The 102073-nt window shown below is 47.1% G+C and overlaps 2 protein-coding genes across 3 annotated transcripts; one reads left to right on the top strand and one right to left on the bottom strand.

Moving 5' to 3' along the window:
• Window positions 1–6877: 6877 nt before the first annotated feature.
• Window positions 6878–7795, top strand: LOC143354400 (coiled-coil domain-containing protein 86). The gene is made up of 3 exons (XM_076788448.1): window positions 6878–7149; window positions 7227–7431; window positions 7574–7795. The coding sequence occupies exons 1-3, from the start codon at window positions 6959–6961 to the stop codon at window positions 7652–7654; spliced, it is 477 nt and encodes a 158-aa protein (XP_076644563.1). The 5' UTR covers window positions 6878–6958; the 3' UTR covers window positions 7655–7795.
• On the bottom strand, window positions 7767–90729 carry LOC143354399 (Fanconi anemia group J protein homolog). 2 transcript variants are annotated; one of them, XM_076788447.1, is made up of 15 exons: window positions 90611–90729; window positions 80286–80814; window positions 80090–80201; window positions 26916–26960; window positions 12005–12095; window positions 11828–11929; window positions 11426–11519; window positions 10485–10700; window positions 9932–10165; window positions 9553–9867; window positions 8821–9129; window positions 8339–8671; window positions 8082–8278; window positions 7972–8023; window positions 7767–7903 (listed from the first exon to the last, which is right to left on the bottom strand). In XM_076788447.1, the coding sequence occupies exons 2-15, from the start codon at window positions 80811–80813 to the stop codon at window positions 7811–7813; spliced, it is 2721 nt and encodes a 906-aa protein (XP_076644562.1). In that variant the 5' UTR covers window position 80814; window positions 90611–90729; the 3' UTR covers window positions 7767–7810. The 2 variants fall into 2 exon arrangements, with proteins under 2 accessions (XP_076644562.1, XP_076644561.1); XM_076788446.1 differs by lacking the exon at window positions 90611–90729 and adding an exon at window positions 80956–81257.
• Between the last annotated feature and the right edge of the window lie 11344 nt (window positions 90730–102073).

Genomic DNA, 102073 nt, shown 5'->3' with positions numbered 1-102073 from the left:
CGGTGGCGGTAGAACCGGGCCCCTTCTCCTTTCTCTTTCTCTCTCCGCCTCGCTCTTGCTATTTCCCTCTTTTTCTCACTCCACCTACCTCTTTCTCTCTCGCCGTGCTCGCTGGCTGCACGGCCAGTCCAACCGATTCCCTACCTGCCTGGTTTTAGTCTCCTCGCCGGGGCGCCCCTGCTCGAGGATGGCAGGTTAAACCGGGCAGGTAGAGAGGCCCATTGATCAGCGATGGAGACAACACGCGGCCGGTGTCGGTTGCTCGTTCACCCCCTTTTTTCGAGGAGTCGAAATGTCACCGTGTCAAGTTCGCACCGACCAGACGGACGGGAACCCGGGAGGCTAATTGAACGGAGTCGTTACCCAGTCGCTAATTCATTCCCTTCTGCGCGCTCGCTAGATAAAGACGTAATTGTACGTTAGATCTAGGGAAGAGCTGTTTGTGAACCTACGATGGGTCTACGTGGGTCTATTTCGATTAGATTGTGAACCGTTCATCTTCTAGTAGCTAACTCGAATATCCAGTCGTGCGTGTTAAAGTTAACGCTGATCTCGTAGAACTACATTCAGATATGTTAACCGAGAATCCGAATGAACTTGCACTTTTATTTCAGAACTCGCCACAACATTATACAACATTATGCAGTTACAGTATCCCAACATGCAGATTTGCTGATCTATGGATGTAGAACAGGCGAGAAATACTACACTTGTTCTTGCGTACCACATACATAATTGTGACACTATTGATGCATGTAACGCAAGTCAGTAATAATCGGTAACTGTTGACGCAAACGTCAATGTCAACGTCTGGCACACAACACAACACCAGGAAGGGTTGAAACCGGGGAAAGGTATTTCCAGACTGATTTGGTGCATTTGTGACAAGATTTGTGCAATTTAAAACGGTAGAAAAATGAATAATTGCTACCTGGCTTCTATCTCTTGCAATTGACGCAGGAAATTTTTATTTCGCATAAAGTTTCAGAGACTATTAAAAAAAGAACAGAATCTCAAAGAGCTAAACCTAACAAAAGGGCTGAAACCAGCACCCCTTTGAGTCCCCTCGACTGGCAGAGGACCTATCCCTAACAAAAAGCATTTCTGTCATCTCGTAGGTCCCAAACTAGCACTAGGGACCGGTGGTCCCATTACACCCATTTAAGAAACATTGTATCATCATAAACTCCAATAGCAATTCTGCGAATATCTGCACCCAGAACCGAGTTAGGCGAGTCGAGATCGAAGGTCCCCGGCTGAGTCAGGATATTCAGATCGCGGGAGTTTCGTAACTTGCTAGATAAGCATCAGTCGGTCCCATCACTACCGCCAACACGGCCGAGCGGGCCCAATACGAGCGATGCCGCCTCTGGACACGACCGAGAGCCTAGCGCCATTTCTCTCTGTCTTGTACGTTTGCGTGCACGATTCTCGTCTTTGTTGGTTGCTTGAAAACGGTCCCCCAATGCGATTCACCGCGGCCTCCGACGGGGACCGTCTTCCACCTCCCTCTCGTCCTGCTGCTCGTCCACCTACACGTTCGCATAAACAGTGTTCGGGCTCGCTTAAGGGTGCGGTTATACTCGATGGAATACCCGATCGATCATACCGGTCGTCTCGACACACAGGCTGGTCAACTAATTTTAAGTAATCATTACTAAATATTTTAATAATTATCTCTCCGTCTGCAACCTTATTTTTATCGACGCCGTCTACATGTACTGGGCAGTTTATGTTTACGACTAATTTTTTTACTCTTCTAGGCTCGCAAAAATCTAAAAACATTCTGGAACACGTATTGAAGTCCCTATTTTAATATACAACGTCAAATTTTTAAAGCATTAATGAGGAAAAATAAATATCGAATAGAAAGATATTTCGGATGTAAACAATCTTGGTTGCTCACGGAGAGTTAATAGTTTAAGCACGAAATGAACAAGCGAGCCACAACAATGACGTACCGTTAAAAAATGTAGTATTATATTATGGCAAAATATGGCTCCCGTAGCTAAGACGTTAAAAACGCAATTGGAAATTGGATCCAGTAGAACCGCAGCCTAACCCGATGTGCAACCCTACAGGGTGTACCGATTAACAAGCGACCCGCGAGATCAAAGAGGCTCATCCGAGGATTGTTCCAGGGTAATCTCGTCCCCTTCGAATCCATTTCGCGAGCACCTAAAATGGAAGATGGATTTAGCTCGACCGCGCTGGGACCTTATTTGGCGCACTCATTCGTCCGTACCAATACGTCGGGACGGTTTTTCTGGTCGCTGAACCGTCCGAGATCGTCGCTCTTCTTCGCCGATTTTTTAAGAAGCTTGCACTCGGAGATGACGAGATAATCCGCCCAAGTTGCGCTCAGTTCTCTCATTTACATAGCGACCCAGACGAAAAGAGATGTTTCTAACGAATTTTCTTGGGATTTTCTCCCCTACTTAAAAGTTCAAGATTTCTTCATTCTCTTTTGTCTACAATCCTATATTTCATAATCCATCTGTAATCCGTGGAAAATGCTTTAATGGATTTTTCTCGTTCTCGCAGAATTGTTCAATGTCAAGGGTTGCTTTTCCATTTCGTTTCGTCGTCCCGTCAGTATCGCAGTGCAACACAATCCATAATTCATAAATGCCGCAAACGTTACCGCTCGTAAAAACGGTATTTATAGAGGCGTTTCTCTCTCTCTCTCTCTCTCTCTCTCCCTCGATCTCTCGCTCTTTTTCACGGGGCTTTTACAATTTCTTACCGTGCGAAGGACGAATTCATATTCATCGGCGTCACGCGACAATTCCATTCAGGGCCGCTCGAGGCGAAGATTGCTCGCTCGCCGATGATGATGATGATGACTCCATTTCTTGCGGGACCGTTACGACGCGGCGTGTTCAACTAGAAAGTTTTCATTTTTCTGCCTTGGCGACCACGGTTTTTACCGCGATTATCTCATCGATCTCGCTGGGATCTGATTCATCGGTTCATCGACAGGTCAGTTACTCGCGCGGTGTCGTGGGTGGCTCGCGCTGACCTTCCCGGAAGGAAATCGAGTCACGTGGAGGTGGAATTAACGGGGACAGTCGGACAAATGTTTTCAACCGAGCCAAATCAGTGGCAAGAGTGACTCGAGTATTGGAATAGATTTTACCATTACCTTATCACCAGACTGCTGATTTCATGCATTTGTGACCCAAAGATAGTCAAATTAATTCTATACATTTTCGCTTTTTGAAATCGTAGTAGGCATAGTACTTTGCATTCTCGATATATGTCAAAAACACGGGTCTTGCCAGCGTCGTGTATCGTCCAGGAGACATATATATAAACGTCCGAGGTCTGTCGTGCTTCGCGGCCTATCAAAGGGTGTACCCCGCGGTAGTGAGGATAATTCCGCGTCATTTATCATCCAGGTCTCGGCGACATATATAGAGAAATCATTGTATTCAGAGACTCCATGGTAAAGGAGGCACATAAAACATTTTTAAAACGAAGATAAGCAATGAAGCAAACTGTGGCAGCGAACGTGTTAAGGTTTAAGCGATGCAGAGATGTAACCTCGAGGAATTAGTGCAGCCGAGCGCGTAGGTGTTCTCTCTCGCTCGTGCAAAATGAAATTCGTTCATCATCGATTCAGACTTTCACTGGCATTCGAGCCGCATAGCTCAGGACTCTGATCCCGGCCGCAGGATAAGCGTGCTATTTTATTTTCGTCCAGCGCGGTGTGCATCATGTTCGCTCCGTATCGATTTTACGGCAAGTATGTGTGCGCGCGCGTGCAACTATGTTGCGGTTAGCCAGCGGGGAACGCGTTCACTTATAATTTGAGACCGTGAAGGTGTTTCGAACATCGGCGCGCTCGATCCGATCATCGAGCGCGTGCGCCACTCCCTTGGCGCGTGAAAACTATCGCCTTTGAATCAGGATGTTTCGTCTCAGAATATCTTTCGTAGCAACCATGCATTTTTCCTGGGAGGGACAAACATTACAGTGAACAATGAGCTTATTTGACAACACACGTCACCATTTTATCTCAGTCTAAATTGACACTACGGGACGCGTCAACATGACGCGTTCTAATATTTTGAATTTAGGATTATTTAGATGGTAAAGATTCTTCCACGCGGAATTAATCATCACATTTATTTCTTTGGGTATACATTATCACTTTGACTGCTATCTTGGTTAGAATGAGTGACCGGCGCAATTGAGTTGCTTAAAAATGATTGTTGTAAAATTAATCGCACTGTATACCATTCTGAAATCAACTAAATCATAGTGTGAGGCGCAAACTGCATTATTAAGTAACGGATAATAATTATTAATAACGCTGATCGTTCATACGAATGAATTAAAGAAAGGAATTCAAAAAGAATGGCTACATATTTGCATATACACGTTCCCGGTATTTTTATAATGCAATGTGAAAGAACTTTTAGTGCTGCGTAAACCTATTGCGAAGGACAGCATTTGAAGGTCAAGGACCCAGGGGGAAATTCGAAAATGAAAGGACGACCCTGGTTGAAAACGACCCGGGCAACCTTGGAGGTTGGGACCAGTTCATTTCGCGAGAAAAAAGACCCGAAATCGCGGAGAGCGGCGTTGTCCACGTAGACTATAAATTGAAACGGAATCGCCGGCTAAACCGGAACCAATTTACGCCTCCGCGAGCGATTAGTCGGGGAACGAGAGGCGAACGAGCGGCTCCTCCGGTTCCCTGGAATGCGAAACACGTTTAAACGCAACGGGATCCACGTCGAAAAACGACGAAACGGTGGACACAGAGAAAAAGGAAGGGTCCCCGGCCAACGGCCATTTTGTTCGCCGACGCGGAAACGACGAGACAATTCACTTAGCCCGCGGAAGATCGAAACCCTGTCGTTCCTAGCCGTCGCACCGTTTGCGACCGGGATCCTGGAACACTTCTGACTCGTTGTTAACGATTCCGCCAGCTTCCTCGTTTAATTACCTTGTTTGAGAAGCTCGTGAGCAGCTTTAATTAGCGAAAATGATCGCCGGGCGGCCGGTTAGAGTTGGACTGTAATTCTGCCTGCATTCTTGGCTCGACAAAGTTACTTAAACTCGGGAAAACGTGATGCAGAACTAAATTTAGTATGGTTTCAAATCATGTTTTATCGCTGCCTTAATATGTTTTGGTCAAGATAGTACACCTCCTTTACGAAATATTGAAGTAATTTAATAGTAGACAGTCACGAACTCTTTGAGTATTGTGTACGCTGTGCACTATGTTTGTAAATATGATGTAGAAAATTAATTACACTACCTTTGAGGAAATAAAGGGAGGTAGCGAACGCGTTGCAGGAATTTTGGGCACTCTTACTGGTTTGGGCGACAGAGTGCAAAGAAAGGGCAGGAGAATGGTAACGCATGTCGTTATTAGCGACGGTTGTCGAAGGAAGTTCAATCCCATCAAAGTAACGGGTCGCGACGATTACCACCGTTGAATACGCTCCGGGACACATGGAAACGAGGCTCGCGTAACTCCGCGTAACGTTACGACGTCGCGGCTACCTAATCGCGAAGGCAATGTCCCGGGAAACAGATAGGGAAAACAGGAAAAGGACACGTGCGGGAACCGAGTCACGGTAGAACGCCGCCGAGAAAGTAAAACGGTCGTCGCGGGACGTAAAGTCAACCGTGAAACCGATCACACTGTGTCCCCGCTGCCGTTTAAACTTTAAACCGATACGATGCACCGGATCGGTGGACGCGAAACTAACGATCGCAATAAGGAATCCATTGTCTCGAGGATCGAATGCAACGGCGACTGGCATTTGGTCTTCGCAGGAGGACAATCAAATAATACGGTCGATGGAAAATGTTAAACGTTTCTGCAAGAATTATGGGATTTGTCTACAGATGATTTTAGATCGTTGAGGAGATTGAAGGGTTATTATGTTGAACGTTAAGAGGTGAATGCGACAGATGCAGTTCCTCCCGATTTCTAGTGTTATGATCACAGAGAGAGAGAGAGAGAGAGAGAGAGAGAGAGAGAGAGAGAGAGCCACGCTAGCGTATCAACACGCGACACCGAGACTCGCGAGATTCCTTTCACGTGATTAAATGTCGAGGGAATTTTTATAACAGTACCGCGAAGACTATGTAGAAAGTCGCATAGTGACGTAATGGTAAAACATGCCTTTAATGCGGCGAGAGATTCCAACTATTTTGAGGAACTGTGCAAATGCAGGGTGCATCGATGTGTTGTCACGAGGACTCCAAAACAAAATTATTAATTAATTGTCGTACATGTAGAATTTTCTACTTTTATTGAAAATTTGGAGAAGATGTGAACAACCAGATAACAATTATAAATTGTTACTTTTAGACTCGAAGCAAACATTGGCAAGAATTATTACAATTGGGAAAAGTCGATCAAAAAATGTTTAAATTTGTACTTTGTACTAGTAGCGTCATCCGTGGCAAACCGCCCAAATTGGTAGTCATTAGACGATCATTACCAAGTGTTGCACCATTTCGCTTCAGTCCTCAAACCACAAACGAGGTATAGGAGCATAAACGAGGTATAGGCAGAGAGAAAATGAGAGTGCTCAGGCTCGGGGTTTTAGTGTCTCCACTTTTCTGCATTATCTTTTTAACCTGAAACAGAACATGCACACCGACGAGATATTTAGATCTCGTCGGTGACTTGCATTATCTTTTTAGCCTGGAACAGAACCTGTATCATCTTTTTAGCCTGAACCAGAACCCGCATTATGACTGGATGCACCGACCGAGAGTAAATATCTCGTCGGTAACGGGAGCTGGCAGTCTTTGAAAATCTGTCGTCGGTGACACAGTATCTCAATCAGTTTCCGGCTTCTGTTAGCAGATGGCTCTGCCGCTTATTCATCGTTTTCAATATGGCCGACGTCTATCCACGTGAGACTATAACCAACTTGTATTGTTTACATGTGATTGATCACTGGTTAGATATAATAGCGTTACAATGGTCGAGGAAACGAACATCGAGCAGAAGATCACAAGAATGGAAGACATTCTTGTTGACAATTCCACAGTGACTGACACAGACATTTCAAACACAAAAAGCGTGAAAGTTAAGAAGGAAAAGAAACAGATACCGGAGGTGCCAAGAGGCAAGCCCAAATCTGGTAGAATATGGAAGGAACAGAAGAAGAGGTATATAGAATCCAATTCTTCCAAGTCTCAGTTCAGCATGTGCGCAATATCTACACGTTGGTATCTTTTCCTTACAGATTTTCCTCTATCGTCAAAACCCGTGGCATACGTTTATCCTTCGAGAAGAAGCAAAAGTTGAGGGATGACTTGAAGAGGGTGAAAGAAATGTCAAGGTCGATCAAGGCTCAGAAAAATGCAGAGAAGGAAGCCAAGAAAGAGAGAAGAAAAGCAAACCTTAAGCGTGCTGAAGAGAACCAGAGGAAGAGCGAAATTGTCCAAGTGGTGAGTAGCATACTGATAATCAGTAAACGCACGAGTCAACATGAAATTATATATTATCTTTAACGTATGTTACACATGTATAAAAATAGATTTGTGTACACAATGCTACAGACTCTCATTAAAACTAATATTCTTATTCTAGATTACAAACACCGCAAAATTGAAGAATATAAAGAAGAAGCATCTAAGAACAATACAAAAAAGGGACACACTCAACATGTAAAAATACTAAATAGAAATAAATTCGTGTTAACTTGTATATGACGTCATAGATTGTGAAATATTTTTTTGTAAGCACATTGTGCATTCAAAATACGTTTACAGAGTAGCATTATCTCATTGTACATAAGTGTAATAGTAAGTATCCGCACGCTATCATTCACACCGGTCTTTCATTGGTTTCTCTAGACTTCTGTCTGGCCACGAAATCGCGAAGCTGAGGCCTCAGGTTGTATTTCGTATGGCTGATCCACTGAAAAATAAATACATTTTTTAATGATGTCGGTCCGCATCGAATCACCATCGATCGAGAAAAATTACCATCGTTTTAACCCATTTCGGCAGGCTCTCCTTGTAAGTCGGGATCAAAAATCTGAAATCGCCAATTCAATATGAACCATCTCGCGTACCGTTTCCATAATTATACGAACCTTTCGTCCACTAATAGCACTGCCCCCCAATCCTTCACGTGTCTCAGACAACGACCGAGGGCCTGGTTCAAAGCTCGGAACGCTTGGACCGAGTACCAGTCCGAGCCTTTTAACAAGCCTCTCGCGATATTCATGTCGTTATATTTAAATTTCATATCAATTACCGGATCCATTCTTACCGGGTAGGGTATGCCGACCTGCAAAAGGAATGCTTAATCTCTTGCCCTCGCCCAATTTGAATTTCTATGACTACCTACCGTTACCACGCAGCGGGCTTCGTCGTCTCGGAAGTCGATGCCTTCGGCGACCTTTCCCCGGAAAACCGCCAGGAACAGGGCGCCGTCGATTCCCCCGCTCGGTCCATCAGAGGTAGCCTTTATGACATCCCGAAAATCGTTCATGATGTTGTTCAAATCGCTCACGTAACGGGGTTCCACGAACACCTGCTTAATGTTATTGATCTTGCTCCAGATCGAAATCTTTCTCCACCTATCCAGTTGCGTGTTCATCACGTTGTACGACGAGAAGAAACACAGGATCCCGTGGGGCACCGACTCGCAGACGTCGAGCAACACTTGTCCCAGCTCGTCCTGAAAAGATACAGACTTCATTAGTAGACTGCGAATTTTTATGCAAAATAAACATTTTCTGTGTTAACTGCAACAAATAGGGGCCACTTGGGAGTTCCTAAAAATTCGCGCAGGTACGGCGTCGAACATGAAGCCTTTTTTGGTCATACCTGGAAGGCCCAGCCGTTAACGTTCTGATAGGTGGCCTTGAGAGAAACATTGTTGGGCCCCTTGGGCACACAGGTGGCATACACTTGGTCCTTGGGGATCACGTGACCAGTGTTCAACACGTGCTCGAACTTGGTGCTCAGCTCGCTCTGGAAGGTCGTAGTCGGCGTCAGGGTGCCAGAAGCAAGGATTATACATCGAGCATTCTTTGCAAGAGGCGCGAAGATCACTCCAGGATTCATGCAGAGTAGCTTCAAAGTGCGTGCACGTTGGTCTCTCTTGTTCGACGAGCACCAAGTATCATCTGCCGCCTAAAATTTCAAGGTAAACAATAAACAATACACACATTCGTAAGATTGTACATTCATAAATAAACTGCGAAATTTCTGCATCGATAAAAACATTTTAGCTATTATATGTTAAATGAATTTTTTAATGACAGTTAAAGAGAGATATAATTTAATAATTTCTGCTGGGATTATTATTTAAAAAAAGATTTCGAAGCTTCTTTAGAATGTAGAACTTAGAAATACTGTCGCTTTATTTCCAATCGATTACAATGATTAAGAAAGGAAATGGATGTCCATGCAGTTCCTGTATCTTGTAACGAATGCAGACGATTTTTATTGTGAATAAAAATCCGCCATCCATTCCTAACAATACAGCATAAATTCAAGGTAAAAAATAATTTTTCGTTCAGCGCTAGAAATCTGCACGATTCATCCTATACTTACGTATTTAAAATCCCTGACCATGGTCTCGATCACGCAGGCCCTGTAGTCGTTCATGTACTGCGTCGAGGAGATCATCCTCATGCTGTACAGCAGGTGTTCGATGAGGATCTTCGTGGCCGGGGAGATCGCAGGCATCGGATAATTGTTGGTGTGATCGCGAACTTCCTCCTTCGATTTCGCGAAGTCTTCAAGAGCAGTGCTGCAGGCGCCCAGAAAAGCGGGGTACACTGTTTCGCCGAGATTGTGCATGTTGAAGAGCTCCAACAGCTCGGCACCGGTCCAGTACGGGCTCGACAGGTTTTCGCTGTGGTAATCCTGATCCCGAACGTTACAGACATCGACAGAAACATTGTGTGAACAGGGAACGGTAAATACTTACGGTTTTCCCGAGCGTAATGCTCTTCAGGTACTCCTTGAGCCTCAGGATGTAGTCCTGCACAGTTTTGTACTTAGGGGCATTGGTGGTCCTTTGGCTTGCGATGTATTTGCAATCCATTGCAGCAACTTCGAGATCATCTTCACGAAAATCTACGCTGGCAACATCCCTGCAGATGTCCTCTATGTTGTGCGCTTCGTCGAGAATGATCACGTCGTCTGTTAGGTCCAGTTGCATCTGTAACGATCAGTTGAAGAGTATCACGTGTGGGCTGCGGGACTTTAGGCAAAATAAAAATTGTTTACGTCAATTGCAAGAAACAAAAACCATATAGATCTTTTCTGTCTCGAATATTAAGTTGGAAATAGTATATTAGGGTTCTTAAATTCCTTTAATACTGTTTCAGTATAATTATGAGTGAACTGTTAGTCTTCGGCTGAACTCTTGGTCTCGTAGAATGTTGAAGATTGCGAGTGGTCTTAACTTTTTCAACAGGGACTGTAGTAGTATGGTACACGTAGAGTGTACCAAAGTGATTTGCTTCAGCGATACTCACGCTCTCGCGGATGTCAGAATCGATGAGATAGTTGTACGGGCAGAAAATGATGTCGGCCATCTCCATGAAGGTCCTGGCAGCAAAGTACGGACACAGTTCCCGCACTTTTCCTGAGGCCACCAGATCCTCGATGTCCCATACCGGCTGCATACCAATTTGTTCCGCTACGTGGATATTGCTCGCGTTCAACGCGTTGTAGTATCGACACCCAATGTGCTGCAAGAACGAACATATTTTTTACGAAACTTTTCTTGGCGTTAATGACACTAGACTGGGGATTTTGATGCAAAATTATAATCTCAGTTGCAACATTCACGAATTCAGTAGAAGTATCTTCACCCCTTGCACTACGATTTATTTTGCGGTTGCAGAGATCAGAACTTCTTTGCAGCCCATAATTTCTTAGGAAATAAAAAATTTATATCTATCGTATGCCTATGTCGTTCATTCGCAAGAAAAGTGGCACAACTTAAAATATATTTATGAAAAAATTTACGATAAAAGATACATAAATCGTGGTGTACTTCGTAACTAATGTACATGACAATTAACCCACTATCCGAATAACAGAAAATTACTATACATTTCTAAGTTGGTTATAGAAAAAAAATTGGTAATTGTAGGAAATCTTCAAATGGCTCTCCTGTAAAATTTCCTTGTTCTGACTTATGTCACTTTTCTTAGGAATGAACGATAAGTTCTCTAATGGCCGTATACGAACAACAAAATAGAATTGTATTTCAGTTTAAAGGAAATTAATAACATATTTATTAGACTCTGTTCAGTGTCACTGGTCTAACCGAATGTTATTACTTTTTAAAGTAATTGAATGTTATTACTTTACTGTTTACTACTTTAAATTTAACACACTCAATTCTGTTACAAATGCACAAAATCCGCAGTCTATTAACGATTCTGTCTCTGCCATATGAAAAGCGAACATTCTTAGGATCCAACAGCTCGTTACACAGTTCCGTTTTGTTCCTCTTGCTGTTTTGTATACACGTGTGCTCCCGACTGCTCAAAATGGTCATTCTGCAAATTGGATCACATCAGTATAACACGTTAAACGCTATGTCAGTCCCTGGGGACCGAACGGTATCGAATTTACAACATAAAATATACTATATAATTTATACATTATTAGAAAATATGTTCACTGTCTCAATAAATTCGATTGGAACAGATTAAAGAGGAATGAGGTGAGCAAGTGTTTCGCTTAATTTTTGCGTACTTTTGCATTGAAATTTACATGAAAAGTGAGGTGGAAAGCGAGGCAAAATTAGCTCCGCGTTTAACGTGTTAAGCATTACCACACAACAGTGTTAATTTCGGAAAATTACGTTTTGTGCTTGTAGGCGGTCTTCTTCAGCTCCCTCACGACCTGCTCGATCTGCTTATGGGTCCTGGTGCCGTAATAGATCCTCGATAGCTTCAACTTCTTCCTAAAATTCATTAACCAAGCTTTAGCAACGCCGCGCCGCGTTTCAGTCGGACGAGTCTACCGAAAGCATTCTCACTGGTCTTCGACGTTGTTGTAGCCATTGTTGCATTCTTTCGCGGAAGCGCAGCAGCCCGAAGAAGGCTCTTCGTCAGAAAAATGCTCGAAACCTGAAATAATCCACTTTTCCGTTAGAGTTCCCTTGCGCACCACGTTGAAGACATTTGCATTTCGAAAATCAAAGTGACTCGCTATTAATGGCTGACTATTTCTAAGCTAGCCCTCACTGAACATTTGATTTCTCAAAAAATAATATTCCAATAGCAAACCCACCGAGCACTAAAAGTGGTTAGCATGTATTGCCTCGTAAAAATAACAGTAATTATGTAGGTTTTGTTGATGCCAACAATTCTGAAATAAAAACTTCGAAATTGGTCACCTGGCCGATCGATTTAGTGTTAATGAAACAACTTGAGGTCAACTTTTGGGTAACACTGGCTAAAGTGCGTCAGGGGTAAGGGAGAAGATCCTAAGCTTGCGATAGGGATGCGAAAAGAAGAGACACAACTCGGTGAGCTAAGTCTAATTCGATCTTTGATGTCGAGATCGCAGGTGTAGCAAAAGTGGCCTCGATTCTTGAGACGCAACGATTTTCGAGTCCCGGTGCTTTGATCGCACGAGAAAACAGCTGGAATTGGAACGAATAAACAAGACGAGTAACAAAGAAGCTGGAGGATCGGTCGTTGAATCGTCGAAGAAAAAAAGTCGTGTGTAGAGTGTAGCGGGTAGGAGGGGGATGTTTCTCCGGCTCGCATGGTCGACGCGAGCGTTTTCTAAGGGGCGCGTTCTGCCCCTATGTATATATAAATTTATATATATATATATATATATATATATATATATATATAACTGAAAAGGATTACGCTTATTTAGGAAGTTGTTCGCCGCTGAAAGGATCCGCTCGAAGATCGGAGCAAGCTCGCGTTCTATTAATGCCGTGAAATGAGCGAGGACGAGCGAGAGGAATGTCAAAACAGCGAAATCGGTGGCAGGTGAAAGGGCACGGAGAATCCATTGAGCGGGATCAATAGGGGTGGTTTTATCCACCCTCTCGACGGCCGTCGACAAAAGGGAGAGCCGAGGAGAGAACCAGCCTCTGCAGCTCGAAGGAGAGACTCGGAGAGAATAGACGAGGAAGGGGGGACGGGAGCAGAACGGGGAAAACGAACGTGAAGGAGTCATAGAAGAAGAAGGCCCCGGCCGGGTTAATCCTTTCGTGCGATTTACCGAGTCAGAAAAATAGAAATGATCGTAAATGACGATGAAAGGCATGAAATGGATGTTTATTCGTAAGCGGATTTCGACGATCGGGATAGAGAGAGAGAGAGAGAGAGAGACAGAGAGAGAGAGAGAGAGAGAGAGAGAGAGAGAGAGAGAGAGAGAGAGAGAGAGAGAGCCCGGCCACTCGAAGACGAAAACTCGTTCCGCTAAATCCGAGGATCTCCACCGTGTGCGATCTTTCACCACTTTACAACGTGATCTAGAAACTCCTAGTGGGGAGTGAAAATCGTGGTGAAGAATTCGAAGACACAAAGAAGACTGGTAAAAAAGAATCGACATCTTCCATTAACTATTGTCAACAACCGAAAGACACGGTAATGCATTTAGGTCTAAAACTGGTAGACATAATTTAAACCAGTAAAAACATTAGAAGAATTTAAAGATGCTGTTGTATATTATTTGCAACCTATTAAACTTACTAAGAAAGAAATTAACACGTTGACTGCCAACTACGACTTATCTCGTGGTTTGTTTACTTGCCATAATATGATTAACAATATTTCTGCATCAAGAAACGACATCCGCGTACAAAATGATAAATTATTTAAGAAAAGCAGTCTTTTGCGACAATGATTAAATTAAATTGGATTTTCACACTGGAAGACTGAAAAGTACCGTGGCAGACAACGTGTTAAATTAAATGAATGAATTGAGTTTAATGAATTCGATTAAATTTTTATTTCACCCCAGTTTGTTTTTACTTTTCATAAAGATCCGCAGTCTACTGATTAACCCCACCAAAGACGTATTAACACCGACGGAGACATAATTTCCGGCTTGGTTTAGGAATAAAAATGGAAGAACGTTGCCGAATCGCAAGAAAAATCCCAGGATCAGCATGACCGTACCTCCGAGCGCGAAATTATGCCAGATTTCAAAGGGACGCATCGCTGGTTGATTAGCATCGACGAGGATTCATGGGCACGAGAGAAAAAGAGACGTTCCTACAATTCTAGAGAGGAGTCAGAAATGATGGAGTATTAATCAGGAATCGCGTGCGGTCGCAGTGGTGACGTGGGAGTCTAATTAAAAAATGTCCAGCGCGAAAAACAAGCAGGCGAAGGAAAACAAAATCGAAAGAGAGAGAGAGAGGGAGGGAGAGGAGGAGGAAGGAAGGAAGGGAAGGGAGATTAACCGCAGGAGAATTGATCATCGAGGCCCATCGAGTGTTTCGTCATCGATCCCGGTCTCTCGAGGCAACAACAAGCCGCAAGTGTTCGGACGCGGAGAGAGTCAGTAATTCGATGGCGATGTTAAAGGGGGCGTCTCTCAAGGGTGCGATAACTTTCGGCGTCGACTGTATCGCTGGATGATACCCCCTCGGGGTTTTCTCCCCTCGGGTGTTGGGGTGTGTTTCGTTGCCTGGCAACGACACCCTCAAAGTCCCCGCTCTGATTGGCCCCGTCCCGCTTCTCCTGTCTTAGCCTCTCTCATCTCACCCCCTTCGACAATCAGCCAGCCAGGCTGCCGCGCGCGGCGACCGTGCCTCTCTCTCTCTCTCTCTCTCTCTCTCTCTCTCTCTCTCTCTCTCTCTCTTTCTCCTCTATCGACGATCAAAACCACCCTCGAAGCAACGAGGCTGCTGCTGCTGCTGCCTGCCTGCTTGTTACCCTGCTGCCTCCTCTTCAACCCCCTGCACGTCCACGAACCAACCCCCTCAACCGAACCCTCCCTGCCAAAATGGAAAGTCGGACACCCTATTTCACGTTGCTCGCGCGATAGTTTGTTAATTCAGTTTTTCGACGCGGATCGAACCTTTTTCCAAGGCTCCAAGAGAAGCCAGCGCAAAAATCGAATTTCTACCCTTTCGCAAAAATCAATTTTTCTTTACCTACCCTGTCCCGAATCTTCGGCAATTTTTCCGGACAGGTTTCATTGGATCAAAAGTGAGAGCTAGACTAGCCAATTTTTTTTTTAATCAATCTCTTCATTTTCAGGAAAAATAAGGGTCCAGTTTGGAGAAGTGTCGAGGGAAAGCTTGATTGGAATTGGCAAGAGAGATCTTTAAATTATGTACCAATCTACAGTGCTCTGTTAACGCTTTGTGCGCCCCAGAAACGGGAGACGCAATTATTTGTTCAGATGTGTAAATGAATTTTTGCGCCGATGCCCGGAGTGTAGTAAATTTCATTAGGGTCTGCAAAATGCTAGAGGGTTGGAAAAGCACTCTCAGCATCATAATTCTTGACATTTTTAGTTTTATTTCAATCATTGCTTTGCGATTTTTGTGGCATCCTTCAATGTGTCGTTAAGAAGACGATCGAACCGAAGGACACTGATCTTTCCTAATTTTTTGTTTAATTTTAACATTCGCTCGCAACGCAACAATAAGAGGACGATCAGAGGGATGATCAAAAGGAAAGATGCAAAGATCAAACTGAAAGAATGCATGCTTCGATACGCTTTATTGGAGATACAAATATTACGTTCGTGCTTGAAGAGAGTATCAACAACAAGGAGAAAGCACTTTTCTAATTTCCAAGGAAGAAAGGAAAGCCCCGTATTCCCGGGTGCACAGATGCACGTTGGTCTGCCGATTATTTATTTAGACGGCGGCAATTTCGCGCACAGAGCCAACCGAGAGTGGACGGTCGCAAAATGGCCGCACGGCGTTCGTCCCAGCACAATCCTGTCGGGCTTTGCGCTCGGATAAAACGGGGAAAGGCCTAATCAGTCTAAAAAGGAAACAATTACGAAGGGCATGGTGCTTTTTACGATGCGCGACGCGAAAACGCGACAACGCGGGCAATTAATTAAGCGTTACACGGTTTGTAATTCGTGAAATTAACGAGGATCGATGCGGCGTTATTGTGTCCCGACGAAAATAACCAGGAAGAACGGTGAATCGGTAATGAATGATAAAAGAGAACGAGAGAGGGCCTCGTAAATTGATATTAATTTTTAATCGTCCACCCCCGATCAAAAACGACCGTCAAGATTACCGGCGGTATAATGGCGTTCGGTGTCAAGGAAATCGGCGATGAAGCCGTTCGTTGTGCGCTCTTATCTCCGGACAATATTCCCGAGGAAAGAAACGCGGACCCAGGAAACAACGGAGGAGGGAAAAGTAAATCACGCTGGAGACAATACGGTGTCGTGCACCCGCACACGCGTATTTCGTTTCCATTCATCGCACGGCCCATGAATGAACTCGTTTCACGTCGATCGCTCGCTTCGTATCTCCCGCCACCCCCCGCGGCCTCCTCTCCGCCGTATCGCGAATAAATAAACAGTTGATTCGCGAGCATAAAGCGACCGATTCTTCGATTTCTGCCTGGCATCGAAACAGGGTCATCCACTCCACAACCGGAGTCCCGCTAATTAATGGCTGGTATCGATGCTTACCGATTGTTTCGAGAGCCGCGCCTCAATTATAGTGATCATGGGACCGTCGGAGCTTCTCCTAGACAATTCTCAATTTTTCCAGCTGTTCAACGATTTGGTTAGGCGACTCGGAAGTGTGTACAGGTTTGGGGAATATTGCAAGATTAATCATCGCAGCATCGACCCTGAAGAGGTAAAGCGTTTGTACTATAAGTCACAGACAAAGGTGTCGTGATTTTTTGGAAAAATTGTGATCACGATTCAGGGCGTGCTCTGTAGATTCTGAGTATAATCGGAGAAAGTATTTTCGAATATTTTTAAGATGTATTAGTTCAGATTCTCCACTTTTAGATACCATTCAAGAGATCTATATTTAAAAATTAAATTGGATCGTGGCGGGCACTCGACTCTGGAGAAAATTCAGTATACTCGTTTGCAGTGTGTACAAATTGTTAGCGGTCGATTAAGTTATATATTTCAGCAAGGAAAGTTACAATTAAACAGCAAACGTCTGGATTAAGTTTGCTTCAGGCCCTGTTTTAACCCCTTGCCCTACAATATTGAGTCAGACTCGTGATGAAAATTCTGAACAAAATATAATAAATATGTATGTATTAATTTCCTTTAAACCGAATTAAAATTCTATTTTGTTGTATAATTGATATATGTCCTTTGGAGAAAACATAGGCATACAATAAATATAAACTATCTTTCTTTTTCTATGAAATTCTGAACGATCAAGAATTTCCAACCATTACAATCACAAAATAAATAGTAGTGCGAGGGGTTAAACAGGATCAAACAGTGTACAAGGGTTGAAAGTTTAGATTGAAAGTAACTTCTCGATATATGTCAACAGCACGGGTCTTGCCAGCGTCGTGTATCGTGCAGGAGACATACCCGAGCCGTGTTGTGTTTACACTCCTCGGCGACCGAGGTCTCTCGAGGCCCCACGGTGGTGGGGATAATTCCGCGACTTTTATCGCCCAGGCCATGGCGACATATATAGAGAAATCACTGTAGAGAAATTAAGTAGAACAGGAAGATGTCATCTACTGTTCAATAGACAAAAATTGCAATCAAATGCAAAGGTCTGATTCTGAAGTGGATCGAAACAGTGCGTAAGGGTTAAAAGGTCGACTATATTGAAAATAGAGTAAAGTAAGTAGAATTTCCTGTAACGAGGAAAAATTGTTACAATAGTGTCCAATCGCCGAAAACGATGAAGAAGAGTCGAGGAGGACAAGTTTTTGTAATGTATTTTGTGACTGTGCTTGGACTCGTGTATTTTTTCTGTAGCACAACGTAGCCAATTGGAGTGCTATGCATGGCGCCACGTGTCGATACCAATCCAGGAACGATTCCGGGGCGATTCCTCGGTCTTCCTTTTGTCCGAAGCCGCGGAAGCCTGGCTTCGAGTTACTCGGAGAATTGGGGATTATTAGCGGGGGACCTCAGGGGTATTGATACGGCTTTTGTCTCGGCCGGTAGCAAAGTTTCGCGAAGCACCGCAATCCAACCAATTAGCGACGATTTGTTAAATCAAGCCGCAGCCACGAGAGTTAATTGGTGCTCGACTTTCGTTCTCCACCCTGCCCCTTGTCCCCGGCAACAAATACTCTAAGTCCCTCTTGATCAGGAAACCACTCGTCGATCCGACTCTGCTGCTGCTGCTGCTGCTGCTTTCTTCTTCTTCTTCTTCTTCTTCTACTTTTTTTTCTCTCTCTCTCCCTACCTTTTTCTTTTGGCTTCCGTTGGCCGACCACCGCCCTAAGAACGCCGGAAGACGTAGCGATCCGAGAATACCAATTATTGGTTCCGGGGAGATCCCGAGGTTTCGCGGTGCCCTTTCTTCGCGCTCGAAATATTATCCGGTGAGCTCGCTCCCTCTGAGAACCATGTTCCACAACCGATTCCTCGATATCGACGAATTTAACATATTCGTTGCCACCATCTGTTTCTTTGCTTACCACATGCACCTCTTCTCAGAAATGTTAACACTTTACTGACCGATAGCCCATTAATCGGCTATTTGTCCCCGGCGCTTGCCGACCGGTAGCCTATTACTTTCTTAGTTTGTTAATCTATTAAATCTGCAGACAGAATGTGGTTACCCTGTTTTTGTATGTCTAGTATAATCTGACACGTAGTCGGTTGGCACGGCAACCGAAACAGAGCCGGTGTCAGAGATGTATTTGTGGTCGAACGATCGGTAAGAAGCGTGCAGGAAGTTCAACCGGTATCGGTCGGTAAAGTGTTAAAATAATTTAACAAAGGCCATGGAGCTTCTCTTTATCCTGTGTACCACGACTTAACACTAGATTTACGGGACCCGTCAAAATGACGGGTTCTAATATTTTTAATTAAATATTATTAAGATTCTAAGGATGCATACATAAGAAATTTATTTCTTCGGGTACATATTATTTTAAAAATATTACTAAAAATGTCGGTAGCACGTTCTTGTTATTTTTGTGAAGTAATGCAAAACAGTCGCTTTTAGTGCTCCGTGAACCTAGTGTTAAAAATGTGTAAACTAATGTTTAAATTAATTTTGCTAGTTTTAATTGTATATCGCGACAGTGGCAGCGAACGTGGACTCACTCGTCCTGCACGGTTTTTGAGATCGCGACGGCTTTCTAGCGATCGACCAGGTTTCCACAGCGTTTGGTTAGAGTCGGACGGTTATGGTCGGCGCTGAGCATTACTAGGAAGCCTGTCGCCGGGAGCGGAGGGCCGTTTCTCCGCGTGGGCAGCGATATTGCCATTAGCTTGGGGCTCGATCGTTCGCCGGCGCGCGAGACAATGGCAGAGCGGACAGGGGCGGGCGGGGAGGACGGGGACGCGGAATCGAAAAAATGGCCCTGCGTCGCCGTCCGATGGAAAACCGTCCGTATAAACCAATCACGGCCGCGGCGGTGGCCCTATTTAAACTGAATTTCTCTCCGGCAGGACGGAAGATTAATCGTCGAGCGAAGCCCGTGCGCGCGGCCGTTGGTGCGCGTCGCCGTACGAACGAAACGAACGAACGGAACGTAAAATAAAAAAAAAAAAAATAAAAGAGCGAAAAAAGCGAGGAACAAAAACAAAAATTGCGGCAAGAGAATCGCGGGTCGGTATCAATCGAAGGGGGTTGTGGATCGGCGAGGGGCGGGAGAAGGGGTTCGGCTCATTCGGGGCCATCGTGTCACAGAGATTTCGATCCCTCGCGAGACGATCCGCGGGGCACAATGTGACGGACACTGTAAAAACGCACAGCGAGTCAATCGCTTAAATTCGCGTGAGCCCTTTGTTGGCGGGACACGCGAGCTTCTAATCCCTCGGCACAATGGCGGCCCCCGTGCAGATCGATTTTCATTTTGTCGCGAGGGTGGAGTCGACAGAAAAAGAGAGAAGGAGAGAGAGAGAGAGAGAGAGAAACGCGGAGAGAGACTCTCTCGTGTTCGCCGGAATCGAAGGAACAGAAAATAAGAATGTTCTGTTTTTGGAAGGGGATGGGTCCGGGGCGAGAATCGGAGAAAGCCAATAAAACTGGATATGTTTGCTCGGGGAATCTTGCTGTCGTCGGAGATACCACGGTGTCCCGTGTTTTTCTTTGTTTCGTCGAGAGTGTTATTCAATCTTTTTCGAGAGCCTTCTTCCCTGGGGCCGGCGATGTTTCCTTCTGGCGGCTCAAAGACTTCCGGTTTTCCTGAAACACTGATCTCGCGTTCTTTCTATTTGGAACGGAATTTTCCCTGCTTGCAGAAAGATGGCAAATTTTTGAAACTCGTAGAATAGCGTGTCGCGAATAGTTCCGCGATTTTAAATTGGCGAAGGTTCGGTGATCATAAGGCAGACTGCGGATTTGATTATGACAAGAATAAACAGAACAACTGCGGAACAGCAGACCCGTTAAGCTTTAGACTGCCGGCATTTTTCCACTAAAAATATAATTTATTTTCCCGGAATATTTGCACGTAAATCGGTTCATTACATCGCGTGGAGTATTCCAGATTTTAGCTGGCTCCGGGCAGGGAACGGAAGGGAATTGTAAAATTTTAAAATTTTTAAAAATGGTATTTCTACAGGTTTTTTTAATATTCCTGATTATGTTTTTGATTGAATTAGAATTGCAAAAATCTTCCAATACAATAGCTCAGTATCTGTAGTTTGGATTTAGACAACTTTATTGCACGGTTACCCCGGGCCAACTAAACAGAAAAATGGCATACACTTCTGACATACTCAGACCTAGCCTAATGCCACCTACGGAAAAACGGCACGAATTTTCCGGACAACCCAATACGTTTCAAAAAATGGTTAAATAAATCTATGGATGGTCCAAGCATCTACGAAATGCAGAACTGTGAAAGAGCCAAATCTCGCGAGGGTTGATCCCGCAAATACAAGACAGAGGTGGCACACCGCGGGGCAGAGAGCGGCCGGATTTCATCCCCGAAAGTTGGTTGGCAGGCGAACGCGTTCCGTTTCCTTCGGGGTCGGGTGGCCGACGAGAAATCATTACATTCCTGGACAAAAGCGGACGACGTGATCGCTACCCTTCGCAAACGTAACAGTTCACGGGGAGAAAAGAAGCGGCGAACAAAGGGGGTTGTTCTCCCCCCCCTCTCTCTCTCTCTTGCGATCGAGCTTGTGTGTCCCTCTCCTCTCATCCCTCTCCAGAGGGTTCGCGGAACTAAAGACGGCAAAGAGTCGAGGAAAATGCGCCTCGGGGATGTGGCATCCGGGGTAGCATCCCCTATGTCAAATGGAGACGTTATTAACGCGAGCGTGGACTCGTGCATTCTCCCAGTTTCCATGGGCGCGCGGGGGTGGTCTTAGGGGGAGGGGTGGTTGAAGGGTAGCTAAAGGGTGGAAGAACGAGAACAGCCACGAGGAGAGATGAGAGATGGAGAGTAGCGCGCGAGCGCGAGCATGAGCTCGCGGCTCGAGTGGCGACCAACGCGGAAGAAGAAGTTGTTGAGAAAGCGCGGAGGTAGAGGACGCATTGAAAGAGTGGAAATAGCGAAGGAGAAAAGGGCGCCGAAGGGTGTAGGACTAGCGCGAGAGCCTTTCTACTCGAGAATATTATTCCTAGAGGGTGGAATAATGCCAGAAACGAAAGGGGTGGCTCGGAGACGACGCCGCGCCGCTGCAAGAAATAAAGAAGCTGCCGGAGAAATTCTGCTAAGGGAAGAGCACCGAGACTCTTCCGGCTGTATCAACGCGTTTGCTGTCCCCCGAAGCCGATGATTTCAACCCCTAACGCTAAATAACTAACACTGAACTCACCACGCGTAAAACCGTGATACGTTAGAAAACTGAGGAGATTGGATTCATTTAGATTCGGTATGATTTTTGTAATAATATGCAGTGGGATTGTCCGGACATCCTACAGCAGGTGGAAGCAGCATTTAGTTAGATATTTTAACCTCTTAAGTACTGCACGTCACCGTAGTGTTTCCGTGGAAAGCATCAGTTTGGACGGTACGCCACTATAGTGGTTTCCGTGGAAAGCGTCAGTTTGAACAGTACGAACCACTATAGTGGCTTTTGTGCCGTTCGCGGCCAGACGCGCCGTCCCTGGGAGACAGAGTTGCGGACAAGCTTAAGAGGTTAACAGTGAACGTAGCCATCGGAACAAATGATGGCAGCGAGCGTGTTGAAGTCCTCACTGACAGGTAGTAGAATTGTTCTAATTAACGAGTACCTTCTAGAACACCCGCAAGTCGATTTACATCTAAGACGACAGAAAATGTCTCGACTGTACGAGGTGAAATGTCGCGGATCGTTGCAGAGAACGTTGAACCAGAACACGAGGGTAAATCGAGCAAGTTACAGTCCTAGACAAGGCGAGGCTGCCGCTGTCTCCAGAGAGCGAGTTCGGTCAGCGAGGTCGGGCTCTCGCGAAGATCAAATAAGCCCGGTAGAATAATTCCGCGGTCGGGAAACCCGTTCGGAAGGCAAACACGGTTCGGGAAAAACATCGGAGGCAGTGCTGGTAGGCGAACGTGGTAGTTAAGAAGAAAAGAAAAGAAAAGAGTGGAAGGAATGACGTCGCCGGGTGAAAGAGTCCACGGAAGATCTGTTCGAAGAGGAACGCGACGATCAGAGAGAACGGTGGCAGCGGCGATAGCAGCAGCAGCAGCAGCAGCAGCAGCAGCAGCAGCAGCGGCAGCAGAAAAATCTCGGGGGATGAAGGGGGTTGGTGGGGGTATACGACTCGAGGAGCGGAGACACCGAGAAACGAAGAGGGAAGTGTGTACCGAGGGACAGGAACCGGTGTTTGGCCGACGGGGGTTGGGCGAGGAGGGTTTCGGTCGCCATGGCGACAAGCAACCCCCGGGACCCACGGAGCTCGTCGCCGGGGTTGGTCGAAAAGGGTGGCCCAGGGCGTCTGTCGGGCAGGTTAGGCCGGGCGTATAGCCCGAATGTCACTCGACACAAGGGGGACACAAGGATGTCCTGGCCGCGATGGGGACAGAGCTTTGCTCCGAACAGCTGGATGGGGGGAGCCGGGGGCTTGCGGGTGTTCAGAGGGTGGAGATGCGGGCGAGGGTGCGCGGAGAGGGTAGTTAGAGAGAGAGAGAGAAAGAGCAGTAGAGTGTATGCCAGAGCGAGAGGGACAGGGAGAAAGAGAGAGCCTCGGTCGGAGGAGAGGGTGCAGGCCAAGATGGCCGACGACGCGACACCCACCATGTCAATAACACCCTTCTTCGACGCAAAACCGAGCCAACCACCCTCGTTTCGCCCGAGGCCACCCTCGCCAACCCCTCTCCCACCCCCTCCCAAGCAGAGCCACCCCCATTCCGGCTGCTTTCCTTTCGCGACCTTTCGCCAGTCAGCCAGCCTGGACTATATTCACGACGATGATGCGCTCTCTCGCCGCGATTTTCCCCGGCTTCTTGCCTCCGCTCGCGGTAATTAACGCGACGATCCCTTGCCACCAGAAAAGCTCCACGGGGAGGGAAACAGGGTATAGAAGAGTGACGAAGAGACAGAGGGAGAGAGAGTGGGAGACAGGGTGGAACAGGCTGGTTGATTCCAGAGGGGAACGCACGCTCGCGGAGGCCATTGCTGGCGAGGGCGTAATTCCGTTAAGTGTCTTCGTAAACTTCGTTAGCTGCATTTCCCGACATTACCCACCCTACAGCCTGCAACCCGCGTGCAGGACCACGCACGGTCTCGCGTGCGCATACGCCGGGGTGCGAACCGACGGCTTTTCCTCGATTTTTCTTTCTTTTCTCTTTCTCTCTCTCTCTCTGACTCTCGGTTTTTGGTTTTTCTTCCGCGCGAAACGAAGATCCGTTGATGGACCAGGGAGGTTTTAATTATAGAGCTGCGAGCTTGGAAGACAGCACTGCCCGTGATTGGGTCCAAGTGTTAACCCTTAACCCTTTACGCCAGACACGAGGATGGTATCAGTACTTCGCATTCAACTCCTGAAGTTGCAAACACACAATCTAATCATTAGCAAATCTTTATGCATAATATAAATTTTCGTAGGAAGACATAGATGTCGCTAGGGAATTTCTTTCTGTAATTGTTTTAGCAGGTCGAAAGTCACCACCACCGTTTCTAATTCTTCCGATCATTCTGCTGTTTCAAACTGCAACTGTTCATTTCTTTTTCTAGAAATGCATAAAATCTGCAGTCAGTAAACAGTCGGTGAAACACAGAAGCCACTCGTATTTTTCTTTGTCTACAGAACGATCACTCAGTCACACTTTGGAAACTTTTGAAATAGAGAGTCTAGAAAGGTTGCGAGGTTCGCACGAACATCTTCATTTCCGCTAAGTAGGACGCCGTTTGTTCGGGTTGCTGGCTGGGTTGGGGCGCTAACAACTTCGAGAGGATCTAATTTAGGGATAGCAGTTCGTCGGAGCTATTTAGGGGGTGTTTCCGGGCTTTGATGCGGATACACCGATTCCCTCGAGGATCTTCACTGTGTTTTGCCCGTGATTTCAATTTTATTCGCGTCTCGAAACACTGAACGTAACGCTAACCTGTCTGCACCAGATTCTAGGAACATTAAAATCAATTGCTATAGATGCGTGTCAGTTCGACCGTTAAAACAAACTGTATGTAAAATACAGTAAAACATAGTACGTTTAGTAAAAATAAAAAATTATAGAAGCTAACCCGTCTGTATCAGATTGCAAAAAGATTAAAATAAATTTTCTCGATGTGTCGTCCAAATCTATCGTTAAATAAAACTACAAGTATATGAATAGTAAATATAATAAAATATAAGCTCTAAGCTGTTCGTATCAGATTGTAAAAATATTAAAGTTAATTGCCTTAGATGTGTGCCAGTTTGACCGTTAAAACAAACTGTAAGTATGTAAAATATAGTAAAATATAGAAACTATATATATATCCCGCCTGTATCGGATTGTAAAAACATTAAAACCGATTTTCTTATGGTTAAAACCACATGTAAAATACAGAATACGGAGCATTCGCAATCCACGTTGGATCTCGATCGACAGGGACGAGATCGAAAACCGTTCTAGTCGAATCAAGGGTTGTCCGATTCGCAAAATACCCTTAGGACGTTTGATTCGTCATTACCGGTGCAATTAACGGCAGCTATTGCCGTTGTCGCTGTCGAAATGGAACGACAATCGAATCCGCGGCGTTGATACACGATACACATTAACCACGATATTAATACGACCGCCGTTGTGCCCGGCTCGAGTTTTCGAGGAACGCGTGTGCGAATCGTTTAATAGTCTAATTTTACCGTACCGTCGTTTAATAGTGGCTGTACGTGCTCGTCGAAACGAAATTGTGAGCCCTCGGTGCTCGTACGGGCAACTCGACCGCGTTGTCAGCCAGTTTAGTGTACTAACACCTTGAGCTGAACGTTGTCTGCGTGCTAGCGTGTCAAGAGATAGATAGATAGATAGATAGATAGATAGATAGATAGATAGATAGATAGATAGATAGAGAGAGAGAAAGAGAGACAGAGAGATTTCAAAATATTTTAGCTTCTTCTGTGCTTCAGCACTATTCAATTATTTACGACTTTATAGAAACGTTCGAATCGATTCGAATTCGATTCGACACTTGCTCGACAATTTTATTTCATTTATTTATTCTGTCTACTGGGCCAGATATTTTTGATTGGGTCTGCACTAATATAATCCAGTCTAATCACTATTTATATGAAAAAAATGTATATCCTTGGAAAGAACAATTCTGTGTTGGTAAAGTTGGTGTCAATTGGTGAAGTTTCGTGTGTAGAGACGGAAACAGAAAGGGTTGAAGGTATTGTTTTAAACATTGGGGGGGGGGTGCTGCGAGTTCAAACAATGCTCGAGCAGCGAACTTCATATCAACAGATTAACCACTGACAAGAAGAGAAAGATTGTGTCACATTCGCTCATCTAAAATATTCGGAAACTCGACTCAACACTCTTCTAAGCGTTCGACTAAAAATTTGTCCAAATTATTTTCCTACATACGTAATAATATTTTCGACTTAAACGCAAACAATAAATTCGTAACGTTATAAAGACGTAACGTTGAGATTTTCAGTGGTGCGTCCAACGGGTGATGGCGCGAAAGAGTTTTGAAGGGTCGTCAAGGGTCGAACTGGCGGAGCTCGAAGGGAAATTAAGGGAAAGTCTTCTGGAAGGAGGGAAACCGAAACTATTTCCAAGGCAGCGGCGCGCAAGAAGTTCGGGAACGAGTTCTTCCCTGCGAAATAATCGATGGCGGACCAAGGTTTCCCTTTTAAAGGGGGTCACGGGGCTCGGGAGCAGATGTTGCGAAATCTCGCGCTCCTATTAAATATAATAACCGCGGAGGGTTTTCATGCTCAAACGGATCGGAATATGTTACGTAATATCCGCTGAGCCGCTATCGGGCCAGCACAATGGAGGCAAAAACCTGGAAACTCGGAGTAATGCGGCTCTCGCATCCGCTCGGAACGAAACAAAACGGTTTCGGGGGATTGGCTGTTGCCGGGATTTTCTATCACGACTCTAATTAACCTACAGAGACGTCCTCGAAACTCCCGAATTCGTTAAAAAGCGTCATTGGTTCCCAAAGTGCTTTCTTACTATCTTTGAATGGAATTCGCTCGACTTTGCTAGTGCCAAATATACGATTCAAACAATTATTCCATATTTTACGTTAATGTATCGAGTGTAGCAAAGTCGATTAAGTATTCTTAAAATCATTCTTTAACTTTTCTATTTTTATTTCTACTTCTACTTTCTCATTCTGTGAATTACTTTGATTTTATAGAATATGTGAGACTGCCGCGTGGGCGCTCGGTGTGTCAAAGGTCGATTCGCTCAGTGCTATCGTAGAACAGAAAAATTGCGACTTACCATCAGCCTCGAGAGTCTGTTTCAAATTCCGCTTCCGCACCTCCTCTGAAACAGACGAGAAATATAAAACAATTGATCTCCGGTGTTAGTTTGAAGTGGACAGCCAGAGGGAACAGCATCGGTCGTGAAAAAATCCACAAATTACCAAATATTCCTACATTTCGAAGCTGGCAGCGTGGTCACGGTCAGCGACCGTTCCTCTAAAGTCCATATTTACGCACAGACGCGCAGTGGACTGGCAAATCCGGGCTGACACGGTTCGCGGACGCCGGCGAAACACGCTCCGCGTCGATTTTCACGCGAATTTACTTTCCCGGCCGAATTGCGTTCGATTCGTCACGAGCCATTCGACAGAACCGTAGAAAAATCCGCTGGAACATCGAGCGTGTCCTAGCAGGTCCTAGATCCTGATCTCGGTAATCGCAAGGCGGATCTCCAGTCGAGATCCCGGACAAAGGGTGGGAAAAGTGTCGGAGGCTGTGTTTCTCGAACTCGTGACTTCTTCGGGATCGCAACGTCAGATTCGAGACGAGATTAACCCCCGGGGTCGAAACTTTACAGGATCGTACTGGTGGCACCCTGTAGTCGGGGTTGCGGCGGAGGGGATGAAATAAAGAAAAGAGACAGAAGGAAATATATATAAATGCCCGGGGAGGGCCGGGGCTGAAAGGCTACGCCGCTAATGGGCATTATATTTTCGGTCTTGGAGTGCCCGGGCCGAGGTTCATGGGGGATTATGGGCCTGTCAGCGGCCTAATAACTGGTCCCCGGTGGCCCGGCCTCGCATCTGATACGGGAAACCGGGGCCCTTCGACAATGTGAGCATTAAATACTAATCGCAATGCGCGCACGAGCACGATCCGATCCGCGCGCGCATTGTACTAGCGCGCGGGATCATCAAAGGCCGCCGACAGCACGGACAGAGGAAAAAACCCGACAGCGGAGAGCACACAGGAAAAAGAATACTGCTCCTAGCTGCTGCTGCTGCTGCTGCTGCTCTAGCGCCCTAAAACCTCGTGAGACTTCCTCGTCTTCTTCCGAGACGGATACGCCGAAGAACGACGCCCCGAGCACCGCCCTACGCTACTCGAACCCCTTTTGTGCCCCCTTTCCAAAGAGGAATCATCCCAGATTAATTCCCTTTTTTCTTCTTACTCCTCAGACCAGTTTCTTCGCGCTCACGCTCCGCTCCCCAGAAAACGGATTGTAGATCTAGGTTTGCTCCGAGTCAAACGGGAACTCCAGGACGATTGGACATGATGATTCTGAGTGGATACTGTGGTTGGAGCAATGTTGCATCAGTTGTGAATCGTCGAGTTAACGTATTTTAACCCTTTGATATTTTCACTCCGGATCAGAACGTATTGAATTTTCTGATAGTCTAACCCCTTGCCCAACGATTTATTTTACGGTTCCAGTGACTAGAACCTTTTTTTAATTCATACTTTTCTAAAAGAAAGGAGAAAATTTATATCTATTGTATGCCTATACGTTCTTCAATAGCTGTACACTAACAACGCAAAAATTGAATTTTATTTCGGTTTAAAGGAGATTAATACCATACGTACTCATTAGACTTTATTCAGAATCTTCATCAAGAGTATGACTCGATATTGTAGGGCAAAGGGTTAACTTTTTCCAGTACAATCACTCGAGAAGATTCCAAACGATATCTATTAACCCTTTGCGGCTAACACACCGATGTCCTTAAATCTTTTTAATATGTCCACTGCTTTAAATTGTGTCGTACTCATTTTTCCCATAATGGCATAAAATCCGCAGTCTAATGAAAACGACAATGCTGTTGTACAATGCAAACTCCAATTAATATTGGACTGACCGTCGCAAAAATGGCTGAATTGTCGCAACCGTTTCGACCCTTAACCTCTTAAGTACTGTACGCCACTATAGTGGTTTCCGTGGAAAGCATCAGTTTGCACGGTACGAACCACTATAGTGGCTTTTGTGCCGTCCGCGGTCAGGCGCGCCGTCCCTGGGAGACAGAGTTACGGACGACCGCGCGGTACTTGAGAGGTTAAATATTACCCGCTAGAGGTATTAACCCTTTGCACTCGAATGGTGACTGTAAGGCACCGCTATAAATTGCTGTATCATTATTCAAAATATTTTTTTACATTATTAAATTTGTTTGTATTTAATAAATTACTAAACATTTCGGTATTGCACGAGTAAATCGCACCTTTTTCGTATGTATAACATGAAAAAAAATATATAGAAGGGCAATATTCTAGGTCGGAAGAAATGTTTCGTTTTGGAGTTAAAATAGCTTCGAGTGCAAAGGGTTAACATTGTCTACCGTTGCTAAGGTAGGGAGATGAGCGAGCACTGGTGCGAATGATGCGATTCGAAGAGGCAACCGAACATATGATAAAAATGGCTGTTATTTTCGGCACCGTTTCGATCCCTGGCCAGCGAGTATCGGCGAACGACAGTGTCTCCGAGCGGTTCTCGCAGAATCGGCCATTTTCCGTGACGTATCCGGGGGGTTGGTGGCTGGGTGCCATCCACGCAGGGTCCTCGACGGTTTCGGGAAGGGGTTGCTCCGGCTGTGGAAGATGGGTCTGCGCCGTCTGTGACGCGGAGGAAGCTCGGTGGCACGGAATTCCAGGCCCGTGGGGACGGCCGGCGAGATATCCTCGGATATTATCCCTCGGGAAGCCGTGTAATGAAACCGTTCCGGCACCCCCGTGGTATTATCCCCCGACGGCAATATAAGCCAAGGGGGTTGGGAGGAGGAGGGGGTACGGGGGGGGGAGAGGATGGTGAGCCGGCCACCAAGGATATAGGTGGCTGATACGTGGCGCAGCTGCACACCCACACCCCCCGTATCGTCGCTGATGCCGACGCCGACGCCGCCACGCCCCTCCTTTATGTCGCGACCCCTTACGACGCCGCGGATAAGTGGAGGCGAAAGATAGCCCGCGTCAGCGGGAACCCCCGAGCGTCATCGCGCCCGTCATTAACGAATCCGTGTAATTGCCTCAGCCCTCCAAGAATCGAGCAGCCGCCATTCTCGCAACCCTTTCACCGGCCGACAACGGAATAGCGAAGGGTTGCCGGGGGATGATTAGTCGGGCCGGAGACACTTCGCCGCCCCCCGTGCAGCAACGTCTGCCGGATTAATCTGCGCCGGATGATCGAGCTTTTCTTTCCCTGTAATCCTTTGTCGTTTATCGACAGCGACGTTGACAGGTTCGAAATTCTGATATGGGAACTCGGCTTTCGATAAGACGTCGTTTTTTTAACAGAGTTCTCGAGTAACCCCGGAGATTTTGCTCCCCGGTTTAGGTCCGCCACGCAGGTGCGTCGAACTTGAAGCTCGGAACGGTCCGATTTTGTGCCGGTTAACCCTCTGCACTCGGAACTAATTTAATTGGGAGGCGAAACATTTCTCCCGACCTAGAATATTTTCATTCTATTATGCACTGATCGGTGGCGGCTCGCAGCTAAAATTAGTGGGGGTGCTGCTCCAGAAAATTTCAGCCTCCTATGTGCGCATGTGCACAACAAACACCACGCCGCTGCGAAGCGCACAGTTCCATACAAAGATTTCTGCTATATTAAATCTTTTTATTATATGAAATGTTATCGATAATATCAAGTGGAAATAGCGAGCCGCCACGGGCACCGATGCAATTTACTCGAACGATCCCCAGAAAAATTAGGACGAGAGACGGTAGGATGTAGTGCCTTCACCCATTTTTGTGTTCTACTTCGAAGTCCGAAGAAATCGGCACGCGGCAATGAACAAAGCGTCTGGCCCGATGCGGAGTCTGGTCCCGCGAGAAGAGAAACGTACACCGACGCTACAGAGGATGAAGAAGAAGAAGAAGAAGAAGAAGAAGCAGATGAGGAGGAGAGGGAGGAAGGGGGTAAGAGGGAGAAAAAAATCGTGTAGCACCGAAAGAGGCCGGAGACGGAGGAGGAAGAAGAAAACGAGAACGATATTCCGGCCGGCACGTGCACGCGGTTAAAAAGGTTCGCCGCAAGAGAAGTTTCGACGTGCCGGCGCGCGGGTTTCTAAAAGCGGAACCGGCTGTCGTGATACGGATCTGACCAATCATAAAAGCCGCATAATGGCCACTTATTCATCCATCCCGGCCGTGTGGAGCCGAACAAAGGCGGAAATTAGTCAGGTTCGGTATGCTTATTAATTGACTGACATTTCCGTCATATTATTGTACAATGAATCGAAAGCGGCTCTCTCTCGCAGAGCTCTCGAAAACCCCCGCGGCCGAGAGCCGCTCTCCCCCCCTCTTCCTTTCCTTCATCCCCCGGGACCCCCTTCTCGTCGTCCTCCGAATGACGGATTGCTCCCGGGGGTTGCCATCGGTCCCTGGAACCGAATGGAACCCAACGCCGCGTTTTTCGATGGCGACAGCCACGTCGAACCGCGATTGTCATAACGTCACCGGAGTCGCAGATTTTCTCAAGTTTAGCGATCATGGTGGTGTTTCCGCCATTTTGCAAATTTGCATATTAGGAGAACTGGTCGACGCTTCAATCGTGACCTCGGGGACCTCAGAGTTTAAATTTTCATTCACCTTCAATTTTCTATTCGTTTTGACATCGCATATCTGTAACGCCAGGTTTACGGACCACTAAAATTTACTATTTTATATTACTTTATAAAAATAGCAAGAATGTGCCTAAATTTTTAACCATTTTTTTTTTTAATAATTATTGAATAGTTCCTCATGGATGTATCCTTAGAACCTTAATAATTGTAAATTAAAAATACTAGAACCCGTCCCGTAAACCTAGTGTTAAATAGTTCACAGTTTATGTAGTATAATTTCTATATTATTTACGTCCCAATATTTTCCTAGTTGTCAGAAGTTAGGAATCATTTCTGGTCACGTAGTACAAGTGTTTCCCCGATGTAGTAATCAATGAAAAGTAAATTGTACTTTACGAGTTTAATTAAACGGGTTCGCGATACATTTTGGCTGAGAAAAATTATTATCTAATTATCAAATTATTCGCGGGAAGTTTAATGCGCGAACCTCGAACAGCTCAGCAATGTATATTTGCCTTTTCGTTTTGTAGTATGGCGAGACAGACGTATTTCTGAAACGAACATTTCTCTCTCTCTCTCTCTCTCTCTCCCTCTCTCTCTATCTCTCTTCCTGTCTCTGCGCGTTCTTGCAAGAAATTTCCACGGTTTCCGTCCGACTCCTCTGAAATTCCAAGTAGATTTTCTCCCGAATGTGCGAATGACTGGCTGCAAAAAGGGAAGACACGAATCATAGAATTCATACTTCTGAGAAGCTCGGCAGAAGAACGGTAATTTTGAGAAGCTGTTCTCAAAATGAGTGTCTTACAAATCTGGATAAGTTCGTGAGAAAGATATCAGAATTAGACATCGTTATGCATTTATAACAAAAACGAAAATGTCAAATACAGCGTTGGTAAAACAGAAGAATTTAAGAATATTATTCTCGACCTTGTAAGATAATTAAACCTGAAAATACATTTTCATTAGTCCTCGGTCTCTTACGGTTGATTTGAACAATTTTTATTTTGCATGAAAATCTTTTCCAAGGAATACGACATTATTTCCAGAACGTTTTCTAACATGTGTTCGACGGGGAACATTATGGGAAGGTAGTCGGGCTCAGTTTCCTCGCCGGTTCCATCCGAACGAAATCAGACAAGACGGCGTCGTTTATTATCGGAAACGTACCGGTATTATTTTCGCGAAGGTACGCGAAACAAATGCAGCAACAAAGAGCCGCGTAATCTCGAAAGGAAAACGGGAAATACTCATTGGCCGAAAGGCCAATCGAGCGACAACAACCGCCCCCTCGAAGCAGCGGCATTTCAATGTTCCTCATCCGTTCGACAGTAATTTTCTCGTCGATGGAAAAAAGGGGGTGGGCTCTCTCTCTCTCTATTCGCGAGCCGAGCAGCTTCTTTTCGGTTGACTCGAGATTACTGGAGAGAACGCAGATACCGAAAAAAGAAAAACAAATCGAAAGAGGAGCTCCAGAGAGAGAGAGAGAGAGAGAGAGAGAGAGAGAGAGAGAGAGAATGAGGAACGAAATGGCGGAACGCTGCTAAATGGCGAGAAGGAGCGTTGAAATGGAGGCTCGCGAACGACAGTCGAAAAACGCGATCGCTTTCGAAACGCGGATACGAAGGCCCGGTGGGGGCGGAGGGACGGAGGGGGATGAACGACGAAGAACGATGAAGATGGAAGGGCTGTGCGCGTCTCAAGGGTGCTTCGCGCGATTCCATCGCGAAGGACTCGTCCTCGGCCGGCCTGAATACTATGGAGCATTCAGAGCCCTTTTTTCCACGATAATTACACGCGAAGCCACTAATTACGGCTTTGCATGCCGCGCATCCACCGACAGGAGGAAATGGAAGAAAGAAGGAGGGTCGGACCGCGGAGGTAGGCTCGAGGGGTTGGGGAACGAGAGCGAACGATCGGGGGTGGGGGGGGGGTGGAGATGGTCGAACTACGGAAAATGGGACGGAAATTAAAACGGTCGCTCGAGCCGCGCTTTCCTTCGATTTTTCCGGGAAATCGATCCTCGACGGCTTCTTATTTTACCCAACATCGAGTCTAGTCTCGCGAGCCGGGAAGAGCTGATCGAAGCTGATTCCTCATTGGCCCAGCGACGAATCACACGGAAACTTTGACGAGTCAAGACGATTCTACAGCTATGTCCACGCTGATGCAACGTCGAGCAACTTTTTATCGCTTTCTTTGTTGTCTTCTCCTTTTTTACCGAGTAACACAAACAACGAGAGGCGACGAAAAGTTGCCCGCTGTTGCTTCAGTGTGGACATAGCTTAACGCCAGGAAACTAGAGGGACGAATTGAAGAAGTGGGAGGATGTTTGTAGCGTTTTGCGGAGAGGGGGTCGAGTAGGCGTGGCTTCGTGGCTCCGAGAGCACCTTGGGATCCCCGGTAGTGCTCCGTAGGGCAATCTGTACTCAGTGTTGTGTACAATTCGTTTCACACTGAACCATTTATATGTGGAATGTATTTGCACAATAAAAAAGTCATACAAGCTAACTGAGATTCGGAGAATCAAGGTTTTGCAGTATATAAAATGCTGTATCTAGTTCTGAATTGAAACAGGGGGAACACTTCGGGCCACAAAGGATTAATATCTGAGATATGTAACTTAGACTCTGTCTCTGACTCATCGAACGATTCCAGCGAATGTCAAGGTTCAGTTTCCAGTGACCCAGAGTAAGTTTCTCTTCGTCCCGAGCAACCCCCAACGGATTATTTTCTTGTAAACCGTGAGAGTCCGGTTCGAGAGCTAGGCTTGGATCGGGACACCCGTTAGAAGGGGCCCCATGGTTCACAGCGTTAGCAAGTCGTCGAACCAATCTTGCGAAGGGTGCACACAACCCCCTCCCTCTCGCCCCCGGAACGCCCCGCCGCCTCAGTGGCCCCGAGGGGATTGAAATTAAAATGACAATGAGGGCAGATCCGAAGGGAGGCTAAAAATGCGTACCCTTGCGATCGTCCAATCAGCAACGGTTCCGTGGACGCCATGGCGACCCTTCACTCTCTTTTTCTTTCTCTCTCTCTCTCTCTCTCTCTCTCCCTCTCCCTGTATGCTGGTTTCCCCCTTTTCCTTTTTCCCCTTTTTCTTTTCGCCTCCTCTCCTTTCAACCACCCTTCGCGCACGCACGCACGGAAAGAGGAAGAAGGACAGCGACAAGCCGGACCACGAAATGAAAACGTTTAGAGCGTCACTGATCTTCACAGGGAAGTTTTCAACCCCTTTCGCGACATCATTCGAGGGAGACGCGCGAGGGAAACAAAATAGACGGAGACGACCCCCCGGATAGGGGTGCAGCCCACGATCGGAACGGAATGCATAATTGAGGGGACCCAGGGGTGACGGGGGAGAGGAGAGGAACCGGGATCGAGGATCCTCGCGATTAATATTCTAATTACGGGAATCGGAATGAAAGTACCGCCAGGGGATGTTTCACCCTCCTCGCTCGGCCGCTCTCCTCGCATCTCCCTCGAGGTCGTTACACGCGTTTTCTTCCTCATCTTTTTCCCCCCTTTGTCAAAAAAGGGTTCGAACGCGGCGATTCATCGATGAAATAATTAAAAAGGTAATCGATAGCCGCGTCAATCGAATCTTTACCACCCCTCCACGAATTTCGTGCGGTTCGTTAATTCGGGGGCCACGAGATGTCTTCTCGAGCACCGTTTCAGCTCCCAGCTGCTCCAGACTTTCTACACAGAGTGGAGAAAAATGACGTGGAAGTTATTGATAAATTATTGAGCGACTGGCAACAATAACGAGGCAATAAATGAAACGAACGATAGGCAGAGTTTAGAGTCCTTCTGACAGGATCATCTAGGTGCTAGCAGAGGGATGAAGTGAGGTTGCAGGGGCGAGAAAAAGAGGACACCCTTGGCGTGAGGCAGCCTTCTTCCGAAAGGAGGCGAGCGATAGACAGAGTTTATAGTCTTGCTTCTCGCAGGATCTTTTCGAAGCTGGCGGAGGAAGAGGGGTGGCAACCGTTTCCGCGGGGGCGAGAGAAACGAGGAGGTCCGCGGAGTAAGGGGCGAGCAAGGAGAGAGTTCTCTGCCGAAATGAGAGGAGCGAGAGCCGTGGAGCGCGGTTCATCCCTCAGCCGGCGGATTTTATTCGATTCGCGATGCGACAGCCGAGATAGCCGACACACCGCGGCGTTCATCCGGCCTTCCTCATCCCCTTCGGAGCTCTGCCTCTGAAAGCTTTTCCCCCCCGGAGAAAGGGGACGGAGAAAGACACAGCCGGTGGGAGGAGGTGGCACGGCGACCGACAGGGAGAGAGAGAGAGAGGAAGAGAGGGCAAGAGGGTTGGAAATAGGAGAGAGAGACGCGGGGGTTGGAAACGCGCGAATGGACGAGAAAGAGATGGCGGAGAGGCAAAAGAAGCGATAGGGGGTGGGAAGAGAAGAGACCGAGCGAGGGTGGAAGCCGTGGGGGGTGAAAGAAGGAGGACGGCTGATGCTCCATCATGGGGAATGAAAATCAGGGACCCCCCTAGGGGCTTGGAATTAAAATGGCTGTCACACGCAACCGGGGGTTGTGCTCTTCCTGCGGAAAACCTCGGCGAGAGAGGAGGCGGCATGAAAAGAACCCCTTTCCCTCCGTCCGTCCCAGCCCGTTCCTATCCTCCTTCGTACTTCCGCCACATTTTTTTCCCCTCATTACCTTATCTGCCTCTCCTTTCATACCTCTTTTTGTCTTCTGCGTTACATATTCCTGTTCGCTCGTTTCCGCCGCGCAGCCGTTCTCTCGCTCTTTTCGCCACGACTGATCAAGACGACGCGTTTCGAGAAATCAAAAATCGAATGTCGTCGTATCCAGGCGACAACTAGGTCGGTGTCTAACAACTCTGTTGCAGCGAAAGGCCAAAATTGAAATGTAAAAGTTTTTGCAGTATAAACATTCTTAATCGGCAAGAGAATACTCGTTTAGAAACCGCGCGTGGCTTCAAGACCCGAGATGCGCAGGGAAATGACAGAGCCTCGTAAAATACTTTAAGAGGCTCGAACTTGACCATTAGTTGTGACCAAAACGTGTGCGTGCAATTTGAAGCAGAGGACATATTCAAAATATTTAAGGACATTAGTGTATTTGTTTCAGGGTGATGAGAAAATTGGCAGAAGAAAGAATGTTTGCAATCTTTCTTGCAATCAATGCAAACATTTTTCTTCAACTCCACCAATTTCATAGAAACGGCCCACTGTGCAGCCGCGGCCTTTCTTCGCCGGTCTAGGGGTTAATCCCCCTAAGCGAGACAGCGAACGGGGGTGTGGGTGTAGCAGCGTGGGTGGGGTGGGCGAGACGCACGCGAAAATTGCAGGCTTTTGGCGCGGGAGGCTGCCTTTTTCCCGGGCGATATCTCGCTGCGCGCCGTCTTTTCTTCTCATTACCTCGGCGCTCGGCCACCCCCGGGTGGTAGTTCGCCGGCTTGTCACGGTAGCGGAGCGTCGTCATCCACCCCTGGCCTCACTGACTCATCGGGGGCGTCTAATAATGTCGCCAGCCAGGCGTTCCGTGTTCCACCCCCTGTGGCAGCCGACTCGCCACCCACCCTCTCCTGCCTACCCTTGCGCGCACACAGCCGGGAGGAGTATAGCAGCAGCGGAGCGGAGAAGAGAGGAGAGGATAGCGTTGAAAGGAGGGTGAGGAAGAGAGCGGAAGAAGAGGAGGAGGGTGAAACAGGGTGAAATAGGGTGGAGGGTGGCGACGAACCGACGAGATAAAGCGGGGAAGACGGGAACGGAGAGAAAAAAACAGACGGGGGCGCGAGGAGCACAGTGGCGGGGGGAGGCCGAGGGACAGGTGAAAATGTGAGCGGAGAGAAAATACCGGGGGTTGACGGGGGTGGAAAGGACGAGGGACAGAGAAGGTACGGAAGGGAGAGAAGAGACTGCACCATCTCTGCCGCCGACAAAATGAGCCTCGCTGTGCTCGCCGTGCTCGCCCTGCTCCCACCCCCTCGGCAGCTATCCAGCCCTTCTAAACCCACCCTCCTCCTCCTCCTCCTCCTCTCCTCCACAGCCCTGCAACCCCCGATGCAACCGCGGGAAAAGCAGCGAGAAAACGATTCGCGCCGCTCGCTCGCAGGATCTCTCTGTCTACCGGGAAACTTTTCCACCGGGATGCAACTTGTCCTGCGATTGTTCTCCTTTCTTCCCCTACCGAGACTCCCCGTTCCTGTCTCTTGTTCTCTCTCTCTTTTTTTTTGTTCTTCGCTAAAGCTATCTAGTTGCTCCTAGGAGACTGGTTGCTGCTACCACGGTCTCGTTTCCCGTGTTGTCTGTTTCTATCTCTCTCCGTCGTTTTTGTTACATTTTTTTCCGGTTGAATTTTGACTGATTTTCGGGGGCGCCGGGTTTGCGGTTGCGTGTTGTTCGCCCGGCTAACGGGCTCGGCTCGGCGAAAACGAATGATACGGTTACCCTTTGTCGGGCTCGCTTTTCATCGGGTATCGTTCCGCGGTTGTTACGAAAATTCTGACAGCCGGAAAACGCGTCGCTCGACGGCCGAGCCCGGGAAATGCTCGTAATAAACCGTGCGGGGAATATGTTCCGCGACCTGTGAACCCTCCTAGAGAATCTCTCTCTTTCGTGTTCTGTCTAGATACTCGTTCGGTGAAAACGCGACTGGAAGTCCTAGCACGAAGGTTTCTCCAAGGAACCAGGCGTCCAATCAGTCGCGCAAGATTTCCCACTTACAACCAGCACACAATTAAATCGAAACTGCGGAAAAATTCATATAGTACCTCCCATCATCCTACATTGAGGTTATCGTAATGATTTTGATGAATAATTAGTCGAAATATTTTACAATTATAAATACAGTTAATGCTCGATATATGTCAACAAGACGGGTCTTTCCCTCGACATGTATCGTCCAGGAGACATACCCGCGTCATGTTTACACTCCTCGGCGTCCGAGGCCTCTCGAGCTTCGTGGGTATACCCTGCGGTAGTGGGGATAATTCCGCGACGTTTATCATCCAGGCCTTGGCGACATATATAGAGAAATCACTGTAGTGTGAAGCAAAACACGGGAATTTCAGTTTGAGGGTTCAGTTTAAATGGCGTCTACTCTTTTCGCCAATAAATAAAATCTTATAACAATGTAAAGGACCGTCGTTGCGTGGCTCGTGTCACCGCCACGGAATTACCATTTCCACTAAGCTATAATAGATTCGGTTTTGCAGTCCAGTCGTCGGCGGAACGGTCGTCTTAAAATCGTTGTTCGATGACCGGAACGCGGGAAATAAAAGTAATTGGGGGACGTTTAATATTGCAACGCGCAAAGAGGAATAAACCGGAGCTTCCTGATATTGACAGCGGACCTTACCAATGCGGCAGCCAACCAACGGCGCACCGTTTCGCTTTTATGCTGCCGGTGACATGCTACCGGCGCGTAGGTGTGCCGTGTGTTCCGGTGTAACCACCCTCTGCCGCGTTTATGCTTCGCGCGAGAAAGCGCCACGAACCGTAATAATTAACGAGCTATACCGGAAAAGGGATCCTCGAGCTGTCTTTCGCGATGCGTTTGCAAATTCTGTCGCGCTTCTAGAGTTCTGCGCGCCTTGCACTGGCTGCAGCACTTGCAACAATCCTAAAGAAAATGGCGCATACTTTGTGGAATACTACGGCGACACTACGCTCAATAAATTCGTAGATGTCACCCCCTAAAAATCGTACTATCTGCCAGAGTACGTTAATCACTGCGGATTTTTCTGCAAAATAAAAATGTTGTGCGCTAATTTTAAGAGGGAGGAGCCACGTAAAAAGTTCTTTCTTCTTTAACCAATGCAATAAATTGAGAATAGATTGATGTTTCTAAACTCTTTTGATCTTTATTCTATTCCAAATTGTACCTACTCATTTGTATCATAAGGGAATAAAATCCGCAATCTATTAATTTTTCATGAATTTTATAACAGGAACATAAAGAAATTGTTTTGTCGATTTTTGTGCTATAGTCTAAAGTAATTTCTAAGTAAAGACAACAGTTCAAGAATGAACGTTTTCCGAAGGATTATAAGTGTCTCCGGGGCGAAACCATGAATTGCCGATGATTGTGCCGTTAAAACACGAGAGTCGGCGAGTGAATTCGAGGGGGTCTGGGCCGGGTGTTTCCAGATTCGTGCGATTCCATCGAAAAACTTCGTGGGAGAGAGTGGAAAACACGGGGACGAGAAACAATTTCGTTGACGTGGCCACGGGTGCTCGGCGAACCACGAGCAAAGTTACTTTGATCGCTATCACCGAAATCGAACCGCTTTGTTCGACGTCGCACGTGTCTGCTACAGGATATTGCTACTTGATGACCGTGCGCGATCCCCGAGATTATATTTCGCGGGGCGAGAACGATGGAAAAGTCGAAAATACAGTTGCGATCAAAAGTGGTGGGGTGGTTTCCTTTTTTTAATTTTATTTTTGTTTTGCGAGAGACTTTTTCACGATGGTCGTGCTCCCTTTTTCGCGCAATTTATCATCGAAAATGATCCCGAGTCGAAGAATCTTTCTCTCGGTGCTCGTAGTTCCTTGCACTAAATTGCTCAGTGCTCGTTTTAATTAATGAATATCCGCGTATTCCGAAGGATACAGATAATTGCTTGGATTTTACACTTCGTTAAATAAACGGGCAGCCGAGAACGCAGCACGGCTTAATGAAAGTTCATTTATTTACGTTTTAATTATTCCCGCGTTCCCTTCGCTGCTTCGAATAAACACACCCTTAAAAATCCTCCCTCCCGTCCCTGGAAAGAAGTTCATTATTTTATTTAGTATCTCGTTACGTTCGTTATCGCGTGGCATTGTAAAAATTAATTATCCTCGTACCTACCGAGAGCGCGGCGGAATTAATTATTTTAAATCGTTACCCGATTACTGACGATTAAAAGCGACAGAGAGAGAGAGAGAGAGAGAGAGAGAGAGAGAGAGAGAGGCATGAAAATTTCCTTTCACTCTTATTTATCGCTACATCTGCCTACTCACCCTCAAACACAGTTTCCAATTTAAATCATTGCTGCGTTGTCCCGTCGCTCTAATAAAATCGCTTAGTCCGGCCGGAATTTCGCCCCGCGAATCTTCGCGCCCTAATCGTTTATTATACCGTAGTCTCGGCTTGAAAAATTCCGAGGGATTCTTGAGAAAATCCCTTTTATTTTCCGCGGTAGAAAACTCTCAGTTACGTTTTCCGCTGCGGCGCGAAGAAAGAAGATCGCCTATTATGTTTCGCCGTCATTCTTCTTCTCCGAGGATGAAGTTCCTGGAGATATTATTATTATCATTATAATTTCACAGATGATATTGAAATGAATCTACCAAGGAGTTTCGTGTATCTTCAATAAAATTTTCGCAACACTTCTGACTTTTCACTGTATCTAAATTTTTAGTGACATCGGGGAAGAAAAGCTGTTTTAGGGGTAGGAAAAATGATTACCATTTCTTCGACAATATAATTGAAATTAATATAATTTCCCAAGCAGTTTCGACTGTGTTTAATACAATTGTATCAGTTCTGACTTTCTGGTAAATTTTCAGTGAAGCCGAGGATGCTAGAAACAGTTTCGCGGGGGATGAAAAATAGAACAAACAAAACTGATGGTTTTAGATTTCCACGATCGCAATAATAGTCGAATAAAAAATCTGTAGTTCCGTCGGTTTCGGTGGTTGCACCGTGGAAATATCGGCTTCCTTCATGAGAAATTGATGGTCTCGTTCTAATACTTGCGGGCTGGGGTGTGCCCGGCGCGGTTAATATTTGTTTCCAAACGGTTCGCGAAGTAACGAATAAATATTCATAGTAAAAGGGCCGGGTAGCTCTCGCGAGATTTTCGATTCTGAATTCCTTTACCATCGGAAGAATGGATTCCCATCGAGCGAAAGCCTGAATCAATTCGACCATTTCCCAGCAGCAGTGGCAACGGCAGAGCCCGGCAAGCCCCGTTTTCCCGCCGAGCGTAGCTACGGTTTTTCCGATTCCGAACGAGCGGGTTTTCCATCGGGGAAGATACACGGTTGGTTAAAAATTAGACGCCGGCACCAACGTGTACGATTGGATCGAGGCTATGGAAATAAACCGACCGCCTCGGGGAATTTTGCGCGAATCGTTTAGTTACATTCGCCCTCCTTCTCTCTTCCCGTTCATTCTCCCTCCTATAGTCACTCTCTCTCTCTCTTCCTCTCTCTCTATTTTTCCATTTTTTAATTCCCCATAACTAGTCGACAAAATTGCACGCGACGATGGCCGCGGGCGGTTGCGTTTCGACGACACCGCGCCAGCAGAATTACGAATTTATTCGAGACCGATACGAGCAGCTTCCGCCAAATGTTTCTGCGAATCTTCCTTGATCAGGATACCTCCTATATTTTTTTTCGGAGGAACTCTTCTTAATTTCTGAGAGCGATAATTATATGAAATGGATGACGCAACTCTTCGCGAACGAGAATTCTTTTCATTACTTTTCGATCGTCCCTATTTTTCCTGTAGAACGGAAGAATCCTGAAGAACTTGCAGGCACTTAACAAACGAATAAATGAAACACACAACAGTCGAGACATTCGAGGAAATTATTTTCGACTTCTTAAAATTTCCAAAAGGAGGAATACATTTTTATCCAACCTCCGTTCGCAATAATTCATTTGGCAAGTTTTTATTTCGCATGAAGATCCGCAGTTTAGTCATAAGAGAAAAATTGAACTCTTCAGGGACGACTCTAGCGAGTGTTTGACAATTATACGAGACCAGATTGTCAGGTAGAAGTAATTTTGTCCATCGTTGCTTACTTTCTGAGAACAGTAATGAAGAATATGAAAAGGTCTGATTAATCAATATTAATTTGCCAGCATCTTTAACGCTGCTGAACGTTGGTCCAGCGGGAAGAAACCGAGAATCATCATCCCTGAAGGGTTAAGGGTTGGCGGTGATCGTGGTCGTTGAGAAACCTATCTCAGGAACTGAACGTCGTCTGGTTCCCGGGGGTCGTTTAGCGTTAGCGAGCCATCGAGGCGTACAGATGAGGAGTACGAGAAGGTGGATGAGGCAGAGAAGGTAGACTAGGAGTAGGAGGAGGAGGAGGAGGGGGGGGGGGTTTATTGTGTCCTGTAGCCGCGTTTATTTCGCGAGGCTCTCCGGTAACTCGGTATCGAGTGCGTGGCGTAGCTCGTCGCAGCTCGTCGAAAACGGCCGCATCGCGTCGCAGCTGTGCGACCATCCTGGCCCCCTCAGATTGGATCACTCGGTAGATTATTTGGCTTTATGGTGCGGGGAATATACTATGCCAATATGACGTCGAGGGCTTGTTCACAGCGAGGGTGGTGGTAGCCATGGTAACGCCGGCACCCGTGAGTGTCGGCTCCAACGCCACCCGAGTCCCTCATCTCCCTCCTTCGTAGCCACCCCCGCTGGAGCCACCCTTCGCCCACGCCCGTGCCAGCCGACAGCCTTTCTCTCTCACTCCCTCCTACTCTCTCCACCCCCTAACCCTCTCTCCCTTTCTCTCTGTTTCTCTCTTTTTCCCTCCGTGTGCCACCCTCCTTCCGGCACCAGTCGACAGCCCCCTCTGGACCGTAGGGTGAAAGCCACTCCTAAACCTGGTCCTGTAACGGATCTCTATGTACACCGCTGTGCTGCTGCCTCCCTCGGTTACGTACATACACGTGCGCCTGTATTGTACGTTATGTGCGCGGCACCACGGGGGTGGCAGCAGCCGTTGTGTGCGTGCATCGATCAGCGTACGTGTGTGCACACGGCCGTTTCGACGTGTGTGCGAGTCTCTCTCTCTCCACGCGCGGGTGTACAGGTGGGTGTACAGGCAGTCGGGGTGCCTCGCGATCAATATGGTGGACAGACGCACCGACACCCTCCACGGGAAGGCCAACTCGATTTACGAAATTCCGTCCTGCCCTGCTGCAACCACCCCCGCATCCGACGCCGACGCCGACGCCGACGCTGCCTCAGTTTCAACCCCGTCTCTCTCTCTCTCTCTCTCTCTCTCTCTCCCTCTCTCTCTCGTTCTAGATCCCTCTTTCTCTTTCCAGCCTTCACTCGCCTCTCTCGTTTCGCCTTCGTTTTGCGCGACGACCTCCTCCACGAGAGGACGAGCGCCCTGCGTGGCCCTACGAGCAAGCCCACGTTTCCCGACGAAAATCCCGCGACCCTAAGCGGTTAAGGGCTCGCCGGGGGGCGGGATTACGCCACCGAAGTACGCTGCGGTCCACGAAAATGAAAAATCGTCTGACCACCCTCGCGAGAACCAAGTTACCGGTCCCGTGGGAGATGCCACGTTCACCGGACTCCCAGAAATCTTACCGGGCGATTAGCAGTTGTTGGTTTAAGGGATCAACCCCTTGATCCGATATACGGTGTCCGAGTCGGAATAATATCCAAAGAAATCTAATGGATATGGTCTTTAACCGTTTCCGTCGACACGTTCACTGACTCGTTAACCACATTTTTGGGACAACTGAATTTCTGACTTGACACGTAATAAAATAGAAAATAGCATTCAATGTAACTTCTGATTGTTGCAATTGGGGTAGGAAATTTTATGAAATTTTTAGAATCCCCTTCTGTTTCACCGAAATGTTTCACCGAAAGAAACGAATCCCCATTTTGTCGCGCAACCGTTCGCAGAGGTTTCCCGGTTCCCGAGTATACTGGGGCGCAAGGAAACGTTATTTGTTCGATGCCTGGGAGTAATTAACGCGGCGATGTTCATTGCGAATTCAGCAGATCGATGTACGTATATATATCTCACATTTGCGCTGCAAAAAATCACACAACTCTCGCTCGACGCTTTTCAATCTCGGAACGCTCTCTCGTCCCCCTATGCTCACCCCCCTCCCCCCGGTATCCTTCATTACGCGAATAATCGACAACGAGCCAAGAATTTTGCACCACCCCTCACTCGTTCCACCCCCTGGCGCCGACACACTCCGCACAGCCGACCGAATATACGCGTTTCCGGCGCAAATTGGATCGCGACGACTGCAGCGATAATTATACATGTAGAGTTAAGCGCCGCGAACAGGCCGCGAGCAATTAATTGAAACTTTTGTGATGAACCCGGTTCCCACGTTAACGCCTCGCTAGCCCCCTCCCCTCCCCCGTATCCCTCCCGCGGAAACCGTTGGCGGGAAACCCCGCGAAAACTGTCTGCACAATGGTTTTCCAATCCGGCGATCTGGGAAACGGTGGAATTGCGATTTTTGTTTCCCCTGGGTAAAGAAGCGTTTCCAGAACTTTTGCTGTGCTGAGGGCATCCTAGAACCGGACTAGATTTTGTTGAACTTGTGAGAGCGGAACGGGAATTTCCGAACGGTGAGTTATTCCTAATTTTTTGTAGAAAGTGTAGCAAACGTTTCCGAATTCGATTGAATTTTTCCAAGCTTGTGTTTCAAGTACAAACGTATAAAGATCTTGTGTTAGACTGATATACAATGGTTTCTCGATATATGTCAACAACACGGGACTTGTCAGTGACATACATATGACATACGTATTCTTTGCTATTCTTTGATCCACGATTATGTTGACACTCCTAGGCGTCCGAGACTTCTTGAGCTGCAAGGCCCCTTACGTGGTATACCCTGCGGTAGTGCGGATGGTTCTGCGACTTTTATCAGACAGGTGTTTGCGAGAAATATCGAGAAAAGACTGTAGTATGAAATGTACGATTTTATAATGTCGATGGCTTTAATCCAGGTATACAAATTCTACAGTCGTTTTGGAGCTGTAAATCCAGCATACGAGGTTCAATCTTTATTTCTTTATTGAAAGACCTATGGATGAGATATACTCTATTTGTTTAGATACAATTCGTCTTAGAATAACGTGATTTGCCAGAGTGAAAAGGTGAGCACAATGATGCGATAACTGAACCTGATATTAACCACCCTTCGCACACGACTGTTTCCTCTAACAATTCTTACGGTGCTCACGAATATGTATGACTAAAATTTCAAAGCGTACCTTATACAAATAGAGCAATCGTTTTCGACGATACATATAGAAAACTGAATTACCTTGAACACCGAGACGCAGTCTGGAAAAGCGATCCGTTCAGAGGAAGAGTTCAAAGACACTGCATCCTCGGGAGGCTCCGAGAAATGAACGAAAAATTGCAGGCACCTGGATCCGTTTAAACGGGATCGAATTTGATAAAGGTAGGGGGCTGGTGCGATGAAAGTCTCGAAGGGGGATCGGTTTCCATAAAAAATTCGTCACGGTTTAATATAGTCGGACGCCGGGGTAGAGTGGCGTTTTGGTCTACCGGCGTGGTGGGGCTTGTCGGGCAATTAATAATGCTCCGACGGAATTATATCGGCGGCGGAGCAGGGCTCAGGTGTGCAAACAAGCCCGCGGCCGAAATTACCGAAAACTCTCGGTTGCACCGGGATTTAATCTCTCGCCTACGGCCGATTGCCTCTGCTCTCGCCGAGCGGCGCGCACCTTGTCGCCGTCGGCAACGCTCGTCGGCTAACCCCCACGGAAAGTATGCGAACCGCGGCAATGAAAACACGTGCGCGCACACACAGAGGGGAGAGGAAAAAAGCGTAAAAAACCGAAGGGATCCACGGGAAATCTTGTATCTCACCAGGAGAGCTTTTCCGAGAAACGATCCGACGTTGGACCACTGCTTATTTTGCGCCCCTAGTCACGCGTGGATTCTGAAATGCGCATTTTTATGCGTTTGTGGTAAACGTCAATTGAATCATTAGAATAATGTACTAGGAAAACGATGAAGAAATACATTTCTGTTTCACTCTATTTCCTTTCAAAAGAAAAATGCAGTACCGTTTTATTCTGCACAAAAATCCACTGGCCCAGCAATTTATGAACTATTAACCTCTTTAGCGAGCGCCGATTCATGACACGTCACACGAATTGTCCATACTACCGCACCATTTTATACAAAACGTGTGCGACTCGAATCTCTTTGACCAAGACTTTCAATTATCGAGCCATCCTCGTTTCGTAATTCACGAAGTTTGTCACTACAATTATAAGGAACCGACTCTACTTGCAGAAGAGTTTCACACAGATGAGAAGATGATACAGCTTAGGTTAGTAAGGAAGATGCGGTGAAACTTCCCATCCAACGTCTTTTATTTTTTGACGAGCGGGAGGAGCAACATGAGGCAAAAGAAGTGCACCCTTCCAGTTCGCAAATGCGGTAACAGGATTTTATGAAAACTGATTCAACGAAGTCGCTTTTTTCTCGTGGCCTCGCAGCGAGGTCTGAACACTTTTGCATGGATGTGAATACTCGTATTCGCGAGACTCTTCCTGTCTGATTCACGGATGAACTACCAATTATTCGAACTGTTTTCCAATTACAAAGAAATCTCCGAGGAATCTGCACACCAATTAAACACAGATACAACTATCCGAAAGTGTTAGAATTATTCCTCTTTCGCAAAAAAGCTCCTCAGAACGTGTGTGCCAATTAAATACAGATACGGCTGTCCTAAATTGTTACAATTATTACTATTTCACAAAAAGAATCCTCAGAACGTGTACATCAAATAAATACAGATACGGCTGTCCTAAATTGTTAGAATTATTCTCTTTTTGCAAAAAGACTCCTCAGAACGTCTATGCCAACTAAATGCAGATACAGATAGAAATTGAGTAGATTAGATTTCTTCGGGAACGGAAGAAATCCGATTAGAGCGTAGGCAGACGCTGAAGTAGGAAGAAGAACGCGTCGCGGCCATTTTGCAAAGGTCGATCGTTCCGCGAACGATCCCGGTCAGAAAGGGTTTGAAAGAGTGTTGGCTAACCCCGTGTTCCCTCCCCTAAACCCGATCGCGGCGCGGCCATAAAGGAAGCGGTCGACGATTTATTTTACATTTTTTTCCATGTGTTTTATTGTCGCACGGTGTTCAGGCCTGAAGAGTGCTGAAAGCGGTTAGACGGTTGAAACCGGAGAAGCCGACGAAACACGCTTGCCCACTCGCCGCTGGCCGAACAATTCGAATTTTAAAGGGCCAACTGTCGCTCCCCGGCCTGACTTTGCTTGCAAAGGAAATCCGCCTGGGAGCCGGCGCGACGCGATGTCGTTCCGCCATTTTTTTTTCTCGTTACGTTTCGCCCATCTCCATTCCTATTTTCATTCCCATTTCCGTCTCGACTTTCATCGATCGTTCCACGCAACAACCCCTCGATCGATCGCCGAACATAAAAACAAATGTTACTGAAACAACCAGGAACATGGCAAAGAATATCATTCTAGACCAGGATATGATTGGATGCTCCAGTTGACGTTCAAGCCTGTTCTAATAAATATTCGAACCCTTAGAATCACATATTTACAGCAGATGCAGTAATCGTTCAGTGAATCCTTCGCTAAGGGTTGGTAATCCAACGGTCCTGATAAATAATGAGAAAATATTGCTGAATATTGTTGCGCCGCCAGATTTTATTGACAAGTTTAACTCGAAGCACGTCTGCCAGAACGCAATCGGTAAACCGAGAAGAAAATGATCCCGGTGGCGAACGAAGAAATGTCTGCAGCGTGCATCTGTACGCGAGCAACCCCCTGTCAGCGGATGTCCAAGAGGGCCGCAAAGGATCGGCTCACAAAGCGTAATCTCGATTCGATCGAGACCGTGCAGGGTACACGATCGCGGCGCGCGATCTCGTTCTCGGGCTGAGGGGGGTGGTTCGGCTGCTCGTAGGGTAGAAAAATGGCGCGAAACAAAGGGGGAGGGCAGGGTGGAGAGGGTCGGGCGTCGATAGGATAGGAAACGCTGGGACACTCGAAGAGCTCGTGACTCGGCGAACCAAAACATCCCGTCGTAGCCGGGTACCGGGGGTCCTGTTGCCGGCAAACAAAGTTACCGGGCCGTTGCGGGTAGTGCACGCGTGCGGCCACCCTCCGTCCAGCTTTAAAACGTTCACGGTGTGCAATTAATTCCACACATGGAGGTTCAATCGAGGGTGGAAAGGGACAGGCAGTTAATAGGCCGCCGAGTACACGCGCGTGTACATGCCGGTTTGTCGGGGATGGTGAAACAAGGGGGCAGAGAGGGGGCGGGGGAGGCAAAATGGGGGGAGGTAGCGAAGCTACGAAGCTCCGGGAAACATAAGGGATCTGATAGGCTTCATAGAGTGCCGCGAGGCTTTGATTGGTCAACCGGCGCGTGCACGCGCAACCATACACACGCTCAAACACGCTCAAACCACGCTGCTCCTACACGCTCGCACACCAATGCCGACGGCATAGCTAATTCCTAGAAAATTTTTATTCGATATAAAGACCACCAAGAGAAGCTTCCCCTCATTCCAATTTTCCTAAAAAATTGCACAACCCCCAACCAACGTCTAGAATCATCGAAGGGGGTGGTTTCGCACGAAAAGAATTCTACTTTCAGGAGGCTGGGGACGAACAAGGGGAAGATCGATCGCGTCTGGACCCAGTTTCTCGAGGTTCTTTGAAGACGCAGGCGGGTTCAAATTACCGGTGGACGAGCGAGGATCGTCGGCGGGAATCTAGGTCCGCCGAGTCCGGGGAACAAGTGTTTGCCCCCCGAAACGTAGTCTGAATCGCCATGTTGGCGAAACGAGGCTCGTAGAGGCTCGGCTCGAGATCGCGGCGAGTTCGTTGGCGGAAACAACGGTCGTCCGTCATTCGCCGGGGGGGTTTGTTTGCGCCGGCTGTCCTCCCGCGGATACCAGAGCCCTATTATCGCGATGGCCTGCTTGTTTCCTTCGCGGGGGTCGCGCACCGTCGAGGGGCAGAGTGAAAGAGACCCGGAGAAAGAGAGGGAGCAGGAGAAAAGCTCCGGAGAAAGAGGAGAGAGCCGAGGTAGCTGGCTGCTTGTTAGCAGTAACTTGTTAGCCGAGCCACTCCACTAGAAACTAGGGAATAACGGGGAAGGAGGACTCTTCTTCGCCTGTTCCGCCGGCTTTCTAGAGCCTGCCAGCGCGGAAGTCGCGAGAAGAACGGCATCCTCCGGCTCTCTTCCACGGCCTCCACCCCTTCCGGTAGACTACGAGGGATCCTCCGCTCGGGACACGGAAAACGCAGTCTTTCTCCTTCCTACTTTCTATCTTCGTCTCTCTCTCTCTCTCTCCCGATCGAGGCTGGCTATTGTTTGAATGACCTCTACCCTCTTCTCCTCCGGCCGTGGTCCATCCCGTGGCCATTGTTGTCCTCCGATCGGCTCCTTCATCGAGCTTTCTTAAGCTTTCCCTCGGCGCTCTTGCCCCGGATCGATGCAAGATGAAAGCTCCGGCGCGGCTCTACTCGAATCGTCCCAAAGTTTGTAAACCATAGCCAACTGTTATGGAGACCGGATCCACGGAGATCGGTTCTCTCGCCGTTCCTTGATTATCCGACCGATTGATCGACTCTTTTCACTCTCCGCGGTGGAGGCTCGGATTAGCCCGGGAATTTCCTTCGCGCCTCCGGGTTTTGCTAATTCCATGGGATTTTTATGGGGAAACGGTCTTCGAATAGTGGTCTAGTACGAGGGACTGAAGGTGGACAACTTTCGTCAGTAGATTGTACGATGGTCTCAAGAGTAGATAATTCTCGATATATGTCGCTAAGGCCTGGCTGATAAGCGTCGCGGAGTTATCCCCACTACCGCGGGGTATACCCCTGTTCGATAGTTTCAAGAATAGATGAGCAAGAATGTCTTATGCAGTGATTTCTCCATATATGTCGCTAAGACCTGGCTGATAAGCGTCGTGGAATTATCCTCACTACCGCGAGGTATACCCCGGGCTCGGGTATGTCTCTTGGACGATAAACGACGCTGGCAAGACCCGTGTTGTTGACATATATCGAGAATTCACTGTAATGTATAATTTTCGTTGTAACTTGTAAGTACAATATTACAATCAGTCAATTATAAAATCGTTCAATCACAGTTACTGCAAGGAGACTCGATTAAATCATTGAAATTACGATATATTTATGCTTGCGACCGAACGTATTTGTGTTACAGTCCAATAATTACACTATTGACTTTTATGCAAAGTCTGGTAGATTAATTGCAAGAAACAGGAGCCAAATAAAAATTGTTCTGATTCTTCAATCATTTGGATAAGTTGGAAGTAGTGTACTGATGTTCTTAAATTCTTTTAGTCATTCCACTATTTGGAATGGTATATTTTCGTCATGAATCGTGAATTTGATGAGTTTAAGGATTATGAGTTTAAGTTTAAGGATGATTTAGAATGATGCGACGCAAAAAAAAGAATGAGCGATGCAAAAGTGTCCGAATAAAAGCGTAAATTTCATTAGTTTGTTTCGGTTAGGTCACCGAGCGATGTTGGCATAAAATACGCGAGGGAGGCCGCTAGCTTTTGCCGGGGACTGTACACCACTTACGAGGCGAATATGGGCACCATGAGTGCAGAAGCCCCGCCGAGGGTTGACGATCAGGGTAAATATGGCCACTGTAATGGCGTCCACGCGACATTTTACTCTTTGACGCGTCGCGACGCGCCGCGCCGCGCCGCTTTTACCATAGGGTCACCCTCGCCTTCTACTTTGTGAAACTGAGTCAGTAGATTGAATTTTTCACCCTCTCTGCCGCGCTCGTCCGCCGTACCGTCACACCGCCGGACGGGGGTGTTTTATTCCGCGAATGGATCCTTTGTATCTAATTTCCCTTCGGCTTCGAATCCATTTATAGAGCTATGAATAAATCCTGCGGAGAGATGCGAGAATGAACGCCACAATGCCGCGGTCGAATTTGATTAAAAGCAAAAGGACGCGGCTGCGCGATCGATCCGTTGACGTTTCGCACGGATGCTCGATTCTCGACGAACGAAAACAGAAAATGAAACTCGGTTACTGGTTTGTCCTCGGCGAGAAACGCTTCGTGACTTCTTTCAACCCTTATGTCAATAACCGGGCACCCATTTTCCATTTCTCTTTAAAACTTTGTTAATAATTTTTGTGGACAAACAGCAAAACTATTGTCGATTATTATGTCCTCGGACGGCCACAGATTGATTTACACTCGAGGCATAAAAATACGCATTGAAATTATAAACTATATTGAATACCGCAGAAAATCCTGATTATTTACGCAAGGGTTAATCGATTACGTCGTTGCACATGAAACGTCCGATTCGTAACAGCAACTTTAAACAAACACAATTTTCTCGAAATAAAACTTATCGATTAAAGTAAGCTTCATTGTAATCGTCATGTTCTGTTAAAAATGAAGAGTTTTTTTATTATACTATGGTAAATATTGAATTTTTTGGTTGTTCACTGGCTCACGAAAGTGTTCGAGCGCCCTTTGGTACAACTTTTTTCAAATTGGACCAAACGACCTGACTTTTTTCCAGCAATTAGAAGAATTGGTTTGCCGAGTGGCGTGCAGAAAAGATTTTGAAAAAATTGCAATTGCTAGGAATTATAAAAGGAACTTTACAAAACTTCTTTATTTGAGCCTGTAATGAAAATTTAAAATATTCGTTTTACAGATCTATGTATACCTTTATTTATACCTTTGTCTATACCTTTAAATGGTATACATAATAAACCTGTAGATTATAATAGCATTTCTTGATCAAACCTTGATCGAAATCGGACCTAACGACCTAACATCTCCTTTAAATCGCGTCTGCTCATTTTTACCATAACATCCGTCCAAATTAAAAACGCTTCAGAGACTGTACAGCACTTCAGAGTCCACGAAATACAATAAAATAGTGTACGAGCGGTCGTGTTCTCGCAAACGGATTTTATGCTCGAAAACAAGTATTCGCAACGGGATCGCGGTGATTGGCATGCATTTTTCCGCGATCTCGACGAGCGGTGATCTCGAGGGAAGATTGGAGGGTCCGGGATCCCTCGCGGCAGCATCGGTAAGAATCCTCACGAGTGCTCGAAGCCTCGTCGAGAAAACACGGCACTCTGATCCCTTTATTAGCCGATAAACGTCGGTGAGGAGCCGGTGTCCCGATGGTTCGGTCCAATTAGAAAAAGACGAGGTCCGTCAGCGGATCTCGCCGCGATCGATCCCTCGCAAGCAACCCCTCGGTGGTCGCAGGGCACACAGACCCGCCGGTAACCTGTCCTTCGAAGGGTGCTCGTATCGGACCGAGTGGGAGTTAACCGATGGAAGAAGAAGAAGAAGAAGAAGAATCCTTCGCGGGCAAGGGAAGCTGGCGCATCGAAGACAAGGGCCACCGTAGAGAGAAAGCGAGAGAAACACATGCAGAAAGAAGACAGAAGATCCTGCAGGATCCTCGGGGTCCCCTCGCCCCTCGCGGAAACGAAAACCTCGGGGAACGGACAAAGAACAAAAGGGGGACGAGGCTCGGTTCCATCATAAAGGAAGCACAAAAGTACATCTTTCTACAGAGAGACAGAGAGAGAGAGAGAGAGAGAAGGAGTCTCCCTCGGCGAGAGCAACGGGAGAAAAAGAGGAGATATCTATTCGGTAAACAGACAGACGACCACGGACAGACAGATGGACAGACAATGATGCTCATCGTTCGATGGACAAAAGCGTCTATTGCGTAAACACTCGAGGAGGACCCGGGCCCGGGCCGAGCCTTCGTCTGGCACAATGCTCGCCACGAGAAAGAGGTCGGCCTCCAGCAACTTTTTCCTCTAGATTAGAAGGATAACGGCCGCGGCTGCAGTGCCGTACCGGTCGCATCGCGATACCAACAGCCTCCGTGTACGGTTTTCCGCGTTTTCTTCTACCTACCCCCGTGTACGCGCCGCGATTCATCGATCCGATACGATTCTTCCGGGAAACAGAGCCGAGCACGTTTCCGCGCGGGATCCGATTACGATCGCTGCCCGATCGACGATCCACGATTGTGGGAACTGTGTCGGTTTCCCTCAGACACAAAATTACGCGTCCGGTCGTCGACGGAGCCTTTCAACAGACGAAGAATCGCGTTGCCGATGCGTTTCTACCGGGATTTTTCCCTGGGGACTCTTCGACCGACCGGATATTGATTGGTTTAAGTGGATTTTGGATGTCCTCGGCATTTAGCGCTAAATTTATTGTGCTCAAATCACCGGTTTTTTATTTTATTAATGATCGAAGTGGCGAAAACGCTTCTACGGGGAATGATCGAATGACTTTGGTGTTAATACATTATCTACCGGCGATTATTCGCAATTTTTTAGAGTCCATGGTTCATGGAATGAGGATTTTTAAATTACAACAAAATAGAATTTTACTTCGGTTTAATGACATACATATTTATTAGACTCCGTTCAGAATCTTCATCACGAGTCTCACTGGATGTTGTAGGGCAGGGGGTTAATATAGAAATGATGATTTAAAAATTCTATTAACAGGCTTCTGGTAGATAAAGTATGAAGTTGATGTTTTATTGTTATAACAGACGTGCAGATCTCAGTAAATTAAATGTTCTCGGTTTAGCAAAACAACGCAGCTGGCACAACACAACGCTGTTATTTTAAGGGATGTTTCAGTATATTTCCGGACGACTTTGAGATTTATTTATTAGATAATTGTTTACCTGACTGTAGTCTGACTACAATGTACGGTTTCGTTTGTGTTTCCGCTGTGTTCACGAATTTTTGGACAGAAGAACAATCGAAATTGACGTTGCTACGAGCGATTGAGCGCATCCTTCAAAAAAAGGTATCCAAATGGACGGTTCCATGATTCCAGCAGTTACGTAGGAAAAATAAATCGGTATCATTGATCGTTGTTGTCTCGTTTGTTTCTACTGGTTGTTGGAATCCATATACCTCGACAGTTTATTTCTCAACGTTCGATAATCGATTGAAGCATCGGTGCAGCTCTTATAAAATCAACAGAATGAATCGACTTTATAGTGCACTAAAGAAATCGCGCGGCATCGTTGCGTTTCGATAGATTAATTTTATAGTTAGTTTTCCACGCTGAAGCCCGCCCGCTCGAGAAATTCGATAGGGCCGCGAGGGTGGAAATTAGGGGACGGTATCTTTCGGATCCCTCTGGAGAGGGACAGACAACGGTGAGAAATCCGGATAGGGAACGCATCCCGAGGGACATTCGGGACCATAATCCAGCCGTCGGTGTACCGTATCGCGTCTAATTCCCTTAATTAAACTACGGATCATCCTCGATTCTTTTCCCCTCGAGTGCGCCGGCCGAAATGGCGCCGAGAATCTTCGGATTATTTTCCTTTCAATATTCGGTCACGGGTGCTGCCATAATTAGCGTCGATTGGCGCTGCGAATCAGCTTTGGACGCTCATTACCTCGAATGCGGTGCGCCGAAATGTTCTATAAAAATTAACGAAGCTCAAACCGACCTCTTCGTGATCAGTGCGAATTTTTATGGAAAATAAAAATTTCTACGTAGCAGGAGCCAGATACAGATTTGTTTGAAAATGTTGTAAAACTAAAAATAATATATTTTCATTTTTTCTGTGAGATCAGTTATCGCAGATAAGATGGAAACATTCATTCCCGTGAAGCGGCCCGTGTGAACTGTGTTTAAAATTCTATTCTATTGAGAAACGTGAGCGGGGATTGCGAAAAGAAGGTTCGGGAATAAAAGGGAACTTTATTTAGCGTGTTTCGATGGCCCGAATCTCATTCTTACCTGTCGAGTTCGACTGTGTTCCGACTCTCTGGGTTTTCTCAACCGATCCTCCACTCGCAACTTTTCCTCTCCACCTAACAGTTCGTTTGCTGACCATTTCTCCGCAAGTTCTCATCAACTCTGTTCTCCCGCGATCCCTCTCTCTCTTTCTCTCTTCTTTTCTTTTCCCTGTCAGCCGCCTTTCATTCAAAAGCTCGCGGCCCCTGTCGGTAGATCCTTAGATCTTTTTCTTTGCCTCGCGAACGGTCTATTACGGATTTGTGGAGCATAACGTGATCCTGCGATGCTACAAAATCGTAAAATTCTAGAAGGAGGACAGTGAGATGCAAAACCAGGAAGCTGGCGGAAGACCAGCCTAAACACAATGACTCTAATCGAAACGGTATCGAATTCTATGAAAGAAGGATCCAAGAAGACTCAGAGGGTTGAAACTAGGTGATCTTCAGGAATTTTTCTTCGAGAAACGGAACGATGGAGGGCTTTGAAACTTTTCGCATACTTTAAAGAATGTTTCTAGATGTATCTACATAAAAATATAATGACCCCGGCGGCACCGAATCGAAACAGCATCGAGTTCTCTGCGATCGACGCTCATCGAAACGGGGACAGTGAAACAAGGCATTCTTTGGGAATTTTTCCCGAAGAAACGACGCGACGAGGGTCCCTAAAACTTTTCGCACACTTTGAATAATACTTTGCGAACGACGACATCATTTTTTCTCTTCGCTAGATTGCCGAGACTGCATAAGAAAAATCGCGAGCTATTCCGCGACACCCTGTATGCCAGCGCGTCGAGAGCGGCGTCTAATGTCTGAGTTTTCATCTAACTTCGCGAGCCCTCTCGCCCGACCCGGAAGAACGGGCGGGGTTCGAAAGAGAGAGAGAGAGAAAAAGAAGAGAGAGGAACCAGGGGGTTGCAGAAGAGGGGAGAGTACGAGCCTGGAGGAGGAAGAAGAGGTGAGCTTTTCTCCGGAAGATGGAGTAATGAGTACGGTCAGCTAGACGAAAGTTTAAAGAGCGAAGTGCCTCCGTCCTCCTTCACATGTGTTCAATGACAAACGGCTTGGCTGCCACTCGAAAAACTCATCAGTGTTCCTAGATGCGGCCTGTCCCTTCTAGGACCGAGCCAGCGACGGTTTCGAGCCGCCATCGTTTGTCCAGAAGCAGCCTACTCCAACAAAACACGGAGACAGGGGAACTACAGCCAGTCTGCACACGGTGGGACAAATAAATTCACCCAACAAGAGTTTACGAAAACGTCGCGCAAAATGTTGTAGTAAACTATCTCGCCGATCGACCTGTCGAGTGAGTATGAGGATTAAATACTGAAAAGATTACGCCGCGGATCTTTGTGCAAAATCAAAATGTTCCACAGGAATTCCGACAAACTCCAGCGAAACACAAGTTTATTTTCTGTCACAGTTGGCGGCATTTTCAATGACCTTAATAATTTACTAAACAACTTATTTACATTTATTTACAAACGTACATTGGTTCCTTGACAACCCCTTTCTTGTATTATTTCTGAAGGGTTGTTCATTGTGTGTCAGTTTTACATTGCCGGCGGCTTTGCGTTAAACATATTGTCGCAACAACATGTTCGAGGTTGAAAATAATATAATGGTACTTCTAAATTCTTCTAACGTGAAGCAATTACCCCGGAATGTATCAATCCGAAACCTCGGAATTGAATTGCAAAAATGTGACGATTACAGTTGAGATACCTAAGGACGAGTTTAAATTGCAAATAAATTTGTTGCTCTTTCGGGTAAAAAGTCTCCAATTTACCACTACACAACTGACCCAAGGCAACCCTGCACATACTTTCCAAATTCTTCCTCAACAAATAAACCTAAAACCACCCTCCGAAGCCATTGCGTCTAACATCCGCAACAAAATCATGCCGCGCTCGCGCGAGATCAGAATCATGCACATCCAGCGTACAGCGTCGGTAGTGGTTCGAATTATTCAAATGTAATCCTTTAATCGTTCGGGCCGAGGTGCTCGAGACCGTCGAATACATTTCGTTATCTCGAGGAGGTCTGTGTCGTCGACAAAGGAATAAAACATTGTGCCCCGTCGTCGTCGTCGTCGTCGTCGTCGTCGTCAGCGTCATCAGCGTCGGCTCGGAGCCCTCGCTAATAGCGCGCGGGTCCTCTTTCTGCTGCCGAGGCAAGGGTAGAGCTTGAATATCCCGGTTACACTCTTGATCCGTCGCTCTCGACGGCTGCGGCGTCTCTCGGCTCGTCTCTCGGTGGAAACGGAGCCAAATAAGAGTGCCAGGCGGCGGCGGCGGCGGCGGCGGCGAGTAGGGGCGAAGTTAGGCGAGGCGAGAGGCAGCCTCGGGGCGAGGCAGGGCGAGGCGAGAGGCCAGCCAAGGCTAGGCCAGGCCAGGCACCGCGGCACAGAGAAAAGAAGGGTAGCGAGGCCGGGGGTAGAGGGCAAGCCTGATGCATGTGCACGGAACCCGTGTACGCGTGCACCGGCCTCGCGCGCATGCACACGCGCGGAAACACAAACACGTACAGGTACGTACACGGAAAGACAAGCACGGTACACAGAGCGACAGACACACACACAGAGAGAACGATACATACGCAGAGGGGACATATACAAAGAGAGAGAGAAAGAGAGAGAGACGTATACAGAAAGAGGGACATACAGAGGAACACAGGGGCAGGGAGAGACATGCACGCACACATAGCCGGACGCAGAGAGACTCGAGAGAACCCCTTCTTCGCGGGGCGAGAGAGAAAGAGTCTCTCTCTCTTCGAAGGTATAGGTGAGCCTCTATAGAAGGCCAGATGGGCGTGGTGGCTGTGACGGTTTTCGTCCAATGGGAATTCAGGATCCTCCTGGGCTAGAAGGACAATGTACACGGGCATTTCGCGTGTGATGGAGACCATCCAGCGGCCTCTCCGCTCGACAAAGAGCGCCAAGTCGAACGCCATCCGCCGCGGGCAGATCCCCGAGTGCCTCTTCCTGGGTCCAGCATCCGGTTAGACGCCGAGGACCGGAAAACGGGGGAGTTCTCGCGGTGTCCGCGCGCGCGCGTCCATCGATCCGAACCTTCCCTCTAGCTCTTTCTCTTTCTCTCTCTCTCTCTCTCTCTCTCTCTCTCTCTCTCTCTCTCTCTCTCTCTCTCTCTCTCTTTCTCTTTCTCTTTCTCTTCGGAGCCTGATGATCCACCGCGGTTGTACCCGTGTGTCTCGCGGATCGCGCCTGCTGGCTCCGAGAACACGCGACCAAGAACAGAGCAGAGTATGATGGAACCCGCGGAAAGTCTGAACTACATCCGGAACGACTTCTTTCGTTTATCTTCTTCCTACCGGCAGTCGTTTTGCAACCGGACCGCTTGCAGAGTTAAACCCACGTTTTGTAATTAGACTGCAGATCTTTATGCGAAATACAATTGTCTCCAGCAATTGAGAGGCAGCCCTACAGAAGCTTCTACTTTTTATTAATAATCTTAGCAAGGTGGAAATCATTTATTGACACTTGAAGCACTGAATAGTAAAAGCGTCAGAAGAATTGCAGGATATTGAATTATTTTGAAATTATTCTAACAAACGAAGACATTTAACTCTCGTTTTGCTTCAGTCGATACAGAACGTTCTTATTTCGCAGTGAATGCACATAATGCAAATTTAACCTAGCGTTTCGAGAAAGAAAATTGCGTGACTACGTAGAAGAATTACACCCCCCCCCCCCCCTCTGTCCCATATTAATAGTAGCAAGCGAATATTTAAACGGGAATTATTGGCGAATGCAGCTCTTAAGTTATGTTTCATGACATCTGTCATTTGGTTTGACACATCTTTCGACTTTTAGGTGAACGTAATTGTTACGAATTATAACTATTTTTCTAATTTCATTCTCTGATCGGAATCAATTGTTTCATTTCAGTCGAATATCAACCCATTGTAAAAGTAAGATGAAAAAAGGGAGTTTGAAGAACGATGGTTTCAATAATTCTAAGCTCATCCATATGGAGAAAGCAAATCTTCGCAGCCAAGGGATCCTACCTACAAGTTTAAAATGCAGTAACGAAATTATTGAAAAATACAGAAACTATCTGAAGACTCAAAATAAAATTAGGAGTAGTATTTTTAATATATTGTTTAATTTAATCTAGTTATTTGATAATAAATCTTGCATTCTCTATTTATTTTCTTTTGCTACTATTATTATGGGAAAATTAAATTCATCAACTGCTGCTAGAATTAGTACACAGAGGGAGTAATACATAAAACGATAACGAATAACGTTGTTTCTACATGCTCGTGTCATTTAAAAATAATATTAAGCAGACGCATTGCAAAAGAAACTTTTGGGACAAGTAATATGCAATTTTCTAAATATTTTATGGAAACATGAGGCTATAATGCATTAGACGCGTGGAACAGACTGACTATTGTGTTAAATTCAGTAACTCCGAGAAGAATGGCTCGCGAAATGTTTAGCGAATTTCTCCGGAGCGATTTGGCTAGGAAAGGTAGCAGTTTTCCCGGTAATCGAATCGCGCAAACATAGACGAATAATTGATCACATTGATTCATTCAACGACCGTGAAAGAGAGACAGAGAGCGCGCGCGCGAAAAAGCGGTTCTTGAGTTGCAATTAGTCGTTCGCGTTTCACGTTCGAATTATCGCGTTATGTTTTATACGTCGATGCAAATTTAATCGAGCATGTATGGTCCATTCCTTTATCGTACTTATTCGCGCGGGAAAGGGTTCGTTACCCGGTTTATAATAAATAATAATAATACCAGAGCACGGAGAAATCGCTCGGAGCGCTGATGGATTTATTAAACGTAGAATTCCCATTATCCACAAAGCGATCGAAAACACAAATTGCCGGAACGGACAAACAAATCGGCGAATACTTCGGGCCGGATAACGGATTTTGTAAATATTAACGCGATAGCCGGGGCGACACCTCCGACGTGCAAATATTTTCGCGCGGCGGCGCCTGCGTGCCGATTTCCACCAGGCCGCGAAGAAGGCAAATGTTTTTCGCGAGTGGAACGCTGCAAATAAAGCACTTTCCATTTCAGGAATAATGAAATGGAACAACAAACTTCCTGCTGCTCGCTGCCTCGCCGCTGTTCGCTCGCTGGAGATCAAATCGAAACCGAAACCCGAAACCTCCCGAAATCAACCGCCCCGTCGAGAATCCCATTTTTCGAATCCATCAGATTCATTTTCGATTTCGAATACTCTATTCTTTGTTCCACCGGCCTGTCGATAGTTTTTTATCCCGATAATAATCTCGCCCACTCTATTGTATATTTTGTATTCTCGCCGTTCAAGCTCGAGAGAACCGTTGCAGTTTGCTGAATCGCGACCATAAGCTTTAATGCGGTGTCGGCACGCTGTTAAACAAGCAATCCCGTGATCGATTCACCGGCGCACGCCGGAATAAAAAATATCTCCTGCCACTTGTTCAACCGTTTCTGTCGAACCGCTCCGAAAATCGTGTAACGTCGACGCGTTTTTGTTAATGAATCCGAAACGGGAATGTTAAAATTTGGTGCGACAAGCACCTGCTCGGTCGATCGTTTTATGGTTCGTGAATATTGAAATTCGACACGGCGATGAATTTTTCAAGCACGGATAAAAATCGTGTCAATGTGCCAAACGCAATTTGACAACCTATATTTCATTCATTACGGCAACGAAATAAGCATTTCTGTTAGGTGATTCTGCAAGTTTTCTGACACTTAGACTTTTTAAATGTCAAATTTTAGCATATACGCGAATACAGTAGACTCCGGCGTATGGCGATCACGAAAATTTATTGTACATTACTAGCACAATGCGATTACAAAATTTATTCACAAATCTGGACAAATAATTCTGTCAGACATTTCTGGCAAAACGCGGTGTCAAAATATGATAAATATTTTGTTCAGAGCGCTAGATCGAATTCTTCCACACTGTGAAAAATGGTCAGGTGACCTAAACGATTAAATTAGTTGTTCGCAACTTCAGGTATTGTATACACGAGCCTAGCGTTCTCAATGTAGCTACGTTCGTCCTCAAGGGGTCGAACTTCAGTGATTCGTTCGGTCTCGAAAGAAAAGAGCGAACGAGAAGAATCCGGCGATTCTTGGACAATGCGATCGTGCAGCAAATGCAGCTGTTCTATCGCGAATTTCGAAGTTGCGACGTCCGCACGAAGCAGAGGAGCGGAGCCGCGAGCGGTCCTTAATTTCCGTTCCCACAAATTGGCCCATAAACGTCAAAGTTCGCATAAAAGTCCGAGGTCCAATTACGAATCGCGTCGCTGCTCTGCTCGGCCCTGTTCTTTTTCTGTTTTGCGATGGAAGAGCAGCGTGGCGTCGTTCGTTGCTCGAGATTCCCGCCGCGGATAAAACGTTTCGTCCGGTGTCCGAGCGGCGTTCTAATGTCGGCCAATTATCACCTGGCTCGTGGCTCAACACGAAAGCGAAACCAACGGATTGGGGGGGGGGGGTGGAGGGGGAGAGAGAAGCACAGTTTTTCCGCTTGGCTCCGCTCGGCTCGGCGCGGGCCAAAATGGCAGCTTCGTCCCCCTTTCATCCCCTCCTTTTCCACCTCCCGCCCCCTCGTTAGACGCGCGGGTCCGAAACCCGTTCGTGTACCGTGGTCGCCAGGACGATCGATATTATCATAACAAATTCCCATCGAGCCGAATGCCTTTCTCGATGAAGCTTGGTGGTCTCATTAAACGCAGCCCCGTATAGCGCGGCCGCGTAATGAGAATCAGTTAATTAGTGCCGTGGCACGGGGCGGCTTCGCTCGGTACACGGAGCACATCACGTGCACGCTCGTCTTACACAGGGAACGGGAGAGGAGGACTAGATCGTAGACGAGAAGCAGGAATAAAAGCGAACGAACGACTACGCGGTGAAAAATCGGCTGCTCCGTGGGCGACGGACTCCTGGGCCCAATGGGCCTGAAACTTCCAGATGAAATGGCGCAGATGCATGCATTCGAATCACTAGAATGGCACACACCGTAGAGACAAGTGGACACTACCTGGAATTCGAGATCTTTTCGAAAATCGTGTAACCTCTCAGTCCTAGCTAGATATGTAGGAAGTAATGGCGTTAGGTACCTACACTTCTGTTAAATAGTGCCATCCTCTATCTATATGTACTCTCCGACAATTTCGTGTTAATAACCCCAAGACGGGAAAAGTTGAAACTACTAGTTGCAATTCAATTGGGTAGTTTGCAAAATAAAAATAAAATAAAAATCTTCAGCTGTCTTCACATTTTCGAATCACCGGCGGACCCAGGATCCTCAAAGGACCCATAGTACTGCACCTAGAGGTGTATTGCCCGGGTCCATTTAGACCCAGTATTTTGAAGGTATCACCTAGTCATCGATCTCCTTGCGAAGAATTTCAATCGAAAGTTGTACAATTTGTTGCAATAAGAAGACCAATGGAACCAGATAGAATACTATTAAAAATATATATTTTAAAAAATGAATGAACAATCATCAAAACCATCCGTTTTATGAGCGTTAATGAAACCATTCCCGATAGTTGTAAACTTGTACGACAGGAATGCGATAAAAAATTCCGGAGCACAAATCAAAAACCCTCCAGGTCCTCGACCGGTGCGTCTCCCTTACGATGAAGGAGTGTCCTTGAGGATTCTTGCCTCGAGACAACGACATCTTTTATCTAGCGACAGAACGTTTCTTCCTGTTGCACGCTCCGAAATTCGTTCGCCGCGGTGCGCGTACTCGGCGCAGCCGTGCGAGAACGCGGTTGCAACCGTGCGCACGGTGCGCGTCTGTCTCGATGATGCTTCACCCTTGCGGGGGATGAAGCGAAGCATCGTTCTTGCCCTCCCCACCTCTCTATTATGCGACCGTACACGCGGCACACACGGCTCTGTAACAATAATCCCTCGGTTGCCTGATCATCTTCTCTCCCCGTCTTTGCTCTCGTCCCCGCGCCGCTAATTACCGGCCTCCATCTTTTATCCGGCTCGGCGAGGCGGACGTGTCGAGCTGTCCAGGTTCCTCGCCCCGGAGATCCCTGCGATTTTTCGCGTTCGCTATCACCGCCGCCCGTGAATGGCCTTCATTATACCACCGTATCGCCGACGGAAACCACGAAACACACCGGGTGACCAAACAATTCCCGAGAATCACAGCAAGGGATTTATCACACTCTTTTTCTGGTCCTCGGTTCGTAGTTGCACTGGAATAGGATTCCCAGTGATAGAAATTAGAGGCGAACGAGCCAGAGTCTCGTTAGACTCTTGTCCTACATCAAGTCGGATTCTGAAGAAGATTTCAAACAAAATGGACTAAACAGACACAGGATACATAGCAATCCCTAGCATATCCTGGCATATTTTAGGAGTCCTAGCAATCCTTAGCATGACCTAGTATATTTTAGGAGTCCTAGCAATCCTTAGCATGGTCTAGTATATTTTAGGAGTCCTAGCAATCCTTAGCATGACCTAGTATATTTTAGGAGTCCTAGCAATCCTTAGCATGGTCTAGTGCATCTTAGGAGTCCTAGCAATCCTTAGCATAGCCTAGCATATCTTAGCAATCCATAGCATATCCTAGCAATTCTAGCAATCCCTAGCATATCTTAGGAGTACTAGAAATCCTTAGCATATGCTAGCATAGTTTAGGAATCCTAGCACTCCTTAGCAGGGTCTAGTAAAACTTAGGAGTCTTAACAATCCCTAGCACATCCTAGCATATCTTAAGAGTCCTAGCAATCCTTAGTATGACCTAATATATTTTAGGAGTCCTAGCAATCCTTAGCATAGCCTAGCATATATTTGCATATCTTGGGATTCCTAGCAATCCTTAGCATAGCCTAGCATATCTTTGCATATCTTGGGATTCCTAGCAATCCTTAGCATAGCCTAGCATATCTTAGCAATTCATAGCATATCCTAGTAATTCTAGCAATCCCTAGCATATCATAGGAGTACTAGAAATCCCTAGCATATCTTAGGAGTCCTAGCAATCCTTAGCATGGCCTAATATATCTTAGGAATACAAGCAATCCTTAGCGTAGCCTAGCATACCTTAGGAGACCTAGCAATTGCTAGTATAGCCTAGCATATCTCAGGAGTCCTGGCAATCCCCAGCATATACCGGCAGTCCTAGAAATCCTAACAGTCCTAGCACACCCTATCCATCCCTAGACTATTCTAGTACACACCAGCAATCCCTAACATCTCTCGCATCGATCGCCCGGTTTTCCTTACCTCCCAACGAAGAATACCCAGTGGAACCAAATTTTTCCGCGTCTACGGCGCTGCATCGAACGCATCGAATGCATTGTCTGTACCGTTCGTCGGTTTCGTCGATGAGGCGAAAAAAGAGCCCGCGGAAAGAAGTCCTGGAGAGAGCGAGGGGGTCGGTTAGAGGGTGAAACAGATTCCAAAATCGGCTCAGCATCCCGGCAAAGTTTCCCCGATTCGTCGTCATCGGGACCAGGGACCAGACAAAAGGGTGCAGAGGGAGGCAGCCAGGCAGCGAAGGAAAGGGATAAATATTCGAACGCAGTTTTCATGGAAGTTCATCGGAACGGTGGAGGACTCATTGACGCGAAGGCGGCATTGTTTTCCACGGAATCCGGCGGAGGAACTCGGCTCGGTTCCGCTCTCACCTCCTTTCCCGTGCCCGCTTCCCAGTCGCATTTTTAATTTCCATTGTCGTTGGTGGCCCCCCTACCCTACCCTGCTCCCTCCCCTCCCTCTCCTACTCGATGCATCACGAAGAGCTGTTCTACCCCACTGCACCCCCGAGGATCCACAGGAGCGACGCACACCGGGTGCAGGGTGTCGAGATACACGCGTGTTCATTTACTTTATGGATATTTGCTTACGCGTTCCGGATGCGACGCTGCGTTTCAGCGATCGACCGGGAAATTCGTCCCTGAGGTAACTGATCCACTAATTTTGATTATCAGACTGCGGAGTTTCGTGCAACATAAAAATTGTCCAAGTCAATTGTAAGAAACGGAAGTTGGGCGAAGGTGCATTTCCTCCTTTCACAATTTTCGTAAGTTGGAAATAATCTAACACAATCAAAATAATTCTTCTAATGTCTGTACACGTTGTATTTGATGAATCCGTTTTTCCTAAAAATGCGTAAGATCCTCTTTAAACAAATGTCGTTAAAATTCCATTAAATTTTTCAACTTACTGCAATCTGTATCGCGTTCTGTACGCCATTTCAACAATTTCTCTTATCATAATTGCTGTTTGGTCTAAAAACCGATGTGTATGAAAAGGAAAGGTGTGAAATGAGTCTTGGTCAAGGGATGTTACTTTTGGGACACCGCGTGTGCAGGGTTCTGATCCGAGCTAGCGCAGCGAGCAGTTTCGTGGCTGAGCGGCTAGGTGGCGGTACGGACGCGATCTTCGGGGTTCTCGGGAACCGATGGCCTTGAAAAATTAATCCAGAGGGGGGGCCGGGGGATCGATCCATCCGCGGCTGGCTCTGGCTGCGACCAGTCGAGTGTGGGAAAACGAGGAGGGCCCGAAAGCGGTTCTGTGAAGAGGTACGGGTACGCGAGCGAGTGCGAGCGCGCACGGGCGAGCGAGTGCCTCGCGGATCGCCGCGATCGCAGTGACCAATTAAGAGAATTAAGGGTCATTAATTAGCATTCGCTTCCGCGCCGCGATGGAGGATTCCTCTGGCTCTCCCTCCGAGGCGAGAGGGGAGGGGGGAAGGCACATTATTCCGCAGCTGAACGCGCTGCCACCGGTGGCTCTCTTCCGTTTCGCAGACACAACTGTTGTTCGGCGAATCCTTCTCCTCCGGGGCGTCCCCTACCGACGCGAAAAGAATTTTCTCACTTGCACCGCTTATATGCGCCGCGGATATCCCGATTGCACCCGCGCCGCGGGTCGAGCGGAAGCTGCTCGTCGATGCTTGCGAACGAGGTTCCCAGCGGACAGCAGCGGTGTCGAATCTTCCGCTCGTGGGAATCGGTATTTGCTGCCAGGAAACATGAGCGTTCCGCCTCTGCCCCGAGGCTACGAAATTGTTAACCCCGATTTCGGTTCTTGCGTGAAGCACCCCGCTTCTGGACTGGTCATTAATGCATGCATTTTTCCATTAGGTTTCCGTAGACACGCCATCCTTGTTCAAGTCATCTGCTAGAACCCACGTATCATCTGCAGCCTATGAAACCTAGAATCGTCGCGACAGAAGCTTTATACGCGCTTTCAACTAGCCCCAAAATGGCACTTTTAAGGGCGGAGTCTGTAGCTACTCTGAAAACGTTTAAAGAATCGCTCAGATTCATCCTAAATCCTAGAATTGTTCTACTAGATTAAGTTTTATTCTGCATAAAGATACGCAGACTGGTTATGACAGCATTCTTTCAGCGAGGAAGTTTCTATTAGGGACCGATGGGAATTTCAATTCTTCTTAGCAGTTCTGGAAGATTCCTCAGAACCTTTGTACTACATACGTACGTTTTAGACCATTGCTTTTGACAGCGTATCGAGCCCCGCTCCTCTACAGGGTCCTAATTGCTCGGGACCGTTTGTCATTCGCTAATTTATCCAACTATTCACGCTCCCGTGATCCCGCATGCCATTGCACTTCGCAATTTCCATGCCCATTCACAACGAGTCTACGTAGATACTGAGTATCGCAGAGGCAAAATCGTTGTTGTCCCACGCGACAAGAAACAAAGTATTGCATACTGTATGCTCCCGTCCAATTGATGAGCGTTTTCAAGTCTTGGTATGGAAGACGGAAATTCTTCAATCGGTAGGCCGTTTTCTATTCGCCGAGCTACGTAGTGGGCAGTACAATGATCAGCCTTCTAGGAAAGTATGGTTCCCGGTGCACTTGGCCGATTTCCTCGAAAGTTGCATCGCGAGGGTTGCAGATACTAAGAAGGACTGCATATTTGCCAACTCCGAACTGCGTTACGCATAATTCTCAGCGCTTGTCAGGCTTCCCGAGGTATACTTGCGAAAGACTTACGAAGACCCATCGGGAATCCATTGTTGCTGAATTAAATATCCAGAATCACTAAATATTGCATCGATACTGCCATTTCCTCGCGTGTTCGTGCGTCTCTCGTACACAAATTCGTGCAAGAACTTCTAAAGTTTCATGAACGAATCATCCACCGTATCTTCTCTGCATAAAATCATTTATTTGCTTTTTACATTCTCAAATTTTCATGAAAACTACAGCATATTCGGACAATTTGGAATATCTGGAATCCAAAACGAAATAAAGGAAATAAAGACAAAAATCGTAGTTTGACCAGCGGGATCAACTCTTGGCACTCAAGTGGCGACACTGAGGCACCACTGGAAATGACCACACTATTTAAAACAATTTTGAATCACTATGTTTGTATCTAAGAAATCGTGAAAAATTTAACTGCTGTAAGTACGAGTGACGGTAATAAACGTCATTTGCATAACAGGAGATATTCTGGTCTTGGTTTTGGAGTTAGAACAGTTCCAAGTGGGAAGTGTTAATTAAACAGAATTGTTACAACCCGCTTTAAAAATCGAGCCACACCGAGGCGAAAGATACGTCCCCGGACGTTCGGAAGCAGTTCCAGCGCCGTTATCAGAACCTTGGCCCTTTCCAGGGTGGAAAGACCACCGGAAAGGAGGGGAACGAGGGGCGAGGGGGTCTATGGGGTACGTAGGAGGGGGCGGCATCGGTCGACACCCTCTCGAGCGGCTTAGTTAAAGTACGGAAAGTTCTCCCGCGCATTCTGCGCCGCGTGCGTGCCTGCCCGGCTGCGTGCAACTCTCCTCTCCTCTCGTTCCGCGCGCGGCTATACAAATTTATGGCGTGCACACGCACAATATGCGCGCACACGAGGTTAAACAAAAGCGCGAATACACGCGCCCGCCCGTTCGTCGAACGCGAGAGTGCAAAAGAGCGGGAAAGGAGGAGAGAGATAGAGAGAGAGAGAGAGAGAGAGAGAGAGAGAGAGAGAAGGCACAGCGCGTAGCTTTTTTGCGCGCGCGTGCACGCTGGAATCATGAATATGTATTGGGTCTTTTGCGGAAGATATGCGCGTGTCCTTTTTCCAACGTCGCGCCCCTGTGTGTGTGCGCGTAAGATCAAAGGATGCCGCCCACCTTCTTTCTGCCCCCAACCCCTCTCACGCACCAACGTTGCCTCCTCCTTTTCTCTCTATCGGCTAATCGCGGTCTCTCTCTCTCTTTCCCTTTTTCCCCTCTCCCGCTACGAGTCGCCGTTTCTCTCACGCCTCTTGCTCCTTCTCTGTCGCTCTCCTCCACTTTACTGAAAAATCTCGTCTTTTTTGCTCTCGCGCGTTTATTCGGATTTTTTCTCCCCGTCCCTGCCCTCGCTGCCTCGGCTGAAACCGATCTCCCACCCCCTCGTTCCCATCCCAACGCACTTTATTCGCGCGAGTGTGGATATCTGCATATCTCTCTCTCTCTCTCTCTCTCTCTCTCTCTCTCTCTCTCTCTCTCTCTCCCATGCGTCTTGCGATTCCTCCTACGTTTCTTTACTTACTCGAAGGTGCGCGCGATTTTCTGCCGCTGAAATTTATCGGCGCCGCTGTTGCAGAGCTTCCCTCGCGCAACATCTGTTTTAGAATGATTGCTGCTGTCCACTGAGCTTTGAATCGCAGTTCTGGACAGCGTCGAACCCTTTGGAACCTTGCAAATTTAACCCTTTGCTCTCGGAGCTATTTATTTAGAATATTTGCATCTTATTCGCACAAAACTAATTAACAAGGTTTAGTGTTAGAGAGGCGAAAACACGAAATAATGTGCTAGATAAATTTATATCGATTTGAAGTTGCCTCGGAGGATCGACTGGTCGAAACTCGCAGGGGAAATCGCGCGAACGAATTATCCTTTGAATTTGCGAAGAGCAGCGAGTGAGAAACGGTATTCGGCAAAAATTGTCGGCGCGTTATTGCGACCGTGGCAGAACGTGCGCGTCGTTTCGCCCAACGCCAAGCGAAAACAGAAAGGAAAACGGTGATGGAATCCGTCGGCCGATTGTTTCGGCCAGCCGTTTTCATCGGAACAGTTTTCGCGGTGCGGGCGTGGACGAATGCACACGGGGGGGGGGGGGAACTTAGTTTGCCGAATTACCGGCAGCGATCGTTTAGATAAACAAATTGTTGAGGTCGCCGCGACGATCGACAGCCGATCGATCGATCGGCTTTTTAATCGTCAGTGTAGCGGCCAATTCCGGGGGAGTTTCGACCGGTCCCGTGAATTCCCAATTGCCGTTCCTCCGAATTGGAATTTCGATGCTCGGCTTTCGGTTCTCGACCGACATCCTCTCGCGCGATGTTTCTGTGTGTTCTCGATCCCTTGAGCGAGCTCACAGGCAACGAACAAGACGAACGAAAAACATGAAAATGTTTTCTTAACTCTGGATTTTTAACGCTTTTGTGAAAGCGAACATCGGAAAATTCTTGTACTAATTCATAGACTACGTTTCCAAATTTTTCACATGACGGCGTTAAATCTGTTGATAGAAGTGGTATAAAGACATCTTGTGACAAAGACGACGTAACGGGTTCTGTTTCGAAGTGGACCGATTTTGAAATAGTATAAGTGTTAGGCGTGTTCCTACCGGTGGCAATAAGTAGAAACGGTGCGCAATGAACAGACACGTCAGGCGTCACCCGAATTCTATCGAACTATTCATCTCATTCCCCATCACTCTCCCCATACAAAATCCACGAGAAGACGGAGGAATGTCAATGTTAATAAATTTTAACATCAACATACAGTCAACTCTCGATATATGTCAACAATACGGGCCAGCATCGTGTATCGTCCGAGAGGCCTCTCGAGCTTCGCGGCCACTCACGGGTATACCCCGCGGTAGTGAGGATAATTCCGCGACGTTTATCATCCAGGCCTTGGCGACATATATAGAGAAATCACCGTATTTCACTATCTTCTTGCAACATAAAAATTGTCTGAATCAATTGCAAGTCGGAGTAGTCATTAAGAAATGTCTATCTCTCTCTCAAAAAAAAAAAAAACCAAATTGTTTTGTGCTGCTCTACCGTTTCAGACTGCACTCACACCTTTCTCTCATAAATGCATAAAATCCGCCGTCTAATTATCACTGCCGATTTCGCACCGCGATTTTACATTTCCCTATACTCCAGTCATCAGAAAATTCATATACTACTGGACCCCTCGATCGCAACAATTAATAATCACGTAGAGCAGCAGGCTCCGCGCGGGAAGAGCGCAACAAAGCAGAAAGAGAAACTCGAAGGCGCATCGATAATTCAAATTTCCTGGTTCCCGGGAATCGAAGCGGCGAGTTAATCGCCAGGGAAACGACGTCACGGGTACACCGAGCGGAGAGAAACCGGGAGATCCTGGAACGAGAAGCGACGGCAAAAATTGCGGAGCATCGGCGTGAATTGCCTGAGCGGAGCGGTGCGGAGCGGAGTTGGAGCGTTGGCGCGGCGGACACGACACGCCGCCTGGGGCGCCTGGCGCCCGCAATTTACCTGCGAAACATTTCCGGCCGAACGAAAAACGGTCGGGGCCCCGAACACGATCGATTCCACGCGAATTACATCGGGGAATGCGCGCTCGGATCCGTCCTCCGACGACCGAATTCACCGGGGCTGCGGATTATTCAAGGCCGACAGTCAATCCATCTACCCGCGGGTTTATACGCGTCATTTTTCATTAACTCCGACGAGCCACAAGAGAACGGACCCTTCTCGAACCACGGAAACCGCCACGATCCTGTGTCTTTCGTGATCTTTCGTCTCCGAAGATCTTCGATGTTCAACAATCTTCCGACCGAGGATCTTCGGTCTTCGACGAGCTTCAATGTTTGACGATCTTCAGTCGTCAACCAACTTCAGATCATTTGATCTTTAACGATCAGTTTTCCACGATCTTCAGCCTTCGACAATCTCCCGGCTTCCAAGATCTTCAATTACACGTATACGGGGACTAAGACCACATGTCTGCGACAGCTGATCGTCCACGATGTTTTGCACACAACGCACCTACTCTAGGGAATATTAAAACAATAAATTGTCTTTGTAGCAGAGAAAAAGTGATGGACTGTCCAATTGTATAAAATTAATTTGACAATGCTTCGATCGTCGGGTTTATGAAAGGAAGTTCTCCATAAATGTCTCAATCATAAAGGTCTCAATAAATTGCATGAGATGAAGACTTAAATGGACGCAAGCGGGCAGCGGTGGACTGAGAATTACGCGAATCGCGTGGCCCTAATCGAAACGATGGCAGTCGGGTTTCGGTGTGGAGACAAAGGAGGCCGTGTTCGGGTAGCAAGCGAATTTCTGGAACGGCGGATTAAAAGAATCGGCGGGGCGCCGTATCTGCGAGAGATCCTAGTCGGAACTGGGTCCCGGCTATCTGGAATCGTTAGGCCCGGGCCCTAGAGATCCTGGAACGGGCGATTCCAGGACGCCGAGGGGGCCCGAGCGAACGAGACCGGGAGAGAGGGAGAGATAGAGAGAGGGCTGCACGATCTCTTCTCCAGAGCATGTGGAATTATGTAAGATCGCGGGTCGTCTGGAATTCGCATGGGCGGCGCCCTTTTTGAATCGCGAATCCTTTCTCGGAAGAAGAGAGACGGATCTCCTGGCGTATCCTGCCGGCCGGGAGGCAACCGAGCGTGCAATCGCGGCTAGTCGATCGAGTTCCCCGTGCCCGACAACCTGGATCCAATGATATATCAAATCGATAGGCGCAGGAAGAAAAATACCTGGGAGGCCGGCCACAATTTAGAGCATAACTCCGCGGCCAACAAAAACCGACGCGCGGCGAGGAAAACCGGGATATTTACGAATTGGATGAAAATGGTCTCGGCGGAGGCCGTTCGTCGTCGACCAACACCGAAAATTGAAGAGACAGATCAGCGAAAAATAGAGACAGGAGTTTAATTACGACTTTGTTTAAATGAAGGAAGAGGAAGAAAAACGAAAGATAGAAGCGTGGAAAATTCCTGGAAATCTGGAACATACCTGGAAACCGATTACGATGAAAAGGAAAACTGAACATGACAATTCGAAGATTTATAAACGCGTTGGAGTTTGATTAGAATTTTCAGTAATTGGAACAAGAGGGGGGCAGCTAAACAGAGCACTCTAGAAAATCCAAGCAGAAAGATAAGAAACCGGAAAGATTAAATTACCCAGTGCTCGATTAGAAAAATAAAAACTGAAAAATATAAAATATATAAAATTCGAAAAATAGCAACAGCAGCCTGATTGCAGTTTAGAGCAACTCGTGCTCGAGTAAGAAGGAAAACTAATTCGAGGAGAGTTATGGAAAAGGGGAACAGCGCGGAGCCTGATTAGAATTGGGAGTAGAATCGAAAGGAGAAATTTCTGGAATAGCGAAGCCCGCGAAGGAGCAGTCAAAGAGGAGCAGGAAAGAGCAGAAAGCGGTCCGCGAAAACCGGCGAATCGACGTCGAACGACGAACAAAGAAAGGAAAGGAGGCCCCGCGAGAAAGAGGGAGAGAAGGAGGCCGTATAAAAGAAGGGGCGCAGAAAGGGGCCCGAGAACGTTGGGGACCACCCGAGAGAGGAGTTCAGGACTGGTTGGGAACCGGCGGCGCACGCCATACCTTTGGGGGGTCCCTTATCTTCCGCGTCTGCTCGGGACCATCCGGGACTGGCAAGACCTGTCCGCGAACCTTTTGCTCCCGCGAGGATTCTGCATCCTATTATCGATCAATAGCTACATACACTCTTACATAACGCGTCGCCGTCCCGGAGCCGGCTTGCTTTTCGAACGGGCAGGTTTCGATTCACTCATTCCCAAGCGAAACCGAAGATCCGTTCACAGCAAACAAAAATTAGCAAGTACGTCTCCGAGGCTGAGAAAAATTAATTTTCATTCGCCAGATTGGCAGAAATGAACGTCAAACATATTAATTGAGTTGTTACTTCATTTTCGAAGTCCGTTTCGCAAATAAAAAGTTCGCAAGTGGCATGGCTTCTTCAAGTTTGTAGAATAAGGTAATACAATCCGCTTGCAACGAACACGATAATTTTAAACATCATTTCGAGTGAATTTATCAGCGAATGCTCGTTGAAGGCATGCGTATCATTGAGCCGACGAGGGAAAGCGACTTCTCGCGACTCCAGGAAGCAAAATGGCGCCGCTGGAGGGCCCGAAGAATCTCCAAGGCCTCCGGTGCCGAAGCGATTGATCATCGCGGTATATAATACGTCTGAAAAGTCCCGGCCACAGTCCTCGCAATTACCGGGGAATCCTCAGAACGAAATCGTTCGTTGAAAAGGCGGAGCGTGATGCGTCCACGGTCTTCCGGGACACCGGGGGTAGCATCATGCGAAGGGAGAGGGGCTCGCGAACAGGTCTGAGGAATATAAATTTCGAAAGTTTATCGCGGAATCGCATGCAGGCTAATGTCGCTTTATTACAGCGTCGAAAGGCGACGTCGACGTCGAAATAACCGGCGTGGCAGCAGCGTACGCGAGGTATCCCCCATCCCTCCTCCCACGGCATCGTCAGGCAACTTGCTAACCGGCAATAATTATCGGTGAACTATCAACAGAATTATATATTGTGCGCCCGCGAGTCGTCTTTGCGCCTCAGCATGCAACAAACTCCGCGGAATACGCGGCCCTCCGTGAACGCTCCGACATTAATAACGCGAAATGGTCCCCGAGAAGGTACCGGCCGTGGTACCGGCCGCGACCCGCGAGCCTAATCGCCCGTTCGAGGACGGCCTCCCGAAAAAACACCGACAGACGTGTCCCCCGTCGCGGTTCCGTGCTCAACCCGTTTGCATCATGACTAGTTCTATTTAAAATAAAAATTGTGTGCACTCGTTGCAAGGTACAGGTGCCATTTCGGAATGTCTTCATTCCCTTAATAATTTTAGTGGTTGAAAAGTTGTGCATCGATACTCTCCATTTTTTTAAACGTTTCTGCTCCTTCAATTTACAGCTAGCCATTTTTGTCATATATGCATAAAATGAATCGAGTTTCTATTAGGGCACAGAAGTTGTAATGGAGAAATCGTAAGTTAATGGGTTACGTGATGGTAGCCGGCGACCGATCGGTTGAGATCGGTTCCGATCCAACGTTAGGATCCGCGAAAAAGGGAAGCAAGGGCGGCAAGCCTCGCAAAGGGAGAAAAGGGAGAGCAAGAGAGAGAGAGTGAGTGAAACGGTAGTTGAGAAATGGTGCAGGGCTACCCGCAGAGCACGCTACTTGCTGTGGCAGCTTCACGAAGGAAAGACAAAGGAGGGCCCACGCTTTCATCCTTGCCGACATTAAGGTACCTACCGTATACGCCCTTTTGGGACACAATAAGGTCCGCATGCGGGTCCAACGGATCTCACGTCTTCTACGTACGCGCACGGCTTTCTTCACAATGAGAATCTCTCTCTTTCTCCTCTACTGCCTCCTCCCTCTCCTCTCTCTCTCCCCCCTAAACCCCTTCTACTTGTCTTTCTATCGTTCGATCTCTTTTCTGCACGCTGCCGCCCTCTTTTCGCTCCCTTTCGATTTTCTCTCAGCTTTTGTTTGTCCTCGCTCGCTGTCTAGCCTCGCTGCCTTTCCTCCTCCCCGGCCCCGCCTGCCCCCTCGATCTCGGAGCATCTTCGCGCCCCCCTCCTCCGCCGCGGTGTCCCCTAAGATTCGGCCAAGAGTCCTCGCGAATAATTGTCCCCCTTCGACCGTGAGAAACCGAACCCGATCGCGCGAATCGGCACTTTGCTTCGGGATTGTCGCTACTTTGCGGGTTCAAACGCGGTCAAACCACTGCAAACTGGGACTAGCGGGCATCCTAACTGCATTTTACAATCGTCGTTCGGTGGAGATTCTCGTCTAGACACTGTCTAAACATTTTGGGACCCTCCCAAGGGTTTCAACCCTTGATCTTTACTCCTGAAAAGGTTGTAGGACATTTTCCAAGCGAATGCTTCTTCTTAAAAAGAAAATAGAAATCCCTTTCATGTACCATAAAATTATGATGCTCGATAGGTGTTCTAATCGTCGAACTCAAATCTCGCCTAACACGTTCTTTAACATGTTTTTTCCAGATTTGTTAGTTCGATTAAAATTAGCTATTAAAGGAAGAAAGGAATTGGCAGCCGGCTCCAGTTTCTCGTGTCCGACGCAGAAATTTTTGATTCTGCACAAAAATCCGCAGTCCACCGGTCGCGATCGGGCGTCGCGCGAGCCGATCGCGATTTCTCCGACTAATTGCCGAAGTAAATTGTTTTTAACCGCGTGCTCCACCGTCGAGGATCGTGCCCGCCCTAATTATCGTCAATATTGTCCCCTGTCCCGCGATCCAGGGAGAGAGAAAGAAAGAGAGAGAGAGGACGATCCAGCAAAACTTTGATTGCATTTCCAAGGTGCTTCAGAATAATAACCTTTCCCTGGCGTTTCACTTCCGCGAAATACCGGGGTAATTGCGGGAAACGGGCCTCGAGGTCTGCGGAAGCGCGCGGCAAGTCAAACATTATTACGTTCGAGTCGCCTCGACTCGATCTATCAAAAGTTGAATTGCGTTCGCCCCGGTGTCCTCGCGAATCCGGAGAGCACAATAATGCCAACGTTGGCTCGCGGGGCCAACCGGAGCGCGCTCCCGGGGCCAAACAGCTCGACGAGCTTCGTACCACGGAAGATTGTGTTTATTCTCAATCCTGGCAAGCCTCGTACGTTGCTCGGGTCAAAAATCACCCATTTAATATTCTACGTACCGTACGATATTTTATTTCTTTACGATCGTGTTGTAATTTAATGCATTTGTTCTATTTCTTTAGTGCAAATATTCTCTCGACCACCACATTCGCGAATAAATTCCACCAGAGACGGTACTATTTTCTATCGTTGCTGAACAGACAAAATGGAGAGGCTCTGACGTGAACGGAGCAGGTAAAAGTATCGAGTAACCGCCTCTATAATAAAAGTGGCATGTGCTACGCCAGGCAAACATTGTTGCAGAGGCCAAGATTATCGACTACGATGATAAATTCTCTATTCCAGCGAGGACCTAATTTATTCCGGCTCTCGAGGTTTACAGTCCCGGTGGCTAGCAGTGCCACTCGACTTCCGTCTCGAGCGGAGCGTGACACCGGCAGGTTTTAAAGCGTCGCGGCAAATTCGAGCAGGAAAGAAATGTCGTGCAGTTAGGCCTGGGGTTAGGCCTTCTCCTCCTCGCTGTCATGACTAACGCTAATCGAGCCACCTAATTACGAATGCGTGCCGCAAAGCGTATCGAGGCATCGAGTGTCGAGCGATACGACCCTGTCCCCGGCTCGAAGACGGCCGCGCGTTTCTCGAATCTTCGTAGGCTTTTCCTACAACCCAGCCCCGTGTCCCCTAAACCCCACCTCCTATTTTTCAACTCCTCTGTCCTTCCCGCTGGAACTTTATTACGGCCAGACATGCAGGCCGATACGACAACGTCGCGAAATTTATTGGACCGTTCGGAGACTAACGAACGACCACTCGCGAAACGATCGAGACGATTTTCACTGGAAGTCGATGTGCACCCTTGAGAACGTGGAGTTCTTTCGTTCAACAATTTGGACGTTAGAATCAATCTTACATGTGCCGTAGACCCTCAAAAACGAATGTGGATTTATTCGTGTGAACCAGTTCCTCGCGAATACAGTGATTTCTCTATACATGTCGCCAAGACCTGGACGATAAATGTCGCAGAATTATCCCCGCTACCGCGGGTACACCTCGAGGCCTCGGACGCCCGAAGGGTGTAAACATAACACCGCTTGGGTATGTCTCCTGGACGATATACGACGCTGGCAGTGAGAAATGATGAGGCATGAGCAATGCTGGAATGAGTAACATGTAAGACAAAAGTTTAGAGACGTTGAAAGAATTTATAAATATCATTATTTTTAGAATTATTAATTTAAGATTAGAAGGAATATGGATTCACGATTGATCTCAGGTAAGTTTGTGTACACATTTCGTCGTTGACGACGGAGAATTATAGAAACGTTGAACACCGTAGCGTTAAATGTGTTGTGCTGTTCCGAGAGTTCGACGCTCAAAGATTTTCGATCCCGACCTTCGTTTTCTCGAGGAACGAAGAAACCTTTGCAACCAAAGCAGAGCGAAGGAAAGTTGCGAGAGGTTCGAGCACGGCAGCAGCCGGGAAAGGTGCCAATTAAAGGCCACCGTTTACTCGAGAGCGGAAAAAGGTCTCGCGTGCTCGATAATTTCCGATCCAGCGAGAAGGCGTAGGAGGAAGTCGAGGAGGATCCTGTGCGTGATTCCGGAAGCGGAACGACACGACGACGGTTTGTTCCAGTCGGTTCCTGGCCGCGTCGCGTCGCGTCGCGTCGTTGCAACGAACGGGAAACAAGAGACAGACGTCGCTGACGGACACGCGAATTCGACGTTGAACGTCGGCGGAACGTTTAATTTGACGGCAGCGACGAAGACGTAATTTACTTGACGTGATTCGCCTCGGAACAGCAAATGGTACCGAATTTTTACATCGGAATCCCATCAACCTTAACTTCGGTTATTCAAGATCCATTTGTCAGAACTATGTTCCGCAAACTTCCATGCAATTACTAACTTTACGACTACGCCGGAGGAATACTGCAGAAGACGGTGCAGAATTTAAAGGAGTATATTAAATTCGCGTTTTATCGTTTGTTAACGCGTCGAAGAGATTTTAAACGTATAAGATTGGACAGCGGAATTTATGACGAAAATGAGTAGGTGTAATTTAGAACGGTGGAAACATTAGAAGAATTTATACTGTTATATTATCTTCAAAGAAAATAAGTTTCTATTTCAGTTTGTCGCGATTCAGCTAGAAAATTCGTATTGCGCATAACGATCCGGTGTCTATTTATTTTAGACTTATTCAACAGCAGTTTTATCTGATTTCCCATTGAGATTCATACTGATAGGCTTCCGGCAAGTAATGTGATAAGACGCCATAAAGTGTAGAGAGGTTCGAGTGGTTTTCGTTTAACGAAACTTCGAAGGAATAGCCACGGAATCTAGCCCAGATAAATTGCCAGCAGAGCCGCAGACTTGTTAGTACATAACTACCGGCTCGAAATCGATCGTTTTTCCAGAGGGAATCGTGTTAAGGGCGGAGGGTCGATTGCCCGAGAAGTGGAGTTTCGTGAGTGTTCGTCCAGTTCTATGGAAGAATTCGGGGCCGTTCTGATCTTAACGCATCTCCCCGACAGACCTCATTACAGCATCTGCACCGATGTTAAGATCTTGTCGCGATACGCGACCCCACCGGACGGTTTCTGAATCATTCGCCACCCTTGACGAATCTCCGAGGAACGACTTTCCCTGATCGGATAGGGAATCGCCGATGAACCGTGGTCAATTTCCAAGATCGGTGCGAGGATTAAAAAGTCACGAGGACAAGTCTCTCGAAAAGACTCGAGTCACGAGGAGAATGATCATTTCCATGAGCAGATTCCTTGCGAAATATCGTGCAAGAATATCTTCGACACTATTAAACCGCTTATACGTCCTGAATAAATTGCCAAACGAGCGGGACCGGGCCGATGAAAGTAATAATAAACTGTCGAAGCTCGTACTACTCTCGAGGAAATTACTGATTTCTGCACGATTTTAAAGAAAACGAACCAGGTCTCTCTGTCTCTCTCTCTCTCAGCCACGAAATATGTACCGTCCTCGCTGGCAAAGTACAGCCAGAAAAGTTCCAGGCGGTGAATTATCATTCCCGTTGCGCAACCACTGCGACAAAGGGAGCAAAAGTATTATGCAAATCCGAAATAATAACCGAGAGACCCGCGGCGCTTTCGCGATCGAGGCCGGGCTACGCTGTCCCGCGAAATTACGTTTCCGACGAGCGTTCGCCAAAAAGACGCGAGCCCGTCCCCCTTTCGCGAGCTGGTACCGCCAAGGACGACCTGGGGACTATAGCGTTGTCGCGAGCATTCGAGTCTAATTGTTTAGGAATTGCGCGAATCGCGGCCAATTAGCCGCATGCACACGACCGACACGAAACCCCCCTGTGGAGAAAGGTTGAATAATTTAAATTAATACGATGGTTCGGATGCCTAATAGCCGGTTCTCCGCCGGAGGACAACGGAGAACTTCTTTAATGTTCTTGTCCGCGGCTGGAACTCGTTGATTACACGGTTGATATCTGGGCACGTGATTCCGCGCATGAAAGATCCTCGATCGTGGAATCCTCAGGACTCGCGGTGCCTCCGAATGCATCGTGCGGTTGCTGAGGTCACGCGACCACTCGACCCTCTCGTTATGATTAATTCAGAAACCACCGGCTTCTCGAAAATGATTTTTACCTGATCTTCTAGACAACGGAAGGCATTACAATTTTTGTCTAAACTTTCTTTCGATGCCTCTCACCGATCTCGAAATATACAACGTGAAAGAGACACGTGCAGTTTACAAACTACTTCAATACCCTACTTCACGACCAACGTTATAACTTTGAGGAAAGTTATTAGTGCTGCGTATAAACAATTGGGTACATTCTTCGAATGTTAGTTAACAAATGTGCCAAGTTTGGGAATTTTTTTCCCAGTACATTCATTTTGAAAAATTCCCGAAAATTGTCTTATAATCCAAAATACCTGCTAACGCACTCGTGATGCTGATACGATGCGTCGACGCGACCATTTTGTAGATCTTACGCACATCCTATTTTGATAAGTTTACTCCCCGGTGACGTTCGAATTCTTTAAATAATTAACTTCGCATTCGCGAGACAACAAGAGGGAAAGTTTCCTCGGGAAGTTTCGAACGGATCGCAAGTTTCCAGTGGCGGAGGACAGCGACCAATTTAGACGCAAGAATTACTCGACGTGATCATTTTGCATCTTCCGTGAATATGCGGACGTTGCCGTGACACGCTGAGAAATTGCCTAGAAGAGTTTTTAAAGTTCCTGACGAAGAACGTCGCCGGATCAACAAAAGTTTAATAAAGTTGCGAGGCATGGATGACTAACGTAGAAAATTCGCATAATCCTCGAATATTTAGCAAACTAACTTCCGCCAATTATCCTCCATTGTCACATGATTCCAGGTACACAATAACAAATTTTCTGACAAGTAATAAATGCATTAAAGGACTCACCGGCGTGATGATCGTGCCATGCAAGAACACTGCAAAGAAGAGCCAGGGTCTTTCCACTTCCTGTGGGACTTTCCAAAAGACAGTTCTCTTCTTTTGTACAACCCTGTATAACCTGTGACAAAATTTCATACGGAATAATTAATGTTTCATTATTTCTTCTTATATAAATACTGTTCAAAGATGGTTTTGCTGGTACCTTATTCATCACAGCGATCTGGCAGGAGTACGGTTTCACAGGCAGCTTCACTTTAATTCCAGATATCATTTGTTCGTACTGAGGTATCACTTCAGGTACTACTTTATCTTCTTCCTCCTTGTTTGCACCTGGCAGTTCTCCAGTAGTTTTCAACTTCTTCTTTTGGTTCCGATGAAACCACTTTGTCTCCTGATAGGAATTATCAGAATCAGAATCACTGTGCGCTGCCTTACTTCCCTGGTTTTGGCCTGCATTTTTCTGATCCCATTTGAACAATGCATGTTTGCCTTTTGAACCTGATTGATATCCAAAGAGCGATCCCCCCTCTTCTTCATCAGTGTGCACGCTGTCTGTGGATTTTTGAAACTGAAGCATATTTGCTGCATTGGATTCAACCAGTTCTAGATCACTGTCCACTGATTCATCGCTAGAAATTTCAACGACATCCTTTCCGTCGAGCACTGTACTGTTATCCATCTGGAACTCATTCTCACTCGAATGACGTTTCTTCAAGCCCAGTCTGCTCATTCTGTAAGCACAATTAGAGTAAAAGATTGTTAGTTTCTCATAGAAAATGATATACTAATTCTGGAACAGTAGTGTACAGAGTCGGTAACGTAACATAACCTCAAACGTAAGCCGACTCGTAGTTACGAGAGTGATTACGAACCTGATTTCCTCGAGCCACTCTTCAATCTTTAATTTGATTACAGTGTAAATAACGTATCCAATTACTCCAGTAATTACACCGGCTACGAGCATCGGTCATCGATAATCAACGCAGTAAAGACACTTGACAGGTGAATCGCATGCAACAGTTGCGCCAAAATTATTGAACGCTTTCAGTCAGCAATTAGCTAAACTTATGCACATTTTATTTTATACTGAACACTACTGTGTACATTAATATTTTGCTCATGAACGTTAGGACAAGCTGAATACAACTCTTTGCGATTTAAATGATGTAAACACTATCAGTAGTCACATGATCACTGCGCCACGTGTGCGAGCTCGGGAAATTACCGCGCAAAATAGTGCTTCCATATATTTTTAAATAATAACGATTCAAGAAGGTGTATAGTGAAAAAGTTTAGTCAGAAAATAGCTGTTATCGCCGTTTTTTACATCTTGATCCATTTAAATCCATGAGATCGCTGAATTCTCTCAAAATCATTCGAGATAGCTAACCCGGTTACTTCAATTTTCGATTTAATTCGGTAATTTTTCTGGTAAGCTTGCATAATTTAATGAAAAATAAGGATTGAAGAGGTTGTGCAATAAAAGTAATTAGTCAGAAATTAACTATTATCATTGTTCTTTATATATACATCAATTTAAATTCATGAAAATGTTGAATTCTTCCAAAATCATTCAAGAAAGTATGTCACCCTGCCACTTCACCTTTTTCTCGTACAATTTATTAATTAAAAAAACAATTCAAAGGGTTATGCAGGGAAAATAATCAGTCAAAAAATAACATTTAATCATGCTCGTCGCGATTAAGTAGATTCTGCTCGACGAAAGCGATGGAATCTCACGAAATGATTCGAGAAAGGTGGTTCTGCTGCTCCAGTTCTCGATCATCGGATCGTTCCCAATGACGAGTCGTGTCCGAAACATAAATTTCCGAAACATACGAGATTGGACAGGTGGAAAGGCCGAGTCCCTCGCTCTTAATTCCGAAGCAGATCCGGCGACCTTCATAGAGGAGACACGTCTCCTTCAGGGAATATAATTTCCTGGTCGTGATTTATGGTTCCCGGTCGGTCCAACGTATCAAACTTCTGATTTACGTAGCTGTTGGTTCGGAGTTTCGAAACCGGCCCCGGTCAAAGAGGGCCAACGGAATTTAAAAGCCATGCCGGCGCGCGTGCGACTGGAATAAAGAATTTCACCGAGCCTATGGAGCATCTCGCGCCGAGCCGAGCCGAGCCGAGCCGAGGCGGGACGGGTCCTTATCAAGTTATCCAAAATTCCCATGCACGCTTTCTTTTCTCCCGTTCGGTGGTATCGTCAGGAACAGCCGTCGGATGTCCGCGTCACGTATATGTAATGACATTACCCGGCCTGACGAGCATTTTCAGCGCACGTTTCTTCGCCGAACGATCTCCTGACGCAAGAGAGTGGACGTCCCCTGCGTTTTCACACGGTCACGATACGTATCTTAACGATAACGCATGCTGCTGGATGAGAATGCTCGTTCGAACCTCGGTGTCCTATCTCTCTGTTCTCCGGCGAATCATCGCGGATATCCTGCGCGCGACCAAGGCTACCGTTTCTCCTGGAACGGAGACGGAGTCCCTCTCGACTGTGCGAGAAAGGTGTCCCGACGAAGTAATCGTCTCGAGGCCGAACGTTCCCGCACGGCGGCGTACTCGGATGAAATTCAATCGATCGTCCCGTCGTGTCGTGCTCTCCGGGTAGGAGCGACGACAAACACGTTTTTACGATCCGAAAATGTGATTCACTCCTCTCGGTTTCCGGCTTTGCGGCGTCTCGCCGCGCCGGCTTTACACTCGACGTAAGATCGCGTCGGCCGTGAGCTCGCCCAGCCACTGGACTGTAAGTTATGCACACCCGGTACGATGCCCATAAAACAGGCCGGAGGGTCCCACGGAGTCATTACTGGAAAGTGTGGCAAATTGCGTGTAACACCCCTCCCGAAACTGACAAAGCACCGGACGGGCTTTATGCGTCGCTAACCGCGCGACGTTTCGACTCTCGGGACTCAACTCTTTTCCGGGATCGCGGCCGGGAACGCGCGTTTGGCCGGTTGTGTAGGTCTGTCTGTCCGTCTGTCTGCCTGTCACCGGTCGGCGAAACGACGACGGGAGAATTAAACAGCGACCGGGGCAATTAAGCGCGACAAACAAACCGGCAGAACGCGATGAAAACGGGGACGTTAGGGACTCTCTCCGGGACCCGTGCGCGCGGCTTACGTTTCGCGCGCGAATTTCCAATTTGTCACGGCCGTCCCTCTCCGCCTCTGACGAATAACACCAGCGGTCATAACAACAACAATAACAATCGCCACTTCGATAAATTAACACGGAGCACGCCCAATTAATCAACGGGAAACGGTGGGGTGGCGGCGTGACGCCGGCGAATTATATCGTGTGTCAATGCGTCCGGGTCCCCGTCCGAGGAATTCCTTCGACAAAAGCGTCGAAAATATTTCCGATCGGTTCGGGGCACGAGAAAGGGGGAGAAATTATGGGCACGCAGGGTGGGGACGAGTGAGAGACAGAGATAGGGGGAAGAATGAAAAAAAAAATAGAAGGCAGAGATTCCCCTTGATATCCCGTGGTCACCCTATGCGAATCCGGGGAATCAAGCTTTCTCGTGTGGTCACGAAACCTCGCAGCACCGGCAGCCACCGGAGAGAAATATGAAATATAAATAAAACATATTCTTACCGGCGGCAAGTGCAATAAAAATGCGGGGAGATCAAGAGGGATGCAAGAGGAATACGTAATGGGGTCTTCTTTTCTGCTCTGCCTCCCCTTCGCCGCTGCTCTCTATCTCGTATCTCTTTTACCGGTCGACTGTGCCCTTCCTCTCTACCGCTTCGGTTTTATTCTCGCCCTTCTGCCCGACGAATCGCTCGACGGAAGCCGAAAACACGCTGTAAATCTCGAGCCGCGCGTGATAAGCCTTCCTTCCAGACGGACCCGATTGGCTCTGCTGTATAATAATTACCCGACTCTTCGTTCACTTTCGCTTCATATTCCAATTCAACTGTAGCTGGAGCAGTTTCCGCTAAACCAACCTTCGTTAACATTTTGAGTGCCCAATCAGCCGAGAAAATTCCATGAAATCAAAGTAACTGATTTAACGAAATTAACCCCCCTTGCACTACTATTTATCTTGTGATTATAATGATTAGAAGTTCTTCATCGTTCAGAATTTCGTAGAAAAAAGAGAAAGTTTATATTTATTGTATGCCTATGTTTTCTCCAAAGGATATATGTCAACTACAACAAAATAGAATTTTATTTCGGCTTAAAGGAAATTAATAACATACATATTCATTAGACTCTGTTCGGAATCTACATAGCGAGTCTGACTCGATATTGTAGGGTAAGGGGTTAAAATTGAAAAGTTAAGACGCATGATGCTAAATACAAACTTTTGCTGTAGTCATTCACTTGTAACAATTATATTACAGGTTTTGTGTGTTTCTAACAGAAACGAAGAGGTAAAATTCAAAATTGTGAAGGCATTGAAACAGTTAAAGAATATTGATAGGCATGTTAAATTTATTGAAAGGAGGCATACAGTTTTGCTCATCTTCTGTTCCTGGCAGTCGATTTTGTTTATTCTGCATTTAGGCTCGCTATTAATAATTACTCGTAGGTACTTGATTACCCAGTTGAGAAACAAACGCGAAGGTCACTGTCCACCCAGGAATCGACGATAAACATCGTCGTGGATTCCGTTTAGGAAGAAGATATCGGCGTTCTTCTGAGCATGGAGTAGCCGAGGAAGGATCAGCTCGCGACCTCGCAGAGTCCTCTAACTATGCTTTACGGCCGTCGAGTTGTTCGACGCGAGTTTCCATCATAATGCTTGCGATTCCTCGTTGTGCGAGGTCTCGCGTAGCTCACCGGTGACCCGTTCAGCTCACGGACTATTACCCGACTTCGCAAAGGTGGGGGGGGGGAGTCACCGAAAGAGAGAAACAATTCCATAAATGCTCGGCAGTATAGACCGGTGTTCGTCACCGAGGGTAAAGCCGGGCCTGGTCCCGGGGCAAACAAGCCAATAAACCGAACAAACGGTCGTCGGGACTTAATTAAGGAATGGCGACTGCATCTCCACGGCTGGCCGTGCCTTCATTTCGTCCGGCAGCTTTATCGCCGGTGCTTATCTATCGGCCGTGAGATAAGATAAAGAGGGGTCAGAGTTCACGGGGGTAGATAGCCACCCCCATACGGAGGAAAGTTTCGGGGATGGAAGAGAGCACCATATGCGAGAGAACGCTTCCCAGCGTTGCCCGGTTGGAAGAAAAGAAGGGTCCACCTCTATCCTTTCCTTCCGCTTCTTCTCCTCATCGAGACTTTTCCTCTTTGTTCTTACGGGACCGGGAAAAATAGACGTGCGCCCCGGCGAGACACGGGGAAGGCGAGGTTGGGGTCTCGAGAATCGAGTACGTCGTGTCCAGGAGCACGGCTGAAAGTAAAATAAAAGAATCATGCTGGCTGGGGACCGGGCGAAACTGTCCATGTGTAGCCCGTGCCAGCCATTCCCGCCGGGATGCATATGTTTTGTCCAGGATCACCCTTAAAGTCGAAGGATCGTTGTCGAAAGGGATACGATATCGTTCTTCCGGGGCCGAACAGCTTCGCCGACGTACGCGGCTCGATATCGTGTACCGATCTCGGGACCGGCGAAACGGGTGTAAAAATTTCTCGTCGACGAGATTTTCTCCGTTCGAGAAACAGACCCGGCAGCGTCCGAAAATTTTGTAATTTTTTGAACGAGTTTCAAAGCGCACGGCATTCCGGACGGACGCGGGATCGTAAAACGGCGGGCGTTTCTGGAATTTTAAAACGGCCCCGGCACGAAATATAAAATACCAAGTGGAAAATCGTAAAAGAGGAAAGTTCCCGGACGTGGAATTCGTGGAAACTCGGATTGTTCCCGAGAGCGGAATCCTTCCGCGGCGCAGGGACCTCCGAGCTTTCTTTCGGTGAAAGGTAATTATTAGCTACTCGGTCGGTCCTTATTGCGCACCGATGGCGAGGGTCGCTAAAGGTGGACTCGAGCACCGGCGGACAATAACTTTTCCACGGGGGCGGCCCAGGGACATCGATCAGATGCGATCACGCTGGAATTAGCCGTCCCTTGCAGGACTCCGGAGCTCCTTCGTCCTTCGTCCCCTACTCCTTCAGCCACCGGCCGAGGCAGTCTTCCATCGATCTCGGCGAAAGGTGGGACCAGCCTGCGGATTTCACGCGTTTCATTCGAAATTCGAGAAACTCGAAACGATAAGAACAGTCGAAGAAATTCCTAGACTGCGATCTAAGCAGGATGTTGGATTATTTGGAAGACCAAGAAGAAAGTCGACTTTTTGGGTAAACTCGCATAGGTCTACAAAACGTATATTTTAAATTTTCGTTACAGGCTCAAATAAAAAAGATGTAAAAAGTGCCATTTTTATTTTCTCATTTCTTTCTTACCAATTGCAATTTTTTCGAAATCTTTTTTGCATATCATTTGGAGAATCAATTTGAAAAAAGTTATACTGTTTTAAAGAGCCTTCAAATACTTTCGTGAGCCTGTGCACGTGGGTATTGTTGAGAGCGTCGCGAGAGAATAAATGGTACGAGTGACTGATTGACGAGTGACGATTGCGCGGTATTTTTACGGCCGAGCAGAGGGCGTGTCGAGGACGGAAAAAATTCGCGGCGTCGATAAGAAGCAGTGGGTGCCATTAAATGGCCCCTCGTAGGGTCCATCAAATATTAGGAACAGTTTCGGCTCCCGCATCCCAGTAGAGAAGGCGACTCGTTGTCTGACATTCTTCCTACACGGCCGCGAAAGTGAAAACGCGCGCGGGGTGGTGGCGGGGGTGTGGTTGGCCCATGAAATATGGATAGGTCTGGCCTCTCGCCACAAAAGAAAGCGTCACGGCGAATTAATCGGCCGGCGAGGAGCACACGCGAGATGTGTGATTTAATAAAAAAGCTTCCCGTCGACGGCGAAGGGGTGTGGAAACGGGCCGACGAACCCCCGTCGCGTAATAAGTTTAGTTTCTACGACGGAACGGCCATAAAGCAGGACGTGTGCTCGCAGCGTGGTGCCTTGTTCGGGTTTCGCGGGGACATTAGAGGGACATTTTTTCCTTTACGACTCGCGCCGGAGACATTGTTTCGCGGGACGCGACAACGACCCTGCAAAACGCCTGTAAAAATTGCTGCACGTCAACAAGAAAACACCCGGAAACCACCCTCGAAACTAGTTTACCAAATATTTGGGGACCTGACAATATCAATAACCAGACTGCGGATCTTTATGCAAAATAAAAATTGTTTGCACCAATTGCGGGACACAGGAGCTAAATAGGTGTTTATTTCTTGTAGTTTTATTGACACTATTATAATCTCCCAATAAGCTCCTAATTTTTTCTATTAGAAATATTGAAATTATAAATACGTTCCCAAGAGAAAATTTTTCTAACACTAAACCTACCGTGGCCGGTAAAATTGACCTTTTCAAACTTCTGCGTACAATTTCGTACATACAACATTATCACATCGCTATTTATCCTGACGACTTTTTTCAAAGTATGTATACAATGTATTCGTCGTATTGTTGTGTCGGTAATTTTAGTGTTAATAAACTTCTCTATCGAAGTAGATATTTAGACAAAACTGGTACGAAATCTAAAGAAATGCAATTTTGTTGTTAGTATAATTTAGTATTGGTTGTTCGAGTGTTCAAGAATATGTTTTAACACACTCTGAGATTCTTTTAGTCTCTACCGTATCAAATTAAACCCATATTGATCATGAATGCATAAAGTCCGTCTACCGACCGTTGTGTTCGAATTTTATTGGAATAGGAATAACGTATGAATAATCAATCGTCGTTTATTAGTCGAGTTATTTGTTTGAATAATAATTATGTATTCGCATCATGAATGCATGAGTTAGCGTTAGCAGCGAATCGCAAACTACATTCAATTTATTCGCTATTCTTTCATGCGTCGTATGTATAATGACTATTGCCCAACGTTCACATGTTTGTAGTTTGTTTTTGACTGCTAATCCTCTGACAATGGGATTTAGGTCCACCCACGGTTACAGACGTTCCATCCAAACTTCAAATTTTTTTAGTAGCCAGTTCGAATCATTTGTATAGCGTCCAATAGATCCAGTAGATCCAATAAATAAGATCACCGTTGATCTCAAAGATGTAGAAAAACGTGTAGAACAAAATTGATGCCGACGGATTGGAGTGCATTATTGAACCTAATGAGACAAACGTGTCTCTCGCAGCGATTCTACCCACGTTATCGTCTGTTTAAGAATTTTATAGGGTCCGAGAGACCCTAGTATTTTATCAGTGGAGGGTTGAACCTCGCGGAGCAAAGCGGAGCGGCAGTTTGAGGGTATTTATTACCGTCGATTTCCGTGATTAACGACGCCGCGGGTTAATTCGCGGCTCCGTGGGGGTACGCGATTAATTTAACGCGGACAGAAGGTGCCGGTTTGATTTAGTGAAGGCGGCGCAATTACTTGCTGGTTTCTTAACAAAGTATTTAATTCAGCCGGGCGACGCTTATCTTATTGCACATGCGATCTCGGAGGCCGCTGCTTTGATAATTGCATAGCCGGCGAAGCGGCCAACTCACGCCCGGTGACTTATTCAGGAAGTAACGATTTTATGTTCAGTCGTATACGCGTTCATTTATGCGCATTCGTTAGCGGCCGCGAGAAGGTGTCAATGATAACCGCGCGTTACGCGAGAGATTCGTTTTGTTTTTGCGCGAGTCGAGTCGAGCGTGAATTCCAAACAGAACCGAAAGCAACGACGTGCTGGAAGGTTTGCGGATTTCGTTCTCTACACGGGAACACACGGGGAGGGGGGCACAAAATCGGCGGCAATTTTTTCTTCGCTCGTTAACCTTGTTCCACGGTTCTGACATAAACACCCGGTGGTGGTGGCGGCTACGCCCGTGCGCGTAAAACCATCGGAGCATCGGAGGTTCGCGTATCAGCACGCGATCGTCGGCTCGTCACGCGCTGGACACTGTTAATTTTTCATACTTTATCGCATCCTCCCGCTTTATAATCGGCCCGGTCCTATTATTAATTCATTATCGCGGCAGCGGGCGGTCGTTTATGGTTGCCTCGCGCGTGTAACCGCCTTCGAGCCTCCATTAAAGCGTTGTTGCCAATTTTTTTCGCCCGCGTCAAACGGACCGCCGACAAAACTGCCAAGCAGGCATACGTCGCGTACTAGATCATGCGAAATCTCGAGCTCGTCGTCGAAGCTGCCGACTTTCTCGCGTACCGCTTCCACCTCGCGTGGAAGTGATTAGGGTGTGATTTCATTTCCGAGTTTCCCGGCACCGCGGGGCACCCGGGCCCTGCGAAACGGCAGGTTAAATGGCCGGTGCAAAAAACTCATAAAATAAGTTATAATTTGGCGCAGTCGGCGTCACGGTGCTCAATGTCCTGTGTGATCACCGTTCTCTCACTCGACTGAACTTTACCCCCCTGCTTTCTTCCTACGGGATCACTTGGTCCCCCATACCCTTGGCCATCCTTCGTCCTTAGATCTCTCTGTCCAACATAGTCCAGCATTTTTCATCCCTCTCTCTCTCTCTCTCTCTCTCACCCCCAGTCCTTCGCTTCGTCTCCTCGTCTCGTTCACGATGTACAACCCCCGTGCCTTTCGGACTGTTTCCACGATTCCACGATATTTTCGTCGCACGGAAGACGTCCTATCCAATTCCAGATTAATCGCAGGATCCAGCGGGGAGGTCAAGGGTCAGCGAGAAACAGAAACGCGATGGGATGGGGTGTACATGGGGTGGCTCGTGTCGACGCGTGGCTAGGATGCTGCACAGACGAGCCGTGTAGATGCTCGGATCGTATCCGCTTCCCGCTGATAATAAGTTGGTCACGGTGGGTTGGACAGTCTTCCTCAGAAGTCAACGGGGTGGTAATGGCGACGAGGGTGTCGCTGCTGCATTGTCGCAGCGGGAAGCGCGATTATTCGAGGTCATTTACAAGCGGGATCATACATTGTAACTGGACTCTGGATTTTATGATTCTCCCTTCTCTTACAGGGAAGACTCAATTTTATCTTCTACCCCCTCCCACAGTCTCCGCAGATTGATCCATTGGAATACTTGCGTCGATATTTTCAAGTTCTGCACTGTTTCACTGGAAGGATTCGATTTTATTTCACCTTCCACCTCCTCACGTCTGCTGACTGATTCATTAGCATTATTGGCAAGCAGTATTTCCTGATAAATTCATTTAGGAGGTTTTCGAGCCCCGTCTCGCGGCAACAAAATTAAGTACCGTATTCGACCGGAAACCGAAAGGCGTCGGTTGCATAAACCGGCGAAAGAAGTTGATAATGCAGCAGCAACGTCCGGGATGCGTCAGCCGGCGCGGCGTGTCTCCGTACGAAATTCTGCTCCGCGTCGCCTCGTCTCGTCTCGTCTCGCCTCTCAGCTCGGGGGCATAAAAGTTTTTACAGCTTTTCCCCGGATGGCCAGGCCAGATAATAAAGTTTTTGCGTTAAGCGAGGTCCCTGGTAGTCGGATCGATTACACGAGCAATAAACTAGATAAGCATAATTACGGTAATCGATGTTTCCTCGGCGAGCCGGGCCAGGGGCCAGAAGGACTGTGCACATGGTGCAGCGATCGTCGATCACCAGTTGCCACCTAAATCTTGTTTCGTCGTGGACAGAAAGCTTCGAAACAAGCGCTGGGATCCATTTAGAAGTATGACAAAATAATTAGCGAGCGGTTTGAATCGTAGTGTGCATTTTATTAAATTTTTAGTCGCATTTAACGCTAGAACTACCAAGCTCTGAATGCAACTGGCATACATTGCATTATAATAACAACAAAATTTGTTTAGATTTCGTATCAGTTTTGTTTAAAGATCTACTTCGATGGAGAAGTTTATTAAAAAATTTTCTCATGGAAACATATTTATAATTTCAATATTTCTAAAAGAAAGGATTCGGAGCGAGTCGTTTTGACTTATCCGGTAGTTCTAGTAATACACGTTGATAAAAATGTAATGGGGAAGTGAAAATTGTTGGAAAGTACGTATTTACCTAAAATAAGATATTAACATTATTTCTTTACGACACTGTACATAAAAATCACTAATGAGCGAACTGTGTTTTAGAGGACGATTAAGAGAGACACGTGTACTAAAAAAACTCTTCACTTCTGATGAAGTCTAATAAGTCTTTATGTATTTATGGCTTCTGAAAATTTTCACAAAATGCAAGAATATAAAATTCGAATTTCTTACGAGTTTTATTTATTTCAGATCTACGAAGATCCACTACCACTGAAAATAACATTTTATTTGACTCCATTTTCTGAAAATTCGTCTCCAAGAATTGCAGGTTGCATAAACATCCGTAGTCTAGTGAGTAATGAATGAAACAACATTGCTACACTATTTTTCAGGTATTTAACTATCTCAGCGATCAAAGTTCTTCCGTTTTAGACAAATATTTTGAAATCACACATTGGCCGGCTTTTCCCACTGTGCACCGTCCGGAGTGTCTCTGTTAAGTAAAAGTGTCTCCCCTCCTCTCGGTTAGGTCATAGGTCGTCGATGGAAAAACTGTGGATGGGACGCACCTGTCGTCCCCGCTGATAACCTATTTTAATGGGACGAGGACACGTCCCATCTTCCCGACTTTTCCCTGTCACGCGATACGATTAGGTTTAAGCGGCGATATCCTATTGGGACCGCTCTCTCTCGCACCGATACCCGTTTCACTCTTCAGCGTCCGACAAGCGATCTCTCGGCTTATCTCCGGGAAATAATCTGTTCATCCACACCGGGGGCTAATCCCCGGGGTTGATCCCCTTAAGCCCGCGATCCACAAACCGTCGCCGACGCGACGCGACACGACGCGACGGGCCAATCTGTGCGTCCGCACGAATAATCGTCCTCCCGGAGACCGAAAAGAAAAAGGGGTCTCCCAGTCGGGAAACTTCCAAAGACCTAGAGAGAGAGGAAACCGGGGCTGCGTTTAAACTGTCCGCTCGAGGGGAAAATTCTTTCGGAAGCAGGCTCCTTCCACCCGGAGAAGAGAGACGTTAATTTGTTCGGTCACTCGGGAACCGCTCCTTAATTGTTTCGGAGCAAAACGATCGTGCCCTGACATGTACCCGCAAAATTATATTTCAAAACCTGCATCTCACTCACTGATTAGATAATTTTAGGCACGCTGGCTTGTTTATGTCCAGGGTTATTTTTTTTTTTTTACTGTTTTCGTCTTTCAACAAATCTGGGAAAGTTCTGGGACACTGATTCTATTTTAATACTGTATGTCCCTTGGAAGGATTCAAAAGTGAAATTTTCGTACACACATAAACGACCCCGTGTGTTTTATAAGAAGGTACATTATATTTGACAAAATGCTGTCACTACACTGCGGATCTTTATGCGTTCATGACTTGTTAAAATTTTGGAAAATACAGTGATTTCTCTATATATGTCGCCAAGGTCTGGATGATAAACGTCGCGCGATTATCCTCACTGTCGCGAGCGTAAACATAACTCGGATATGTCTCCTGGACGATATACGACGCTAGCGAGACCTGCGTTGTTGACATCAATCGAGAATTCACCGTACCCCGATGCAAATTTCAATAGAATTCAACAAGATTTTTATTTATTTTCGCTCCACAAGGGATATTACTACTGACGATAAGATTCGAATTGACCCAAGTTCTTTTTTATAGTCTAGTTATAATTATGGCTGTTGCAAAAACGAAGTCGGTTTTTGAACAGGTTTCAGGTCCAGTAAACGGAGGAACGTCGGAGGAAGTCGCCGGAGCTTCGAGCACGCAGGTTGGAGGTTATTTTTATGAAAATCGTAAAAAACGGTAAATACCGAGGTCTTTTCGGGGATGGCGTAATAGTATCGCATAGTTTACGGGTCGGCCGTGGGTCCGAGCGTTTTATTGGCATAGGAATAAATAGTCACCGGGTGGAATAAGCGTCCCGGAGCCGGAGCCGGGGCGGTTCAATATCCAGGAAGTCCTTTGCGCGTCCGTCCATCGAACGGATCTTTTCCCGCTTCCGGCGCGCCGCTGACAAAATGGATCGGCTATTTCCTCGAAGGGGGAGACCGCGATTAACGAACGTCGACAGAAAATTAAATGATGCTAATAACCATTACAATACAGGCCGCGTATTAACGTCGCTCCTCGTTCCCACATAGCCCTCTCTCGCGGATAATTGCTGATGTCGCACAAAGAACTGCGAATCGGCTCTCTGTCTCTCTCTCTCTCTCCCTGCGTCTCCCTCTCTCCTCTCGTCGCGAGGAGGGATCGATGAATCGTTGGCAAAGATAATGAAGGTCCGCGGAAATGAGACCGACGAGATTCTGGAAAAAATCATCCGCCATGTTCCTCGGTCGTTTCGCCTTTTTTCTCTCTCTCTCTCTATCTCTCTCTCCTCCCTCTCTCTCTCTCTCTTCCCTGTCTGTCTATCTGTCTCTCGATTTCTCTCTCGTATTCATCGGGGGAAAAGATTGAATGTCTGCGTTCACATGGATTTCTGTTAACAGGCTCGTCACATACCTACCTGAGCGACGACGACCAGGTGTCCTCGCGGCAGAGAGAGGGACACACATGTTTTACGCGTGCGATACTCGCGTGGAACCGACAGCCGCCGAGCCGCGCCGCCCCGTGTATTTTTGTATTCCGCGACTGGAAATCGAAAGAACAAAACCCGCGAAATTCACGGAACGTATTAATCCCCCGGCACGTAATTACCCGCCCCATGGATTTGTCCCCGAATGAAACAAATAGCCGCGATCATCCCCCGCATGCTACAAAAATCATCCCCGCTGTTGCGTCGGTAGAGCTTCCGTGATTATGGTTTATCGAGGCTTAAGTGGTACTGTGGTTTGCGGTGAAAATGAATCAATTCGATTCTCGTCTGCGGAGCGTTCATACGTTTGAAGAAATTTATGATGCAGATAGAGACACGTCTATCCTGTTTACACGTAATCCTGAAATATTTTCAGTGATAGATATCAGATTGGCATCTAATTTCGCGACCTTCTGTTTTGCGCCTTCTTCTTTTCTTTCTAAGTTTCTAAGTTTCTAAATTATCCCTTTCTGCACTTCCCGTGGGCAGTCTGGGTCGTTTATGTTCACGACTGATCTTCTGACTGTCTTAGGCTTTCAAAAAATCTGAAAAGATTCTGAAATTCGCATTGAAGTTTTGATTTCAATGTATAATTGTTGGAACGTCAAATGTTCCAAGCATTAATAGGAAAAAATAAATATCAGAAAGAAAGAAATTTAATTTAGTGAAATTTTTCGAGGTGATTTTTGTGACAGTGAACATGCTAATTGAATTATTCAAGAAAGCGTGAAGGTCGCGTCACCGCGGAGGGTCGGAGCAGAAGAGAGCAGTCTAAACGAAACCATTAGCGCCGATTCCCTAAGTGTCTGACTGCTAAGGGATGAAGCTTTCCACGGCGCTATCAGACCACCCCATTTTGCATACTGGCCTGTCGTCTCCTGTTCCTTAATCCTCCCCGTTTCGGTCGCCAGAGCTCGTTTCCACTCGGCCGATCAGAAAACCGACTGGCCGAGGCTCGGGGTGCAACGGAAAGCCAGAATATCGGCCGTGAAGGGGGTGCGGGGGTGCGCGGGAGCGAGGCGAGCGTGATAAATCACCGAAAAACGGCAATTTCCGCGAAAGGGGAAAACAGCCGTTGCCAGTGACGAGAACATATTACGAGTTGCGAGGAGAGAGAAACAGAGAAAGTGAGATAGATCGCGAGAGAGAGAGAGAGTAAGAGAGAGAGAGAGAGAGAGAGAGAGGTGTGTGTCCTGTGTTTGACCAGCGGTCCCGCAGGCTCGTTTGTCCCTACGCTCGTGCAAAGACACGCGCACCGGACCGTGCACGCGTGCTGGCTGCCACCGCGGACGGCAGAGTGAGGGTGGCAACCCCCGAACACCCCCTCGGCCAACGGCCCTCTATAGATTTGTAGACGAGACCATGGCCATTCGACACTGCGTTTGACCACACCCTCGATTGTACCAAGATTTATGGCTCCGCTCCGCGCCACCCCCGCCGCCGCCAACGTTTCCGGCCACGCTACACCGTGCCCCGGCCAGTCAACCTTGTTACCAATTCCGATCGGCAGTTTCGACGCGGTAACTACCGTATTTCTGCACGCGGAACGAGACGGATCGTACGCGGCCCTGATAACGAGCTGCAGACCGCTCCCGGCGATCTGGCTGTGGTGCAACACTGATTTCCGAAGGATACCAAGGTCCAAGGGCAGCCGTTACCGATCCTCGTTTTGCAGCCATCCTTCTTTCCTCTCGAGTTCCAAAAATTCTACAAGCAGAGAAACTTGGAAGAAGTTGGATAGTAGTAGTCCTAATCGCTAATCAAATGTAAAAAGAGGCCTTTCAGAAGAAACAATCGAGCACACTATAGGGTAGAGAGTCGACAGAAAGAACAGCTAAATCCATACCATCCTCGGATTACAGCGTATCCTCCGAGCGAGACGTTCGAGAACAGTGGAGGCTATTGTATCGTCTCTCCCATTGGCCGGCGCTCGACCGCGTCACGAGGCAGTGGAGGGGGCAGCGCGCTGCTACGGACGAAATCGTGCACGCGCTGCTGTATTGTATTCGCCGTCTATTGTACGCTTCTCGCGTAATAATACGAATGAAAGCGATTGCAGGAAATCGTGGCAAGAATTCGTGGCGTGTTCGGTCGTCTTCGCACCTGACGCGAGTCTTCGCGAGCGATTGCTTGTTGCGAGGGCAATAACTGACACTCTTTCCCGTATGGCCCGCGCAAATGCGCCCGATAGGAGAGACAGCCGCAACGATTTGACATATGGGACACTTCCTACGGGCGTCGATCCACCGTCATTATTCCGCGTCTCGGGCGTGCACGCGCGGCGCGGCGCGGCGCGGAGCGGCGTGGCCGAGCTACACGCCAATAAGCGTCACGCTTGCCTGCCGGACGTGAATTGGATTATCGTTCCGAGGGAAATTAAGCGGCGAAACGAAACCGGCCGGGGCCGAAGAGCCGGGGAATATGCAGGATTCGTGCGCGCGGTTTCATGCGGCCCCGCGACAGGTGGGTAATTTCGGCGACGATTATACTCGCTCCCTTTTTTTACAAGCGCCTCACGGATAAGTGGGTCAACCGTGCGTTGTCTGCCATCAACGAGCTGTCGAACTGTCGATACTCGGACGGCCACGTTCGGTTTCTTCTGTCACCGTACGTCGTTGACTCTTCGACGACCGTGTCGCGCGTACAGTTCGACACCCGGGAAACTCGAAACCTGTTATTCGTGGCGTTTATATCTTGTAATTATTGCTTATTTCTTTTTTCTTAATTGTTCAGCCATCTGAAGTCTACTGAAACAATGCATGGCACGTCAGTCATTTGTGTGGGTGTTGCTATTCTGTGACCAATTTCAATTAAACAAGTTTTATTGCAATGTAATCGAATAAATTCAATATTAATCAGTAGCTTGCGAGTTTCATGTTGTTATATTGTATTTGACTTATTAGAATTATTAAAAGAGTACATACACTTTCAGTGAACTTCTGTTTCTTATGATTGACTTGGCTAATTTTTATTTTGCAGAAAGATGAGCAATCTATTAATTAGTATTTGGAGGGTTTGGGGAATAATCAGAATAATACATTTTAAACAAAAGAAGAGAATTACATTACTCAAGACGACTTGACTGACGAATGAAGCAATTTATTAAAAAATTCTCAATATTTGAATTTCAAGAAATTGTTACTTGGCATGCGTCGCTTTCTGAAAATGATTTTCCACAGAAAGATTTGCAGGATCGGTGTTAAATTGCGCGTTCACCAACAGCCTCGGTCACTCTAGACTACATCCATCGTTGAGGTTAGGCGTGTTGGGCATCGTTATTATTATTGCCAGTGTCGTTTCGTTTCTTTAAGGATGTCCTGTCCCTTTGTCTCTCCCACTCACGTCCCTTCTCGTCGAAGGCGCAGATCGGGGGGATAATAATAGGCGAAATTTCTACAGGTTACGATTCGCAGGAAGTGGCTTCCGGCGCGGTGTCGAAGAGCGGCAATGCCACGGATTCACCTGTGTGTTCCACGCCGCTGTCCAGGTGTCCCTTCCTGCCTCGTTGTGAGAAATTCGTAGACCGGGAAGGAATTATCCATCACGCTTCTCCAGTGCCCATTGGCCGCCCACGCATTACCCGCACTTACGTTCTTCTTCGCTGACTCTAAGCTATTGTTATTACTTTACATCTAGTTCCGACTATTAATCGCTTGCCGTATGATTCTATTCACGGCTACAATCATTACAACTTCTTCGATTCTTTTTTAGATTTTTCTTCTCTTGGTCTCTCATCATTTTCTAAATGGAAGACAAAATTTGCGGTCTATGAGGCACTTGAGAGGTGAGCTGTAAAAGAATAATTATGATCACTCTTTGGATTTGCATCGTTCATTCATAAGAATAGTGACATAAGTCAAGAAAAGGAAATTTTACAGGAGAGCCATTTGAAAATTACCTAATTGTATATAACCAAATTAGAAATGTAAAATAATTTGTTGTTATTTAGATACTGCGTCAATTGTCATGTACATTAGTTATAAAGTACACCAAAATTTATATATTTTCTTCAGAATAATTGTTAAGAGGTTGAATTAGAGTTGTGACGTTTTTACTGTGAAAAGTTAAAGTGACTTCAAAGCTAATGAACCAATAAAAGTAATTTAAAAAATTTTTGAGTTGTGTCACTTTTCTTACGAATGAACGATATGCAAAATAAAAATTGTCTGTATTCGTTGCAACATACAGAAGGCAGATAATAATTTCTGTCTTTTCTTAATTGTTTTATTCAGTTCAAACTAAAAAACAGTATTTTTAGTTTCTTGGAATGCTTTCACCATTTTAATTTTGATCTATCCATTTTCGTCAGAAGTGCATAAAATCAGAGAACAAAGAAGTTTGTTTAAAGTTAAAGATTGTCGTATTGATACAGTATGCTAAAGTGGCAATACTTCGAGAATATTTTACCCTGACCTAAAAGAAAGGGAACATTTGCATTTTGTAGATGTTTAGAACTTTCATTGCGAGTCCAGCTAATTGTTATATGGGAAGGGGTTATCCGTCGTTGCTTGTTGGAGGATCAACGAAAATTCGCGACAACACAGCGGACACCCTAATCAGGCTCATTAAATGCTCTCGTGCCTCGGCCACGGGCAACGTGCGGCAAGGGGTTGCATGGTCCCCTCGAATTCCCGTGGTGGACACGGTTGACCCCTAATTTCCCATCGCGCATCGAGCCCGGCCCGGCTCGGCCCGACTCGGCCCTACCCGGGGGTTCAAGGATGACAGCGTAACTCGTGTCTGCGGCGCGAGTCACCGATCCAGCGAATTAAAGTGACAGAAATTGGCCGCGCCCGAAGAATAGTGCCTGGCCGATCGGTGGGTCCCCGTCATTTCCATATTGTAATGCCCCGTATCCTGTCGGCCGGCCCGATATTATGCGCTAACAAACCATTTAGGCCAGGTGTTAAATTGTCTGTGACGGGTGAACGGTCGATTCCCGGTTGTCGCCGAGGACGGTCCTCGAAGAGAGGGAGAGAGAGAGAGAGAGAGAGAGAGAAGGGCAGGAGGAGGTTATAATTCTCGCGCGAGCAAGCGAAAGGTCGGGGCCCGTGGGCCCCCGGCGTTAATGGTTGCAAATTGGTCAGAAAAACGGACTCTCGACGACAGCGGCGGCGGCGGTGGCGGTTCTGGCCTAACAGAGGACAGAAAAAAAGGTTATACGGTTGTTTCCTGTTTACGATCCCCGGCTTGGATCTCGATCGGCAGGACGAAAACGGTCCCCGGGCCCCGATGACTTTTTGCTCTGGCTCGGCCGGGGCCCCGGGTGACTGGTTATAATCGATTCGATCGACCAATTCGTCGGACGGAGTCATTAGTAGACGGTCGTCATGAAATTTAATCCTTCGCTGCATCACACACCGGGCCCCGTTACTCCCGGGGTCCCAGCCCCCGCCCCCGCCCTTGAGCCCGATCACCCGGCCCGATAACCGACCGACCGCCAATCAAACTGTCCACCTAATACCGGCTAATAAGCCGCGGCAGAAATAAAGGCTGGCATTTTATTGATATTAACACTTCCACGACGCGCGCTACGGACCCACCGAAATAATTATTTCCTTTGATGTTGTTGCCGTTATTATATTCATATTATTGTTTAGCTAGAAACCCTTCGGAAACTTTGCAGTATCATTTATAAGAAAAGGGAAAATAGTATTCTATCAATCTAGTGCGGCACTTCAAAAAAAGAAAAAAATGTTAATACACATTAGCCAATGATGGCCATTTGACCCTTCGTCCTATAATATCGTGTCAGAAATATTTATGAAACGTGTCTAATTATGCAAATCGTGAGGATTTCTTTTAACCCTCGTGCATCCCTCATTTCTACACTTTCATTCGACCCTTGTTGATATCAAATTGACGCGTGTGCATGATCAAAGCATACATGTACATGTAATCAAATAAAAATAAAATTCTATTTTTCAGGAGACTACGTCCCAACACAGTTTTCTTCTGTTCCAGGATACTATAATGTTTCAACGATCGCGGGGCAACTCTAGCAAACCGCTCAAGCAGATAACTGTCGCATTAATACGAATAAAATTCGATTAAGCCTGGCGATCAATTAAGAGAATTATCTGTGGGGGTCGATGCGAGCGTCCACGGGGAATTGATGGTATTCAATTAATTAGCTCGTTTCCGTAATAAAGTGTAGTCGCGATTGCGCAGGTCCACTTTTCGGTGAAATCGTGCTTAGCTCAGGACGGGGACAGCTGCGGTCGGTTGATCGGGGCCCGAAGAGACAGGCCCCTTTTAATCGGCCCGTCCATTTGTACCGCGCGCGTAAATTACGCTTCCTGCGTGGTCGATGCTAATCGTCCTACCTCGAACTTTGATAAACACAGATGCGCGTCCGACCTGCACGGATTATATTCCGTGGGACTCCAGGTGCTGATCGAGAAATAAAACGGGCCGATGATCCCAGAACCGATCGGTTACGTACACCAAATTAATTCCGGAGAGAATTCATTCCGACCGTTCCCTCGTCGTCTGAGCGGTTTCTTCACAACGTATTGTCGATTTAAACCTACCAAGTATTAAAACTGAATTATGCATATCGCTTTCTGAACATGACTCGATTGAATTTATCCCGATTCTGCACAATTTTTAAGGATGTACAGTGATTTCTGTACATATGTCGGCACGACCTGAATGATAAACGTCGCGGAATTACCCCCACTGCCGCGGGGTATAACCCGTGAGAGGCCACGAAGCTCGAGAAAAGCTCTAAGTCTCCTGGACGATACATGACGCTGGCAGTACCCATGTTGTTGACAAATATCGAGAATTCACTGTATATACTTCAACAATTTCCCGTGACAGCAACTATATAATTGCAGTGGTTGTAAAATAGGAAACCGTAATCTATTACGTAAGATGATCTTAGAGTTCGGGGACCGTTTTGACCATTGGGACCATTTTCTTACGTTGACAGAGAATTTAAAGAGAACAAATGGTGGAAAACTCGGCTGGTTTAGACTCGAGAGCGGCTCGAAGCTGTCGCTGCTCGTGCGGTTGGTCACAGTAAGTGAGCATACCTCGTAGCGATAATTTCTCCGCGGAGAACGTGAAACACCATCAAATAAATGCGTGGCCCCACACACTCGGCCGGGGACTTTGTCAGCGACGAGGACAGAGAGTGGGGAGGATCGGGTGCGCGCGACGGAGACCGAGCGAAGAACGGGGCCCGATGGTGGGGATCCAGCTGGCGGTGGCTTCTGTGTGGGCCCTAAGCAGGGCCCTAAGGGCCTTAAGTACGGCGGGGCGCCTTATCTCGCCTCGTTACTTCGCCTTAACGGCGGCGAATGCTTGAAATATCGGCGCGGCGGCTTCCGTAATTCCGTATAGAAACGCCGCTTAATTTGGCCATTAGTGCGACCACGGTAATTCAGCCGGTCCGCGATTACGCCTCGCCGGAAAAAGCACCGTCCGCCGATTTTCACCTGACACGCCCCCCCCCCCCCTCGGTCTTATCGGAACATTCCGAGCCGCGACGACGCCGATCCGCCATTTTACACCGTTCTTTTGGGACCGGGAAAGGGGCCTGAAGAAAACTCAGACAACTAGGAGTGGAATTTGTCCTAAGAAGGGACCTAACCCTTTGCGGTCTATAGCAAATAATTTAACCCTTATAGTACTAAATTTTAAAATTACTACTATTTTTCAAACTGTCCATGTGGATAATACTGAAGCCAAATCCAGTGTAAATACGTCAGGAATGGAAGAGAATCGTAAGAAAGTCTTGCGTTCTGTTGCCCAGAAGGGTTCGTGGTCGTCGGGGCCAGAACTCCCATGGGGAACATCGTCCGGAGGCAGCCTAATCGCAAGTTAAAAATTCGAAACGATAGCAACAGCAGGTAGCCAGCCAGCCCTAATAGAGCCCGGTTTCCCCATAGAAGGGGAATCCGTGGGTTTCCCTGGGCAATTATAAGCCAGTGCATCGAAACGCATCATCCCACGGGAACCCGGGCTCGGTTGGCACGTTTCAAAATATCTAATTGGTCTGTCAACGTCTCGTTATCTTGTCCCCGTCTCCCAGGGACCCTCCCTTCCGTCGTCCTCTAGCCGCCCTCTTCCTTTTTATATTTGTCTCTTTTCCTTATATCCAGAGGGGCTGGGGCTGAGGACACCGTGACAGGTGGTACCGCGATCTTTTGCGCGTGGATCGTGATTGACGGTCGCATGAAAGTTTGCCCGGCTCGTTTTACAGATGTCTATCTGCAAGTTCTGCGTGGGGCTCCGCCGACTGGTAGGGATGACCAGGACACGTTCGTTGACAGAGCCGCTTTTCGAGGGTCGCCGACAATCATTTCATCAACGGTGAATTTCGCTGACATGTCCGTTGAATATTCACTCAGAGAAACGTTCGAATCACCGACCACGTTGTCTCCTCGACATCGGCTT

The sequence above is a fragment of the Halictus rubicundus genome, chromosome 5 (assembly GCF_050948215.1).
Source record: "Halictus rubicundus isolate RS-2024b chromosome 5, iyHalRubi1_principal, whole genome shotgun sequence".
NCBI lineage: Eukaryota > Metazoa > Arthropoda > Insecta > Hymenoptera > Halictidae > Halictus > Halictus rubicundus.
This window is presented reverse-complemented; position numbering and strand designations above follow the sequence as displayed.

Excerpts from the sequence above, each read along its gene's own strand:
- LOC143354400 (XM_076788448.1), top strand. The coding sequence starts at position 6,959 with ATGGTCGAGGAAACGAACATCGAGCAGAAGATCACAAGAATGGAAGAC. Across the intron at positions 7,150-7,226 it reads TGGAAGGAACAGAAGAAGAG|ATTTTCCTCTATCGTCAAAA; the intron begins GTATATAGAATC and ends TTTTCCTTACAG. Across the intron at positions 7,432-7,573 it reads AGAGCGAAATTGTCCAAGTG|ATTACAAACACCGCAAAATT; the intron begins GTGAGTAGCATA and ends TTCTTATTCTAG.
- LOC143354399 (XM_076788446.1), bottom strand. The coding sequence starts at position 81,047 with ATGCTCGTAGCCGGTGTAATTACTGGAGTAATTGGATACGTTATTTAC. Across the intron at positions 80,815-80,955 it reads GAGTGGCTCGAGGAAATCAG|AATGAGCAGACTGGGCTTGA; the intron begins GTTCGTAATCAC and ends TTGTGCTTACAG. Across the intron at positions 12,096-26,915 it reads ACAGACTCTCGAGGCTGATG|GTTTCGAGCATTTTTCTGAC; the intron begins GTAAGTCGCAAT and ends GGATTATTTCAG.